Genomic DNA, 144,179 nt, shown 5'->3' on the forward strand with positions numbered 1-144,179 from the left:
GACACCTGCAAAATAACGAATATTCCGTTTGACGGAATATTCGCCTTCGACGATTAAGTTAGAGATCGGAAAACGAAGTAATGTAGAGAGAAAAATTAAAGCGAAGTTGGAGCTATTTAGTGCTCTTGAATGATAAGTCTTAATCCACCCCTTCCATCATAAATGATTGGGGTATTTATAGGGGTGGGAGTGTGTGCCACTTTAGGGTTAGTGCCCTAAAAAGGTGGATTCTGATTGGCGGCGCAATCAGGTAAAGACATGTGTCCTTTGGAGGCGCCATTTTGCGGCATTCTCGGGATTTGGGCCTCCTGATGTAAGGAGGCCTTTTCTCTCATTTAGGTGCTCTTAGTGTTGTCACGTGTCATCTTCCTATAGGGACACGTGTTGCCCATTTATTAGGCCACGTGTCACTATGGGATTGGACCACGTGTTGGGGTATTTTTTTACCCTATAAACCTCCCCTGATAATTCTTTTCCTCTTCTGGAAATTTGTCGGCGAGGTTTGGTGAGGAAAAACGCTTAGATTGTAGCCAACAAGACAAGGAAAAGCGCTTAGGGAAAAAGACAAGGATTGCCGCCAACAATTGAGGTATGTATGATTCTACAGTAATCTTTTTGTTTTTTTCTTCTTTTTTTGATTTCTTATGGTGTTTGAAATTGTGTAATATTGCGACGTAAAGTTTATGTTTTTTGGGATGAAAACGACATGGCAATGGTGAATTTTTATTGTTTTTTCGATGAATTTGTGCTTATAATGTAGTATTTTGCTGCTATTTATGATTGATGTTGTTAAATTTTGGGGTTTTGTTGAAGAATTTGCGCTAGGGTTTGATCAAACATGAAGTTTTGCATCGCAAAACAGGGGATGGGTTCCTCGAAAATTTTATGGATTAATGTAGCAAATTTGGTTTTTTTTTTTTTTGTCAATTTGAAGTCTCTAACTTTATATTACGGTTTATTTAATCTGTTTAGGAAAAATTGGCTGAGGGAGGTGCAGAAATTGAAACTGTTAATATTGAAGAACATGCACTCCCCTGTTCTGATCTTCAGAGTTCTCATTTAGTGCTCTCTATGGATGACATACATTAAGTTGGTGCATGTCTTCCCCAAATTGGACAGAAAAAGCTCAATTGTTGTTTCACAGACTTGTAGCTACAGGAGGAAGATGTGGAAGAGCAATGATGAAGTGTTTTATAATGTGTTAACATGGTGGATAAGATAGGGTGATTAGGTCCTAGGGTGTAAGTAGGATTGGATAATCCCTTGAAGTTGTTTTTTGAAGGCTAAGAGATTTATTTTGTCAATGTGTTAGGGAGCCTATTTAGTTGTTTTTTGGTCAGGAAATAAGCTTTAGGAATTGATGTATTTAGATCCTAACATGTATTTAGGTCACATTTGATTGTATTTAGGTAACTTTTGATTGTATGTCAACGTATTGGATGACATTGTGCTTTTGGGTAATTGTCATGTATTTAGGTCACTTTGTCATCACATTGATATTATCTAATTGTAAACATTTGACAAGTAATAAAATGATGACATTTTCTATTTATATGTGTGTTTACTAATTTAAAGCTCAATGTTGTTTGCTTTTTGTTAATTATGTGCATCACTAATGTAGATGGAAGACATTCCTATGTCTGTTATTGTTCACTATGGAGGGTCATGGGAAGAAACTCCAACCCTTGTTTATGTTGGTGGGACCACTAAGATCTTTGATGAACTGCCTGCTGATTTGTATGCCATATATTTTAAGAAAATGATTGATTCTCTTGGGTATGAAGACATTAGTAAGTTACACTATTGTGATCCATTAAAGAGGGTTGATGTTGGAGTAAGGTTCTTAAGCTATGATGATGCCACATTTGTTGAGTTTCTGAGCTTGTTGTACATTTATAGAGTTATGGATGTTTTTGTTGAACATGAGGAAGATAGTGAGGATGAACTTAATGGGAGGGGCACATTCACCTCATTATTAGGTAGAGCCAACCCTGTAGTGGGAAGTACAAACCAAACAACAGAACCTAGAAAGCCTATAACTGTTGTGGATGAGATTGATTATTTTGATGAAGGGATTGATAATGAGGATGTGGAGGTGGTGAATGCTAGGGAATAGATTAAAAGTATCCAAAAAGCAAAGAAAGAACTTGAAGCTGAAATAGAATCCATCATTAGACTTAAAGATAGGGCAGCTGATCAGTGTTTAGGTGAAGAGAACTCTGGAAGTGAAAGTGATGAGGATTGCCCTTGTAGCCCTGCTTATTCTGATAAGGAGCATTTTGGAAATCTCATAGCCACACCTCCTAAAAGGCCAATAGGCAGAAGGCTGTAACACACTCTAGGCATATGTTAAATGTCAGAAATGATGATGTTAGCCATTTTTCCATTAGGCAACAGTTTGAAGATGCCAAAGAGTTCAGAAATGCTATCACTAATTACTGTGTGAGTCAAGTGAGGGATGTGGTTTATACAAGAAAGGCGAGAAATAAGATGGGTGTAAAGTGTAAGGCATTTGACAAAGGTTGCCCATAGTAAATTTGGGCATCAATGCAGCATGAAAATGACACGATGGTTGTGAGAACCTTAATTAATTGCAAAGCATACATGTGGTAGACAACCAAAGGTAAGAAAATTAGGGCTTCTTGGGTTGCAAAGACATATCACTCCAAATTCAAGGTGAATCCTTATTTGAAATGTCAAGAAATAGTTGACACTATATGGACTGAGTGGAGTGTGAAAATCAATTTGTGGCTAGTCTTAAAGCTACAAAAGAAAGCTCAACAACTAGTTATAGAAGAATATGAGTAGCGATTTTCTTTATTGCATAGGTATGCAGTTGAAATCTTAAGATCAAATCCTAAGAATAAAGTGAAGTTCAAGATGGGGCTAGGTGTGTTTGAAAGAATGTATGTTTGTTTTGATGCAATCAGAAATGACTTTCTAGCAGGGTGCAGACCTTTTTTTGGGATTGATGGTTGTTTTTTGAAAATGGCCTTTTGGTGGCCAGCTATTAGTTGTTGTAGGTAAAGATGGAAACAATCAAATGTTTCCCATTGCTTGGGCATTGGTAGAGGTTTAGGACACAGACACTTGGGGTTGGTTTTTGGAAATCTTGGCATCAAACTTGGGCACTATAGATAGTTTTGGATACACCATCATGTCTGACCAGCAAAAGGACCTTTTAAAGGTTGTTTCACTTGTCTTCCCTAGGGCTGAAACCAGATGTTGAGCAAGACATGTGTACTGCAACTTTAGGACTGTGTTTGGTGATGGTTTATAGTACAGGAGAGGGTTTTGGAAGATTGCAAAGAGCACAACAACTAATGAATTTGAGGCTAACATGGAGCTCTTCTCTGAGATCAATGTCAAAGTTGCCTGGGACTTGAGGAAAAGGAACTATGTCAAATGGGTGAGAGCATTCTACACACCACAATCACAATGTGACAGCATAGACAATAATATGAATGAGGTGTTTAATGCTTATACTTTGTCATTAAGACATAAACCAATGATTACTATGCTTGAAGACATAAGAGAGGGTTTGATGGAGAGGATGCACAAAAAGAGGGACTTCATTCATAACAAAGACATTAACATATGTCCCACAATTCAGAAGAAGCTTGAGAAGGCCAAAATTAATGTAAGGGGTTGGGTTGCATACTGGGATGGGCATTTCTCTTATGGAGTCAGGGAAGGGAGAACTCAAACAAGGTATGTAGTGAGCTTGCTTGAAAGGACATGTAGCTGCAATGCTTGGTAGCTGAGTGGTGTTCCTTGTCACCATGCAGTCACAGCTATTTGGAAAGCTATGGAGCAACCTGAGCACTATGTTTCCCACTAGTTCACCAAGGAAACTTACCTAAAGGCTTACTAATTCCCCTTAGAGCCCCTGAATGGCCTAGATGAATGGCCGCAGACATCACAGGTACCAATCATACCACCTGTGTTGAAAAAAGTGAACCACATATCTACCACTAAGAGAGGCCTTCTGTGGGAGAAAATGAGGGTATCAGGTTGGGTAAAAAGGGTGTGGTTCACAAATGCAGCAACTGTGGTTAAGGGTGAGTTAAATGATAGTTAAGTGGCCGGATTTTGGGTTTGAGTACCCAAAGAGTGAAAAAAAAAAAAACAAAAACAAAAATTGAGTACCCAAAGAGTGAAAAATGTAACAATTGAGAGCCCATTTGTTTAGTTAACTCTTAATTTATGGTAATTCCTAACACCTACCCCCTAGTGTAGGTTCCACTACCTACAACCCCCCCTCCCTTAAACGCAGCGTATGGAGTCTACCCACTAACTACGCATTTTTCGCCTCATCTCCCACTAACCGTAGTAACTAGCTAAAAACCGCCCCTACCCCACATACATATACAATAAAAAAATAAAAATAAAAAAAAACCACCATTTTCTCTCTCTAAAACATTCTTCTTCAATTTTCCTACATTTTCTCTCTCATAAAATTCAAAAAATCAAAGCAACTACAAGAAAAATTTGTACAAAATTACTTCAAAATTAGTACAAATGTCTGACATTCAAGATGAAACTATAAACCGGAACAAGATTTAACAAAAGAGTAAGTAATTTGTTCATTTTGTTGCAATTATATGTATGCACCCTAATTTTTGTTCAATTTCTTGCGATTATCTGTTCTGAAACAAAATATAGTGCGATTTTAATGAAAATTGACTAAAATGTACTATGATTTGTGCGATTTTTATAGAACAACAAAAAATGATTTGGAGAAGAAATTTTGGAGAAGAATACTTCGGAGAAAAATTCTGACGAAATGTAAGTTTTCTCACTACTTAAATTATAGATATTGCTTGCGAAGTTGTTTTAGTAGAAACATTAAAAATTTATTAAACAAAACAGAGACGATGATGATGTACCTATTCAGTCAAGAGTAGAAAAATTGAAAAAAAAAAACGCGAAATGACTCCAGTTGTAGATCCAGAAATTTTAAAAGATATTGACAAATCAAGTGGTACAGATCTAAAAATGTCTCCATTTCCAAGGTATATAATCATTTACAGTATATATATTATGTTCATTTGTTTAATATGTTATATATAATGTTATCATGATTTTTGGTTATATTATGTTCATTTGTTTAATATGTTATTTGTATTTGTTCATTTGATTATACAAATATGTTTATATGCCTAAATAACAAATGTTCATTTCTATGGAACTTTATGCACATTTATGAAATCGTTAATTCATTGCAGATTTTAATATTCAAAATAATATTTCATTAACAATATATAGTGTAGGGATGTACCATTTAAAATGAAATTGATAATTGCAGATTTGTATTTGTTCATTTGATTATACAAAAATGTTCATATGCCTAGATAACAAATGTTCAATTTTGTGGAACTTTGTGCACATTTATGAAATTGATAATTCAGTGTAGATTTTTGTATTCAAACTAATATTTCATAAACAATCTATATTGTAGCGATGTACCATATAAAGTGAAATACTTGCTGCAAATAAGAGATGAAAATTCTGAATCATTCATTCTAAAGAAGGTCATAGGAAAAAATGAATTGGGTAATATGTATCAAAGATACACTTTGAACACCAAGTAAGTTTATATACATGAACATAATATATCTATATACAAGCATTGTGTATTTTATATTGTGTATACATCAAATTATTAGATAATTGTTAAAATTTTAGTGAAAAAAAAAGGTCCGACTGAAAATTATAATGTTAAAATTAAGACTAGAGACAAATCAACAAATGAGGTATAAAATCTTTGTACTAAATATTATAGTTCATCACTATATTTATTATATCACATTTAGTATAACAATCATTTTGATTTTAGTTTGCAAACTGAGGATGCTTCTACTATTGATGCACTTGAAAATGAACCTGAAGATGCACCTAAAGATGCACCTAGAAGAGACACCTGAAGATGCACATAAAGATACACCTAATACTGATTGTACTGCTGTCAATAAAAATCAACCAGAAGCAGACACAGGAACAACTGAGATAGGACAGACAAACTAGGTGCCAGAAAACACTGAAGCAGAAATAGGTAATATAAAATGTTCATACATGTTAAGCATAATGAACATTTTTGTTAATATATTATTTGTTTCAATTGTTCAATTCAACTTTTATTATTTTAAACAAATGATAAGGAGACAACAGACATGGAAAAGAACAAGGCTGTGTCAGCAAACACTGTAGCACAAACAGGTAATATGTTAAATATGATTACTGATACACATAAACATACAATGTTCAAATTTATGAAGCATAATGAACATTATTGATTTACATAATATTCATTTTCACATACCTAATTTAATTTGATAAATTTAAACAGATAATAAGACGAGAATAATAGAAAAAGTAATAATTGAGGATGAAACACACCTTTTGTACAATGACTCTGAACCTCAAACGAGTGTAGAGCCATCACAGAAGCAACCAAAAGTTAAATGGTTGGAAGAAAAGTGACGAAAAAGAAAAATGTACCTGCTGAGAAATTAAATAAGTGAACGCAGCAGCTGCGAAAGGACAATCAAAAGCACCTACTGCAACAAAAGCTAAATGTTCAATTTCATTAAATTTAATAATCAATACAAATTTCTATTTATGTTGATTTTAATAATGTTCAATTTCAATTTCATAAAGCTTCTGCTACAAAAATCATCAAAAGCTCTAGCTGCAAAAGGTCAATCAATGACTCCTGCTGCAAAAAAAAAACTTCAATCGAAGGAAGAAACAATACAAAAAGGAAAATAAAAATTAAAAAAAAAGTATTCTTATTATAATTATTAAATGTTTATTTATTATATTTATAATGTTTAATTTGTTTAAGTGGGAAAAAGAGACCTGCTCCAATTATAAAAGGTGGAGTAAAAAAGGCTACTAAGAAAGGAGGTATAACATGTTAACATTTAAATGTTCATTATGATTACATAGAATAATCATTTATAGTAAACGTTTGGTTTATTTTGAATTTTCAGAACACATTATCAGCCCTGCCAAAAAAAAATGTAGGAAAGAGGAAAAAAATTGAACAAGTACCATATGATAAACCTTCACATGAAAGTTCCAGTGACAGTGAAGATGATAGAAAGGATTCAAGCTACAAGGCTGAAAAAGAGAATGGAAGTAAGGACGATGAAGATTTAGAGGAGGAAATTGAGTTACCAAAGAAGAAAAAAGCAAAGACAAAAATTGAAATGGTCGTATCTGAAGAAGAACCAACACCAAAGAATGTGATTAGAGGAGGAAAGAAAGTAAAAACTGAAATAGTTAAAGTGAAGGAGAAAGTTAATGAGGAAGATGACGTAGTAATTGAGGAAGAGAAAACATCAACCAGAGGGGGGCATGTGAAATTGATGCAGTTGATAAAAAAAATGAGTGATGAACAGAAATTGGAGATAGAGGAGATTGGATTAGGGCCCCTACTTCATATCTTGTTACCTCAGTTGGACCAAAGTTTCTGTTTTTAGATTTTGAATAGTTTTGAAGAAAATAGTCAAACTTTTGAACTTCCAAAAAATCAATTAATTGAAGTGGAAGTAGAGGATGTTAGAGTAGTATATGAACTATCAGTGGGGGAAATTCCCATTGTTGAAGCAAAATCAGAAAAAGCAAGTGAGGAGTTTGAAAGTTTTATGAAGAAATGGAAGGAAAAATGGGATGGAAAAATTCCTTCTGTAAGCCAAATTGTGGCAAAATACATCGACAAAAAGTTTGAGAAAAATAGACCTGACAATGAAAATTTCATTACAAACTTTTTGGTGGTAATAGTGAATGCATTGATAAAGTGCATACAAAACAATCAGTGCCATTACAAGTTTCTCTATGCAATGATGCATAAGGAAAGAATTAGAAACTTGAATCGGTGTCAATATGTTTTTTATTCACCGATGAAGAACCATGTTGATTGAAGAAAACAAAGCAAGGGATTCTACAAAGGCCCCCTACAATTTCTGATGGTATGAATAATATATGCATAGTTTATGATCAATTTCGTTTTATTAAATGTTCATTATCAAAAAAATAATATGGAAGTGACTATTTGTTTATTATGTTTAATATAAATGTCCATTTGTTGATTGATAATTGTTTAAATGTATTTTGATAATTGATCATATATAATAATGTTCATTTGTTGATTGATAATTGTTCAAATCTATTTTGATAATTGATCATATATAATTTGATAAATGTTCATCATTATTTCTTTTGTAGCTGTTCTATTTTGATAGAGTTTAGAGATTGGATAAAAAGCCACCAAGAACAATCCCCATTATTTTTGTATGAAAAAGGGACATGGTTCTTGAAGGAATAAAAAATGAATTGGAATTGGGACTTGGTAAAGGGAAAATATATACTTCCTAGAATTGTTGAAAAAGCTAAAATCAGTCCTCAGGTATGCAAAATGAACACTTTTAAATACGTAAATGCTCATTTCTGTAATATGAAATATATTGTTTGAAATCTAATTATTTATTTATAATATAGATTTTCATGAATGATTTCATTGATGTGGTGAATGAAACTGGTGTTTTCTTGTCAAAACTATCAAACAAATTGATGAAAGGAAAGGAAATATTCCCTGAAAATGAGTTGGTAAAAAAAGTTGATGAGGTTCTAGGGAAAATGGCAAGAGAACAATTAATCCTAAGCCAAGATGAAAAGATCTATGGCTCGGATGATTTCTTGAACACCATTGTAGAAGCTGAAAAGGAGTTGCTTAAAGCAACTGAAAAGGAAAAAAAACAAAAAAGGAAAACATAAACAGGAGGAGTATAATATCAAAAAAGCATTCAGCTTAGGATTTACTCCTCCATTTCCAGCAATTAGTATGAGTAAATTATAAATGTTTAAATGTTATACTCAATATATCTTACGATAAGTTTAACTAACAAATTTTTATTAAAAACAAAAGCAGATTCAAGTCATCCAACATCTACAAAAATGGGTGTTATTCATCAAACCCAAGACTATGAACAAGCCTCTGCTTTTGTGGCAATTGAAAAGGCTAGTGAAAAAACTTCTTCTACAGGTAAATTAAAGAAAAATGAAAATAGTATGTTCATATTTATTATTAATAATGTTCATATTTATATTTGATAATGTTCATTTTAGTAACTGCAGGATTAATAGATCCAAAGAGTACTGATAAGCAAGCCTCTGCTTCTGTAGCAATTGAAAAGGCTAGTGAACAAACTTCTTCTACAGATTAAATAAAAGAAAATGAAAATAATATGGTCATATTTATTATTAATATGTTCATATTTAAATTTGATAATGTTCATTTTAGTAACTGCAGGATTAACAAATCCAAAGAGTACTAATTAGCAAGGAACACATACTGAAAAAGAAGTTGAAAATGAGCCTATTGGACAAAAAATTAGAGAAGACATTTTTGAAATCATAACCCCAGCAATTAGTGATGTTATGAAGAACAAGGAGAGTGAACAGGAGTAAAAAAAAACTTGAAGATGATCTATGTATTAGTAGTAATAATGTAGTTTAACTCTAAAGAATGTTTTGTTAAATCAAGAACAATTAAGGTTTATGTAATTTATAAATTTTAATGTTAACATATTATTGTAATATTAATTAGTTTTTCTGTAATATAAAATAATTTTAAATGATTTCTATTAATTATTTGGTTGTTAAAAGATAAACATAACATTATGTTACTAACTTGATTTGATTTTTCAGAAAACAAAAGAAAATTCTAACAGTGGAGATAGAGAAGAAAATTCTAACAATGAAAAACAAGAAGAAAGATATATCTTCCTCAGAGATTGACCATAGGTAAATAAATTATATATCTTCCTCAATCAAGAAATGAACATTTGTGGGAACCAATATGTTCATTTATAAATTAAATTTTGTTCAGAGAAGACAATATGAAAAAAATTAAGGTGAATAAAACAAAAGAAAGACTACCAGAGAAGAACAATCTGGAAAAACATAGATGAGAGGTATAAAATAACAATTCTTTATTTCCTAATTGTATTAAATGTTCATTTGTATATATATATATGATCATATTTAATATTATAAACTCTTCAGTGAGGCCACAACGTCAATCCCAAACTCTTCCTCTTGCTTTTAGATCTCCATACATGGTCAAATACAAATATCTTTTTAAATATGAGAAAACAATTAATCAACTTATATGTGACTATGCTTATAGTGGAGAAGATGAAAGTTAATTTGTTCATATTCAAATGCATTAATTTTTTTAAGTTTCATGGAAAATTACTCATTTATACATTGCTTAATGTTCATTTGCAATGCACTTTTATATCATGATAGACTCAATCTCATAAATAGAGCAGAAATGAAAGCACTTGGAGATGATGTACAAGTTATGAATTGTGTCATAGATTTCATGGGCAACAATCCTAAATCATAAGAAGACAAAAAAACAAGATATATTTCTAAACAATGCCACACGTAAGTTTACATCATTTATTTTTTATTTATATTTCTCAACAAAAGATTTATTAATTAATATTCACATGTACAAAAATACAACAAATTATGTATACGAATTAAGTCTGTAAGGAAGGGTCAACTATGGAAAAAAGATTTAAAGAATTCATAGAAAGAATAGATAATGAGTTGCAGCTGTACAAAATCAAAAGCATTGTTGGATACAAACAGGTAACATCATTACATTTACTACTATTTGTTCAATTATAATGAATTAAATGTTCATTAACAATTTATTTTTTGCTCAGATATTTTTTCAAGTAGCAACTTCCCTACATTTTTTTGTGTTGTGCATCAATCATATGAAGGATACAATTCATATCATTGACAATAGAAAGCTACCACAACATGTGTCGGTACCTAAAAAGTTTCTCGACCAACCAAAGATGATTGTAAGTTAAAATTTTAAAACAATTTGATAATTGACTAATTGTTTATTATGTTTAATATAAATTTTCATTTGTTGGTTGATAAATGTTCAAATCTATTTTGACAATGAAATATAAATGTTTAATATAAATGTTCATTTGCTGATTGGTAAATGTTCATTTTCTGAATGATAAATGTTCATTTGCTGATTTATAAATATTCATTTGTTGATTGATAAATATTCAAATCATTTAAAAGGATTGGATGCATACATGAAACACATTGGGTATGAAGAAACAAGTTCCATTGAAGATTATGAAATTATTTTTGAAAAAATGAAATGGCGTAGCAATGCAGACTACACAAACTGTGGAGTCTACATAATGAAGCATATGGAAACTTTCACTGATCCTAATGAACAATGGATTTGTAACTTGAAAGAAAACAATGTAAGTATATTAAATGTTCAATTATCTAAGACATAATGTTCATTTATATAACATAGAATTGTACTTAACTTATAACTTATTCTCATTTACATCTGGACCAAATAAGGAAAGTGAGGATGCAATAGATAGCTGAACTAATGCTTTTTTAAGAAAACACTGAGTCTAAGATTTACAGAAGGAAAGCAAGAAAGTTTGCAAAACCGTGAAATCAAATGTTCATTTATAAATAGCAATATAATCATATTTTATATATAGACCGGTAGTTATTAATTTAGAAAGTTTTGTATTTGGATATTTCTTTTTAATCAATTTTATGTATAAACAATATTACATATAAAATGTTCATTATAAATAGCAATATAGTCATATTTCATATGTACACTGGTAGTAATTATTTTAGAAAGTTTTGTATTTGGATATTTCTTTTTAATCAATTTTATGTATACACAATATTACATATATATTAAAAAATTGCAAGTGTTGATAATATTCTTTCTAAATTAATGAATTGTATTAACAATAATATTTTGTAGAAACACATTATAATATCATTAATGGTGTAAGAAAAATATACAATTTGACAATATAATTCTTTCTACAAGTACGAAATACTATTGTGCTCTCTTATTTACCACTATTAGCCAATCTCTTAGCTACATTAGTATCAAAAAAAGCTAAAAATCTATCATACTTGGTAGAAAACTGTCTGGAACTAACATGATCATTTCTTGTAACATTTGAAGCACTTTGATTATTATTCATTGAAACACTAGCACCGGCTTGAACATTCTTTTAGATAGAAGGAAGAATAGTAGAACGTATTGGAACTCTTAGAGCACTAGCAGCAACATTATCATTCATAGAAACAAAATGGACCCTTTTAGGAACATTTGTAAAAATATGTGAATCCTTTTCCTACACAAGAAAATTAATAATTATGAGACAATTAAATGTTCAATTTCTAAAACAAAAATAAACAAATAAGATGATATAACCTTAGCAATAACAAAAATATTTGGATCAACAGATATATTGGATTGAAGAGAGCTTTCACCAGTTTCCATTGAAATAACAAATTTAAAAAATGTTAATAATGTACATATAAAATGGAATGTACAAAATTCAACTATTAAACAATTTTTAGATACCTAATCAACCTCATTAAGAACGCTCTCATCAGATTTCTTTGAGCTAGAAGGCATATCTTCTACAACTAAATTATTACCAACCTACAATTTATTATTATAAATTAATCATTTATAAAATATCTATGAGCTCATATATAAAATAAAGAAAATTAATAATTTAACCTGATGTAATGGGTTTTTCAGCACAATCAAGTCAGTAGGATCATTTATAGAATTGGTATAACTAACTGCATATCCATTCTCCTCAAATTCCTGGTAAAAAAACAAATAATAATATATTTCAGATATATAATCAAATATAAGTATATAAATGTTCATTCCTGAACATATAACTATAAGTAATGAAATAATATGTACATATGCAACAAGTATATGAACATATATGAAAAGATAAATGATCATAATTACCTGTACAATAGCTTGACCTTTAGCTCGTATATAAGGAGTATATATTGCCTTTCTCTTCCTCCAATTAATCTTTGCTTTGTTGCATGCCTTCTCTAAGGCACTCTTTGGCCTGAAATTCCTCTCACTAGTAGGCCTTGATTTTGGTGGATTCTTGACTTCATGATCAATAATTTCAATACTTTCATCAGGCTCACTAAAATCAATAACACCAGAAACACTCTCAACCTTTTCCTTTAAAAGGTTAAAATAACAATCAACCTCTGCCCTTGCATTCAATGAGTTTTGACAACTTGTTATCAACTTTACAAATTTCCTTAGTGTTTGTGACCTCCATACACTAGTAGACACAACATTAGTTCTCAAAGTTGGTTCTTCAATACTATGACTACACAAAGCAGCCTTTGTCTAACATTTCATTTTATACTCTTGTGGAATATTGCGCACACAATGCAAATGATATATACTCGTAGAGAATGAGAACAAAGCAAACCAGTTTCACTAAAGAACATGCAAGTTCAACAGATTGCATGTGTTTCTTTATTGAAAAAACTTCATGTTTAATCATGTCCTTCCCAGGATGCCAAAGATGATACGAATATTCAGGAAAACGCAAACCAAAATCTCGATGATCATATGCAATACCCTTAATGACAGCTCTTCAAAAAGCACATAAGCTTGAATAGTATACAAAGATCTTGCATGAACTAAGATCCCAATGTTAGCAAAAGCTAAATGTCTATTTTCCCTCAAAGTATTGAAATCTCTGCCACCTTCCTTGCTTCTCCACTCAAAAAAAACATCAAGAAAAACATGGTAAAAGTCACATAGACCTTGGGTCTTATTAAGTCTCTGAGAAACTGACTTATTAGTAGTTTCACTACGTTAAGAAGATAGAATACCACCGGACCAAAACTTCTTAGAATAAGCTTGGCACCACATCTCCTTTATTTTGTACAAATCACACAACCAATCATCATTTGCACAATTATATTTCACCAACATTATTCTGTGAAGCAAAAATGAACATTTATCTTTTTGAAAATGAACAAACAACAATTACTTGTATGGACTTTATATAAACATAAATGTTCATATTTAAACATATAGTGAAATATGATCACTTATATGAACATAAAATGTACAAATTCCAAATATTAATACTATGCTAAATAATCAAATGTAAACACGTAATGTACATATATAAATCATAAAATGATCATATTTTCAGCATAATCAAATAGGAAGAAAGTGTAAAATATAATGATATTACCTTTTCCATAAATGCTCAAACTCAGTAGGGGTTTCACAATATTTTAATAAATAGCTGAACAAATCTGTAAAACCGTCCAAAGCTCTCAACCCTGCAATATGCTTCTTTGAATTTTTTTCAAGATTCCATACACATAATCAATGATGGACAGTTGAAGGGAAAATGTTTCTTATACCCGCTGCAATTGCTTTTGCTTGGTCAGTCATAATAGTGACGAGAATTTTCTTTCCCATAGAATAAAGAAATGTATCGAATAACCAATCAAAAGAGTCAGTGCGTTCATTAAGAATAAAAAACATACCAAACATCACATTGTTACCATGATGGTTCATCCCTATAAAGGGAGCACATAACATTCCATATTCATTAGTTCTATATGTTGTATTAAAGACCAACAAATCTCCAAAGTAATGATAATCTCTCAGCATTCTTCCAACACGCCAAAAAAAACTTAGGCACCACTCTCATCTTGCTCAAAATCGTAATAAAAATCTGCCTCATCTACATGTCTCTTTGGAAAATACTTTATCAACTGATTGCTATCACATCATCAAGTTTGGAAGCTTTATCACAAGATAATGCATTATACACATCCGAAGCCGTAAAAGTAAGGTTAGGAGACCCACCAACCTCCTTTTTTAAAGCTCTCAAAGAATCAGAAACTTTGACTCCACTCATTTTCAATGTAGAAATAAATCGAAGTTGTTCTTCATTAACACTCCTTTGAGACCTTATTAAATGCCTCTTTTCAACAGGAATCATATCAGGATTATGAACCATTTCATGTTTTGTACATGTCCAAACACCATCATGATCAATAAAAAACTGTATAAAAGTTGTAAAACCAGTTCGAACATCAAGCTTCTCATAAGACCTACGAATCCTACACTTATCATCCTTATAACCCTCATTAGAACAAACAAATCGTTTCTTTAATAATGAGCCATCTCTTCACCACTTACTGTTCCCAACTCGGACTCCTAAACCCTTCCTAAAAACATACTCATTATGCATTTCATAAGCTTCGGCTTCAGATCTAACTGCTTTATGCAATAATTCAGACTTACTTGCTTCTTGATAAACAACACCATCCTTTTTTCCCACTGCATAAATATATAAAGTAAAATTAAGAATTTGAATAGAATCGTTAACAAATGATCAACATCAATGCAAAAAATGTACAATAATAGAAAAACAGATAATCAACTATAATATTTTTTTTAAATCTAATGTAATTAAAAATTATCATTTATCACTTAAAAATGAACAATATTCAACAATATATCAGTAACAAACAATAAAACATATGATTATATAAAAATGATTATTTATCATACTACATTTGATAAAAAAAACAATTAAAAATATTTAACCAATTAAACAAAACAAACTAAACCACATTACAGCATAAAAACAATAAAATTAGGATCTAGAAAAACAACATAAATTATTAACGTAACTAAACAAAACAATTCAATACACATTACAACATAAAAACAATTAAAATTAGGATCTAGCAAAACAAAATAGATTTATGAAACAAACACATAAATAAAACACAATAAAAATACAGAACAACAAATCGATATACAAAATCAAAATTACAGGAAACATAAATCAATTATCGAAATAAAGAGCATAAAAATGCAAAAAAAATTCAGAAATTATAAATATAAACAGAGCATAAGATAAACACAATAAATAGTAAAAAAAATAATAAAATTAGGATCATAATAGCTCACATTGATGAACAAATGAATCGACCAATGAAACATTAGGTGGAAGAACAGCTTCGCAATCACGATCAAAATCAACAATAGAAGAGTCATCCATTAGAAGAGAACGCAAATATCAAAATAAAAGAAAGAAATTAGATGAAATCAAATCAATGGTGAGAAAACGAGAAGAGAGAGAAAGAATAAGAACAAAATCAATTGAAGAGATAGAAAATGAAGGTTTAAAAATGTGGATCGCTAAACATCGCCTACAAATTACCAACTAAAGCCCACAAATTTCCATTGAATTGACACTATTTCCCTTGACAAAAAAAAAAGAAACACTCTCTCATCACCCAAAAAAAAATATCTCACCCACTTTCTTTCTACGTTTTTTTTTTAAAAAAATTCAAAGTATGGCAATGTCGAGGCGCCAAGGCAATGAATTAGCGGCGGCGGCGGCGGCGGCGGAGAGAAGGAGGTCTCACGGTGGAAAGGTAGGTTTTTTCCCAAAAAAAAAAAAAATTAAAAATTGTCGTCAAAGGTGGGGCGCATGGGGAGGACGCCACGCCGGTGGTGGTGGCGCCAGAAGCAGGCGCCGGAACCACGGCCCAGGCGGCTGGGTTGGACGCCGCCGCCACGGTTCTGGCGTTGGGATATGGCGCCGCCACCACCGGCGTGGCGTCCTCCCCATGCTCCCCGCTATTTTTTTTTTGTTTTTTTGTTTAAAATCAAGTTTGTTTTTTTTTTTTGAAAATCAGATTTTTTATTTTTGAAAATCAGAAATTATTTTTTGTTTTTTGGTTTTTTAAGTAATTTTTTTTTTAAATTAGAATGTTTTTTTTTTTTTTTGTTTTTTTAAGTTTTTATTTTTGAAAATCAGATTTTTTTTTTTATTTTGTTTATTTTTTTGAAAAACATTATTTTTTTTTGTTTTTTGTTTTTTCAGCAATTTTTTTTTTAAATTAAAATTTTGTTTTTGTTTTATGTTTTTTTAAGGTTTTTTTTGTTTGTTTTTGTATATTTTGTTGTTTATTTTTATAAATTTTTTTCAATTTTGTTGTATTTTTTTTACGTTTATACTTCCTTTACATTTCTTTGTATGTTTGTTTTGTACATTTTTTTTTATATTTGTTATTGCAATTTGTTAGTACGTTTTTCTGTTTAGTTGATAATGTTTTCGTTTAGTTTATTTTTTTTTAATTTTTCTTTTAAGTTTATATATATTTTGTATGTGTTGGTTTTTTTTTCTTTGTTTGTGTATATTTTATTGTTTAATTTATTTTAAGTGTTCTGTTAATTTCTTTTTCAGGTTACTTTGCTAGTATTTTTTTAGTTTATTTCATTTGGTTTTTGGTAGTTATTTTTCTTATAATTTTTTTTATGTGTATACATTTTTTAATTTTTTGAAGGTGTCACATTTTTGCCATGGTGCGGGGAGGAATCTAGACCTTATTAGAAGTGGAAACTACTAGATGGAGAGCTCGGGGCCTAGACATCTTAGATCCCGTGGTATTTCGGCCTCGGCTCTTAGAGAACGGGTTCACCATCGGGATGAGGATGAAGATGATGATGATGATGATGATGAGGAGGAGGAGGAGGAGGGCGCATATGAGGATGTGGACGATGTGAGTGGACCATATGATGATTACGGTCCATTCAGTTAGAGGCTAGATGACATGTACGAGACGCATAGGGTAGATGTGCGTAAGGGTAGGGATGGTAGGTTTGTTAGTAGATCTAGTACATCATCTGCGTCCACCGTGTCTGGGGCAAGCAGAAAACGGTCGAGGGCCGTTAATGATTCTTGGGTGGTTAAGGGTGAAGTGCCTGGGGAGCTTGTAGACGGGAGTGTGATTCCTAGCTTTCTAGGACACATAGCTACCCGTATCTGTGAGGACCAGGAGAGGGGGGTTTGGTGACGGGCATTTTGAAATGCCAAACCCGGGAAAAGACTTGTACCGTTTTGAGCAGATGGGCTGAGTCTTGGCCGGTGGAGAGCGAGATGTTCGAGCGACTGCAGGGCACTGGGGTGAATCACCTTCCTGCCACCATGCACGATAAGATTGACTGGACGCTGATCACGACTTTCGTTGAGCGATGGCAGCCGAATACGAACTCTTTCCACCTTCCAATCGGTAAGATGACGATCATGTTGCATGACGTCGAGGCCATTCTTGGGATTCGCGCAGAGGGTAAACGCCTTTCTGTAGTGATTGATGCGGATCAGGCAGATTTGCTGGAGAAGCTGTTGGCGGTGGACAGGGTTGCGCTGTACACCGGGGCGCTTGGTGTTTGGGACCACGGCGGTGTGAAGATCGCATCCGTCTTGCAGCGTTGTTTGCACCCCGGTGCACGTAGGACGCACGACGCACAACTGGTTGCTTATGTTTTTCTTGATCATATCAGCACAATCAGGATGCACAATCAAGATGCACAAGGAATAGATGAGTTGCCTCCGCTGTATCTTCATCGGAATCATACCAGAACAGGTAACCACGTGCTTGTGCCTGGTGTAGAAGCAGCTGTATAGAGTTCCTTCCCTCTGACTGTTCAAACCTCAGTTGTTGTCTGACGTTGTAGATGTGTCTTCGGTTTGGCTGGTCTTCAGGAAATTTCTCTAGCACAGATGCTAATATTTTAGCAGGCTTCACTTGAGCATCACTCATTTCTTTGACAACCAGTTATGCAGCAGGACTTAAGCTGCTCAACTGTCGATGACCCACTTCATATACTATCATCTCATGGTTGTGATACCCCCATTTAGAGTAACCCTTCACTTCCCAACCTTCACGACTCTCTAGTTGCCGAACCTTTACTCTGAACTCACACCCACAACCTTTCCGCTTTGTATCAAACCGAGTGGCTGTATTGAAATCTCTTTCTTCTCTTTTGCGATAACGGTCGCATCTCAAAATGCGATCCATTCTACCATCCCGTTGAGATTTATTAGTTGTTACTACCAAGCAAAAACCAGAAGTAAATGCAACTTGTTTAGCCCAATCAATCGCTTGTTAAGCATCTTCGAATGGACCATCATGTACAAATATCTCACTGTAATCATTTCCGTCTCCACCATAATCCTGCATCAATTAGATATTATATTTAAATACATATAATTATGTAAAGCGTAAATTAATACATTTAACACAACATTAACACATAATTAATATCTACATTTTTAATTTGTAAATTTCATTTCAATATTTAACGCATAATACATTTAATTTATATATTTACACATAATTACACAAAATTAAAAACATAATTATGTATAACAGTATTCATACACATACAAAATTAAAACATAATCATTTATAAAAGTATTCATACACATACAAAATTAAAACATAATTATGTGTAAAAGTATTCATACACATACAAAATTAAAACATAATTAATTTTTTTGTAAATTATTAACACAAATCTAATTTCCACATACAAAATTATAAAATAAATTTATTAACAAATATATAAAACATAATTTCAAGTTATACATTTTTTTTTCAATTTAAATTTATCAAATTTATAAAAAAAAAAAACAAAAAAATTAAAAATCTAATTTCCACATACAAAAAAAAAAAAAAATCACATAGGCAGTGGCGCATGGCTGGACCACCACCACCATGGCAGTGGCGCCTGGCTAGGACGCCGGCACCGTGGGAGTGGCGCCTGGCCAGGACGCCGACACCGTGAGAGTGGAGCCTAGCCTGGAAGCCACCACCATAGTTCCGGCGTCTTGGCCATGCGCCACTCTCACGGTGCCGGAAGCGCCACCGCCATGGAACCGGCGTCCTGGCCAGGCGCCCCGACCATGACGGTGGTGGTCCAGCCTCACGCCGGCCGTCATACCGTTAAAACGACGATGTTTTACCTCGTTTTGCTGCGACGACGACGGCTCTTCGGCGTCCCTTGGCTCTCCGGTCTCCCCCGGGGACCCAGTACGGCTCCACATTTTTCGATGTCAGAATTTTTCGTTTTTGGTAAGATTTCACAAATGGGCAAAAGTGTCAAACTAAGTGTATTTTATGGGCTTTATGTAGTAATTTGTGGGCGATATTTAACAAATCCCTTAAAATGATACATATACATAGCTTGAATGAAAAGAAAGGTAAGAAATTAACAAAAAAAAAAAAAAAAAAAAAAAAAAAGGGGGGAGGGGAAATGTAGGTAGCAGACGCTACACAGGGAGGTAGTGTAAAAATAGCTACTTTATGGACGGGAGTCCAAAACAGAAAAATCAAAATATAAAGCCCATAATCCAGCCCAAAAACCCATAAGAGCTAAACCCTAACCCTAATCATACGAACTATAACCGTATATAAACCACAATTTACAACAATCAATTATATAACTCATTATCTCTCCTTTCATTCTGTCTTCATTTTATTATCATGTCTCTTTTTTTTTTGGTTAAAATTTCTGTGAAATTTATATAGAAATAGGAGAGAAATTGCAGTGATGCTTCATAACTACCTATTTTCTGAGGAACTTGATTGTTTCTTTGATTAATATTTACCAATGGATCCTTCTGAGCTTTCTCTCTTATCTCTCTTTTATATGTTTTTTTTTTAAGAAAAGAATTCGAATGTTTCTATTTGGTATATTTGTTTGGAAAATTTTATTTTGATATATCAAATATTTTAAAAGATTAAAAACTGGGTTAGATTGGATTGAAGTTGAAGCCATTGAAGTGATGAAATTTGTATCGGAATATAATTATGTCGACTAAAACTACAGACTACAATTATCTGATTCAATGGCTCCATTTCTTATCTATTTCCAATTTATTCCTCAAATTTGTCATTTTTTATTTTTATAATAGTAATTTTTTGCCTTCTGTTCTGTACATTATTGGAAATTACAATCAAAGTGTAAAAAGTTGCCGTTGAGATTACTATAAAATATACATAAAATTACTGTACAGTCGAAATTTTTAATTTTAGTGTTTTACTCCGTAATACTAGTACAAATCTATCTATGAAGTTTAACAATGAAATTGAAGTTATTAAAGTGATGAAACTTGTATCGGAATATTAAAGTGTCGACTAAAACTACAGACTACAATTATCTGATTCAATGACTCCTTTTCTTAAGCAAATATTTTTAATTTCTGTTACTTCAAAACTACAAAATTAAAAAATTGACAATTATTTATTTTATTGTTTATTTTATGGACGAGAAGTCGAGAATGACTTGTGAGGACTTAAATATATGGGCTAAATTTAATTTAATTTAATTTAATAAATTTTAAACATAAATTTTTGATGACCAAAAAGGATTTTGGACATGTCAGATCAGGAAGATTTTAGTTTTAAGCCAAACATAAATTTTGGATGATTGTAAGTTTGTAATTAATACTTGGAATGTCAAAAAAAAAAAAAAAAAATAAAAAAAAATTAATACTTTGAATGTATTTGAGAAATTCAATTTTCTGAACAAATTAAATTTAATGCATAATTACATAACAAAAACGTGCTATAATATAATTGCATTCATGATTATATAGCTTCATGATTTTACTCTGTAATGCAATTATGCAATGCAATGTGAAACTATACTTGCAGTATTAGCTTCGTGAATACCCAATAGTCCCAATGAATAACTAGAACGATCTGATGATCATCGAGTTTACTACTTCTAGAGTAAATTGCATTCCCAAACGATAGGCACAAAAGCAGCATATTAATATGAGATACGAAATACTCCGTACTCCGTAGTAACATGCTAGCAAAATTGCATTGCCAAAAAAGCAGCAAGTTTAGAAGCACTGCGTACATGACTCTGTAAGTTAGTCACCTTATTGTTGTTTGTATGTCCGAAAATGGACTTGTTTATACAATTAAAAGAGTGCATCTCAAGAACGGAAAGCACTCTATTTATCTTCCTTTCTTCCTCTATGCACCACACCTTATATCCCCTTCTGCGATCCACAGAAAAAACTATATAACCATTTATGATTTACCTACAGTACAAATAAAGATGCCGAGGTTAGTGTTATTTTCCTGCAATACGTACTCATGTCTGACTTTCTCCGGGACAATTGTACTACTTAAGGAACAGTTCAAGTTTATAAAGCTATCTATAATCCTAGCAAAAAGGTGTCATAGTCTCAGGAAAAAATTACGAGGGAGTTGTATGGTTAGCAGGTGTAAGCCGCAACTGAACATGAACTTGAATGACATCAGACACTGTTCCGAGAATCTCCTTTTTCACTTCCTCTGCCATCAACCTTGCATCACTGAAACAGAAATCGGTATAAAAAAGATGTACTTGTATATTGAATGAAGTAAAGGATGATTCCTGCAGCATTTTACCTGATCATTATGTCAGGTGGCATGGAGACCTCAACATCCAGCATAATCTTGTTTTGCAACAGGTGAGGCGTTATGTGCTCTAGCTTCATTTTCTGGAAATATAGTTCAGGCCCGATGGATTAATAACAGAAACTAAAACAAAAGGAAAAAAAATTCTGCAGAAATCAAGGACATATACAACTACATAGTGAAAGAAGGGAGCAGAGGGGGGAAGTTGAAACCACACCTAGGGGTAAGAAGGGGAGGTCATTTCCATCATATTTTAGCAAGACCAAGAAACTGAATCATTTTGTGAAAACCCAAAACCTACTGGTATTGAAATAGTAAAAATCCTATCTAAGAAGCAAAGTGACCCATTGAATGTCTTGAGACCACATAATATCAATCCAAAGTTCTAATACTTTCTCCTCTTTTCCTCCACTGAGTACAAATTGTTATGAGTAGACTCCTACACGTGAACTCTAGAGAACATGTCCTTGAAATGTTTCTCCTCTTTTGACTCCTACACAAGGGTGGCTAGAGAACGCAACGACGCGTCTTTGGTCATGTTTGTCTTCATTGAAATCAACCAGCAATAAACTCTAGAGGATGTGTCCTTGATATTGGTACAGAATTCCTAGTGACTTGAGGAATATTAATTACACAGATGTGGATTTACAAACTGTTTTACACTTATAATTCCTTTTAGTAATATGGCTTAGCAAATGAGCCACAAGCAGTTTAGGTGCCCTAAATGTAAAAGTAAGGGCAGAAGTGCTTTCAAAGAACCAAGATATTTGCAAAAGGCATCTGGTGTAGTATTCATTCAAGCCACAATACTTTCCAAAGAAAAAAAAAAAAAAAAAAAAAAAAAAAAAAGATTAGATTAAAAGGGCAACAAAGACAAGCTACGTGTGTCGTGTCACCTTATCTGTACACTTTTTAAATGTACAGATAAGGTGACTGTCGTGTCACCTTATCTGTACACTTTTTAAATGTACAGATAAGGTGACTGTCGTGTCACCTTATCTGTACAAATAAGGTGACACGACACATGTAGCACTTCAGGAAGTGAAATATCAACCTTACATCACTGACACACCTGATCATTTCTGAATTAAGCAAATATTTACTTAAAATGTTGAATTGCACATAGCCTGAGTGGGATAGAAGAATGAACCTTTGGAAACTGTGATGAGAATATATCAGAGATGATATGATCAAAGTCTTTGTCCTTTAAGGAGATACTGTCATTAGTTTCGTCCAAGCTGTCAAAGTTTTCTTTTATATCAACTTCCGGTGATATTTCAGAAATAGAAGGATCTGCAAGAGAAGTTCCAATGTTAAAATGAACCCACAAGGTAACAGGATCGAGAATCAAGGTGATGCAACTGCTTCAGAAGCTAAAACAGATAACAAAAGCCATAGTTTGTAGTTTGAACTTTGAAGCAGCTGTGCCTAATTAAGTGTGTATCTTCAGAAAACGAAAATCATAACGAAAATCCAACGGCAGCAAAATAACATATTAGAGTCAGAGCTGAATCAGAAAATGCTATAAAAATTAAAAATATTCCTTGACCAAGCAAAGAAGAGGCTAGATTGGCACATTTCCCTCCATTCACTGCTCCCTCTTCCTAGACCGGCAACCTAGAACACAAACATCTTTACTCTTTCAGATTACTTGGGGGATTTTCAAAATAACTAAAATCTTATAAATGATAACCTGTCTTCAAAAAAAAAAAAAAAAAAAAAAAAAAAAAAAAAATCTTTCACATACATGTTTGAATAGATCTTTTAAGACAAAATTTAGAGGAAAAAAGTACTGTCTTAACAACTGGAATTTAATTCAACTAAGGATATTCAGTGAGAAAATTTGGAAGCATCAGTTCAGGGTCATATCCGAAAGATGTTAAAATGATGAGGATGAGAAAGATTAAATATGCAAATTTTTTTAAAACTAAATGTGCAACTTTTTTTCTTTACTCAAACATAATATGCATATTATTTAAACCAAATGTGCTTAATTAATTCTTTTCCAGTTATAGGCCCCACCAACGCTGTGGGCTCGAGGATTTCTAGGACTCTAGTAATTAGAACATGACTCTAATACCCGACGTTGGTATTTAACATGATACCAACAACAAATTATATCGATACCAACAAAATAATTTTGCATTCGTTGGTATCACTGAATAAGGCTGTTGGTATCATGATGATACCATCTAAAGTATAATGAAATACCAACGCGTGTTATGACATTTTTTTTTCCAAGTGCGGTATAAGTAAATGGATGAATATGCCCTAATTAGAGTCATGTATGACTAATTACTAGAGTCCTAGAAATCCTCCTGTGGGCTCACAATAGTTTCCGCACTCTTGCACTTTTATGTATTCAACATATTTGATATACAACCAGTTTTATTTTCACCTTATTCAGTACCTTCTGCATCCCCTAAACTACTTCAGTAAAAGGGAGTCAAGATGGTCAATGACATCGGCTTGCTATCCGTCCAATATACAACATATAACACAGCAAAGACTATCAATTTAAAAGCAAGCAATAATGCAGAATGCCAGCACAATTTTCAAATTGGTAAGTTTATCATTAGGTCCATTGTGCTTTTCCACAATCCAACCCATGAATAGAAAAGCAAAAGTTAATTTCATTATTCAGTCACTTCATCCGAAACCAAATATAGGCGCTTCAAATTGTAACAGCAAAGATAATCTATGTAATGCCAATATGAGAACTGAGTTGAAGTAAACTTGCAGCACAGCAGCAGTACCTATGTGTATGAAGACTTCAGCCACTTCAGGATGAGAATCGTGAATTCGGTGCCTAACATTTTCACCAATATGGTGAGCAGCACTGACACTGGTGAAAGGATCAACCTGCAAGGTACACATTGATTCAAATCTTATACCAAGAGATGGAACAAGGCTTCCAACTTATATCCACACTCTCCACTCTTTCAGCAAGTATCCCTAATACTTTATACAGCAAAAGAACAATAGCAGATAAAAACAGCTTTAAAAGAATGAGGTATTGGACTAGGTAAACAAGATAAACAAAAAGCATCGAATTCCATACATAGAAAATTTGAAAAAGAAAAACTTAAAAACAAGAGCGCAAAACACACTGGATATCAATCTGACAATAAACAAATAAAGATAAATTAGATAAACAAATAAAGAAATATATATATATCGAGATCAAACTACTTCTCAGAATATTATTAATCCTAACCACAACACACAGGATAAACAAAAATTTTGTACCATAAATCAAGCTAACTTTTCTTCTTTCACAAAAGTAGATAATACAGAATTATATACTTAGTAAACCAGGTAATAAAAATCTGATACAGGTGCAGATTCAAATGTCCGTTCCTTGAAAAGAATATTCAAGGATACAGAGACTCATTTGAAGGAAATAAGGAAGAATTCAAATATTAGATTAAAACTAAAAGCACAGCAAAATTAAATAATATGCACATGGTTTATGCAGTAATTCAGATTTTATTAAAAAATTTCCAAAGCTTTTAGTGTCATTTTTTCTTGTACATCAACTAACTTGCCTCCTCTAAATTCTGAAAAACATAACGAACCATCAATACAGCCCATTTTGCATACACTTGATATCTGTAAACCTTTGCTTTACATAAAATGGTTAATAGTCTGCCGATTACACAAATATTATAAACTTACATATTACTCTTCTTTAGGAGAAATACACAAAAAAAATTAGGTAGACCAACGCAAGTTACACTTTACAATATCATCACTACCACCAACCCTCCTCCCAGATTTGCATTACAAGAAAAACTAGGAAAAAAAAGCTTAAAATGCAGCATTGTATCTCTCTCCTGAGGCTAGGTGGCTCAACAGGGAATATCAGTGATATCTAAATTGACTCATTTCCAATATCATCACTTCTCCTTCCATATACAAATCTAGGACTTTGCGAAAAAACATCAGATCTGAAATATTTTCCTTTGGGCAGGTAATTGGCTGCCTTTTTCACAATGAGAAGGGGTGTCGGAGGACCAAATTACTTTGCTTCAAATCCAAATTGATTGCAGGGTCGCAAGCCGTACTGGATTAAGTTGGATTGAATTGACAATTTGACATGTGGACATGTGGTACATCCCTTGGGTGATGGATTAACATTAAGGAAAAATGTCCTCATTTAGGCATTGATTTTGCACGTCCATGAGTGTCATTGAGTTTGTCCAAATTTTAATTTCCAATCAAAAGGGTTCACCTTATACAGAAAATATTGACCTCCAAATGTCAGTTGAGACAAGGAAAGAATGAGGTTTAGAGGAATTTCAAACATGATATAAGGTAGGTAACAAAAAAACCAACAAGAGTCTTTCACTCAAAATCTCCATTCTGACTACTCAAGTGCCTGACTAATCAATGAGCTACTATATCTCACAATTAATAAGAGTCGTCAAATCCACCTACTTGAAAGCTGCAAAGGAAAAATGCTGTAGCATAGAAAAGATATATTCAAGACAACGATTTTGAGAAAGTATCTCTACTCCGCTACTTTCAAAAACCATCACCTACCTTGTAACTGACCAAGAAAATTAGAGAAGAATCCTGTGAAACGAAGGACTAAAATACAGAACTGATTAATGGTCAATGCTTCACATCCAATTTTTAAGTCTATACCTCGCTTCCATCAAATTGCGCCTAAAAGAGTTGGGTTCCAAAAGAAACTAACAAAGACATTACCATTTTAGCACAATGTCCCAACATACTGGATGGCCCCTCCTATCCTATACTACTCTAGACTCAAGGATAATTTCTCATAATCATCTTCCTCTTATTGGAGACACCCACAAGCTTCTTAAAGGAGAGCAGAAGTAGGAAGTGATGTTAGAAAGGAAAAACTAAATACGACCTCCAAATAAATCATTGACACTGTTTGACTTCTAGAAAAAAGCTCTCACTTTGGTCATCCTTTCATCTGAGAAGAAAGATGAAAAGTGTTTCATACTCGCTTGTAAAATAGTGAGAGAATGATTACAAAAAACAATGATCTCCTTTTCCAGTATAATACGGCATTTTATTTTCTCTCCATAAATCCCTTTCACTCAATACTAGAAACCTTGCATTCTCTAATTATTTTTAAAAAAAAACCCTATTACCAATAACTGAGAATTAATTTGTGTTAAAAAGGGGGCAGGGTAGTTGCTATATCAACACCCCCTTAGGGAGTTGTCTACGTTCAACTGAACTTCAACACCCCTTAAAAAGGGAATGCCTTAGGGACTGTCTATCACCTAAGACAGCTCTCTTCCCTCTTAGAGTATGAAAATTTGAGAATCCTCATTTGCAAATTTATAAACAAGTAAGTTTTTCAAATTTGAGCATATCCTCATTTGCAAATTCATAAACAAGTTTTTCAAATTTGAGAATCCTCGTTGACAGAGAATAAAGCTTAAAACCAGATGATATTGAGCATAGAGGATATAATGGCATTTTGTGAGTATAAGCACTAATGTTCATATTATTGCTGTATATAGGGTTTTTTTTTTTTTTTTTTTTTTTTTTTTTTTTTTGTTGGGTTGACACTAGTGAAATATTATCATTTATGTCATCCTTTGAGTTAAAGGACTGTTTTAACGGTGGCATAATGGCATTCATTTATTGATAAAATTCAGCTAAGCAAGGTGTAAAATCACTGAATATTATCAATAGCTTGTTGACAAAAATTCCAGAAATATCATGATGCGCACATCCAATCCGAATTAGTAAACATTGAGAAGGTATTATACCTCTATGTGTACATCAAGGTGCAAATACGAGCCAGCCCTTCTTCCCCTCAGACGGTGACACCCCTATATATATAACAAAGAGTGCCATTTAGCAATCAATAATGTGAAGATTGTGAACATTCAAGAACTCATTGCAACAGAAGGAATATAGTTATTTATAGAGTGTCCTAGTGACTGAAGAAGCAACCGATTTAAAAATAAAAGAATCAGCAAAAATTGGATGGTGAATTGGTATCAACATTTCAATCAGCAAGTTGTTAAGCGCTAAGATGGTTGCTAGAACTTATATGGTTAACAAGAGAATTAAAAGAGATTGGGGACCATTTTGCAAATAGAATGCTTCAGAACATGGGCCCAAAAAACTGCTTTTATGCTATGCAGCAGCTGCTAGCCAACTAAACAAGAGAATTTCAACTTGCTATCGCATGACAGATCATTATGTGATGCTAAAATAATGTCATGACATTGCACCTATAAAAGTATTGTGTTTCACATATAGGCAAACTTTTAAATCCATTCTAGAATTTAAATATGTTTAAACTCAAGAACTTCAAAAAAAGTTTAACCTAAAATTATAGATTAGTCTAAACAAACACAATGCATAATGGCCTTTACATATAACAATGAATTTTTATTGGCCTCAAACTCCCAAGGTAAGATGCCAAGATTCCACTTCCATGAGCAGTGTCCATTATGGCAATGACATTGCAATACACTCGGTAAAAGCTTTAGAAACTATATCTACATGATTACCACAACAAAGAAAACAAAACGAATCCCCTATCTGCTCTACCGCCATTATGCTGAAATATTCTCAAGTGATGTAGAAGAATCCTAGGTAACTACCCTTATGCAGCAACAAGCTAATTAGTTCCGCACTAAGTGCACATTCATTCAATTTGCAAAGGAACTACACCTTAACTTGAATTTAAAAGGATGAGATTTACCTTCACTCCTTCAACTTGTAGAATTGTTTCTCGATGAGGGTCCAATAGCTGCTGTGGAACTGCAGCATCCACCAGCTCTAAAACACTACAGTTTGAACAAAAAAAGTGTATATTAACTTGGGCAATGTATTGTCCACATGTTTGTCAACTTGAATTTACACCCTAGACTCAATCTTCACAAAATCATACGTCATGTCTGTTAGCAGTATAAATTCTTCAAATAACTAGTTCAGATCATATAGCAAAGATTAGCAGATATAAATGATCCACACTAACAAGACTGTTTCTCTACAGCACAACACTACCTAACCATTAGCATTGTTTCCAGCACTAAAAAAGCTTTCATACTGCCATTAGTTGCCAATGTAATTATTCACCATTCATACATCATACTTATTATTTATTAAACATCACATCTTGCATAATGAAAAAAAATAATGATAAAAGCTACAAATACATTCAAGTTAGAAACTGTATAACTTTCAACGATTATTTTGAAATTCGATTATTCAGTTTTTCGGGTTATTTTGCTCACCTCTAAATTTAAAAATTTTCCATCATCCCGTTCCTTCACATATCCAATTTTACGACAAGGTTTGAAAATAAAAAATAGCATAGAAAATACAGTTAAGGCATCAATCTATGAAGGTTGATAAACAGGATACCTTTGGTAACCAGTTTCCAGACCTGCTTTTAGTATCATGCCAGACACAAGAAGGCCAGCAAGAGGATCAAAAAATTTTACACCAAGAATGGATCCTCCTGAGACAATAATTAACAGACACTTGTCATCAATTCAGTAGTCAAAATGACAAAAACTAATACAATATGATCACATTTCCACGTCATTATTCATAACAAAATCATTGAAATGGCGATAAATTTAACTTCATACTTATATTATAATAAAGTGAATTGGTAGAGCAATCATCACAAAGGTTAAAAGCCAGCCCTCTTTCCACTGTAAAATCTACAACTCTTCCACTAACATTATCTCGAGAAAGATCATAACTTTCAAAAGCTAATAATTTGTACAGATAGGGTCTTCCCAAGACAAGGATCTTTTTTTCCTTTGGCTAAGGAAAAGGTGCTCCTACAGGAGTGGAACCTTGCACAAGTCAACCTGAACTGGGTTAGCAGCAAGAGCCCTTGGGATTTGGGAGTAGCTTCCCAAGACCAAGATGGGGAGCCACAAACCAAGAAAAAGGCAGCTTAAGGTTGCGCTTGTGCCAGCTTGATACAAATGTACCTTGGCATGCAACTAATAACGATTTCCATCACATAAAAATAATAAATAAATAAATAAATAAATAAATAAAAAGAAGAAGAAGAACAAAATAGGGTACGGCGGTAGGCTGCCTAGGTAAGGGGCAAATAGGTGAGAGCTAACCATGTAACCGTAAGCAGCACTAGTATTTTAATTTGCAATACATGAACCAAGGGTAAATATAATAAGTAGCAACCGTCTACTGAGAGCAGTATTGAACAGCACAATAGAATACTTGATAAGAGTAAGAAAAGTGGCAAAGAGGCCTTGCTTCTATACCCAAATAAACCCTAAAGCTTCTGGCATTTCAAAGGCTATACAAGATCATTACTCCATGTATGCTAACTAAACAAGAAATGTTTTTGTCAGTGTGAAATATGCCTAATTTACCACACCACACCAAGCTTCCTGATTTATGTCGATCAATTACTGCAGAAGTTTAATATCAAAATGACGCTGGTACTGAAAGCTTCAAAGTTGTGAAGTAAACTTAGGCTGTGGGAATCAAAATCAATCTATAGCTACACATTCACAACAGACAGTTCTTACCTACCCCAATAAGAGCAACGAAAGAAGAGATAGCATCAGCCCTGTGATGCCATGCATTTGCTTTCATGAGTCCACTGCCTTCCTTTTCCCCAGCTCTCTTTGTTATCCGAAAAAGACTGCAACAATTATAGAACATATAAAGCACGGTCCTTCGACTTTATATACATTCGGGCATGAAGAAAAAAAAAAAAAAAAAGAATCACAGTGAAAGGGATCTGAATCAAACATCAGAATGGCAAAAATCGAATTAAAAATTTCTCATAAGTGAGATGTCTAGTAACAAAAAGCTAGAAAAAGTTTGTAATAAACTATTACAATTTATTGTAATTTTATCTGATTAGTTATAAATTGAGATATTACTGCTACCTTCGATCCAAAAAGAAGATCAAATTTTCAAGTTTGGCTGTCCAATTTTTGTTATCATTCTAACAGATATCTGAGTGGTAACTATGAGTGACAGAAGACAAAGAGTAGTATATAGCAGATTAATATATTACCAGGAGTAGGAATCCAATGCTAATTAGTTATATCCACGATAAATTTACTCATAATACTTACATTCAGATGACGGAGGTTAAGAACTGGTCTGATACATTATTTTACTTTCTTTTTTACATCAAATGACATGAGCTTACACATTTTAGTATTAGATTGACAACTTCTGAGCATTTTCAGTATTTGGAAACTTATATAAATTCTATGATGCCTTGGCGCACTTGAACCTTTTAATCCCATTTTACTTCTTCTAAACCATTATTTATAATTACATGTTATCCATATAAGTAGCTTTTGTCTACCAATATCATAGTCATTGAACAATATAACAAATGACTAACCCATAACAAAACAATAAATCTGTGCATCACAAGCATTACATACAAAAAATGGGGGGTGAATATTTTGGAGCATATACCTAATCTATTTCTTCAACTTAGCACTGGCAAGGGTAATGTATAAAAACTACCCTTATACAGCAATATCCACAGTATCTACCACTTACCAGCTTATACTAGAGTGAATTTAGAGGCAGACACGATTACTTCATTCAATTTGTATTAAGTACCATAATTGGCCCCACAAATCCCATTAGAAATATTAATCAATACATTCAAAAGAATCTTCTAAGATCAGCCACCAAATCAACTTTTACCAAGGACTCCAAGAGCAAACTAAGAACCAAAGTTTATTTGGAAAGTTAAACCTAAATCTCTAATAAAAAATAAAGTGCGTAAAATATTTAAGGGATGCAATACAGGAGAGGCCAGAAATTCAGAGTAAGTAGTGGGTCTTATTGGCAATCAATGTAACATAAAGTCAGTGGCATTAAATTGACATTTTGGAGGTGGTACAGCAGTCAAAGTCAAGTATGCTTCATGACAATCATAGAGGCATCAGAAGGGTTCCTAGTAGAGTGTAGATGTACTTATCTGGGATGTTTCAAAAAAAAATGTACTTAGTTATAAATGCCTTCATTTATAATAACACATTAATATCAATAAGAGAGGATACAAAACAGGATTGACTGAAGAAGCATTTAAGACTATAAACAACGGGAAAGCCAAAAATATAGTCCAAAAGGATAACAGGCTAACAACAAATTTAGAGGAGCTAGCCAAGCTGGATAAGTTGTAGAATAAATTATATACCCTTCTTTTACAGCGATGGATAACATAGCCATATTTAATGCGAGAATTGGGTGATCCATATCGATCTTATGGTCATGCCCACTATGATGACCATGCTCATGCATCAAGGATTGACCAAAAACTTCAGGGGATGTTGTAAGCAAACCCTGCAAAACAACAATATCATAGTTTAGTTAGGGAATCAAGCAGCATTTGGTCTATTAAAATAATCAAAAGTAATATAGCTTCATACAAATATGAATTCCACGACAACCTATACTTAAGCCAAAGTTTCTTGAAGTGTTAAACAATATTATTTGTTACAAAGGGAAAAAGGATGAAACTAGAAAGAATCACATTCTACTGACGTAGGGAGATTTTGAAATTCACCTCAGTGGACCAGCAGCCAAAGCTTTTAACCATCTAAACCAACCTTGCCATGAAAATTAACACTGCATCCATCATCATTTACTCCCAGCTTTCCCCATTGATCCTTAAAAAATACACACATACCACCTAAAAATATTTTATTCAGTTATCAAGCTGTTATGTGACACCATTTCAAAATTTCAAAATCATCCCATGATGTCCATAACTGGCTATTATGAGATCAGATGAGAAATAAGATATTGTTGCTCATTCAATTTGATAATTGAACATTTAAACTTATTTTTCCAATAGAGTTAACTAAGAGTCTAAGCCAAGGTGCCTCAAAATACTGAGGCAATTAAGTGGGTCACATGTTTGAACAGGCTCAAAAATATTGAGACTTCGCAGAAACAAAGACCTACTACATGACAATCTCTAAATGCGCATATCTACTATTTCAGTAGTGAATTGACTCTCAACGCCTTATTTATTGGCATTGTGGGTTGGCAAACTTGGCATCCTTATCACGCAAGTTGATATTAGTATATAACCCTTGCAAAGAATATTAGATCACTTTAATTCTTGACCTCAAGTTCAACCAAGAAATTAGGAAGATTTAGTGACTTAGGAGTAAACTTCACTCAATAATAATTAATCCCCACAGGAGCTCCTCAACATCCTTGAGATGCCACAACCCATTACCTATGCCATGATAATTGTGATTCTGACGGGTGACAACTATATTATTCCATGGAACAAGCATGCAATTTCACGCAAAGTAGGCACACATACAAAAATAAACCTGGCAATGAAAAGAAGGGATTGGGAGAGAGGGAAACAAAGTGATAGGTCCTACCAGCAATATATCAGCAGCATGCCATGCAATACCTCCTGCAGTTAAAAGGAGCATGCCAGAGATCCCTAGAGCTCCTAGTGTCTCAAATTTACCATGGCCTGCAGTATATACAGAAAGTAAAATGAGGTCTGGAAATTAGAGTATCTAATCATTTCATAACAAAAGAAAATTAAGCTCTCAATTTTTTTTTTCATCTTTCTTTTTTCCCCATATATTTTTTTTCGATGCAATTTAGAAAGTACAAAATCCATTTAATGCCAGAACAAACAGCTCTTGAGACTAGTTAACTCAACTACATGGCTTGATGGCTATATTTCTTTATGAAATACTTGTTCAGGTTGGGGGCCAATGAAAGATCAGCCACAGCCTAAAGATCCATCTATAAGCCTTCATCTACTTTTTGAGGGGTGTCTCCCACTCTTATCTGATAAAGAAGAGAATAAGGCACTATCTTCTTGGGGTGATTCTAAAAAGGTTTGTGATTCTGGCTCAATAGAAGGTGGTGATTGGTCAGGGGTCAAAGAAAGATATGCCACAGCCTAAAGGTGGGATGCATCAAAATCTTGGAGTGGAATTAATTCAAAAGAGCCTTCATGTGCTTGTGAAAATCAATATTCTTCCCAAAAACTGCTTACTAAAGGTACCAGCTTAGGAATCTTTTTGGACCAAAACTTGATCAAGCAACGTAAAGGATTGAACATGGTTATCATTTCGTGAGTTTTTCTGTCCTACAAGTTGTCTATTTTTATTTTTAACATCTCCTGACAAAATTGCCCCTTTTTTTTTAACCTTTTACACTTACAACATTTGAAAATCAACATTAGTTAAACAGATTATGCTTCTACTTTGCATAGCAACATCAGCCATTTTTTTTTATTCTTTCTCTTTCTTTTTTTTTTTCGTTGCCTTTCGTAATTTTTAACTAACCATCATGTCATTGTGCTTTATTGAGTTATACATAGGCTATTGGAAAAATAAACATGAATACTGACAAAACTACGACGGTAGTTTGCATGAGTAAGCCAAGTTGGGTTCATGAGGATACTGACAATGTTATCCAATCTAGTAGCCTAAAGTCACCTACCTACGTTAGAAAGTCTTTGCAACCATTTGCGAGGTAAGAGGAAATGTAATCTGTGAAACCCTCTCCCTATAAAAAAGTAAATATACTCACTTGGATCATTGATAATATAGGGTACCAGCTACCTTCCGCCTAAAAAGTTTATGTTCAAAAAAAAAAAAAAAAAAAAAAGGCCATCCTAGTTTTCAATTTTGCAATAGCGTAGTAAAATAAAGATCCAAATATGATTACAACTCAATTAAACCAGAGTTCCTCTGACTTAATTTCTTTTTCAATACAAGCCAGTCATACAAGTATGCAAGATGTGTAAAAAAAAAAAAAAAAAAAAAACAAAAACAAAAACAAAAAAAACAAAAACAAAAAAAAATCTCACTTGCATCATTTTTTAATCAAGATGAAGAAAACCAGCCAAATACACAGCAAAGGTGAAGGCATCTGATGAAAATAATAGTGAGTACGTGACTACTCATGGTAGGGCAGTATGATTAGGTTTAAGGCAAGTGAAGGTAGTCTAATGATCTCACTAATCAAATAAAAATGAACATTTAGAATATTAATTAGCCTTTCTTTATTGGAAGGTTTAAGTTAGATAAGATTTATATGTTTATTATCTATGTTAGTATTCAAGATATTATCTAGGAATACTTTAGATAAAAAAAAGGGGAAATCCTAAAGAAGCAAAGGACACAATGTATTGCAGCTCCACAATAGGATGCCAAAAGGACTACCTCACACCGCAAATGCGGTGAAAAACAAAGTGAAATCACATCACTATGATTGGTGAATATATACAATAGACTAATGGCTAGTGGGAACTGGGAAGGGTACAAAGAAAATGAAATTAGCCATTACAGTTATATTACAGCAAAAATTTGAAAACAAAATGATAATTTCAAAAAATATATATATGTTAGAAAACAAATTCATTATGGGCAGAGACATAAAATGCTATAGACATGCATACAAAAATAATAATGAAAATAAACAAAGCCTTAACCCCAATAAAGGGATCAGCAAAAGCGAATCAAAGGGAAAATTATTGACCATATGGGTGTTCTTTGTCTCTAGGCACTCTGGCAGCTTTAAAAGAGAGTAAAGCAACGCTGCTGAGAACCTGCAATACAGTCATGCCAGTTAAAGTAAGCAGATATTTTTCACCATCACCAACATAACTAAGACAAAAATTCATATGAAAAAGACAATGTAAGCTAAACAAACAATATATGGACAGTTATTTTTGTAAAAAAGGAAGAAATTTTATGATATCTGATTGTTTTCTTCTTTCTTCAGTCCTTGACCACAATACAAAAGACAGGAGGGAAGAGGTAGGAAAAACATTAAGCAAGTTAGTTATTCCATAGATAACCATTTAAATGCAATCAATGGTGTAAAACAGGGTATAATTATTCTTTAAGGCAGATCAACATCTTAATAACTCAAATCAATCCACAATCTGTCAATCCCCAACGGTGGTTCCAACTTTCATTCACGTACCCAGCATTTACCTTAGACTATGTTCTTATCACATTATTTCATGAACTTTTTGCTTCTTCCACATCAGAATCAGACCATACCATCTTACTCCCTTCGTCCTTATTTGTTCGCCTCATTGTATTTTTTTGTGCTCAAACTTTAGAAACAAACCAGAACTTTTTCCAATCACCTCTCAACCAGAAATAAAAGAAAGATCTTGGCATGTAAGCCAGGGCTTCCTTCCTGATACCAAACTAGCTTAAAGTCAGAGATATATGCATGAATGCATGATTGTCAATTTGCCATGATGAAGGAAATTAGTGAGCCTGTCCCAGGGACCTCCACCCAGCAATAAGAGCCTAAGGTTCATTGAGGGTCCTCTTCTCGCCAAACTGTATTTGATCTTGCTCCCAATACTTTATTCTAACTCATATCTACAATTATTGATAATCATGTTGCAATTTAAGTCGTAATCTTTACTTGAAAACCAATACCAAATTATTTACCAGCCAGATTGAGCAAAGCAACAAACTTTAGAAAATTTAAGTGAAAAATCTGGCAGTCTTCACTGTTTTTTGGACCACCCAATATTTAGAAATATTTTATCAATCCTGTTTCAAACCAACAATTAATCTACAATCCAATCCGTGGGCGTTACTAACAAGTGTCAAGTCAGTGTACAATAATTAAGTACAAGAAACGCATTTCTAATCCACAAAATCAACTATCACACAATTATTGCAAGATCCCATTGCACCTAAAACAGCATACTAGTTTTCATCCATTACGCAAGTCATTCGACACATTAGAAAGCCTGTTTTGCTCAACAAGCCTAGCTCCATAAATAGTTAACAGCTCCTCAAAAGTGACATTTCCATGAAATATGAGTTTACAATTACGATTTTCATGTTTGGCTGTTAGCACAGATTAATAATAAAACCCCATTAACAAACAAAAAAATAGCTTTAAAGGATAAAAAGGATACATTGAGGTACAGATAAACTATAAAAGTGCGACTTAACCTTCCTGATTATCAATCCAAGCTTCAAACTTCAATGGTTTCAAAGGAAATAAGTCAACTAGAGATTAAGTTAGCTACAAGGTGGTCAACCAAACAACATACTACTCCATTTCTATATTAGTTTGACTGAAAATAACAGGTGACTTCCTAAACTTAATAAATTATCTTTGAAACTTTTTATATTACTCTTCACGATACCCTTAACAATGAATTTCAAATGACGAGTATACTGATTTAAAATAGCGAAGAATTATTGTGGACTGTGGTATACTGGTATATTGACTCAATTCCTTAAAATGACTTCCGGATTCTTGGTTAGTGGTTATTAAAGATGTAGAAGCAACTTTTTCTTTATCAGCAGAACTTATAGTCATATAGTTACCTTAAATACTACAAACCAACAAACACAGACCTAGGCACTCAGTACACTATGAATATTAGTCATTGCTAAACCATGTGTCGCAAACTTTTCAAGAGCTACTGAACTATAGCACATATGTTAATTTTTTCTTTATCAGCAGAACTTATAGTCATATAGTTACCTTAAATAAAACGAACCAACAAACACAGACCTAGGCACTCAGTACACTATGAATATTAGTCATTGCTAAACCATGTGCCGCAAACTTTTCAAGAGCTACTGAACTATAGCACATATGTTAATTAAACTGGCAGAAACTATAATGTTTTGGGTAGACTTCCACATAACTCTTAACACCCTATATCAAGCAAGTGGCATCTAAGTTAAACTCAGAGGTATATATTTGTTTCATTACTCGACGACAAAGTAAGATCAAGCTTATGGACGTATGGTGTAGTTATTGTAGGTCAGATCACTTCAAAATGTTTGGTAAAGAGCTTCCAAAATTTCCTCAATTTCAGCAATTTCATCACATTGGGCATTAGCCAGTACAAAGACATGCCTACATAAGATCATAAAACATGCTATGTTTCTCTAATAGTTAGCTTTCTCACTTCTGTAACACAAAGAAAAAAGGGGCCTACTCAAACATGCCATGTTCGGAAATATAATTTTTCTTTTATTTGGTAGCTAGAAGTTTGGTATGAGCGGAATGAGCCATACACACCTCCCTCTTTGGGTTTCTAACCCCTATACCTTGTGGGTTTGAGGTATGAGTATAGAAAATGGATTTTCTCAACCAGACATTAGGCATGGGTTCTACTCATTCCGAACCCATACCTCATACCTAAAATCTACAGTAGATTTTTCTCTATATAAGTGTAGAGCATTTCAGAAAATGAGATCACACACAGTCATTAACTAGCTAATGACAAAACAATACTCCTTAAGTCTTTACTACCAGCATGGCATTGTTACAAAACGCTGTTCTTTCCCTCAAAGCATTATACTCGATATTTTCAGAAGCCTTGCAAAGATTAGAAGGTACAGTAGACATTGTAAGGCACAAACTTATAGTTAGTTTATAGGAAGAGAAAGATCCCAATCCTCTATTTACATCGTTACATGTCCCAGACTTTTTTGGAATAATCTTCAATATTAAGTGAAACTCAACACTGTTCTTCACTAAACAATTAATCAATAATGCCCTTACGAAACGTAGAACTTCCCCCAAAAGTTTGCCTAGCCATAAACACCAAAATTATTTTTCAGGAAAAAACCATACACAACTCAGCTCCTTGCCTCACTATGGTCAATCCTAATAACATAACAATAGGCAATTCACTCACATACTCCTTCAAAACCCAAAAACTTAGTATCATTACAAATGAACTGTAAATTGCACTCTTAATCAAACTAAATAACCCTCTTCCCCTAATTAATAATCATAACAAAACATGCACATTGCCAATTCCAATACCAAATTTCCAAACAACCCATCAAATAAAATGACACAAACAACATAAGATTACAAGATAAAATGAGGTACTAAAATTGATAAATTACCACATCGGAGAGAGAATGCGCGGCGTCGGCAATAATAGCGGTGCTACCAGAGAAGTACCCGGTGACGGCTTTTCCGACAGTTAAACCAATATCAGCAGCAAGTCCAAGCCTAAAAATGTTCTCACTCTTCTTGCTAGAATCATGATGTGGACCATGATGATGATGATGTGAATGCCCAAAATGCCAGCGTTTGAAAATTTGGGAATTTGGTGGGTTTATAATCACATTTGAAGGATCATAAATTTCTTGCAATTGGGTTGTTAAAGAGTTGATTTTTGATGGATTGTGAAGGGTAAAGATTGAATTTTTCTGGGTAGTTGAGGAAATTCTTGAGAGATATGGCTTGTAAATGAGATTTAATTTGAGGAATCTGAATCCCATTTTAGATTGAAGTTAGCTACTATTCAGTTTTTAAGAGAAAGTGCACACATATTTGAATGAATGTTTCCTATGTTTGTGATCTTTTGGGAAGCTACTTAAAATACCACTTGTAAACGAACTTGATTCTCGAATATTTGGAAAAATTACGAGTTTTGTTAAGAAACTATTCTTCAAAGTAGACGCGTGGTAAATCTATTTATCAGGATAAAACGCCATTTAGGGTGGCGTTTTTACCCTGGCCATTTTCTTAAAAAATTTCAGTCTACGAAAAAACGCCAGCCTGGTTGGTGTTTATCTTGACTGAAATTTTCTAAAAAAATTTGGCCAAGGTAAAAACGCTAACCAGGCTGACGTTTTACCGTTTACCAAAAACGCCAACCTTTTTGTATCGAGTATTTCAAGCAGTATATTGTTATTTTTTTATTGTTTTTCAACAAAACGCAAAACCTCAAATTCCAAACCCTAACCCGCACCTAATTGCTCGCCCAATCCTCCATATTTGCATCAAATTCATCACATTCCATTGCTTAGATCTTCATCATAGTCACTAAAAATTATTCCTCAATCTTTGTTCAACACTTTTACGCAGTACATTGATCGAATTTGAGGTATGTATTGAATTTAACTATTTTACTTGTTTATGATGTTTTTTGGGAATTTATGTTTGTAATTTATAATATATGTACTATATTGTTGTTTAAGTATGCGAAATAAGTATAACTACATAATACATTGTTGTTTAATTATTGAAATTAAGTATATTTATATGTATGTTGTTTAATTTCAAATCATGTATATGAAGCATACATTATTCTTCATACTTAGTGTTTAAATTTCAAGTATGTTTACGAACTACATTGTTGAATTAGGTAAATTTAAATATATATACTACATTGTTGATTAACTAGGTAAATAAGTACATTGTTGAACACTAAGTTGTATATACGCTTAGCTTTAGGATTTAATTGAATCATTGTGGTTTTAGTTGTGTTGTGTATTTGTGTCATCTAATATGTATTCCGATTGTTATGTAGAACATGGCTTCACAATTGATTGTTTTGTTATGTCGTTGGGGGGGGGGGGTGTGAAATTTTGTGTGTCGGATCGAACGTCGAGTATAGAGGAGGAAAAATGGAACCGTTGGCATTGAAACCTTGTATGACTTACATTGATTTGTTGAAGAAGGTTTATACTATAACTGGTTCAAACCCAACGAATGTTGAACTGAACATTAAAATGAGGTTTGAGAGTGTCAGTGGGGTTCAAATCTTACCTGTTTTGAATGACGACCATTTGGAGGTTTTGAGGGGTGTCGTTGCAATGAGGTCTCTTCCCACTAATTTGTATGTGGAAATGGTGCATATATGTACTCAACAGACTATTCGCTTGATAGAGCAACAACCTACATATCTTCCCTTAAAATACAAGCTCGTTACAAAGCCCTCATACAACATTGCATCATTTGAATATGGAATGGGATCTTTCAGTAGAATGTTACACAACGATCAATTTGACATTCCATTCAGTTCACATTTTACTGCACCTGTACATGAAGGGGCGTCGGTGTCAATGTTGCAGCAACCTGGTCCATCTATCTCAAACAATGACATTTCATCACCGATGCAGTTGCACAGTTACTCTCCTACACAAGAACATGTTCAAATAACACCGTCTCAAACTTTGGTGAATATTGAACCTGTTGTAAACAACGAATTGTCTGTTCTTGATATGTATGACGATACAAACGACGAGGGTGACGGCAAAAAAAGGGTGTTAAATAGAGCCATTCAAATTTATCAAAACCATCATGATTATAAAAAAAAAGGGGTTATTATTCCCCTTAATAAACCCTAACCCTTTTTTTTCTCCCCTTTTTGTTTCTCTATCATCAAACTCCCCAACCACCAACCTTTTTCCACACAACCACATAATAAAGGTTACCACCAGCAGTTGGTGGTGGCAGAAGGCAGCGACAGCGCGGAACTAGGCGGCCAATCAGGCGGAGGTCAAGAGGCGACAGTTCTAGTGGCGGGATGGCTGGAAATTTGAGGAAGGAGATAAGATTTCCGGTGGAATTTTTTTTTATTTTTCAATTTTTTTTTTATAAATTAAGTGGTTGGTAACCGGAGCTGAAAACTCAGTAACTAATTTTAACCTCGGTGATTGGAGGTCAAAATCAATTACTGTGGACAGTAGCTGATTTTAAACTCTAGTTGACCCAGGTAATCGGAGGCCAAAACCACTTTAAACCCGTGGAAAAAAGTCGTACCTGCTGAAAAGCCGACGGTGGCATTCCCAATTTGTTTTCTGACGATCCACCTCCATCACCATCCATTTCTCGTCGACTTTCGAGGTCCCTAGTGGTAGTCTAGTGTAAATGGCGGTGGTTGACACGGTGGTGGTGGGTTGTGATGGCATGGGTCCTACCGACGTCATGATTGGTGGTGGTTGAGTTGGTTGTGGTGGATGCTAGAGGAAAAAAAAATGGGAATTTTTTAGTAAGGGCGAGGATGTCTCTTTGCTTGAAATGATGGTGGTTTGATAATTTTTTATGGAGGAATCTAGCATTTCACTTAAAATGGACTAAATTTTTTTGTGGGATGTGGGTTTTCGAATAAATACTTGTTCATCAGCCTTATATACCAAATCTGATATATCAAATTGGCATATAGGGGGTATATAAGTCATTTTACTCAATAATTTAGGGGCAACTTTGTACTTTTATTGTTTTTTTCCTCCCTTCTCTCTCCTTCATCATTGCCATTTAAATTAGCTTTCTTCTTTCACACAAGCAACTACACACAATTTGTGGTGATGTCTTGTACAAGAGTAAGGTCATGTTTAGTTTACCTTATTTTAGAAAAAATAAGTTTAGATCAGATCATATTAAAAAAATAAGTTTAGATCAGATCAACTCAGAAAAAATAAGTTCTGACACACTTTATAGTTTTATGTGCGGTTATTTATCGCTATATATTTTTAATTTCGTAATGAAAAAATTATGAAAATTACATATTAATAAAATACACATTATTATGAATCTAACAAGACCACATTTGATAGATTTTTTCTCTATAGTTTATTGTATACATAATGTCAAAGTTTGGTCAAATAAGTAAAAATAGAGTGAATTTAACTAGTTAATTTTGATATGATGTGATAATAAGGTCAAACCTCTGTTAAGCTTAAATTGTGATTAGTTTTACACTTTTTACATTACACTTTTTTTACTCATCATCTTCAACCTACCTATCTATTAATCTGATTCAATTCCCTTTTTTATTCTTTTCCTTTTCTTTTTGTTAATCATTACTTAGATTATTACTTGGTTTTCTCAAATAGGTGGCTTATGCATAGCAGGTAGCAGCGCAGGCACGTGGCGGCTTCAAAGATAAATGGGTGTGCTATTAGTCCAACACAAGAATTTAGATTGAAGATATCAACAAACGTACATAATAAAACTTGGCATATAGATTATGTATATTCATACACATAAAAATTATAGTGGCATTTTAAAACTTGGTGCACAATTTCACGTCACTTTAATTATTTTCAATTTAATTCAACATTTTTGTTATATACTCGAACGTATCAGTGCTAAAGAATGGGATATATATTCATTACATATTTACAATGAATCTTTGAATATTTTAGTGTTATTATAAAAGTACAGAGAGGGGATGAAAAATAGAGGGAAGGGAGAGAGAATGTAAAATATCATAAAACTTTCTTATCATTAATCATCCAATAAAGTAATATATATATATATATATATAGGGTCGGGATCCGGTGAGAACCATCCTTTATGTGAGAACACTCCTAATATATGAGAACAAATCTAAGCCTTAGGATCAAACAATATCAACGGCTCTAATAAATCCAAACTTTTCATCCATATATACTTCCAGCTACTCAGAAAAACAGAGTGAAGAAACTACAAGCTTCTATTTCAATGAGATTGAAGGATTTCAAACACAATTCCGTTTGATTTTTGTCAGATTTCAGCAGCAACAAGAATCAACAAGTTTCATAGATTATATAGGTAAATAATCAACAAAAGTTATGTTAGTTTTTTCCGAATCTAATTTTCTTAAATTTTTGTCAGTATTTTTGAATTTACGCAATGTTGTTGTTTATCATTATCCTGTTTGTGTTGACGGATCCTTTTACTTAGTAAATTAATTTTTGTTATGAATTCTGTAATTGTGTTGCAATTAAAACTTGGTTTAAAATAGGTTATTGGTGCATTTTTATGATACTTATGAATATCCTGATAGTGCATACAAGGTGTTTTATAAAATGCTTGTTAGAAATCTTGTGACCTAGTACTCTATTATCAATGAGTTTGTTTTGAATGAGTTTGTAGGTAATACTTCAGATACTTTTGATGCGGAAAATGAACTGCCCTTTGTTATGTATTCTTTTTACCCTTTATTTTGTAATTATTTGATAAATTCAATAGAAGATATGTAAAATGAGCAAACATAATTAAAATGAGCAAACTAAATATGAAAAGTAATATAGTGAAAATAAAATGAGCGAACAAAAATAAAATGAGCAAATTGGTCAAAAATGGATGAAAATGAATTTAGGAATAGATATGGTTCTTCTTCTAGGTCTGTAAAAAGAAGGCTTGTGAAAAGGCCTAAAAGAGTTAATTCTTCAGATGTTGAAGCTATGCAGATTGCTGATGCTCATGCTCATCACATTAAGGTTTTGTTTCTTTTTCCCTATCTATGGTTTAATTTTGTCGTGTCATATCGATTTTTCTATATGTAGCGTTAAGGGCTAAGTATAGACATTAAATATATTTCCGACAATAGTACTTCATACAGGATTGATTTAGATGTTTAATGTCTTTATTTATTGCAATTGTTGTCAGAGTTAAAAAATTTCAAGTAATTCATCAATCAAGGGTGTTGAGATTTCTGGGAATTTCAGACAAGTGAGGGATGAAATGTGCATAAGAATAGGGGTGTGATTGTGGTTGTGCTTTAGGCCACATTTAATTTTATGATTAAACTATGTGACACTTTTGAGATCATATATTTCTTGTGGTACTACTATATTTGATCACTGTACCATGATATTCTCGTAATGATTTTTTTTTAATCACCAAATCAAATGTGGCATATTAATGTCTTTGATAAGGCATCTGACAGATGGCATAGTGTCTCAAATCATTTATGTTTGCTGCTCCGAATTTTGTGATGAGATAATCAATTAATCATCATATTGTCTGATTCACAGAAAAACTAGGAATGAATATTGTATGAAGTTTTGTTTTGCATTACAATGCTAATACAATATCAGATTGAGCTCTTAGTCTTTTCCTCTGAGACTTTGTATTAGCTTCCCATGGACAAAATTTTGGCAAACTACTTTAAAAATGTTGTTTGTGTTATTGAGTACAAATCAATTATTGTGCAGGAACTATCTACACGACATACTCTTTCATTGGCATTCCAAACTCTTGGTGTGGTGTATGGCGACGTGGGCACAAGTCCTTTATATGTCTTCACTGACGTGTTTAGCAAGGTTTTTATAACATCAGAAGTTGATATTCTGGGAGCACTATCTGTATTAATGTATACGATAGCCCTTGTGCCCTTGTGCCCTTGGCAATATATGTATTTATAGTGCTTAAAGCTAATGATAATGGGGAAGGTACATGAATGATTTTAATTTCCAACTTTCTTTTCGCCTTATGTGCTTTATCATGAGTTATTTTGCATCTAAAAATAATAGGCTACTTCTGGATGCAGGAGGGACATTTTCCCTGTATTCTCTTATAAGCAGGGACATTTGTCCTGTATTATTCTTTGCTCATTTTGCCAAATGAGCAAATTATTCTTTGCTCATTTTGTCAAATGAGAAAATAATTCTTGCTCATTTGTCAAATGCCAAATGAGCAAATAATTCTTGCTCATTTGTCAAATGAACAAAAAAAATCTTGCTCATTTGTCAAATGAACAAAAAAATCTTGCTTATTTTTCAAATGAGCAAGCAATTATTTGCTCATTTATCAAATGAGCACATAATTGTTTGCTCGTTTATCAGACGAGCAAACAAATCTTTGCTCATTTATCAAATGAGCAACAATTCTTTGTTCATTTTATTAAATGAGCAAACAATTCTTTGTTGATTTATCAAATGAACTGGTTAAAAATTTATAACATAAAAAATGATTTAAAACATATCATAAAACCTATTAGCTCAATTGGTAGAGCACTATGCAAATGCATAGAGGATGTAGGTTCAATTCCTACGTAGGTTATCTCTATAAACAAAATTAATTAAAAAAAAAATCAAATTCGTACTAATTATATGAGCAAAAAAATGGTTTGAAATGATTTATAACTATATAAACTTTGTTACAATTAAACTCTCATACAAACTTGTGTCTCCACATTACATAAATAAACCTACGTGGGATTCGAACCCACATCTTTTGTGCATTTGCACAATGCTCTACCCTTGAGCTAGTAGGCTAATGTATTTAAAACATTCAAACACACTCACAAATGAGCATTACTTTGACAAAATGAGCAAGAATTATTTGCTCATTTGAAAAATGAGCATTAAATAGTTTGCTCATTTGACAAACGAGCATTGAATTTTTTTGCTCATTTGACAAATTAATGCTATGATGAAGCTAGATAAGCTCTGATGATCAAAATTGTTTAGTTTGTGCTGATGCAAATGAGACTCGATCTTAGGCAGTTGAACAAATGAGCAAAAAAGTAATTGCTCATTTGATAAATGAGCAAATAGTTAGTTTCTCATTTGTCAAATGAGAAAACATTTCGTTAATCATTCATTTGTCAAATAGTTAGTTGTTTCCTTCTGTTTCCCTGTCAATCTTAACATCATAGAATTCAGCTGCCAAAATAAAAAATTCTTCACATAATTCATAACTTTCTTCCACCCCTGCTCGTGTCCCTGCATTCCATGCTTTTGCTGCAATCTAGTTTCGTTCTCGCCTTCCAACCTCGCCTTTCCCAAAGAAATTATCAGGCCCTAGCTCAGTCATCCTAGTTTGGGCTCTCTTCATATATTTTAGGACATCAAGCTCATGACCAGATTCTTGAACAAGGATTGCCAGAGTGGTGCGGATCACAACTATCTCAGCTATCGGCATTGGTTTTACTGATGTGTAGAAGTTGAGGAGATCATGCAAAGAGGAAACAACAACTTCAAGTGCACGACATGCAACAGCTTCATGTGCTACAAGTGAAAGGAATTCTGTAGTGAAGTCAGTGCAGCCCATCATAGCTTAAATTTGAGTTATAGCAGTAGCGTGGTCATTCTCTTGCAAGTATATCTTGAACTGCTCACAAATCAGAAGAGAAAAAAACTAATACAGTGAGGCCATGATAGAATGAAATAAGGTTTCTTCTGTCAATATAAAAAAAAGCAAGAAAAACGTACAATACCTTCGGAAATCAAAATCTGTATCCATATTTCATACTACTTTAACAGCCACAACAAGCGACACTTGAAAAGTTGAAAGCATTATGCAAAGTTATTTACCTCAAAAACTACATTCCACTTCAGAAAAAGTTGGAATTCTTTCAATTGAAAGTATCACTCTTTCTAAAACTAACAAATTAGACTTTTAGTAAAATTATGAAATATACTTAATAAAAGTTGTTGGGACAAAGTCACAAATATTTCAAATTGCAATCTGCTTGTTTCATAGAGCAAGATCTCCAATACTATCCCTTCCCCATACAAGGTATGTCCAAAAGGACCAGAGCAACATCCATAACATTCAATCATCAGATGATTTAAACAGCTAAACAAGGATATAGAAATATCAGATTATTAGACAAGATTTACAACTAAAAATATGAACCACTGACCAGGTCTTCCCAGAAGCGCCCAGAAACAGCCTTCTTGAATCGGATGATCCACTTGCCACCATTGTAGTTAGCAGAATCCTAATAAGGTATAACCACAACAACCACAATGAAAGACCACTGGAAGACCATTACCATGAACAAGAAAAAAGCACAACAACAACGACACCAATAATCCTTAATTCAATCTACATTACTTGACTGTCGAGCACAACAACAACGACACCAAAAATCAAAAAAATGGCACAAAAATCGCCCAACAAAACCACACATAAATCGCACAAAAAAAATGGTAAAATGACGAAAAAAATCAAACAATAATAATCAAGAGTAGTGCTGAAATTACCTAATATTGCTGAAATTCGAACACTAAAATCGCTGAAATTCCAGCCCTAAAATCGCCAAACTTTGAACCCTAAAATTGCCGAGAATAAATGAAAATCAAAATATGAAAAATGAAAAATCGACTTTAACTCATGGGAAATTCATGAAAATCAATCAGAAAATTGCATAAATCAAATCACAAATATCGCAAAAAATCAAATCGCAAAAATCAAATCCAAAAATCGCAAAATCTACTTGAACATCATGCATTTTTCATGAAAATTTGAACAAAATCGGAAAAAAAAAACGTATCTGATTTGAGCAATTTAGGTTGTTTATGCGAATTTGAACAAAAATTCTTCAATTTGCAGCAATTTGTGTTCAATTTTGGAATTTGAGGAGAGAGAAAGACAAGAGGTTTGAAAGTTTGAGGAGAAAGAGATGTTGAACGTGAAAGCCAAGAAGAAATAGCAAAGAAAGAAGGAGGTGTAATTCAAGAAATTACAAAAATGCCATTACTATGTTTTTTTTGGATGGTTAGATTTAATTTGATCAATGGTCTAGATTTGTTCTCATATAGATTAGAGTTCTCACATAAGAGGTGTGGTCTCATATGATCCCATTTCTATATATATATATATATATATATATATATATATATATATATATATATATATATATATATATATATATATATATATATATACACACACACACACACACACACACAAAAAGTAACTACCAAGTGATAATGAACAGACACCATTTCACAACACTTTCCCTTGGATGTTCATTATCTAAAACAGTACAATACCTACTAATGCGCATGTAATGCTGCCTCATTAAAAAACCTTACCAAGGAAAAACCCAGTAGGAAAAAAACCATGGTTAAGGGAAAAAAAGTGCAGCACACAAAACTCCCCCTCACAACAACATCACTGAAGATCTTTAAGAGAACGCAATCCAATGTGATGATGTAGCTTCTTAATTTTAGCAGTTGGAAGCGCCTTAGTAAACAAATCTGCCAAATTTTCACTTGAACGAATATTTAAAACATTTATATCACCGTTCTTTTGAAGATCATGAGTGAAAAGGAACTTTGGTGAGATATGCTTTGTCCGATCTCCTTTAATGCATCCTTCCTTGAGCTGTGCAATGCATGCTGCATTATCCTCATATAAAATGGTTGGTGCTTCTTTTCCGGAAGATAAACCACAATATTCTCGATGTTGAATTACAGATCTCAACCATACACATTCACAACTAGCCTCATGAATAGCTAAAATCTCAAAATGATTTGAAGAAGTAGCAGCTATGGTTTGTTTCATGGATCGCCAAGAAATGGCAGTACCACCATAGGTAAACACATATCTAGTTTGTGATCGAGCATTATGTGGATCAGATAAATATCCTGCATCTGCAAAACCAATCAAATCTTCTTTGGATAATTTAGAAAAGAATAAACCCATATCTTTTGTACCTTGGAGGTAACGAAGTACATGTTTAATCCCATTCCAATGGTTCCGAGTTGGACATGAACTAAACCTTGCTAATAAATTTACTGAAAATGATATGTTAGGTCGAGTATGGCTAGCAAGGTACATTAATGCTCCTATCGCACTTAAGTATGGTACTTCTGGACCAAGAATCTCTTCATCATTTTCTCAAGGGTGGAATGGATCTTTCTCTACATCTAGTGATCTTACAACCATGGGATTACTCAATGGATTTGCTTTATCCATAGTAAACCTTTTGAGAACCTTATCTATGTATGTTGATTGATGCACAAGGATTCCATTCTTTAGGTGCTCAATTTGCAATCCCAAACAAAATTTTGTTTTCCTAAGATCTTTCATTTCAAATTATTTCTTTAAGTATTCTACTGTCATTGAAATCTCTTCAGGAGTTCCAATCTGTAACAAATCCAGATCCAAATCTCTTTATAAAAATGCATAGGCTAATAGGATCATTGTTGTAGCCTTCTTTCAACAAATACTCACTAATTAAGGCGATTATACCACATACGCCTAGATTGTTTCAATCCATTAAGAGATTTATTCAATTTAATAGAAAACTATTCTCGAGAACTAGATTTTGCTGCTCCAGGCAGCTTAAAACCTTCTGGAAGTTTCATGTAAATGTCATTATCTAGTGGGCCATACAAGTAAGCTGTGACTACGTCCATCAGGCGTAAGTCTAGTCCTTCTCTTAGTGCCAGACTAATGAGAAATCTAAGAGTAGTTACATCCACCACAGGAGAATATGTTTCCTCATAATCAATACCAGGTCTTTGTGAAAATCTTTGTGCAACTAATCGTGCCTTATATATCACAACTTCACCTTTTTCATTTTTCTTTCGCACGAAAACCCATTTATATCCCTCTGGCTTTACCCCTTCAGGTGTATGGATTACAAGTCCAAATACTTTTCTTTTTCCAAGAGATTTTGGCTCATGATCCTCATTAGCATTTATAACATCTAATGCTACATTGCATGCAAAAGCATCATCAACGTCGATTTGGCTTCGGTTCCATGTAATTCCAGACATGATATAATTTGTTGAAATTTCTTCATTATCAGGTACCTGAGTTTCCTTTTGTATCATGTCTATGGTCTCTTCTAGAGATTCTTCAAAAATTGTATCATCATTTTGGCCACCATCAACCATTGCTCCTTTCCTTTTTCGAGGGTTCTTGTCTTTGGAACCTATTGGTCTTCCACGCTTCAGGCGTGTTTTTGACTCATTAGCAACTTCATTTTTCCCTTTTAGGACATCAATCTTGAATGGAGCATTTATAGCTGGAATATGTGACTTAGTCACTCTTTTTGGGTCAGCAAAAGAGTCTGGCAATTGATTTGCTAAACTTTGCAAATGAATTATTCTTTGAACTTTCAATTCACATTGCTTTGTTCGAGGATCAAGATGAACTAATGATAACTCATTCGAGCTAATTTCTTTTTCCAAATATTTGTTTTCTCCCCCTAATGTTGGAAAAACTGACTCATTAAAATGACAATCAGCAAATCGAGCAGTAAATAGATCTCCTGTGGTAGGCTCAAGATATTTAATTATAGATGGAGATTCAAATCCAACATATATTCCTAACCTCCTTTAAGGACCCATCTTAGAGCGTTGGGGTGGAGCTATTGGAACATAAACTGCACATCCAAAAATTCTCAAGTGGGTGATATTTGGTTCCTGACCAAAAACCATTTGTGATGGGGAGAATTTATGATAACTTGTTAGCCTGATGCGAATTAGTGATGCTGCATGTAATATAGCATGTCCCCAAGTAGAAATTGGGAGTTTAGATTTCATAAGTAACAGTCTAGCAATTAACTGGAGACGTTTAATTAATTAATGATTCTGCCAAACCGTTTTGTGTATGAACATGTGCTACAAGATGTTCAACATTTATCCCAATGGACATGCAATAACCATAATCATTAAAAGTTTTAGAAGTAAATTCACCAGCATTGTTAAGACGAATAGTCTTGATAGGAGAATTTGGAAAAAGTGCTCTTAATTTAATCAACTGAGCTAGTAATCTCGCAAACGTCAGGTTACGAGTTGATAACAAAGATATATGTGACCATCTAGTCGATGCATCGATCAATACCATAAAATATCTAAATGGTCCATATGGGGGGTGTATGGGCCCACATATATCCCCCCGTATACGTACTAGAAAATTAATTGATTCATAATTTATCTTAACTGGTGAGGGATGAATTATCAACTTGCCTTCTGAGCAAGCAACACATGAAAAATTATTATGAAGAATTTGTCAGCTCTTCCATGAATGACCACATGAATTCTCAATTATTTTTCGCATCATTATTGAACCAGGATGGCCTAATCGGTCATGCCAAACAACAAAGTCATTAGTAAACTTCTGTTTCACAATACTGTATGTCTGAATTGCATAAATCTTTGTGTAGTACAAATCGGTAGAAAAATGCAGGCAATTTCTCTGAGATACATTTTGTGCCTTGGTTTATATTAGTGATTTGAAGGAATTCATCGTTTCCTTCACTGATTGTCTCAATATGATAGCCATTATTACGAATATCTTTAAAGCTTAGCAAGTTTCTTTGAGACAATGGGAGTATAATGCATAAGTTATTTTAATTTTTGTTCCCCAAGGAAATATTATGTTAGCTCTTCCGGAACCTTCAATTATATTTGTACTACCAAATATAGTACTTACACTAACCTTTTTCAAAATCAATTGAGAGAAATAATTCTTATTTTTAAGTATAGTGTGAGTAGTTGCACTATCAGCAAGACACAATTCTTCATCATTTATTGCGAATTGAACTTGAGGAGTATTCATACCATATATTTCAAAGAAATAAAATATGTCACAAAAATTAAACATGTCCATAATAATAATAATAAAATATGTCAACTAAATAATATAAAACATCTAAAATATTACAATATCTAATGAAACATATAATATCATATCACAATCATAAAATCATAAAATATATACATAACCAACATGATTAAAAATTAGAGTTCTATAGCTAAAATCAAACAACATAACCAATACATCATTAATTATTTGTTTCGTGGGTAGTAAGAAAATCAGCAACTTCAAGATGAGTTGCATTGTCAGAATCAAAGTCACCTTCGCCATCTTCAAGTACAAGATTTGTCTCAACCTTCTTTCCTTTCTTTAGTGATTTTTGAAAAAGCTCAACAAGGTGTTTTGGAGTTCGACACACACGAGACCAATGGCCTTTTACTCCATAACGATAACAAATATTAGGCTCATGTTTGTCTCTCTCAACTTTATCATTTTTGCGTTCCCACTTCCGGTGGGAATGTGAGCTCTTAGAGTAACCTCCACGACCTCTACCATATCCACGTCCCCAACCATGACCATGCCATTGACCACGACCTCGACCACTACTACTGGAATGATCTTTATTTTTTTTATTCTTTTCCATCATGGGAAATCACATTCGCTTCAGGGAATGGAGTAGAACCAGTAGGACGAGATTCATGATTTTTCAACAACAACTCCTTATTTTGCTCAACCACAAGCAAACAAGATATCAATTCAGAATATTTTTTAAAACCTTTTTCTAAATATTGTGTATGTAAGACAATGTTATTTGCATGGAAAGTGAAGTATGTTTTTTCTAGCATTTCTGCATCAGTAATCTTCTCCCCACATAATTTCAATTGAGAAGTTTTTCTGAACATGGCTGAGTTATATTCACTAACAAATTTAAAATTTTGTAATCTCAAATTTCACCAATCATTGCATAACGAGCTTTAGGAAGTATAACAGTTTTTTTGGTGGTCATACCTTTCCTTTAGACTATTTCAAAGGATTTCTGGGTCTTTAACAGTGATGTATTCATTTTTTAGCCCTTCATGGAGGTGATGGCGAAGAAATATCATGGCTTTAACTTTGTCTTGTAATGTAGCTTTAGTACCCTCTTTGATAGTTTCACCAACCCCTTTGGCATCTAGGTGTATTGTAGCATCTAATAACCATGATAAATAGTTCTTTCCGGCAATATCAAGGGCCACAAATTCAAATTTGGCAAGGTTCGACATTATTCATTATACTAGATAATTTTCAAATCAGAACTTATAATACTGCAATTATACTTCTAGAAATTTTTTGACGTAATTGATTTATAATTTAAGCAAAAATAAAAATCATCAAATAAAATAAACATAACCACTAGTAATTCGTCATATGCATATCATTAAAGGAAATGTCTAACACTAATAAAGTCTATCATCAAGAAAATCCTACGGGATATATAACATGAAGTTAAATGAAAGTACATTTAACATGAAAAACAACAAATATAATGCTATAATGTAAAGACAATGAAAAACGGACTTTTCTCCAAACTAAGCCCAATTGACAAAATAAATACTAAAATGGTTGCGTGGTAAAAGTATTTACCAAACTAAGCTTCTAGGGTAAAACGTTGTCTCAGACAGCGTTTTATGCCCTGCTTTTTTTTTTAAAAAAAAAATTCAGCCTAAAAACGCTGTCTGGGACAACGTTTTTAGTTGTTGACTTTTTTTTTAATTTTTTTTGTAATTTCTGTTGTTTAAAAATAAAAAGAAAAAAAATAAAATTAATAAACACATAAAACGCTGTCTGAGACAGAGTCTTATGTTCAACATAAAACGCTGTCTCAGACAGCGTTTCTCTGCTGGTCTGCAGCACCAGCAGCCAGCAACTTTTGTTCTGTAATTTCTGCCCTGCTTCTCTAATTTCTGCCCCAGCACACCACCCCTGCCTTGATTAAGCCACCACAGTCAACCACCACCATCCCCCACCATCGACCACCATCTTCCGCCACGTTCGACCACCGTTATGCACTTCAAAACAGTCCAACTACCCCAACAACACTTCAACCACCTCCACCACTAGCCCCAACCTTTCCACCACCGTCGACCACCATCCACCACAACCAACAACACTAAAACCACCATGAACCACCATATTAACCACCACAGACCATCGCTTCTACCTCGTTTCTGATTATGGATCCCAAATGTCTGCCGTTTGATTATATATCGGCCTAGAAGAATCTATTTTGACTGACATAAGTCAGATTTGGATAAATAAGGAAACTAAACTTCAAACTACACACAGATTTATTCAACAAACATGTATTATATTAATAATGTAATCGTTATATACATCATTCTAGAAAATGTTTGTTTACAACAAATAAATCATACAATACCATCCCGACTCATTAATTCGGGCTAAAGGTTCCCTAGCCCAAGTGTCGTCCGTCCGTCTACGACGCCGACTGTAATGAGAAATGGTGGTGAATGGGTTTCAGGGCGGTGGGGGAGTGAGCTGGCTGGACGATGTCTCCTCCTGGGTCCCGGTGGGCGCATTACTATGGATGACGTACTCCTCTGTATCTGTGGGTGTCGTATGATCACCTCCACCGCTACTCTGGCCAGGGTCAAACTGTGAATGGAAGGAGTGACCATCTTGACTGTCCCGCTGGTGGACGAGATAATCGTGACCATGTCTTTGTAAGGAAGTCATGGACATATCTTGCATCCGCTCGACTTGGGCTCTGGTGGGTCCGTCCGCAAGGGCGAGTGACAGTGCATCAAACATCCCCACCATATCCGCCGCCTGCAATAATCATCGATCAATCAGTTACATGATATATAAAAAAATAAAAAATGAGGACGATAAGTAGAATAAAAGAAACTCACATATCCGCTAATGATGTCATATGCTGGATGGTAATGTGTGGACGGTGGTGTGTAGCTGGGGTTGATGAAACGGCGTGTAATACGCTTGTACCACACCATGTACGGATCGTGAGGATCCATAACGTCCTGCATCGGATCACCTTGAACGAAGGAATTGCCAATGCTCCATTGACCAATTTATCTCCCCCTTTCCCCGCCAGTCAATGCCATGAAGGCGTACACTAGTGTCACAATGCTGGGGAATAGGCTGGCGTAGCTGCAACTGTCGCATGACGCGGTCGGGTAGGTGACTCTCCACGACCTCGAAACAAATCAGGGGGACCCTGGCACGCCACTCTACCTGATGATGCAGTAGATGTGTAAGCATGACATCTACCAACTCCGGTACATACAGATCCCAGGTGATCTGCAGTAACACACCAAAATAAATATTATAATTAAGTTAGTTTAACACACAGTATACACAATACATAATTGTTTACAAATATCTTAAAAGTTTCTACCTGATGCTCAATGAGTTGATCAAGGGCGTCTCGGTAGTACGGAAGACCCGTCGCCGCATGCGCCTGGGCACCACCCACCTATGGCAACAAAGTTGTTTTGTTTGTTAGTAAAAGGAAACCGTATGGGGGCAAAAAAGAATGACAAATGTTACAAACCTGCAACCGTATGCCTCATCAGCTGTAGGGAGCGGTGGAGCGATGTACGGCTCATATTGGTCATCCCGGTCCTGCTGCCCCCGACGATGTACAACAGGCCTACCTGGTCTTCCTACGGGGATGTGCTCCCAAGCCCATAACTGCAATAGCAATATACAAAACTATGTTAAGTATGACGTTAGTCATTGCCTAAATAGCTTGTGAAAAATTAGGTTGGTTACCTGAAGCACGATCAGAGGTCCACCGATCTCGAGTGCACCCCTCTGTGAGGCTCTACACAGGTGGCGATACAACATCGCCAAATAGACACTACCCCAGCTGTATCCACGGATATGATCCCAATCGTGGTCTAACATCTGTAGGTAAATAAGCTGCAAATGGCTCCCGCTCTTGTTCTCGAACAACACGCCGGATATGAGCAGGAACAAGTATGCTTGAGCGTATCTCTGAACTGTGACATCATCAGCGTCCGCAGGCATGGCACGGAAAGTATCTCGTAACCAGGCGGTCCTCAACCCGGTGCCCCTAATATCATCGGGACCCGGCTGCACCCCGAAAACCCGGACTACCAAACCAACGGGATCGACTATCGCAGATCCTATCACCACAGTCCCATGTACAGGAAGGCGCGTCAGTATCGCGACGTCCTGCAATGTAACGGTCGCCTCCCCAACTGGTAGGTGGAGGGAATGCGTCCCTTGCCTCCATCTCTCCACTAGCGGAGTGACAAGCTGTCGGTCGATCTCCCTGAACCCCATCTGATGAATACCGCCAAAGCCAGCGTACTCGACGTACGCAAGACAGCGTGCATCAACAACCCAGCCGCCCAGAACCCGGGTAGTGCAGTGCCTGCAAATCAGCGTTCTCGCTAAGTCACCCTGAAAAAGCATTGGTCGTTTGTAATTAATATTAGAGAGTACATCAATGAATCCTGAAAACTAGCAGATGAAATATTACCGTCTGGTTCCACACGTCGATGCTTTGTGTCCTGCAGAGTGAGGACAGAAGGGTCAACGGGTCCCCGGGTGTCCTATCCTGTCCGTCCATGATATCTATTCATTGAAAACGTTACATACCAAACACCAACACAATAACTGGAATAGCAATTTAACATAAGGTGGGCGAGTTAAAGGCAAAGACAGAAAATTTCTAACAACATCCAAAGTAGAAAATATAGATCATCCATGTGACCGCAATTTTACAGACTTCTGGTACAAAATAATCAAAATAACACTACTACATACTACTATAACAAATAAAAAATATAAACTTAGGTCCTACGTCGGTCTACTTGGACAAGTAGTTCGGTTGTGACCTTGCCGGTGACAACGACTGCATTTGGTCGGGGGCCGGTTGGTGTCATCCATTTCATTGCGTATGCGCTTCGACCTTGGACGATCTTTTCCACGAACCATGGTACCGTCCGGAATGAGTTTAGGGCCTACGTACTGCCCAGGTTGTCTCGCAGGGGATAGACCAGAACTGTGGTGCATAGGTGTTCGTGTAGGCGGCCGATTGCAGCAAAGGGTCCACCCACGGCCGCTCCGATAGTGAATACGTCGCACAGACTACTAGCACATGCGAACATGGGAGGTGGAATATCTTCGATTTGTTGCATATACACGTTCTCAACTGCTAGTTAACAGTATGCTTGTGGCCTTCTTTACTACCAATTCGCTCTCTCTTTCTGTTGTCACTTGGTAAATATGCAAACGACGATTATACGCATCCACTCTATGATATCTGGCTTTTGCGATGTTCTTCTCTAGGATCACAGTGACCTTTGGGGGGTATGGAAGTCCCTAGCTTTAGAAGACTCCCTTCTCAAAGTGAAATACCTGTTAACTCTGTGGAAGGTTAACTCGACAAGGGACATGATCTGTAGAAACCGAGCTCCCTTCAACACATTGTTAAATGTTTCCGAGAAGTTTGTAGTACATATCCCATATATGTGACCATTGTCGTGAAAGAGAGACCACATAGTGAACGGGACTTGAGCAATGTACTCCATGACCTTAGTACATGCCTCACTAATGAAACATAGATCAGCTTGAAGTTTTCTTTCCTGCCTTTGGTACGCCGCAGCCTTTAACACATCTCTCATGTCGTTACTTCGCACGTGAGTCTTCAAGTTAGAAGCTATGTGGCGGACACACCTGTGATAGGCTCGTGGCTGGGTGAATCCAACATTAGGATCATTCATTGCTGCAATGATCCCAGGATGTCGATCAGATATAACACAGAGGCCATCCCGTTGCGTGACACGATCTCGAATACAACCTAGGAACCAAGACCAACTGGAAGTGTTTTCCCCTTCAACCACCGCAAATGCTAGAGGAAATACTTGGAAGCTTGCATCAACACTTGTAGTAACCAACAGTGTTCCTTTATACTTCCCGTACAAGTGCGTCCCATCAATACAGATAACAGGCATACAATGTTTAAAGCCGTCGATACAAGGACCGAAGGCCCAAAACACTCGTTCAAACACTTCCATGTTGTTGTAGTACACACCGTCCACCAAAGCTTTGTGTTTCCATACGACACATGTTCCCGGGTTTGACCGTAGGAGTGCTTGCATGAAGTGCGGAAGTCTGCCGTAAGAACTCTCCCAATCCCCAAATCCTTCGCATACCACGCTCTCCGATACGGGACATCGAAATGAAATTGCTTGGAGATTAGTTCCTGTATGAATTCAACTTTCAAGGACGGATCTTTCCGCACAAAGGACTTCACATACTCTGCTATTATGGACGAATCCAAGTGTGGGTGATCAGTAGATAGTACTTCAGTGATTCCAGGTGCGGGCCTTTGTACGTGACTATGGTAAAACCACGCGAGTGCTCACTGGATTTGGTACCCCGTAGCATCCAACCACATTTCTTCTTGCATCGCAGATGAAGGACACTATCATTCGAGGTCACTGTGGTGTAGAATTGATTCCTCTGTATAGAATACATTTTCATCATTTCTTGAAGCATTTTCTTACTTTCAAAATACATTCCCTTCTCAAATTCTCCCTCGGGAACAAACGATGTATGGCTACCCGATTCGGCCTAATACTAATCAACTTCATAATTCTCGTTTACCTCACTAAACCAAGGTATGGGAGTTCTAACCAAGGGTGCAGTAATGCCAGCACAATTTGGTAAGTTTATCATTAGGTCCATTACGCTTTTAATCCAATCCATGCACAGAAAAAACATGAGTTGATTTCATTTTTCAGTTATTTCATATAAAACCAAATGTTAATGCTTAAAATTGCAACAACAAAGATAATCTATGCTGTGCCCATATGGGAATTGAGTAAAAGTATATACCTAGGTGTATGAAGACTTCAGCCACTTCAGGATGAGACTCGTGGATTCGGTGCCTAATATGTTCACCAGTATGGTGAGCAGCGCTGACACTGGTGAAAGGATCAACCTGCAAGAGATAGAACAAGGCTCCAACTTAAATCCACAATGTTCACTCTCTACTCTTTCAGCAAGCCTCCATTGTATTTTAGATAACAAAAGAACAATAACAGATAAAAAGAGCTTTACAAAGGGATCTCAAACTAGGTAAACAAAGAAAACAAAAAAGATTCAGTTCCATAATATAAAAAATTGAAGAAGAAAAAATTGAAGAAAAAAAAAAAAAAAAAGAGCAAATCACACTGAATATCGATATGACAAAATCAAATATAGGAATATATATGATTCGTATTGAGATTGAATTACTTCTTAAAATCTTATTATTCCTCTCTAACCACAACACAAGATAAACAGATGCAAAAACACCATGTTCATACCATATCCAACTTAAGAAATCTTCAATATCCTAAGACTAGTGGACAGATCCACTCCACATACACTGCCTCGAAAATTTTGTACCATAAAGTTAAACTAACTTTTCTCCTTTTCAAAGATAGATAATATTCAAGGATACTTAGACCCAGGAATATAAATCTAATACAGGTGCATATTCTATATTCAAGGATACATAGACTAATCTGAAGGAAATGAGGAGATATTCAAATTTCAAAAATTTGTTTAAAACTAAAAGCACAACACAATTTAATACAACTAATATGCATATGGTTTATGTTGTAATTCAGAATTTGTTTAATTTTTTGGGAAGCTGGTAGTGTGTCAATTTTTTGTTCATCAACTATGTAACTTGCATATTCCTCCTCTAGATTCTGAAAGATATAATGAACTATCAATACAATCCGCTATAACATACACTTGATATTTGCAAATCTTTACTTTACATATGGTGGATTTGCAATGGTTGGCCAATTACACGAAAATTAAAAACTAACATATTTCTCTTCTCTAGGAAAAATACACAGAACAAAATAAGGTAGGCCATTTACAATATCAGAAACACCACCAACCCCCCTCCTAGATTTACATTATAAAAAACCTAGTTTTGTGCCCGTTAGATGCCCTAAGTTGTTGATTCGATTTGGGATAAACTTTTTAGTCTAAATGTTAAATCGTAACACACATAGTTGATATAAATATTATTCTATAAGAGGCATAATCCCTTAACGTAGGATATCATTAATTTATGTAAGAACAATACGAAGTACATAAGAGAGTACTGAGACAAAAAAAAAAGTACTTTTGTATCTTTATTCATAAGATGATATTTGTTGTTTCAACAATGATATATGTTGATTTGTTGTCTCAACAGTAGGAAAAACTACCATAAGTATATAATACAATCTAAGTGATCTCAATCTGCTATCAGAGACACATTAAGAAAAATGGCCTTATATGGGCAGTGATTTGACGGGTTCATCAGTAATTTCAGTATCATTGAATTTGTCCAACACTAAGTTCCAATCTAGAGGCTTCACCTATACGAAAGATATTCACCTCCAAATGTTGTTGAGACAAGGAAAAGAACAAGAGGAATTTTAAACATGACATAAAGGTCATAGACAAATCAACACAAGAATCTTCCACTCAAACTCTTTATTTTGACTATCAACTTCTAAGTGCCCGGCAAATCAATGAGCTACCCTATCGCCCCATTCAACCCTGAAAGCTCCTATAAGGAATGTCATAGCAAGCATAAGCATAGAAAAGATTAGTTAAATACAACGATTTGAGAAGGTATTTATAATCTTAGGCTACTTTCCAAATGGAAAATTATGCACCATCACCTAGCTTATAACTCACCAAAAAGACTAGAGAAGAAACCTGTGAAATCAAGGACTAGCAAAAAAAACCAATTGAGACCAAGCTTTGCATCAAATTTCTTTTTCAAGTATGACCAAAAGACAGTCTATTTAAAATTATTGATGGAGTAAAAATTAAATTTAAATGCAATTCCATCAAACAAAGCTTTAAAATTGACAATAGTGAGTATTGATTAAATCAAGGTAATTGTGAGTAATAAGCACTAATTTTCATTAAATTGGTGTACATAGATTTTTTTTCTTTTTTTTTTTCGCACTTGTGAATTTTATCATTTATGTCATCCTTTGAATTAAAGTTATGCAGTGGCACTCAAATTGGTGGATTGTTACAAACAAAATGGCATTCATTGATTGATAAAATTCAAATAAACAAGAGGTAAAATCACTAAACATTATCAATAGCTTGTTGACAGCAATTCCAGAGATATCATGATGCACATGTCCAAGTTAAATTAGAGAACATTGAGAAGGTATTATACCTCTATGTGTACACCAAGGTGCAAAAACGAGCCAACACTTCTTCCCCTCAGGTGGTGACATCCCTATATACATAACCAACGGTATCATTTAGCAAAAAAACTATGTTTACGTCGGAGCAACAGACGGATTATAGGTGTTTCTAGGATGCGATTTGAAATTACAAGATTTAGCAACTTTTGGATGGTGATTTGACTCATTAACGGAACTATCAATACACTAACTATCAACATAATTCACTTCGGGTTGGTTTCGGGTCGAGTTGAATTCGGGTCAGGTCAATTTTGGGTCAGGTTGGTCCCTGGTTTGAAATTTTTGGGTCGGGTTTGGTTCGTTATTCGGGTTTCAAATTTATTTCGGGTTATCATTTTCGAGTAAAAATTGAGTCTTTTGGGTCAGGTCTATTTTGCTAGGTCTAAGTACAATGCATAATGGCCTCTACATATGGGAATGAATTTTTCTTGGTCCCAAACCCCCAAGCTAAGATGTCAAGATTCAAATTCCATGAGTAGTAGCTATTATGACAATGATATTGCAACTCTTTTGGTAAAAGCTTTAGAACCTGTTTCTACATGACCACCACACCAAAGAGCAAAATGAGTCCTCTATCACATATCTAAAAGACCACGTGGTTGTTCTATCGCCATCATACTGTAACAGTGTAACACTCTCAAGTGACGTAGAAGAAGCCTAGGTAACTATTTTCATGCAGCAGTAAGCTGATCAGTTCCGCATTAACTGCCCATTCATTCAGATTTGCAAAGGAACTAAACCTTAACTTGAATTTATAAGGATTACCTTCACTCCTTCAACCTGTAGAATCGTTTCTCGATGAGGGTCCAACAGCTGCTGTGGAATCGCAGCATCCACCAGCTCTAAAACACTACAGTTTTGAACGAAAAAGTGTAAATTAACTTAGCCAATGTATTATCCACATGTTTGTCAACTTGAATTTACACCCTAGACTCAATCTTCACAAAATCATACTTCAACTGTGGAAGATCAATAAGTTTCTCAGAAGCGAGTCAAGCAACATGTCTGTTAACTGTATAATTTTACAAATAACAAGTTAGTTCTGATCGTTGGCGGTTTTAATCAGGGCTAAGCAAAACTATCCGAAGCTTTGAATACCCGAAAATCCAACGTGCATCCAATCTGATAATTTAGGATACCTGACCAATATTATTTTCGGATCAGATATCCGAACAGAAAAATACAGATATCAATTTTTCGGTTTTCGTCCGATATATGAAAATTTTCCAAAATTATTTGATTAATCTGTAAACTTATCCAAGCTAGTAACAAGCTATGAAATATATCATACACAATAAGTTTTTTTTTTTTTTTTTTTTTTTTTTTTTTTTTAAACATTTCAAATTCTTTGTGTATGGTGTTTTAGTTTTCAATGTAACTAATCGACATTCATATATCATACTTATCATCAATTAAACATCACATCTTGCTTAAGGAAAAAGAAAAAAAAAAAAAAAAAAAAAAAAAAGCTTACAAATACGTTCAAGTTTAGAAACTGCACAACTTTCACCGGTCTTTCTTATTTTGCCTTTTCTCCATCAAAATATAAATTTTTAAAGTTCAAATACCAGTTTTACTTGTATAAATAAAGAAATCCAGGATCTGGACATCAGAAAATGGAATATAGTTAAGACATCAATCTATAAGGGTTGACAAACAGCATACCTCCGGTAACCAGTTTCCAGACCTGCTTTTAAAATCATGCCAGACACAAGAAGTCCAGCAAGGGGATCAAAAAATTTTACACCAAGAATGGATCCTCCTGAGACCAAAATTAAAAGACACTTGTCAGCAACAATTCTGTCAGTCAAAAGAACAAAAACAATGCTATATGATCACGTTATCCACGTCATTAATTTCATAATCATAAATTTTTTTTAAAATGATGATATATTTTACTTCATATTTTGTACTTTGTATATTATAATAAAGTAAGTGAAATGATAAGAATAATGATCACAACAGGTTAAAAGGCAGCCCTCTTTGAACAGTTAAGTCTATAGCTCTTCCAGTAACATTATCTCTTGAGAAAGATACCAACTTTTAAAAGCTAATAACCTGTAGCAGATAGGTTTTTTTTTTTTTGAGGCTAAGGAGAAGGCGCCCTACCAGACTGGAACCTTGCACAAGTCAACCTGACTTGGGTTAGCGGCAAGGGCCCTTGGCAGTGGCTTCCCAAGACCAAGATGAGGAGCCACAAACCAAGAAAAAGGCAGCATAAGGTTTTGCGGATTGATACAAATGACAGTCATGAGACAAATGTACCTTGGCACGTAACTAATAATGATCTCCAGAAAAAATTAGAGAATAATAGGGTAGGTGTCTAGGTAAGGGGCAAATAGCTGAGAGCTAACCAAGTAACAGTAAGCAGCACTAGTGTTTTATTTTGCAATACATGAACCGAGGGTAAATATAATAAGTAGCACTTGTCAACTGAGAGCAGTGCTGAGCAGCACAATAGAATACTGGATAAGAGTAAGAAAAGTGGCAAAGAGGCCCTGCTTTAATACACAAAATAAACGCTAAAGCTTCTGGCATCAGTTTCAAAGACTATGTAGGATCATATACTCCATGTATGCTAACCAATCATGACATGTATATATAAGTGTGAGATCTGCCTAATTTACCACACCAAGCTTGCTGGCTTTTCTTTACTCAATTACAGCAGAAGTTTGATATCAAAATGATGGTGGTACTGAAAACTTCAAAGTTGTGAAATAAACTTAGGTTGTGGGGATTAAAATCCATCTATAGGCTACACATTCACAATAGACAATTTTTACCTACCCCAATAAGAGCAACGAAAGAAGAGATAGCATCAGCCCTATGATGCCATGCATTTGCTATCATGAGCCCACTGCCTTCTTTTTCCCCAGCTCTCTTTGTTATCCAAACAAGACTGCAACAATAATATAACATATTAATATCAATAAGAGTGGATGAGATCCATTGAAATACAAAACAGGATTATCAGATAGTGATTGAAGAAGCATATAAGACTATAAACAAGGGGAAGTCCAAACTATAATCCAAAAGGAAAACAGCAAAGTGAGAGGAGCTAGCCAAGCTTCTATAGATTGGATAAGTCATAGAATAAAATAAAAATACCCATCTTTTACAGCGATGGATAAAATAGCCATATTCAATGCTAAAATCGGGTGATCCATATCAATCTTATGGTCATGCCCGCTATGATGACCATGCTCATGCATCAAGAATTGACTAACAGCTTCATGGGATGCTGTAAGCAAACCCTGCAAAACATCATAGTTTTGTTAGGGAATCAGACAGCATTTGGTCTATTAAAAAAAATAAAGTAATATAGCTACAAAACAAAATAGAACTCCGAGACAACCTAATACTTTAGCCAAAGTTTCTTTAACTGTTAAATCGTATAATTTATTACAAAATTTTAAAATTGAGCAGGATCAAGGGAAAAGAGAAGAACTAGAAAGATACACATTTGACTGACATAGGAAGATTTTGAAATTTTTGCCTCAGTGGACCAGCAGCAAAGATTTTAACCATCATAACCAACCTCGCCATGAACAATTAAGATTTAACACTGCAATAATCATCAGTTACTCCCAGATTTCTCCATTGATCCTTAAGAAAAATACACATATACCAGCAAGAATTATGTTATTCAGTCTCCAAACTTTCAAGCTGTTATGTGACCCAATTTTGAATTTTCAAAATCATTGTATAACGTCCAAAACTGGCTACTATGAGATAAGATACTGTTGCTAAACTTGACACAATTACTACGTGGACTTTCTCAAATTTCTACAAAGATTTTTTGCCTAGAATTTCAACTTCACAAATTCTAGGATTACTAAATCATTAGATTTAATAATTGAGCGATCAAACACATTTTTTCCAATTAAGTTTACAAAGAGTCTGTATAAACCAATGTGCCTCAAAATACTAAGGCAATTAAGTGGATTACATCACTTACATGTTTGAACAAGCTCAACAATATCGATACTTTGCAGAAACAAAGACCTACTAAATGTCAATCTCTAAATGTGCATGTCTATTGTTTCAGTAGTGAGAAGAATCAATCTCTCAAAGCCTTATCAATTGCCATTGTGGGTTGGCAAACTTGGCATCCTTATCATGCAAGAGGTTGTTTTCCAATCAATCAAAGCCTTAATCCCATAAGTGGGGTCGGCTACATGAACCAAAGGTGATTATTTCGTGTAGTCATCGACAAAAATCTTCTTCCTCCATCCTTTACGATCAAGTGTTTCATTCTCACGCAAATCCATATACTTCATATCCTTCCTAACTCCTTCCAACCAAGTCATTTTCGGTCTTCCTCTCCCTCATTTAACCCCTCCATGGTCCCACTCTTCCACTCTTCGTACCGGTGCACCCTCAAGTCTCCGTCTTACATGCCCAAACCAACGCAGGCGATTTTCCCTTAGTTTGTCTGCAATGTCTGCCACACCCACTTTCTTGCAAATAACCTCATTTCTGATTCTATCTCTTAGAGCGTTCCCGCATATCCACCTAGACATGCGCATTTTTGTAACCTCCATCTTTTTAATGTGCTCCTTCTTAGAAACCAAACATTCTGTACCATGGAGCAACACTGGTCTTATGGTAGTCCTCATGGAGCATTTTCATATGCAATAGATCAGATTTTAAAGGCATAGAAGGAAAACATATGACACACAGCTTAGCAAGTTACCTATACCGTCCATACGTATCAAGGAATACTTCCAAAAGGAATATTTGTGGGGCTAAATTGTTTTATGCCTCTGTGTGATATTCTATAGTGGTGTATCTTGTCTTACTTAAAATGGGCATTCAATGAAATCAACCCACTTTATTTTTTCCATTAGCTTCATCCTACAAAACATCTTTGATCCTCTATATCAAATATCCATCCCTTTAGATAACGTCTTTCAATGGCTGAAAGAACAGAAGAAAGGAAAAAAAAAAAAAAAAGAAGCTAGCAACCTAATTTACACGTTTCTTAATTAATTTCTATTTAAAAATCCTGCTCCTTACTTCTCCAATATATGAACAGTTTGTATTTTATACTCATATTAGTATATAACCTAGCAAAGAATATTAGATCACGTGAATTCTCAACCTCAAGTTCAATTAGTAAATTAGGAAGATTTAGTGCCTTAGGAGTAAACTTCACTCAGCAACGATTAATCCCATCAGAACTTCCTTAATATCCTTGGGATGCCACAACCTATTACCCATGCCATGATAACAATGATTGTGACGGGTGACAACTATATTATTTCATGGAAGAAGCACTAACTTTCATGCAAAGTAGACACACGTACAGAAATAAACCTGGGAATGAAAAGAAGGGATTGGGAGAGAGGGAAACAAAGTGATAGGTCCTACCAGAAAAATATCAGCAGCATGCCATGCAATACCTCCTGCAGTTACAAGGAGCATGCCAGAGATTCCTAGTGCTCCTAGCGTGTCAAGTTTACCATGGCCTGTGGTATATACAGAAAAATGAGGTCTGTAAATTTAAGTGACATCCTTTCACAGCAAAAGAAAATTAAGCTTTTTCATCTTTCTTTTTCCCCATTTATTTATTCCCCAATGGAAGTTGCAAAAGGATGCTACTTAGAAAGTATAAAATCTATTTAATGCCAAAACAAACAGCTCTTGAGAGTAGTAAACTTAATTACATGGCTATATTTATTTAACTTGGGCGAATGGTTGGGATGCATCAAAATTGGATTGAACTCCAAAGGCCTTAATCTGTTTGTGGACATCAAAATGTTTCCCAAAAACGGCTTACAAAACTTACCAGTTTTGGAATCTTTTCTAATCCTTTCTGACTTGATCAACATTTCTGTGTTGGGGAAACTATAGATTCCTACAATCTAGCAAAATTGAAAATTGGAATTACCTATTTTGTTTCTTAGGCCTGACAGGGACCTTTAGCATTAACCCTTTGACAATGATGCAAATACATATAATCTCTTTTTATGGAGAGGGGTTCACAGATTACCTTTCCATTTGCCTGAGAGTTGCAAAAGGGTCTCTAACGTAGGTGACTTTGTGCCGGAGATTAGATAACATCAGAATACCATTTGCGGCATTGTCAATGACAGCATCCTCATAAATCTTACTTCTTGTAGTTGTTTCATAAGGTTGAACATAAAGATATAAGCGGACTTCATGTCTTAAATCTCATGTTTCGTGATTAATTAGTATATTTGATATTTTTCCAACTCTTAACGCTTTTAATTTTGTAATTATAGGTTATATAGCAAGTATATGGAGATGTTGGCAAAAAGCTTTTGGAAGATCCATCACTGCTGTTATTTCAAAGGATTTCGCAATGAATCATAATCCAACAATCAACCTACATCAATGTCAAACGAGCATGATCCTAAATCAATTTCTTGGACGGAGTGGATCAAGATGATGTTTGGCTGTAGTTGACAAAACTCGAAGCTCCCAGTTGAAAAACTATTTGCAAATCAATATGGCCTAAAAGATGAGAGCGAATGATAAAGTTTAAAAATGAAGGTAATTCCTTAGAAGAGCCCGTGAAACTTCCCTAAAGGTGGTTGGTCACTTGCTTCTCACCAAGTTCACTAATTGAACTCTCTAGAAGAGGTTGGTCACTCTAAGCTCACTTCTCAATGTATCATCAAGCTCAATTATTGTGTATCACTTGGTGAGTTTGTTTCCTTTAAGTTCTCTAATTCAATGTTTGATATCTCCTCGCCTAATAGTCTTGGTTTTAACCTTTCACACATTATACACACTTACAGAAGCTTCAAAAAAGATTTAGAAACCTTAGTTGAATAGATTATGCTTCTCCTTTGCATAGCAACAAAAGTTGCTTCTTTTTTCTTTCTCTCTTTTTTAGTCTTCGTTTTCTTTCAAAATTGTGCTTTCTTGTGTTATTCATATAACTCTATACAATTTGAACCTACTGATAAAACTACGATGGCAATTGGCATAAGTGAGCCAAGTAGGGGTTATTAGAATGCTTACAATGTCACAAAAATTAGTTCTAATGTTATCCAATCTACCAGCTCAAAGTCATTAATGAACCTTACCCTTATGCAACTCTAAGGTAATTTGTGAACCCCCTCTCTCCATAAAAAGTAAATGTTAAAGTTCCTTGTCACGTTTAAGAAACAAAAAAAAAAAAAAAAAAAAAAAAAAAAAAAAAAAAAAATTCATAATCCTAACTATTAATTGTGCAAGATCATAGGAAAATTATATTCTAACTTTGACCACAATTCAAACAACCAATCAAACTAAAGCTGTTCTCCGACTAAGTTTCTTTTTTAATACAAGGGAAAAAAAATATCTCACTTGGATAGGATAAAAACAAGCGAAAGGCATAGTTAGGAGGCAGGTGAAGGCAACCTAATGATCGCACTGATAAAATAAAAATAAAAATAAACATTTAAATATGCATTGGCTTTTCATAATTGGATGGCAGAAGGTAGAATTTTATGTTTGTTTCCTATGAAAATATTCAGGATATTATCTAGGAATAATTTAGATTAAAATATAAAAGTAAAAACCTAAAGCAGCAAAGGACACTGTGTATTACAGCTCCACAACAGGATGCCAAAAGGACTACCTTACACCACAAACGTGGTGAAAAACAAAGTGAAATCACACGACTATGATTGGTGAATATATACAATAAACTAATAAATAGTGAGAGATGGAAGGGTCAAAGGAAAATGAAAAATAACCATTACTGTTATATTACAGAAAAAGATTGTAAAGAATAAAAAATTCAAAAAATATAAGTATATGTCAGAAAACAAATTCATAACGGGTAAAGACATATAAAATGCCATAAACATGCATAGAAATAATTATAAACAACAATCAAAGCCTTAATCCAAAAGATGGTGTCGGCACAAGGGTATCAAAGAGGGAAAAAAATCAACAATATATGGGCGTTCTTTGTCTCTAGGCACTCTCACAGCTTTATATGAGAGTAAAGCAACGCTGCTGAGAACCTGCAATACAGATATACCAATTAAAGTAAGCACACAAATATATTTCACCATCAACACAACTAAGACAAAAATTCATATGATGTAGACATTGCAAGCTAAACAAACAATACTCGACAATTATTTGTTCAAAAGATAAACAATTTTATGATATCTGATTGTCTTCTTCTTTCTTCTATCTCCCTTGACCACACTACAAAAGACAGGAGGGAGGGAGCAGGAAACATTTGGCAAGTTTGTTATTCCATAGATAACCATTTTAATGCAATCAATGGTGTAAAGCAAGGTATAATTATTCTTTTAGGCAAATTAACATCTCAATAACTCAGATCAACACAAAGATCTGTTAATTCCCATAGGAGGTTCCAACTTTCATTCACATACCCAGCATTTCCCTTATACTATGTTCTTGTAATCTTATCACATTATTTCAAGAACTTATTACTTGTTCCACATCACAATTAGACAATATCATCTTACTCCGGTTAACTTAATCTCCCTCCATCACTATTTGTTTGCCTCATTGTTTAATTTGGGGTCAAACTTTAAAAAACCGACCGCAACTTCTCACTAATTTATAAGAAATAATATAGTCAAGTGGAATTTTGTTAGATTCATTACAATGTCTACTTTAAGAAAATCTATTTTTTTTTATTTTTGCGTGTATAAAATTGGAGATATTTATGTTTTAAGACGTATGTTGAAAATCGTGAGAATTCAAATGGGGCAAACAAATAGGGACAGGGGTATACAAAATTTCTTTGCTTGTGTAATAGCAAAAGTTATGATTTTTAGACACTTGGGGAGAAATATAAACTAAAATAACTACACACGAATCTAACAAGATCCCACACGATAATGTTTTATCAAAAATATTAACATCATATTACAGTAAACGTTTAATCAGACTAGACCTGATCTTAATAAACTCATATCAGAAAAGATCTATATGTACTCAAACCAAAACACCTTACTTCAAGTGAAAAGAACAAAGCCATAGGCTAACTCAGAATTAACCAACATATAAACTAACATCTAATCTCCTAAACTACTAATTAACCATTCTCATAGTGTCAAAATAAGAGCACAAAGCCACTCCAGCATTAGTTTAAAAGTAAGTTTTCTTTCACATTTCAGCAAGTAACTCAGGGCATAAAATACTAGTACAAAACTACTGATTACTTCATTACAATTATTAGTTCAGATTATACAGCTCCACTACAGGTCAAAATATGTTTGATCACTTGGAGCAGCAGATGAGGTGTGATTTCATTTTAACTCCTATCAAGTGATCAAGTAACTAAAATTATACACCTCTTAGCATATATCTATGAAACTCCCAATAACCTCTCAACCAGAAATAAAAGTCAGATCATGGCATGTAAGCCAGGGCTTCCTTCCTGGTAGTAAGATATATGCATGATTGCCAATTTGCCATGACAAAAGTGAGCCTGAGCCAGCGACATGTTCTCATCTATTGAGGGAAACAAAAGGACCTCCACCCAGCAATAGGAGCCTAAGGTTCATTGAGGGTCCTCTTCTCGCCAAATTGTTTGATCTTGCTCCCAAAGTCCCAATACTTTATTTTAACTCAATCTACAATTATTCTTGAAAATCATGTTGCAATTTAAGTCGTAATCTTTACTTAAAAACCAATACCATGGTATTTACCAGCCAGATTAAGCCAAGCAACAAACATTAGAAATTTTAAGTGAAAAATCTGGCAGTCTTAACTGTATTTTGGACCACCCAATATTGAGAAATATTCTATAAACCCTGTTTCAAACCAACAATTATTCTACAATCCAATCACAGGCATTACTATCAAGTGTCAAGTCAGTGTACAATAATTAAGTACAAGAAACACACTTTAATCCACAAAATCAACTACCCCACAACTATTGCAAGATGCCATTGCACCTAAAACAGCATACTAGTTTTCATCCATTACGCAAGTCATTCGACACAATAGAAGCCTTGTTTTGCTCAACAAGCCTAGCTTCCATAAATAATAAATAGTTCCTCAAAAGTGACATTTCCATGAAATATGAATTTACAATTACGATTTTCATGTTTCGCTGATAGCACAGGACAATAATAACCCCATTAACAAACAAAAAATAGCTTTAAAGGATGAAAAAGAAAACATTGAGGTACAGATAAACTATAAAAGCGCAACTTTACCTTCCTGACTATCGATCCAAGCTTCAAAGTTCAATGGTTTAAAAGGAAATAATTCAACTAGAGATTAAGTTAACTACAAGGTGGTCAACCAACCAATATACTACTCCATTTCTATATTAGTTTGACTGAAAATAACAGGCAACTTCCTAAATGTAATATAGTATCTTTGAAACTTTTAAATTATTCTTCACGATACCCTTAACAATGAATTTTAAATGACGAGTATCCTGATGGCAAAGAGGAAAAGTATTAAATAGCGAAGAATTATTGTGGACTGTGGTAAATTGACTCAATTCCTTAAGATGACTTCCAGTTTCTTGGTAAGTGTTTATTAAAGATGCAGGAGGCAACTCTTATAGTTCTCTTAAATACTAAGAACCAAACAAACAAAGACCTAGGAACTCAGTACACTATGAATGTTAGTCATTGCTAAACCATGTGCCACAAACTTTTCAAGAGCTACTGAGCTATAACACATATGTTAATTAAACTGGTAGAAACTATAATGTTTTGAGTAGACTACCACATAACTCATAACACCCTATATCAAGCGAGTGGCATCTAAGTTAAACTCAGAGGTATGTATTTGTTTTATTTTTCAACGACGAGTAAGATCAAACTTATGGCATAGTTATTATAGGTCAGATCACTTCAAAATGTTTGGTAAAGAGCTTCCAAAATTTCCTCAATTTCAGCAACTTAATGTGTCACATTGGGCAATAGCTAGTACAAAGACATACCTACATACAATCATAAAACATTCCATGTTTCCCAAATAGTTAGCTTTCTCACTTCTGTAACACAAAGAAAAAAAAAAGGTCTACTCAAGCATGCCATGTTCGGAAATAAATTTTATTTTATCTGATAGCTAGAAGTTTGGTATGAGCGGAATGAGCCATACCCACCTCCCCCCTTGGGTTTCTAAACCCTATATCTTGTGGGTTTGAGGTATTTGTTTAGAAAATGGAATTTCTCAACCAGACAATAGGGATGGGTTCTACTCATGCCAAACCCATACCTCATACCTAAAATCTATGAATCAAACGCCCCCTAAAGACTTTTCTCTATAATTCTTACCTGTAAGTGTAGATCATTATAGAGAATGAGATCACACAAATTCATTAACTAGCTAACGACAAAACCACACTCCTCAAGTCTTTACTACCATTATGGCATCAGGCATCATCACAAGACAATGTTCTTTCCCTCAACACATTATACTCGATATTTTCAGAAACCTTACAAAGATTAGAAAGTACAATAGACATTGTAAGGCACAAACTTATAGTTAGTTTATAGGAAGAGAAAGATCCCAGCAACTTCCATTTACATGTCCCAGACTTTTTTGGAATAAGAAGTGAAACTCAACACTGTTATTCACTAAACAATTAATCAATAATGCCCGTACGAGACGTAGAACTTCCCTCAAAAGTTTGCCTAGCCATAAATCCAGAAACCCGAAATTCAATTTTCGAGAAAAAATCATACACAACTCGGCTCCTTGGCTCACTCTAGTTAAAAATAAAAAATAAAAAAATAAGAAAAATAAAAAAATAAAAAAAAAAAACCTTTCTCCTAATACATAACAATAGGCAATTCACTCATTAACTTCTCCAACAGTCTGCATAAAATGCACATACTATTTCTAAACCCGAAAACTTAGTATCATTACAAATATAATGTAAATTGTACTCTTAATCAAACCAAATAACCCTCTTCCCCTAATTAACAATCAAAACTAAACATGCTGACATGCACAATTACAATACCAAATTTCCAAACAACCCATCAAATAAAACAGCACAAACATCAAAATAATTATGCACATTGCAATTCCAATACCAAAATTCCAAACAACCCATCAAATAAAATAGCACAAACATCAAAATAATTATACAAACAACATAAAATTACAAGATAAAATGCAGCATTAAAATTGATAAATTACCACATCGGAGAGAGAATGCGCGGCGTCGGCAATGATAGCGGTGCTACCAGAGAAGTAACCGGTGACGGCTTTTCTGACCGTCAAACCAATATCAGCAGCAAGTCCAAGCTTAAAAATGTTCTCACTCTTCTTGCTAGAATCATGATGTGGACCATGATGATGTGAATGCCCGAAATGCCAGCGCTTGAAATTTTGGAAATTTTGTGGGTTTATAATCACGTTTTAAGGATCATTAATTTCTTGCAATTGGGTAGTTAAAGAGTTAATTTTGGATGGATTGTGAAGAGTAAAGATTGAATTTTTATGAGTAGTTGAGGAAATTCTTGAGTTATATGGCTTGTAAATGAGATTTAACTTGAAAATTTTGAATCCCATTTTAGATTGAAGTTAGCTACTGATCAGTTGTTCAAGAGAAAGTGCACACATTTGAAATTTTGAAGAATATCTCCTATGATGAAGCTAATAAAAAATATGTGCCGCATTAAACGAACCTGATTCTTTTTTCAGATTTTGTGTCCCTACTCCCTAGGTTTAATCTTGCACTTTAAAATTTTTATTTTTAAAGTGAGTAAGCACTGCTCCCTCCATCCCATAATATTTGAGACGTTAAAATGGACACGTAATTTAAGAAAATTACAAATGAGTTTATTTAAAACATTTTAGATTTTTTTTTTTGTATTTTTATATTAAAATAAAAAACAACAAGTAAGGGTGGGGTATTGAAGAGAGAGAAAATGTGGAAAAATTATTTTATTAACGGCTATTTCACCAAATGCCACTGAATACTTAAAATATTCACCACGCCATCGTGTTTTTCAAAATTCACCAAATTCTAGAATCTATAACCCATATAAACATTAAAACTTCCATCTACTTGCTTTCTACTGTTCTTAGGAACATTCATTTTTGGTGTTATTACTCTACTGCCCCCAACAATAATGAATTGCCCAATTTGCCCTTTTCTTTTTTTGTTTTTTAGGATGCGATAGTATGTGTGTTGCCACCTGCTTCTATGGGCCACATTGCATGTTTGGTCAGTGCCAGCTGCTTTTTCTGATGAATCTATATGAATATTAAAATTTTTATTAGGATTTTTTGTAAATTACCACCCAAAAAACAGTCCACTTTTGATATAAGCACCCAAATAATTTTTTTTTAAAATTACCACCCAATAAATTAAAAAAAAAAAAAAAAAAAAAAAAAAAAAAAAAAGCTCAGATTACCACCCATTTTGTTTTTCCGGTGAATTTCCGTCAGTGGGCCCCACTTTTTTAATTTTTTTCCTTTTTTTTCTTCTACTTTCTGACTTTCTCACTCTCTCTCCCCGATTTTTTCACTGTTCTTCTTCCTACCTTCTTCCTTTCTTCTTCCCAACCACCACCACCACCATTGTTCCACCTTTTCCAGCAAATCGCCTATCCCCTTTTCTAGCAACACCGAAAACCACCCCTCCCCTTCCCCCCAACTCCCTGAAAAACCATCCCTTCCGTTCGCCAGCCCCCCCCCCTTGGTTTCGCCACTGCCTCCTTCGTTCCAAATCGCCATTACCGCACCAAATCGCCACCACCGTTCCACCTTCAGCCCGCAGTTGAGCCACCAAGCGCCAAAAATCGCCACCAAATTCGTGCAAAACTCAATTACACCTAAGCTAACTAACAATCAATCATAGAAACCCTAATTGAATAATACCAGGTACCCTAATTGTTGAAATAGCACAAATAATTCATGCTTCGAACAAGAACCCTAACTAACTTAGCCCCCAATTTTCCCCAATTACAGGGCAATAAGAACCCTAATTTACGATTCCTCAATTTTTTCCCCAATTTCACCATAACAGGAACCCTAATTTAACAAAGAAATTAACATACCTGATGCGCAAATTAGTTGTAGTCTGTCTTGGAGTGCGTCTGCAATTAGGAGAAGCGTTTTTGGTGAAATTCTGAGAAAATTGAAGAAGAAAATGGTTTATAATTTAAGGGATGAGTTTTATTGGAAAAAATCGAGGAAGAAGTGATTTTCAAAGCAAAAACTAGCCGTTACTAGTCATTGGGTGGGGTCCACAAACGTAAATTTCACCGGAATTGCTAAATGGGTGGTAATCTGAGCAATATTTTAATTTATTGGGTTGTAATTTTAAAAAAAAAAATTATTTGGGTGGTTATATCAAAAGTGGACTGTTTTTTGGGTGGTAATTTACAAAAATTCCTTTTTATTATTACGCAACGATTTTTTTTGCACAACCAAAATGTCTGGGTTAGGTAGGGAGGTGTCTTCAGAAGAATGGAAATTTTTTTTGTTGCCATGGCGGTGGTGCTGCTCTTAGGTTGCCAGAAATTGCTACAGGAATGGTGGCGGAGGCTCAGGCAACCGCGTAAGTCACGAGGTTTGTGTACATGGATTTCATTGTTGTATTTGTTATTTGGGTATAGTTCATGTTTTGGTTTAATTTTAGATTTATTTATAATTTGGCCTTCGTTAGTCTTGTTAAGTTAGCTAGCATTGTGTTTCTTATCGGTGGACCCAAGTTGCAAACTCCATATTTTCTTGCTTTGTTTTAGTGTTGCCTATTATCAGAGTAGGTGACTTAGGTAGTAGAACTGTTGTACGATTACTTTGATTGAATTAGATTTTTTTTATTAAAAAAAAATAATTAAGGCAGTGTTGTTAGGGTTGGGAATTTACTCTTTGTATATATATATAGATGCTTGGTGTTTGATGAGCTTGTGCATGTTTCTATTGTGGTTTCTGGTAGATCAGGATTTAGTTTCAGACAACGTTCCATTTGTAAGTGCTTGTATTTTGCACCGAACTAGAAGCTGATTCTATGTCATATGCTTTGATTTCTTGGATAATACTTGCAAATTCAGACATTAAACATCACTTAGTTCAAATCTCTACTTTTGTTATCTTGACCAGTGCATTATCCTAATTGGACAAATCTGGAAGTACAAATCACTTGAATATAATAAAAAATCCATACATTCAACAGAAAATACTGTTAGATTGTGTTGTTGTTGCAATTTTGATTAATAAGTAGCTGATTATTGTTTCTTCTTTACACGGCAGGGGTTTGTGCGGGAGTTGTTATTCTATCATTGTAGTGTGATTCTTATTTGGTATGTGTTCTTTTTACAGTTCTAAAAGGCTTCATTTGTGTATTTTGACTGATTCTGAGTATCTTTTATTTATGACTGGTCTGTTCCCTGTACAAATTCCCATTTACTTTTGCTTTAGTAGACTGTGTTGTATGTTCACTGTTATGATGCATGGGTAAATTCACTTAGATTGTTATCATGAATGATGTTAAGGTTGAAATTATGTAATTACTGGTCTTATTATCTACCTATTTTGTATATCTATGTATATAAAAGCAAATGGTTTGAATAAAAATTTTGATAAACATTCTTTTCAGCTTATTTTGTTTTCTGCTTTTTTATTGTTTAGTTCTTTTTTTAGAGGGAAGGGGTTAAGGTTTTGGTTTTACTTTGCTTTTGTATAAGTTTCTTTGTGTAGTTTATGCTTTTGAAAAAGCCATGATGAAAAGGGTCATTCATTGTTTACTCATAGTCCTTAACGTGGTTATTCCCGTTACAGGTTATGGCTATAGCACCACGCAAAGTTTTCATTCCATTCCAGCCTCTTCTGGAAAAGATAACTGCTTGGTTGAAATTGTCAAAACCAGTTTATGGCTTCATAGATGTAGCTAAGCACAATGCTTGTGTGCGAGTGAATCGACCAAATAGTTGGTTTGGGTTTCTGTTTTACGGTGGAGAGGCTGATTCAGCTGATGAATCTCGTGAGAGGGCAGCGCATAAAGCTGTGCAGAGATTGATTTCTAGGTTTGGAGTTCAAGTAGCTGATTTCACTTACGATAGAATTAAAATGTATCAGCTCTGTGCTAGGCTTTATAAGCACAAATGTGCTGAATTAGTACAAGAGAAGAGGGGGTCATGTAGGCCTGCTGGGAGAGTTGACTCTGGAACACATTAAGCATTGGACTATGCTGATGTTTCACTTGACTGTACACAATTACTAGGTGTTGTTGTCAAGAAAACTGGTGCTTGTGCAACTGCTGTTGAAAATACTTGGGAAGATGGCCATGGTTACATAACCTGGGTTGTGGTGAGTTGTCCACCTACTAACATGAGGAAGGAGTGTATTTTTAGCGAACCTTGTCTGACAGCAGCCATTGCTCAACAAAAGGTGGCAAAGAGAGCAGTGTTTTACATTGCCTGCCAATATAATTTAGAAATAGTTGATGCTAACTATGGTACTGTAGATAAAGTAAGTGAAGAATGCTCTTTGGTTCAAAAGAAGTATTTCATTTTAAAAGAACATCTTGATTGTCTAGGAAAACAATCTAGACAATATGAGCCTTTAGGTATTGTTGCCAATGCTGAATGTGTCACTCTAACAGATGATGCAGCAAAGATCCATGTTAGTGAAGTACCTCCTCCTTGTCCAGTCAACCGCAACAATGTTGACAATGTTTATCGCTCAACAGCCTTGAGAATTGGAACATTTGAAGGCCTGGTGGCTGATATTCCTGAATTAGAAACACTTTTTAAAAAGCCTAAGTTAGATTAGATTTATGTTCCTGTGTTGTGTCGTTGCTGTACTTCAATGGCTTTAGAATAAGCTTTAGCTCTTTTTAGCTTATTTTTGATATTAGATGTATTGCTGTACTTCAATGGCTTTAGAATGTATTTTGCTTTTTTTGGAAGGTTGGTGTACTTAATGTAATGTTACCTTTTGCAAAGGGAAGCCTATTTTGCTTAGGAAGTAGTACACAGAGCATGCTCTGAAATCATGTAATCATTTCCTTAATTATATGAAAAAGTACTTATTCACTATGTTTTGTACTTGTGCCCTTGATATTTAATGATGTTTGTTTATTGTTTGAAATTATATTCATTGATGTTAGCAGGTGATAAAGTACTAAAATCATTTATGGTTGTTAGGTTATTGTAAATAGCTTAATTGCCTTTTCAGTAATCGCTTTGCAGAGTTACATTATAATGGGTAGTTCTTTGTGTCCTTTAAATGTTTGCCCTCATTATATCAATAATTTTATACTAACGAACAATACTGATATGAATAATGTAAACCTTTTATTGGAACTTCCTTTTGTATGGTAGATTATCATTCTGGAATACCACGGTTATCTCGTAAGAGTTGTCAGCGATTAAATCAGGTTGCACATCAGTCATCTGAATCATCATCTATTAGGTACTGAAACAATGAGTAGTATTCACATTACAATTAGTTCTATGTTTCATATTGACTACATCAATTTAACTTCTACATATAGTCCATTAGTACATGATTCAATTCAGCTTATTCGAAGAGTGTCTAAAAGAAGACGTTTAATTGAAGAATCATCTGAATTTTACAGATATAGGTATATTATTGTTGTTAGTTAAAGTTCTGTGTCTAATATTTACTTATAAGTTAAAGGCTAATCATAATTCAGAGATGTACTTGCATTCAAAATCTGTCAATATTTTCCTATAGACTTAACCAGATTACTGTGCATGTTGTTTATTTTGCATTTGCAAATTCTGCATACCATTGTCCATTTGTAATTTACTACAGCTACTTTATGTACTGATTAGAATTAGAATCATAGCCTTCAGCTTCACTTCCTTTCCTCTCTTTTCGACATCTCAGGGATGGAGGAAGAGCAGAAGAAGGGATATTTTAAAATTGGTTTTAAAATTTATTGTTCTTATTGCCTTTGCATATATGCAGTGAACAAGAAATTGGTAGCACATCTCAGACGCAGTTGACTAAACGTAATCGTTGCACTAAAAAAAATGGAAGCGTACATGCAAAGAGGTATGTGTATATAATATCAAATGTAATGATATTTAGACTAATTATATATTAGGTGTCTTTGATTACCTTGTAGTGGAAAAGGTATTACTGTGGCTAAGAAGGTAGTAAAAAAAAGCTCCAAAACAGAAAGAAAAATGTATGTTTTAAAATTACAGCTACTTTGTCTTGTTTTGTATCTTCGAAGCTTTTATGTACTTCCATTTATATCTTGTATTGTACATAGGTATACCTGCAGCAATGATTGGTCAGCCGCTACCCAAAAAGTCACATACTTTGTGTGCACCTCATTATTGTTTAAAATGCTTTGCAAAAAAATTTGAAAGTGAGACTGTCCATTTCTGCTGTGGTGATGGAGATATCCAACTAGCTGTAAATGAGTACCCTCCTGAACTTATTCGCTTATTCACATCACTGGAAGAAGATGGTGTACACTTTCAAAAGTATGCTCGGTTATATAATAATCTATTTGCATTTAGTTCCATAGGTGGAAACTTTGATGCAAGTACATACAAGGGCATTTATGCGTTCAAGTTGCATGGCCAACTATATCATTTTGTACCTGATTTATTACCTGATGATGGGCCACCTAAACACTTGCAACTTATTTCTATGATGGCCAACATGAAACTGAGAATAGGGTTGGGTCTTTTCTAGAATTAAGGCAAGATATAATTGATATTCTTATGAGTGTTTCTCAGCAGAATCCATATGCTGCATTTTTCCATTCTTTAAAAGAAAGAGATGTAGCTGAAGACACACGTATTGTATTGAATATAAATACAGTATATGATCAACGTGTGTACAATGCCTCAGCTGTTGATGATGTTGCTGTGATTTGGCCAGACAGTGCTTCATCAAGTGATACTTTAAGCCCTCACATACTTGTATCTGGTAAGTCTTGTGAATCTCATCGAATCTACCACAACTATGGGTGTTATGAACCATTACAATATCCATTGTTATTTCCTTGTGGAGAATGCGATTGGATGCAAGGGCTAAAGAAAACATCTCATGCTGACAGAAGGCAGGCAAGTTTATACCCTGATCCAATAATGTCATGCGCTGTCCACAGTGTTGAAGACTTATTGAGTCAGGAAGAAATACGTAAGTACACGATTATATTTATGTTCAAGTGTATTATTATATTATAATACTTAAAAACATGCATTTACAATTTATAGAGGCAAAGAAGAAGCATACGCGTGCTGATAAATTCATTTCTCCAAGAGAATATTATGCATATAGATTGCAAATACGGCCTAACAATTTCTTGCTGAGAGTTGGTAGATGTTTACAACAATACATTGTTGACATGTATGTCAAGATAGAGAATACAAGGCTTGACTATCTGCGCAATAACCAGTCAACCATTAGAGCTGATTTATATCAAGGAATCCTTGATTCTCTAGATAGTGGAGAAACTAAAGTGCACAGTGTTGGTCGAAGAGTAATCCTGCCTCCAAGTTTCATAGGAGGTCCTCAGGATATGAAAAAACGGTATCTTAATGCCATGGCTTTGGTGCAAAGATTTGGTAAGCCTAATTTGTTTGTCACAATGACATGTAATGCTAACTGGCCAGAAATAAAGTCCGAATTAGCACCTGGTAAAGCAGCCCAAGATCGTCCTGATTTAGTAGCACGGATCTTTAGAATAAAACTACTTGCATTGAAAAGAGAAATTATGGAGAAAAAGGTATTTGGTACGGTTGTAGCTATGGTGTATGTTGTAGAGTTTAAAAAACGAGGCCTTCCACATGCTCATTTCTTGATAATCTTAAGACCAGAATTCAAGCTGAAGTGCCTTGCTGATTATGATAAATTTATATGTGTTGAAATTCCATATACTTCTAACCCTATTCTTCGGAGGATTGTTCTAGCACACATGATGCATGGTCCATGTGGCTCATTAAATTCGCATTGTCCATGTATGCGGAAAAAAGGGCAACAGCTAAACTGTAAGAATAAATTCCCTAGACCATATGCATCTGAAACAAGTACAAATAAAGATGGTTATCCTATATACTGAAGAAGAAATACTGGGGAAAATGTCACTATTCGTGGTGCACAGCTAAACAACCAATGGGTGATTCCTTACAATCCTTATTTGTCTATGTTGTTTGATTCTCATATTAATGTCGAAGCTTGCTCTACGGTCAAGGCAGTAAAATATCTCTATAAATATGTTTACAAGGGACATGACAGGATTTCTTATAATGTTCACCCTGCTAATGATGATTCTGTAGATGAAATTGAACAATATCAGTCAGGAAGATGGGTTTCTCCATGTGAAGCTGCTTGGCAAATATTTAGTTTTGATTTGTTTAAGATTTCTCCATCAGTATTACCTTTACAAGTTCATCTTCCCAATATGCAAACAGTTCATCTTTGGTCGCATGAGAGGTTAAACACTGTTATTTCTGACTCTAAGCGTTCAAGGACTCAGCTAACTGAATTCTTTGCAATGAATGCTGCAGTAGAAAGTGGTACTGGTTATCTATACAGTGAATTCTGTGAACATTTAATATGGGATGCAAAGGCTAAAGTATGGACTGACAGGGTTATAAACAGATATGCACTAGGAAGATTGGCTTTTGTATACCCTGCAGAAGGTGAACGTTTTTTCTTGCGCCTTTTATTGTTGAACGTTAGAAGTCCTACATCTTTTGAGAATTTACGAACTTTAAATGGTTATGTAACACCCTAGAAATTCCTTCCCTTTAAAATTACTTGTTTTGCCTTTTTTAAAATACGAAAAAGGAAAATCTAAGACATTACCGCCACCGTGAAAACGGCTAAGGCAATTATCAAAGACACACAGCGGAAGACTACCTTTAAAACTATTTAAAATCAAGTCAACTTTAAAAGTCAAACCAACAAAAATAAAAGTCAAACAAAGACAAAATACAACTTGGAACCATTGTAGGCCCTTAAACCAAAACACTTGAAAATCCTTTTGCATTAGTCTCACAATCAACATAAATAATAATAACAATTCAAAGCAATAACACATCATATTCTTATGAGAACTAAGCATGATTCCCTCTTCACTCAGGCCCATCATGAGTATGCTTCATCACCTGAAAAGCTTCTCTCTACTTTTCCCCACTACTCGCCATCAGAAATGGGTTATCGTAGGGCCAAGGTAAAGACAAGGCAAGACAAACACACAATACACATAATCAGCAAAGCTGAGTACATAAGCGTAATTAGCACACACTAACATGCTTTCATCTTATCAACATACAACTTACCTCGATGCACCTGTTTACAAGCACACAACATTCATCATTTGACTCGACTACTAACTAATATTTATTTAATTTTTTGATTACACATCGAACGGGTTTCCAACCAACTACCTGCCTCAAATAAATTGAGGTAAACTACACCGGGAGCTAACTGGGTAGGCAAATGTCACATGAAGTGACTAGATCCTGCGCATAATAAATAATAAAAATGGAAAGTACAGCGTCCTGTACCCCCAGTAGGAGTTATGGTCAAATATAAAGTCGCATAACCCCCCCCATATGTTCATACTCAAGGTATATACGTTCCAAGAGTTTTGGTGTGTAATTTCTTTCACTTTACGTGATTTACAAATTATTAGACTTGGTGATGACTCTCAAACACAACACAACCAAACATTACAATTCACTCAAGCAATTAAACATACCAATTTAAATTCTTGAATAATTAGTGACCACATAAATTTAGTGTGGAATCCTTTTTAAACTACCTCGGTGTTAAAATAACACCTTAAGTGCATAAGGCACCGCAAATCCTATCCCTTGGTGTTAGAAACACCTTAAGTGCACATAGGCACCGCAATATAATTTATCCATGTGTACTAAGACACTTAAATAGCTCTTTCCTCATGCTTATAGCATCAACAAAAATTATATGAACCATAATAAAATTCCTCTTCCATAATCCAAACCAAGATAAACATCCAGTTTAACCAAACATGCTTTCTAACATGCCAATAATAAAAGTATGGTTCAATATCAACATGCCAATATAATTAATTCCAATCACCAAATCACCATAAATAATTCATCATCACAAATCATTCACCAACAGTAATCCAATCAACAAATTTCATCCAACACCTATCATGATACTACTTGGAATTAATTTAACAAAGCCTAGTATGCTTCTATACACTTAAACTTCACCAAGTACGCGAACGTACCTCGAATACGATCTCAAAATAACCACGATTATACAAAGTCACTCACTTGGAAGTCTTCTACAAACCACAATTATAAAGGAGTATTAATACCCTTCTAACACAAAATTCCAGCAATATATACTCTCTTTAAATCACTCAAAAACCCCTTTAAAATAATCTGAATTTTTATCTAAAACCCTTACTTTATTCCCCAATTAAATGGGTAATTAAAGATCTTTTCAAGAGACTTTAATTAGACTTATATATAAAAATTCCAGCATTAATAAAACTTATAAAATTGCTGCAATTTGGTTTAAAAACATTAATTTTAATAATTTCAATCAACCACAATCAAATTCCATCCATAAACATTAATTTAGAAACCTAGGGTTTCCAATCTTGGGGCTTTTTAATTAAAAACCAAAATTTGAAATTTATAATTAAAATACTTGTTATTAAACATCCTAATAATCATCACAAAACCCAAAAACAACAATTGGATTTAGGGTAGATTTAATTAAAATAAGAAAAACAACATATATCTTTCGTTAAAATAAAAAACTGCTCGAAAACCATATTTAAAGGCCGAATTTTGCCACGAAAGGGTGGTGCTCACCACCATATGTAGTGAGTTTTGTTTATAATATTGTTTACACACGAAAAACACTATTTTTTTGTAAAAATCGGACGAGTTAGAATTTAATCGTGATTACATCGAGATTAAGAAAATTACGAACGGAGAATACGCAACATGCAACCACCTGGCCGCCGTTGCCACGCTGCCTGGTGGCTGCTGCCACCGGCGAAGGTTGGTGGTGGTGACCGGCATGTGTGGTGGTTAAACAATAAATAATTAAATTAATAAAGTAAAGGGAAAGGGGAAAATTAAGGGGAAAATAAAATAACAGGAGAGAGAGAATTTACCTTTGGGTGAACTCCACCCTAGGCACATAAGGGGTATTTATACCCTCTCTCTCAATCCTCCTACTTACTTCCCTTAGTAATCCCTTTCCTAATCAAATTAGGATTTGACTTTCTTTAAAACTTTGACTTTAAATTATTTAATATAAAATAATGTTCCCTAATATTTTAAATCATAAAATCCAATATTTTCAAGATTATTAAATAATAAAATATATTTTTAATTAAAATCATTCTTTTTGTATTGAAGAAACCCTAAATAATTTATTTCATATTGTTTAAATACTTCAAGAAATACTTATTAATTTAAAATATGTATAAAAATACAGGGTATTACAGGTTATGTCTGTCCTACTTTTCAAGAGGCTGCTCTTAAATTAGGCTTGATAGAAGAAGATGATGTAGTAGATTTAGCTTTGACTGAAGCTCTTGAAGTTTAACAACCAGTAGCCTTGCGCCGTTTGTTTGCAACAATGCTCATATTTTGTCAAGTGAGTGATCCATCTGGTTTATGGAACAAAATTTTCCCTTCCTTATCTTAGGATTTCCATTACAGATAGCCAGATGATATGCAAAAAGTCCATTAGCTGACTGTTAGGTCTCTTGAACAACATCTTGAAGCAATGGGAAAATCATTAGCTACATTTGGCTTAGATCATTTAAATAGCCAAGTTGATGATGGTTTCAGAAGAACAAAGGGTATTATAGATGCTCTTGATGCGCCTATTCCAGAGGAGTTCCTTACTTGTTGATCTAGATTAAATTCTACACAGAATGCTGCTTTCAAATGTATCATGGAATTTGTCACAAAAGGGAAATCAGGTGCTTTTTTCATATATAGATGGTCCTGGAGGTACGGGAAAAACTTTCTTATATAATGCCTTGTATGCAGAGATTTGCTTGATGAATAAAATTGTATTGCCCATAGCAACCTCAGGCATTGGTGCAACAAATATTCCCTCTGGTCGTACAGGTCATTCAAGGTTTAAAATACCTCTTGACAGTGATATATCCTTAGCATGTGTTGTTCCTAAACAGGGTAGTCTGGCAGCACTTTTAAGGGAAACCACATTAATTATATGGGATGAAGCTTCAATGGCAAAAAAACAAAATATTGAATCCCTCGATTTACTATTACAAGATATATGTAACACAACAGCTGCCTTTGGTGGGAAGGTAGTTTTCTTTGGAGGTGATTTCAAACAAGTTCTACCAGTTGTTCCTCAAAAAACAATGAAAGAGGCAGTAGAGACAAGTATTGTGACTTCACATTTATGGGAGACATTCATAAAGTTTAAACATACAGAAAATATTCGAGCACGAGAAGATCCTGCATATTCCTCTTTCTTACTTGCCTTGGGAAATGGTCAATTACAGTCCACTGAAATCGCATTAATTGATTTGCCAATTCAAGTTGCACATTCTCTTGAAGATGACACAAGCTTAATAACTAATCTGACAGAAACGACATTCCCTGAAATCATGCAAGGTGGCTTTGTGGATGATGTTTTCATAACAAGGGCAATTTTAACTCCAATGAATGATGATGTTGATTCTATCAATTCAGTTATGGTTGACAAGTTCCCTGGTGACATTGTCACTTACAAGAGTTTTGATATGATGCTAAATGATATGTGCAGTATATATCCCACAGAGTTTATGAATAAACTCTGTCCAGGAGGTATGAGTCCACACGAACTTGTACTAAAAGAGAATTGCCCAGTGATATTGCTACGGAATATCTTACCATCATCAGGCTTATGTAATGGCACTCGACTTATTTGCAAAAGATTCTTTCCAAATGTGTAATTGCAATTGGACATTATAAAGGAGACCATGTCTTCATTCATATAATTAATCTAAGGCCTTCAAGTTCTACTAATTATCCATTCTAGTTTGAACGGAAGCAATTCCCTATCAAGTTGAGTTTTGCAATGACAATCAATAAGTCTCAAGGACAAACTCTCAGTCAAGTGTCAATATACTTACCTCGCTCTTGCTTCTTTCATGGTCAATTGTATGTTGAACATCTCTTGCTTTGACCAAAATCCACATAATGTTGTTAAAAATGTAGTGTCATATGAAGTTTTGCGATTAGCTGGTATTATTTAATATGTTATGGAACTGGTACTTCATCATGTTCTCCACCATAGTTAAGGTTATTTAATTTTAAGGTAATCTTCCTATCTTTCGAACACAAATAAATATGCTTGCAATTACATTCAATTATTGATTTCAATGTCATGTTGCTTTACACATTAATTCATTAATTCTGACAATTTTTGGTTTACATTGTAGGGTCTCTTGATTTTGGATTCTGCTCAGACTAAAGGTTAGAATGCTATCAATAAGGTAAATAAAAATAGTCTGAACTTGTAATGTATGGAGCTTGTTATGGTAAGAACCTAATGTACTTTTTAAAAGTATTCTACAGACTAAGAGTATTTGATTACATAGCTATTATTAATATTGTATAGGTAAAATAGGAACAAATGCTTGTATTAGTGCAGATTAGAAGTTTAAATTTTCAGTTTCAATCAGATAAGTACATGTAGCTTATACAAATATGTTTATATAAAAAATGTATTTAATGAGTTCCTTCTTATTTTATTTATTTTTCAGCTAATGGCTACAATTTCAGTATGACTTAGGCCCAATTTACATGCAACTCACAATGAGAAAATGCTATATCCAATGGCCTAGGCTATATTGTTTTTTTGAGATTGAATGGCTAAATTTTATGTTAGAAGATTAAAAAAAAATAAAAAAAAATTGAATTATACAAGTACAATTGTAGATATCTTATTTTACAAGCAACATAAAGAATGGTCAAATTAACTATAGATATAACATTTGTAAAATTTGTATACAGTATAAGTACTTTTGCTAGATAATTTTCTTACTTTAATTTATATCTTGTACTTTATCTATTTTATATCCACAAAAAATAAACAAATTTTAGAAGATTACCTACTCTCTGTCAAGTACAAAGCATTTGTAACTACAAGTACCCCTTGTATAATTTTGCTGCACATCATTCAATACTAACAATGGAAGACATGTTTGTGATGAATGATGACTCTGAAGAAGGGTGGGTAAACCGGTAACAGGTATAAGAGTATACAACAGTAAAACATCTATGTATAGAAAGTGAGCTTCAGCCTCCAGTTTTGTGTTTTAAGATCGTCAGACATTGCAGAAGGAATAGCGTGTGTTGGCAGAAAAACAGAATACCAATCAAACAAGTAAAGCAATTACATCTCATGTACTAGACTACTATTACTAGACATACTAAGTATGGCTGCTACAGTCAACAGTAATTGTTGCTACAGAGCACCGACTTTAATAGCCTCTTTTTGCCTATAAATACTTTAGTACTTATTGCTTTCAAAGTACCACTTCTACTACTGATAACTCTTCTTTAATAAAGGTATGTCTTCTTCCTATCGTCTACCATTAATTTCTTTTTCATTTATAGATACTTTACACGTTGAATTGAACTACTTGACATGAATATGCTTCACTGTTAATTATTTATTATCCACATTTATGTCAAATTATTCTTTATACATGTCTGCTATACAACTTTCCATGCTAAGATCCCCATGCTATTAAATTCCTTGCTTTCTGTTTTCATTCTCTTACAACCATATCTGCATAGTTGCATGAATCATGTGTTTTCCATATTCTTTAAAAGTTTAGTTTGTTAGTAGTTCAAATTCTGTTTCCTACATGCACTACATATTTCTTCAGTGTCTACACTATTTTAAGCACCTTTGCGTTACATGATTCTTTCTCTACTTGCATTATCCATGTGAAGTAAACAATTATAATGCAATTAATGACAAAAATATAATACTATCTCCTTGAAAGTTTTGGATATATATATATATAAATATATATATATATATATATATATATATATATATATATATATATATATATATATATATATATATATATATATATATATCTTTTAGCACTTTTGTGAATAATCTATCACTTCCTGGGATAATTTATCATTTCCTGTACTTTTAGCTTTACTTTTCCTTTCAAAAACCTTCACCCTTACACCATTGGACCTCAGTAACATGCAAATATATTATCCCCTTTCTAAATCATCAGGCATGTTCAGATTCTTAGCTGCTTCAGTAATTCATAATCTAACCTATTGTTTATTTGTAGTTCTGCAAAAACATATCCAACTAAGTTGACCATAAACTTGTGCACTATGAAGTTGGAACCAGTATACTTAGATGAACTAACTCCTCAGAGCAAAGATTATAGAGTAAAGGTTACAGTAGCTGAAAAAGGTAGAGCACAACCTTTTCCAAAAAATCAGGGACACTACATCAAACATTGATCCTTGAAGATGAGAAGGTATCAATTTCTCATAACTATAACCAAGTTTATATGTTTATTGTATTTTGTATTCCATTGAAATCTTGATAACCTCAAGTTATTTGATATATATCCTTAAGATTACTGGCTATTATGCAATAAGTCTAGAAATTTTAAACATATTTGATTTGATGCATCGTTATATGTAGCATGATTTCTATGGTTATATTTTTCACAAAAAAACTTACATATTCATACAAATTCCATGTACATAGCATGTGTTACTAAGGTTGTACTCTAAATTATATCTACAAAACGAAAGACAAAAAACGGAAAAGGAAAAAAAAAGGGGGAAAAAAGAATTAACCACATCATCCGCACCTCATTTCACAATATTATGAACTCAACAATTAGAATTAATAAGAAGCAATAAATAAAAAAACACAGACCAAGTTTTAATATTTGATGAAAAATACTTATTGATAATGATTTTAATGATATTTGATTTACATATTTAACAGAAAAATAAGATGCGCTGTGCTTTATTTGGAGAACAAGTACAAGCTTACCACGATGTTTTCCATACAACTGCAAAATATGAAATCTCTAAAGCACCTATTTCTCCTGTTGATGATCAATACAAGATCAATTTGGAAGAACTTCCATATCAAATGACAATTGGACATCAGACTGTTGTGCAGCGCTTGGATGCTGAAATTGATCCTATATTGCCTAAATATCAGCCCCTAGCAAGTATTCCAAGGGCACCCGAACCTGATGCTAGATATGGTAATATCTTAAACAACATCAGTACATAATTTCATTTCCAATATATTATTGCTTTTACAATTTTCCAATATAATTTCTTTTTCCGTAATTTAGATGTAGCTGCAACAGTCCTTTTTGTTGAAGAACAAGCGCGAATGATACCCAATTCGTGGGGCCGTGAAAGTCCTGTTTGTGAAATAGTCATCACTGACTCAAGGTTCACCTATTCATTTATTTCATTGCAACTGTATTGATTCTTTATAAATAAATACAACATATCATTAACCTTTTTTTTTTCCTCCTTGCACCAGCCAAGATCATTCTGTGACAGTTTCTACGTGGAATGATCTTACCATCAATGCCTGCAACGAACTAAATAATTGGGCTGCAACATTCAATATTGTTGGATTCACTGCTCTAAAAGCTTTGACTGCAAGAGGTTGATCATCAAAACTTTAGATTACAAATCAAAGTATATAACATATAATATGCTTATTTATGGATACAAATCTATTGTGCAGGATTTACTTTGACAACTACTATGTCTACTCGAATTATCCACGAACCAGAAGGAACAAGAGTAGATATGCTTCGCGAGTGGTAGTTCTTTTACACTTTACACATTGCATTGTTAAATAGTAGTTGTATGCACACTGGATACTTAGTCATCCTTTATTTTTAATGTAGGATCAAGTTATACCCACAAGTATTGCAGGATAGGCAAGCAAGTGTCTTGAATATCAAATATCTAAGTGCTAAGAAAACAATCATCAGTATAGCAGATTTGAGGAACAAAAAGGTTGCTATCCTTCAAAATATATAATCAGCTACTGCTACTGATCTATCATTTATATCATGCTACAAATATCACTGTACCTTACTAACCAAGGTTGATACTTAAACACATTTACAGCCTAGAAATGTTGAGCAAGATGAAACATTCTGGATCAAAGTGACTATTCCAGAACCTAACCTGAGCAAAGTTTATGCATATGTTGGTTGTGTCAATTGCGGTAAACGAACTAATCTTCGTATAGGAACTCCTTTTCCTTGTCCTTCTTGCATAAAAGGAGATAGTTACTCTACTTATAGGTAATAAGCCTAACCTCTAATCCATTTTAGTTGTAGTCTTTAACTTGCTTATTCACTAATTTTATCTACCATAATCAGAGTAACTTTCAAGTTTGAAGCAAAAGATGAAACTGGTACAATGACATTCACTTCTTTCAACAATGACACAGAAAGACTCTTCAGAAAGCCAGCAATTGAAATATGCAGCATTAAGAACACTGTAAGAATTCATCAATTAACTAAATTTTAAAATTACTTTTGCAAATTGATTTGCCTTTACCATAACTTATTTTCAATTAGCTACATTAACTTTCATTTTAGATTATAAATAAATTAACTGCAAATCTTTTGGCACTTAAATACCTTTATAATCCATTACATACAGGTTAATTTCTTTTAGAGAAATAGCAGCACTCATTTCAACAAAACCTTTCTTTGTTAAAGTGGGCCCAACAAATGAACTGTCATCAAACAATGTGCTCATATGGATTTTGAAAGCAATTGAAGTTGAAGATGAAGCTGCACAACCTACAACTGCACATACAATATCTGTTGTTCATTCCACAAATGAAGAAGCAGCCACAATTGAAAATCTAGAAAAAGTTCAACATGAACTTAATCTGGAAGTGAAAGCTCATGGTAAGCAACCTTTGCTAACTGATTATGAAACAACTCTTGGTTTCAGCCAAGATCCTGATGCAATTGATGATGCCGCATTTGCTGAGCTTGTTCAAATTGAACAGTACACCAAGACTGCTAACAGCCCAGAACCACAACAACTGATGTTCAAGCCCCTTCAAATCAAGGAACCAGAAACCTTTGAACCAACTGGTTCAATGAGAATGTTGCCAACATGGGTACAACATTCTCGTAAACGAAGCATCGGCAAAGACAGTACAAAGCACTCATTGACACTACTTCAGAACTAACTTCTGCACCTATGGAACATGATCGTAGAAAGAAGGCAAAGCTAGTTGTTCCTATTCAAGCTGATAAGACAGAATCCACTGGAGAAGAAGTTTCACCTACTAGCACTCTTCACAAAGAATGAACTCCAAGGAAGCCTACATTGTACATAGGCAGTATCCTTTGCTTACCCTAATAACCTGATCTCAGTAGTAAGTATGATCCAGCAGTTTCTAATCTAAATATTGCCTTACTTATTAAAAGGCATAAATCTTTTGGGTGTATAAAAGGAACATAGGCCATAAAAATTGTTCCATATAAACACCAATATTGTATATAGCAATGCTGATATGCATGGTAGTATGTAATGCTAAGCTTAAATGCAGCTAAATTAGTATTTTGGGCACAAAGTAAGAACATAGTCTAATGTAGCAACTATCTAATGTACATAGCAGTAATAGCATATATTGCCTTAGTATGAAATCTGAACTCCTGTACTGAATCGTTATTTCAGCCTACAATGATATATAAAATAAGTTTATTATAGTACTTACTTGCTTTTTCATTAGTTTGTCATTATTACTTATACGCTTCAAACACTTGTAGACAACATTATACTAGCAGATTTTATTGTAACTTCCTATTATTAACACAACTTTACATAGGATAAGTAACACATATACTTTTATAAGACAAGGCATAAGATTTACACAAGCAATGAACTCAAAAATTGCATTCCATCAGAATTTGTAAGAAATTCTAATCTAACAACACAAGATTCCAATTCCATTGTCCAAACAAGCAGAAACAAAAAAAAAAAATACCCAAAAAACTTTTACATGTACGATATGAAGTCTGCAATAAAACAATCCTCTTTCACTATTTTAGATTATCTATTTAGTCATTGATTGAGATTCTTTTTTTCTTTCTATAGTACTTGAGCAACATTAGATAAGAAAAATTGACTGTGAGTATTATGTTATTAGAAAATTTATTTCCTTAACCTTTTATAATGGCTTGTTCTTTTGAGTACTTTCTTAATTAGATTTACTTAACTTCTTTTATTATTCTAAAACAATAAACTTAGAATATGGATCAGCCACTGATAACAGCCAGATCCCTGAATATATGCCTGATGATGTTTTAGTTGAATTTGCTCAGTTTCAAGAATACAAGCTTCCATAATAACTCTTTGAAGAAAAGGCAACCTTGCCTCCGCTCACAATTTCTGATCCAACTGCTGCAAAAAGGCCACTTCCTACATGGGCTTAGCTCTCTCGCACTCGCAGTAGCTCTATGAAAAGGACTTCAACATCTGCCTTGGCATAGCTGTAGCATCTGAGGAACAAGATGTCAAAAAGAAGCTCAAACCAACTTTGTCTGTGGAAACTCCTAGCCTAGAAGAGTTTGAGAAGAAAGACTCCCCCACCAACACTTTAAATCAGCCATAGCTGATTGCAATTCCAACTATGTACATATAGAACAACTTTTGCTGATGAAAGTATTCCTCTGTAGCTGAATTATAAAATGTCTTTTGCAGTCAGTTATGTATTAGATCCTGCAGAAAGGACTAGATATTTTGGGGTTTTTAAGGGAAAATTAAATTTGCTTTCTGTTCTCTAGAAACACTACTAATATACATATAGCAGTTCCTAAGTAGTTAATGCTAAGAACTCACACTACTTTAGAGAAGTAAATGTGTTTTGGGCACAAAGTCTTAGCTTAGCCTATATATTATCTATTGTACAAAGTATTGTAGGCATACATTGCCTTAGTCTTAAATTGAAATCAATGTAAATATATCCTTAAATTAGGATATCTGTCTATACAATATGAAGTTTACTTATATACTTCTTTTTTAAGTTTTCTATTTACCAAAACTCACTAACTTATGACCAAATCCATTATTATCACTTAGAAATTAAATTAAAGTAGTTGGGCAGTAAACAAAGAGAAAGCATCAAGCACTTATGTTTTATTACAATGACTCTCATAATGTCTACAAACAAGAAACCTTGACTTCAACCAAATCATATGAAGTCCATTATTACCACTTGAAACTCAAATTAAAGCAGTTAGACAGTAAACAAAGAGAAAGCATCAAGTACTTATGTTTTAATACAATGATTCTGAGAATACCTAGAAACAAGAAACCTTGACTTCAACTAGATCATATGTGAAACAATTGATTTCTTAGTTATCATATCATCATCATCATCATCATCATCAACAACTGTTAACACTTGAATATGGAAAACTCCCTGACCAACATAACGCACACTCAGAATATCACCATGCTCAACATGATTGTCAGCCACAAAGTTCTCCCAACCAGAATACATGAATAGACCATGTGTTTCACTAATATTAGCACCGAGCAATTCCACATTCCACGCTGGCCCTCCAGGACCACGTTGAACTCGAACAGGAGCCGAAAAAGCAAAAACAAAAGACTTCCAATTATTAGGAAGAGGCTATATGCACAAGGAAAACACACATACACAAAATCAAAATTAGTCTCTCTACACACATAATACACAAAAATAAAGACAAACACACATACACAAATACACAAGTTAAAAACAATACCAAAGAAGATCTATGGTAATTCTTATATTGAATTATGCAACTTGGAACATTAGTACTCATCTTTGCACCACCTCCAAAAGAAAGTTTTGAACCTGAACAATATAGATCAAAATAATCTACTGCTATTTTTATATGCATTTTAACATTATGAAAGCTTGTGCCTTTTAACTGTACAAGTACATCTCCCAAAACCGAAACACTTTAAACTTATGGCATATCTACCACAAATAGAAATATTCTTATCTATTTCCACAGATGAGATAGCAATATATACTTAACAAATCACTCTATAAAATCTGCATTACACCAGAATTGATACTACACCCAGCCCTAGACATAAATAAAATACCAAAATACTTTTCAAAGTACTTAAAATATCTAACTATTCTAGATTCTTTTCAGGTACTTGAAAGAACAATTCTAAATGTAATAATGTCCAACTTTGACATTTAGTAATTTTCCCATATCCTAAGCTGTTCATATAGTTCTATTCTCATTTCAATATGTTAACCTAACACATATATACAAGTTTTCTCAATAGTGATATCCCATGGCACTCTATCTATGCCATAGAAAATCCTAAATTTCCTGGAAAAAGATACAGAAACAATTAAAAAATACTACATAAAATAATTTAAATGACTTCAAAAGTACATAACAAAGGAAGACATATACTGCAAAAGTCTCATGCTCTTCCTCAACTTTTAATATCCACTTCATCAAAGCATTATCACTAGCCTAACAAAACAATAAACCAACCATACGATATACTTATTAAAAAAAAAAGGAAAAGTAACTTTTGTTACTTAGTTTAGTATAGCTACCATTCTTCAAATGCTAATTGTCTAAATGTAGCAATCCAAACTTCGTTTAGTTCACTTAACAAAAACCTACAACAACCTATTACAAAAGCAAGCAAATTACCATAATATTTCACATTCACATTCAAACCTACAATAACTTAAAATGATTTAATTTTGAACCCAAGACAATAGACTAGCCAAGATGAAAGCTCAAAATTATAGTATTAATTTAAGTCAAAGTTAAATTTGTAACATTACTATTCAAATTTAAAATTAACAATACAATCACTTTCATTTAACTAACACAAATTCGTATCCAACAAAAACCACATAAATTCCCTAGACCATATGCATTACACCATCTCTTGCAACAAGTATAAAACTCATCTTATATAGAAAAATTCTCTTAAAAAAAAAAAAAAAAAAAAAAAAAAAAAAAACAAAAAAAAAAAAATACATACAACTACCACAAACTCTACCTGAACTATATCCATGTGAAATCTTTAAACATGAAGTACACTAAACCACTGACACCTCTAAGATTCTCATTCATTGTAAACATATAGAAACATTGACCGGGTATCTATAATTTAAAACTCAACAAAGTCTAAATTGCTTTAACTAATAAGGATGCTGAAAATATTATCATTTGTTTTCTGCAAGTACTATGTACAGATCATTATATAATGAAATTTACATTATCCAATAGAGTATATAAACACAAATTAAACTAAACGAGTAGCACATCGTCCATACTTAAATTTAACTATGCGTTAATCATTTACTACATTAAAACAAAACATCATATTATATTTCATATATAGTTAAAATTAATGAATTAATCAACCAATTAAATTATCATACCGTCGAGGGGGCTCGCGCATTGCGCGTGCTCCAACGACTAGTATCACCAAATGTCATTTCCGTTAGTCGACCGTCTTTGTCCGTTAGTTGACCGTTAATTGACCCCACCACTTGCCACGTGTCACCTTTTGATTTGTCCGTTTATAAAAAAAAACAACCAAAAATATTTAAAAAAAATTAAAAAATAATAATAATAAAAAAAAAAAACCACCAAATTAAAACCAACCACCCTGCCCCCACCTCCGCCACCTTGCTCCTTGACCACCTCCCGCTAGCGCCGTACTACCCCTGAAAACGTGTGCCAGATCCAGCGACACCCACCTCAACCTCGAACCCTCCCTTCCCCTAAACCACCTTAACCCCTCCCTAAAACCCCCTGAAATTAGGAGCCCAAAACCCCAGCCATCCCCGAAATCACACTTCCTCTCCTTTTCCGATTTCTAGCCACTCCACCCAAAGACCGATTTCCAATTCCAAATTAACACCAACCAATTTCTACCCTCCGCACCGTTACCAAAATCCCTTGGCGACTTCAGAGGAGTGACAGAAGCAGAAGAAGCGGCGAATCGGGATGAGAAATCTGGGTTTGGGGTCGGTCGGGTTTTAGGAAATGAGGTTTGGGAAATGGTAAAAGAAACAACAACTTACCTCAGAAGCTGCTTCAATGGGGGATACAAGGTGGTCGGAGTGAGGCGACGGCTGCTGGAGATTGTGGAGGAAGGGGGGCTAGAAATCGTGGAGGGGGAAGCGCTACAATGGGGAACTGAGAGAGAGAGAGACGCAAGCAGGAAAATGTTCGAGGATCGCCGGAATGAGAAGGTGGTCGGAGTGAGGCGACGGCTGCCGGAGATTGTGAAGGAAGGGGGGCCGGAAATCGTGGAGGGGGAAGAAAGGAGGCTGACCGGAGGGGGAGATTGTGGAGGAAGGACGACTGTTCCTCATTTTCTCTCTCCTCCTCTTTTTTTTTTTTTTTTTTTTAATTTTTTAATTTTTTTTGGTTTTTTTAATTTTTTATTTTTTTAAAAAACGGACCAATCAGAAGATGACACGTGGCAAGTGGTCGGGTCAACTAACGGAAATGACATTTGTTGATATTGTACTAAACCTCAATGGCATTTGGTGAATTTTTTAAGTACTCAATGACATTTGGTGAAATAACCGTTTTATTAATGGTCTCATTCCATACTTAGTAACGTGTCAAGTATTGTGGGACAGACAAAAATGAGAACTTGTCAAGTATTATGGGATGAAGGAAGTACTTAGGTTTTGCTTTTTTTTTTTTTTTTTTTTTTTTTTTTTTTTTTTTTTTTTTTTATTAATTGACAAAAAGTATCAAGATTACCTCCATTACAACAAAGGATTAAACTAAGGGGCTAAAATCAACCATTACATATTCATGAATGTTTGATGACACTTCTTCCAACCATTTGCAACCAAACATGCAAACCAGCAAAACTCTTACAGTACTTTACTTCGCTAAGTAGTGAGCCACCACATTACCACTACGTCTAACAAGGGAGAAAGACATAAAATTACACCCATTAGCTAAATGTAAGATATCAGCTATAATCTGACCAAAACTTGGTGTGCTCCTTCTTTCCTTGCTTCAAATACGAGACGACCTTTGCACTGTCTGATTCCAAGGTCACGTCCCTTAGAGCAGCTTCCACGACCACAGCAAATAGCAGTGCTAAACGAGCTCCCATAGCTTCCATCCCATCGCTTGAAAAAGCACCTTGGACAGTATCACACACCGAGGCCATAATATCCCCTATATTATCTCGCATTACAGCTCCATGGCCTATCAAGTTGCTTTCAAGCTTATCAGCATCTATATTGGGAGGACTCCATCTAGCAGGAGCAGGGGCAGCATCTCTCTTCATAGCCAAGTCTCTATATAACTCCACAACTTGAATCATTGAATCATGTATTTCATAATTCATGTATGTATATATTCTTTGTTTATTGATCATATATCTAATTTGATTTAATTTCACTTCTTTAACTTACGTTTCTTTGATTTTAATTGCCTCTTGGTACTCTTGAAGTAGTCCAAAGTAACATCTTTGTTTGTTTTTGTTAAAAAAAAAAAAGTATCATCTTTGTTTTTTCAACTTTTTGAATTTTATTTCTTTTCATACCTCTTGATCAAAGGGAGAAATTGAAGTAGGATCAAATTTTACAGTTAATACCAAAGATATTAAGCATTAAAAGATAATATTTACAGCTCACAAATAATTAGTGATACTGTGAAAGAAACTTATGGTGTAATTCAGTTTCTAGCAAAAAAAAATTCTTTTTATTATTGACATTGTAACCTCTGTGAAATCAGATAAAATCCTTGAGCATTATCATCATACAATTCTCAATATGTACTAGTTCGTCTCCGATCCCCTTCCAAAGGGATTTGGAAAGGAAAGCAGGAGAAAAGCTCGGGTTTTAAAACAAACCTGCAACTTATCTTTGCAAAATTTGATGCTCAACATCTCTCAGCCAGTCGTGCAGAAACTGCTGTGAGTTTTGAATAAACCTTTCCAGCAGGTGACCCTAAGAGTGAACTCCGCGCTACCTTCCCCAATATGTGAATCTTTGAGTCTGCAATTACAATGCGTGTCCTTGTAGAATTTTCAACGGCAAACTTTGTTTTACCTCCTTTACCAGAAAGCCTCCCAATAGTACGGACTTGTGACTACCTTTAAGTGTCTTAACATCCTTGATCTCAATTGAATCAACATAAAGTTCATCTACCCTCAAAAGGGCAATTGCATCCGTAACATCAAAGCCCAGTGTGAAGGCATGGACAAAATCGGCGCACTTCTGCAGGTTACTAACATCAGGGGTGTCGGCCCTTGTCTTGAGCTCAACCTTGCGATCTTTAAGATCTTTAAGATTTATCCTTATGTCAATTTTCATCTGCTCGTAAATTGGGTTGTAGATTTCGAGCCACGCTTTTTTCAAGGGCGTGTAACGATGAGGAGGAACACCCACCTTTCTTAATTGTACTTGACCATCAGACATCTCATGAGCCCTCAAAGCCCCAATTCTAGGCCTTGGTGGAAGAGAAGCAGATACTGAATTTGATGTCTCAACTTCCATGGCATTCATGTTTGGTTTTCCTCGTATTTTTAGAAGAAAAAAAAATGTAGGAACCCTTCACAGTTGTTAGTTATCACTTACAAATTGATACTCTTAACACTGAAATATATCATAAAAGCAAAAATGGTACTCTGTATACATATAACATTTTTAGTGTGATCCTAAGCTCTCTTGAACATTTAAATATACCAATATAGCATCAATCAACAAACGAAGAAAAGGCGCTCCAAGAGCATTATTATAACCGTTTTCAAGCACAAGAATAACAAGACAAACAAGTAATTACCTTAAAGCTACTCTCTTCATTTACATAATTTTGGTCATTGGATGTTAAGATAATTACACCTAACTTCTAAAACTCAATCTAATTCTCTTATAAACTATTGGTATTAGAAATAGCCTTCACCAAAACACACATTTCATTATCACAAGTATTCATTTGTGTGCAAGATTATACTATCAAGTATTGGGTGTACCTTGACAGCTAAACCGGAATAATGGATACTCTCTCATGAACTCAAACATCCCGAACTCAATTTCGATTGCATAATCCTTCAAGAACCCAGTACATATTACATGAACATCCCATATATTGTTTTATGATTATTTAATTTTGACAGGGAAAAAAACAAGTCCATTTTCACATTTTCAATTTTTCATCCAAAATAATACGAAGTATAAAAGGACTTTTAACAAAAAGACTCTGAAATTAGAAAATTTCAATTTTTATAGTTCTATACTAACAGTTACGATAAAGGGTTGTATAAAAAAAGTAAAATTAGCAACCAAATATATACTTGTATAACTTTATTATCAAAATCACATTAAATTTATAGTTCGATAATCCGAACGCTAAAATTAGCCGACTATACTGACAATTGATTAGATTAACAATAAACCCAAGATTGTTAAATTGAAATTCAATAATTGTACAAAAATATATAGCTCACCTCAAAAACTGGTTTAATGGATGAGAGAAAGCTCGGTAGGCGCTTCAATGGAGGAAATAGAGGATGGAGGCAGACGAGGAACGGTTTTTAGGGAAAATTAAGAGGAAAAATCACACCCATAAAAGAACAGAGATAATATATATATCACTACTACGTTTTCGATCAAATGCAACGCCAAAAAATGGGCTATTGCAACGCCCTATTCAATGGCGTCGCAATAGATAGCCTATTGCAATATATATCCATTCAAGTTGTATTTTGAATTCTCCATTGAAGTCGTACATTAAGCTCTTCCCTGAAACGGCTTTTGAGCCTTTTGTTCTCCATTGAATCAGCTTTGGGTAAATTGTTTTTTTTTTTTTTTTTTTTTTTTCTTTTAAATCATCACTGACTATCAATTTTACAATCTAGGGTTTGCCTCTTGGCTTTTGTTTTATTTTCATATTTTTGATTTTAGGTAATTGATTTGTAAAAAAGGATTTGTAATCATCATCGACTATTGTATTCTAGGGTTTATGGAGGTGATGGTGGTGGTGACGGTGGTCGCAGTATCCATTATGGCGCTTCGATTTCTAGGATTTCAGATTATAGCTAAGAAGATATTTAAGACTACCGCTCCTCTCCTCACTGCCACATGCACGGTATTTCTTTCCCTCTTCTCTCTTTAAGCTAAAATTAATGAAGTGTTTGTCAATGTTCAAGGAAGATTTCAGTCTGATTTTGCAATTCCGATCCCTTGGAATTTGATTTTGCGAAGATGTGGAAATAGTTTGATATTGTGTTATTGGTTTTAGCTCTTAAATTAGTTGTTGCTACACCTCTATACTTGTACGTATTGTTGTTTTTTCTGTTATGTAAATTCATAAGATCTGGTAATCTTTTTGCTCTACAGTTGTAGTATCAGATCTTGTGCTGCCATTTAATTGTCTCTGATTAAACTAATCAATGCATTGCTAAGGAGGGTGGTGAATCAACTATATGAACTTCTATTTTCTGTTCATTTTGTTTGAAGCTTGACAGATTGGCTTTTATCTTTTTTGGAAACTTAAAAGGAAAGATCAAGCAAAGCTTGATTAGTTTTTTATTTATGATTATCAACCTAATCCCATGATTATAACCTCTAAACCCCCGTGTTTTTCTGTCTCATAGATCTTAATTGTTTAATTTTGTTGTTTTTTTACCAGTTAATTTAATTAAACCCAATTAAGAAAAGTTTCCTTTTCTCTCTCTCTCTCTCTCTCTTTTTTTCTTTTGTTTTTTGGGTGTTATTTTTGCAGAGAATAAGGTAAAAAAGGTACTTCATTTGCTTTTATGAGCTGTTGATGCACCAAATTTTAATGATGACAATGCTTTTCTTGTGAGCAATTAACTGACTTTGTTGATTTTTGGAGAATCTAAGGTTACTAAAGTGAGTTGTTAATTTTGTTGTAAATGTTTTGATTATTTTCTATTTTAGGGTGTTTTTTGCATAAGTTGTGTTGTTACTAGTGTTGCTGATTGGGAATGTATTAATGATAGTACCATTTTGTATAGAAATAGTCTTCAAGAACGCTCTGGACTTCCCATGGTTTATTCATTTGGTAATGCAAATTTTAACTAGTAGATCATTGAAACATCGTGATCTTATGTTGATGCATGATGCTCGTGTTTATGTCCTTTGTGAGGTATAGGATTGCAAGGATATTGTGAATTTGTGATGGATATAATTTGTAGTTGAGTAAAAATTATTACATGTCTAATATACGATTATGATATTTTGCTCATGCATTTCTCGAACTTTGACATTATAAGTTGCAATATTGTTGGACAAGTGACTGCATTGTAATTATAATGGTTGTTAAGTGAAGAACCCGTGAGGTTGTGATTGAGTGAAATTTTTAATGATTTTGGAGGGTAATTTTTGTTTGTAAGTATGTGCTTGTGCTCAAATGAAATGTAAATTCTTGTATGTTTATTATTAATTTTGGTTTATCTTTGTCTTGTTTGGTAGACAGGGTATATTCTGGTGATTGCTCGTCCAAGCAGGTGTATGAGGAAGGAACAAAGGAAATTGCTATTTCTGTTGTTAGTGGGATTAATTGTAAGTAAATATATGTGTATATTTACCTACACGAAGTAAAGAAAAGTTTGTTACTTGTGGAGTTCTGCTAATCCATTTCACTTTTCATATTTCAGTTTATGCTTTGATGTAGCCAAAACAGATTTTTCTAAAAGTTCAATGTATGCTTGATTTTCTTGTTCTGGTTTTCATTATGCTACTTTTGATTTCAGTTGTCAGATTCGGCAAGAAGAGAGGACCCAACTCATCAGAGAAGTAAGATGTTAAATAGCAAAAATTCCAGTAATTGTTCTGGTTTGTTTACAATTTTAATTATAAATGTGGCTTTTAATTTCATTTTTCCTTATTCCACTGAATTTTCTGCTTTCATAAACCCAGACATATTTTTCCCTTCTAACCAAACTCTACTGTATTTTTTGGTTGATCTACGGAGTATGACAGTAAGTTCAGAGTTATTCTAATCTGTAGCCGACAGGTCGAGTGATTCTATTTGTAAATCCAATCCTTAAGCTGGGATGCTCCGTTGAAACCTTAAACTTGATAAGAATAGTCAATGAAGAGTATCCATAAAAATTTACCCGAAACTTTGTCAGTTTTGAATCTGGCATATGTTAGTTTGTTCTTAAATCTGGTAGTTATGCTCCATATAATATACTAGTGGGCTTTGGTTTATTTGCTTATATTGTATTTAACATTTAACTTCATACACGGTTTGTTTTTGTGATGTTGATGTGACATTATCTGGCTATAATAATATATGTGCACAGATATAATACAATTGTTGTAATTGGCTAGCCATGATGCATGATTTTTTTTTTATTTAATAATCTTTTCATATTTCACCATTACTATTTTTGAAGTGTCTTTTGTGAAGGTTGTTTCTTAGGATTAATCTTAAGGGACTATCTCACCATCATGTTTTGTTTGAGTTATTTAGTAAGTTTGAAATTTATATGTGCTTTTTATTTTTTTATTTGTAGTTAATTAGAGTGTGGGTTGATGTTATCGATTGGAGTTATTGGTTGATGTTTCCTTTCATTCAAGGAACTAAGAATGCTCTCATTAGTTTTGGGCTCTGTCATCACTAATGCTTTTGTTTCTGCTATTGCTTACAACTTTTCAAAGTTAGAGCTGCTTGACTTTAGTGGGTAGTGCCTTATTTTAATTTTTCATTGCTTAGTCAAATTTGTCATTCACTAGCAGGATTCGGTTGTTTCTAGTTTGAAACTCAGGTTTATCAATTGTCTCGGAAAATATTGATTGATAGACTATGCCTGCCTGTTGTCTCACTGTTATTTCATCTTGTTGATTATGAAGTATGGAAAGTTTCTTAAATTTGGTTTCTTTGAAGTAATATCCATTTAAAATCTACCTTATTAGCCTTATTACAGAACTTCAGTGGACGTAATCGTATTGAGACATTTTCTATAGTTCAACAATCCTAGGTGCTTGTAGATATGTAGCCAAGATCGTGCTGAAATTCTTACAGATTGAAAATGCTCCTTTAGAACGCTATTTACTAAGCAAACGAATGGCTGATGGATCTAATGAGTTAGAGTTCCTCACATTCTCATTGGGTGAAACAAAGCCTTTCAATTTGTTTAAGAACTAATATCACATACATTATAAAGCATGAAACATAGCTTAATTCATTGTGGATTTTGATTACAAAAAGATTAGAGGTGCACATCTTCTGTCTGTATTATTTTTTATGTCTAGTTTGTGCTGCTAACTGTGTTTACTAATTGAAATAAGACTGAGAAACTAATATTGTGTGCATTATGCTTCTCTTGTGTGTGCATAATCCCAGGTTTATACTTATCATCAATGGCAGTAAGAGTAGGGCCAAGCCTCCTGTTTCAATTTCAGGGTTGGGGGGGGGGGGGGAACAAACATCAAGTTCCTTTCTTTCTTCTATTTGTCTATTTATTTGAGTGCTCGATTCTTCTATTATCCCATTTTGATTTGTTTGTATTTTGTTTATCAGGGGATTTAGATCCATTGGATATGTGTAAATAGTGCTCTAGAGGTGGATACTGAAGCTGAAGAAGATGCTTCCCAAATTGTTCCAGAATTGCTATACTTGAGAAATTGGAGAAGCAGAGAAATAAATGATAATGTTGTCCAAAGAATTGCTGAAAATATTGTTTGGGGGAAAAAATTATTTAGTTTTAACTTTTAATTGTATTTTTCTTAGTTTAACTAGTGATAATTTAATTTTGTAATTTTCCTTATATATAACAATGTACAAACTTTTAATTTATATTGATAAAATTCTAATTTTTTTTTTGAAAATTCTGATTTTAATTGTATTATATAATTGTATTACTCTTATTATTATTATTGGCTTTAGGTATATTCACTATGTGGCATTGCATATAGGGAACCATGGAAATAAGGTATATGCGCCTTGGCATTAGGTATAGGAAACCGTGGCATTAGGTATTATAGCTAATGCCACGGCAATAATGTTGCCGTCGCAACAGGTATTGGTCTATTGCCACGGATCAGTGATGCCGTGGCATTAGGTGTCATAAGCCGTTGCATTAGATCTACTGCAACGCCAGCAGATGCCACGGTACATGGCCGTTGCATTAGGCCTAATGCCACGGATTTTGATGCCTAATGCAACGGATTTAGGGGTTGCAATAGATCAAAAATGTAGTAGTGTATATATATGTTAAAAGATGACTTTCTAATTATGGGATGGTAATGTATGTTTGTATGAATAGAAGAGAGCAAAAGAACAGATAAAGAATCGGTTGCTATTTTCTTCTTCTTACCTACATAGTTCACAAGATTGTGAACATATTTATAGGCAAACATTGCCATCAAAATACTATACATGATTGTACCTCTAGACAAAGTATTGTCCATAATAAATGCATGTCATGAGCTACAAGTTATGTGAACTTCATTTTGGCTCTTTCTCAACACTCCCCCTTGAAGTTCGCATGAAATGGGGTATGGGTTGCCTTAAAGAAAAATATTATATGCTTTGATATACTGCCTTGTTAAAAACCTTGTCAGGAAAAATCCAGTGGGATAAAAACCTGATCGAAGGGAAAAAGAGTGCAGTGCATATAATACTCCCCCTGATTTCAACATAGTTCACGAAGATGACGCATTCCAATTTTGTGAACTAATTGCTCAAATTTCTTAGAAGGCAGTGATTTGGTGAACAGATCGGCAAGGTTGTCACAAGACTGAATTTGTTGGATATCTATTTCCTCATCCTTTTGTAGATCATGTGTGAAGAATAGTTTTGGGGATATATGTTTTGCTCTATCTCCCTTGATATATCCTTCAATTACTTCAGCGATGCATGTTGTATTGTCTTCAAAGATGGTGGTTGGATTTTCTGTTATTGCTTTCATTCCACACTTCTTTTGGATATTACTAATCATCGACCTCAGCCATACACATTCTCGTCCTGCTTCATAAAGGGTTATCAACTCTGCATGATTTGAGGATGTCGCGGTCAATGTCTGTTTTGTTGATTTCCATGATATTGTTGTGCCGCCATAAGTGAACAAATATCCATTTTGTGACTTGGCAATTTGAGGATCCGATAAGTATCCAGCGTCTGCATACCCAATGACAGCAACATCTTGTTTCGATTCATAATATAAACCAAGGTCTTGTGGCCCTCGTAGGTACCGGAGTAAGTGTCGGACTCCTTTCCAATGTTTGTATGTCGGTGCATTGCTATACCTGGCTAACAAGTTCACAGAGAAAGCTATGTCGGGTCTAGTGTTGTTAGCTAAGTACATTAAGGCTCCAATTGCACTTAAGTCTGGTACTTCTGGACCCAGAATTTCTTCATTTTCTTCTCGGGAACTGAATGGATCATTTTTCATATTCAAAGAACGAACAACCATTGGGAAGTTGATTGGGGTTTCTTTGTCCATGAAAAATCTTTTCAAAACTCTTTCTGTATAGTTTGATTGATGGACAAAAATACCATGACTCAAATGCTCAATTTGCAATCTAAGGCAAAATTTAGTTTTTTCCAAGGTCTTTCATCTCAAATTCTTTCATCAAGTATTTTGCAGGTTTCTCAAGTTCATTTGGGGTTCCGATGATATTCAAATCATCAACATAAACTGCAATAGTAGCGAATCCTGATTGTGATCGCTTTATAAAAACACAAGGACTAATTTGGTAGTTCTTGAACCCTTCTCTCATAAGGTATTCACAGAGATGGTTATACCACATCCTTCCAGATTGCTTCAATCCATAAAGTGCCCTTTTTAGTTTTATGAAAAGTAATTGTCTAGGTTTGCGGTTATCTGGTAGTTTTAGTCTTTTAGGGACTTTCATGTAAATGTCTGTATCGAGTGACCCATACAAATACGCAGTCACTACATCCATTAATCGCATTTGCAGTCCTTTTGTGACTGTCAAACTTACCAGAAATCTTAATGTAGTTGCATCAACTACTGGAGAATATGTTTCTTCATAATCGATCCCTGGAATTTGAGAAAATCCTTGGGCTACAAGTCTTGCCTTGTATCTAACTATCTCATTTTTCTCATTACGTTTTCTCACAAATACCCATTTGTATCCAACGGGTTTTACACCCGCTGGTGTAAAGGTTATTTTTCCGAAAACTTCTCATTTTTCAAGTGACTTCAACTTAGCCAGCATTGCCTCCTCCCACTTTGGCCAATCACTCCTGTGTCGGCATTCTTCCACTGTTCTTGGTTCAACATCTTTTTCATCGGACACAATGTCGATTGCGATGGAATTTGTAAATATTTCATCCACGATAACATCTTTCCTATTCCAATAAGTCTTGGTAGAGACGTAATTCATTGAAATTTCATTGTTATCGATGTTTTGAACATCTTGTTCATTTCCCGTAGGGTTGTCTTCTTGTTCGTCCCCTTTTGGATTATCATCATTTTCTTTACTTTCATTCACATTTGGTCTTTCTTGACCTTCTGATGGGGAAACATCATTAGTCTCATTTTCTATTCCATCCAATCTTTTCAACTTCCTTGGTTTAGAATCTTTTGAACCAAGTGGTCTCCCACGCTTTCTGTGTGCTTGGGATTCATTCTCAATGGCCTTATTATCAGTTGGGATTTCAATACGTGCAGGGGCATTTTCTGCTGGTATATATGATTTTGTCACCTTCTTTGTGTCTACAAATGCATCAGGCAATTGATTTGCAATACTTTGTAAATGAACAATTTTCTTGACTTCTTGTTCACACATATTTGTTCGTGGGTCTAACATCAACAATTGTGTTGCATTCCAAATAAGTTCTATTTCTTTCTTGTGTGGGTCCACTTTCTCTCCCCCTAAGGCTGGGAATACTACTTCATTAAAGTGACAGTCGGCAAATCTAGCCGTAAATAAGTCACCAGTCAATGGTTCAAGATATTTAATTATAGAGGGGGATTCAAACCCAACATAAATTCTCAGCCTTCTTTGTGGACCCATTTTTGTTCGTTGGGGTGGAGCAATGGGAACATATACAACACAACCAAAGATTTTTAGATGTGAGATACTTGATTCTCGGCCACAAACAAGTTGTAGTGGTGAGAATTTATGATAAGCTGTAGGTCTCAATCTAATTAGTGCTGCTGCATGTATTATAGCATGTCCCCAAGCAGATGATGGCAATTTTGACCTCATTAATAATGGTCTTGCAATCAATTGCAATCTCTTAATTAGTGATTCAGCTAGACCATTTTGTGTGTGAACATGAGCTACTGGGTGTTCAACATCAATTCCGATTGACATACAATAACATTAAATGTTTGGGATGTAAATTCCCCAGCATTGTCGAGTCTTATTTCTTTATTGTATGATCTAGGAATTGTGCTCTTAATTTGATAATTTGGGCAAGTAATTTTGCAAAGGCAACATTTCTGCTTGAAAGCAGACTAACATGTGACCATCGTGTAGAAGCATCAATTAAAACCATGAAATATCGAAATGGTCCACATGCCGGATTAATTGGCCCGCAAATATCTCCCTGAATTCTTTCCAAGAATTTTGGAGATTCAATAGCAATTTTGTTCATGGATGGTCTTATTATTAATTTGCCAAGTGAACATGCAGAGCATGTCAACTCATTCGATCGAGGAATTTTGACATTTCTTATTGAATGTCCAATTGAATTCGCTATTATTCTTTGCATCATCCCAGTTGCTGGATGTCCCAACCGATCATGCCATAAAATAATAAAATGTTTGTCACCTAACTTCTGGTTAGATACCATATTGATTTCCACAGGTCGTATGTTTATACGATATAGTCCCGAAGAATATGCTGGCAATTTCTCATAAATGTGTTTCTTGCCAGATTTTCCTGCCGTGAGGCATAAATACTCCTTTTGACCTGTTGTCATTGTTTCTAAATGATAGCCATTTTGGCGTACATCTTTAAAGCTTATGAGATTTCTTCGAGATTTACTCGAATATAAAGCATTATTGATTTTCAATTTTGTTCCATTTGGAAGCATTATACAAGCCTTTCCATATCCTTCAATTAATTTTGCTGACCCGGAAATAATGTTTACATTTGCCTGAAACAACTTTAGTTGTGAAAAATATTTCCTATCCTTTAAGATAGTGTGTGTTGTTCCACTGTCCAAAAGGCACTGATATTCGGAACCAACTTCAAGCATATCCATATCTTCATAAAATAAATATGAGATTAGTTTAGAATAATATCATACAAACTTTTATTGATGATAAAAATTAAGAGTACATGACTAGTCATTTAAAATATAGTACATAACAGAAAATACATTAAAACGTAGTACATATTACATTAGTAGATGGGTTATTTAAGCATTGTTATTTTCTCCAAAGATGAAATCATTCTCAATTTCAGCATTGTAAAGAAATCGGACACATCAAGGGTAGGACATGGAGCATTGTCTTCATTAACATAATTTGCTTCTGCATTTTTCTCTTTGCCTTTTACAGAAGCCTAGAAAAGGTCTACCAAATGTTTGGCCGTACGACAAGTACGTCCCCAATGCCCTTTCATGCCACATCTATAACATGTGTTTTTTCCTTTTGTAGGAGTTTGTTTGTGGCTTCCAGATGACTGTCCCTTCTGTTTTTCAAAATTATTGAAATTACTGTTTCTTTCCTCGGCCTTGTCCATGATAATTTCCACGACCATTGTAATTTCCACGTCCACCTCTTCGTGTAGCATTTGCCTCGGGTGGATAAGAACTTGTTGCATTTGCCTCATGATGAGTGGCCACAGACCCAGTTGGTCTAAGATTATGATTTTTCAACAAAAGATCACTATTTTGTTCCGCAACAAGCAATACACTCATTAATTCATTAAACTTTTTAAAACCTCTTTCACGATATTGTTCTTGCAACAGTATGTTGCTTGCATGAAAGGTAGTGAGTGTTTTTTCAATCATCTGTTCATCGGTGACTGGATGATCACAGTATCTCAATATAGATACTATCTCATGCATGGTAGAATTGTAATCAATTACGGATTTGAAATCCTGGAACCGTAAATTTGTCCAGTCAAATAATTCCTTAGGAAGGAGCACCCTTTTGTGGTGTCCAAATCTTTCATTAAGGCAATCCCATAATTCTTTGGGATCTTCAACCATCATGTACTCAGTTTTAAGGCCTTCATGTAAATGATGCCTTAGTAACACTAAGGCTTTTGCCTTTTCTTGTTCAGTAACAGGTTTTTCAACCGTCATGGCAGAAGTGGTAGTATCAGTTGTTTGACCAGAGGGACTTTTATTATCTTTAACAGTGTGCTCCAACCCTTGAGCTTTTAAATTCATCATGGCATCGACTTTCCATTCCAAAAATTTCTTTCCAGATAAATCTAGGATACTGAATTGTCTTTTCATAAGATCTCCCATTTTAACTACAAAAAATCATGTGATGATTAGTTTATAATAATAAACCATATGTACAACACATATGTTTAATTCTTCCATATTTATAGTTTGTTAATGAAACACGTGATAATTAAATTTAATTAACAATAATAAACCATAAATAATATAATTCTTTTCTCCCCCTGACTAGGAATTGGTGTTGATAACATGTTAAAATATGACTTTCTAATTATGGGATGGTAATGTATGTTTGTATGAATAGAAGAGAGCAAAAGAACAGATAAAGAATCAGTTGCTATTTTCTTCTTCTTACCTACATAGTTCACAAGATTGTGAACATATTTATAGGCAAACATTGCCATCAAAATACTGTACATGATTGTACCTTTAGACAAAGTATTGTCCATAATAAATGCATGTCATGAGCTACAAGTTATGTGAACTTCATTTTGGCTCTTTCTTAACAATATATATATATATATATATATATATATATATATATATATATATATATACATATATATATATATACATATATATATATATACATATATATATATATACATATATATATATATACATATATATATATATACATATACATATATATACATATATATATATACATATATATATACATATATATATATATATATACATATATATATATATACATAGAGAGAGAGAGAGAGAGAGAGAGAGGAGGGATCCGATATAAGAACCCTAATTATATAAGAATTAATCTTAATTGTAGGATTAGATTGATATGAACGGCCACAATTAAAACAAATCACAAACCCTCAAACTCAAACAGCTTTCACTTTCTCTCTCCTCAATCTAAACGTTTGTGAGTTTCTCTCTCCTCAAAACCGCCAAAAGCTGCACTTCGAAGAACTTTCAACAATTTTCCTTCATTTTCTCGGTTAAAATCAACAACATTGATCATAGAATAAGTTAAATTTCACAAATTAAGAGCAAATTTTGGCGAAAAAACTCTAGGTATCACAATTCAGGTATGATTATATTCGACCATTTGTTTGTTTTTTCACGAATTTTCAGCGATTTCTGTGATTTGATATTTGCGTTTTTTCCGTTTTGATTTTCATGAATTTTGCATGAGTTCGATTTTTTTGATTTGGTTTTAATGAATTTCGCATGGAGTTTGATTTTTTGAGTTCTATTTTTGCAAATTTAGGGTTCAAACTCCAACGATTTTAGGGCAGGTATTTCAGCAATTTTAATGTTCGAATTTTAGCGATTTTAGTGTTTGAATTTCCAATATGAGGTAATTTCACCGCTACTCTTGATTATTAGATAATTTCAGTCCATTTTAATCGATTTGTTTTGTTTTTTTTGGCATCTTTTTTGGTGAGTGATGGTAGAGGTCGAGGGTGAGTAATGGTGATGCGGTGGTTAGGAGTAGCGTGGGGTGCTGCTGAATGGTGATTGGTGGTGCGCGGCTGCTTGCGATGTTGGGTGGCTATGAGTTGTGGTTGTTGTAGTGGACGGTGGTTGGAGGAGGTTGGAGATGGTAAAAAACTTTAGAATATAAGTAGACTAAATTTAGAACATAGGAAAAAAAATTTAGAACATAGGTAAAAGAGTATTTAGAACATAGGAAAAAAAACTTTAGAACATAGGTAGAAAAAATTTAGAACATAGGAAAAAAATTAGAACATAGGTTGAAAAAACTTTAGAACATAGTGCTGATCTTTCCACGTTGTTCTTGTCGATATGTTTATAGAATGTCAATGTTATGATCTATCACTTTTAAGATATGCAAGCAACTGACAAAGCTTAGCATGTTCTAAATTCTTTTTAAGCATGTTTTAAACTCTTTTTTAGCATATTCTAAATTATTCCTATGTTCAAAAATATATTACTAATGTTGAAATGTTACTAATGTTTTTGATTTCTTAAAATTGCAGCAAAATGCAAGGCCAAAATGAAGAAAAATCAGAAGGAGTTACTAATATACAAGAAGAAATTACTTATTTAAGAAAAAGGTAACTAAACTAATGTTATAAAGTTTACCTTTTATGTTTTAAAGTTTGCTCTAAAGTTTTCCATTATGTTCTAAAATTTTCCCTTATGTTCTAAAGATTTTTATTATGTTCTAAAGATTATCATATATGTTTGAAAGCTTATTTTGTAGTCTAATGTTTGTCCATTATATTTAAATTTCATCTTAACCCTTTATATTTGCACTATATGTAAGTTTTGATCAAAGCATACATGAGTATGAAGTTTTCCTTTTTGTGGTTTTATTTGATTATGTTTGAAATTGGTTAAGGTTTTGGTGTTGAGGTTTGAATAGGTTTTTTTTTTTTTCCAAATTTAATATTCTGTATTTTACTGAACAACTCCTATGTTCTAAAATTTGCCCTTTATGTTCTAAAGTTTTCCCTTATGTTCTAAAGTTTACCCTATATGTTCAAAAGTTTATACTAGATATTCTAATGTGTATCCATTATAGTTTATGTTCATCTTATCCCTTTGCACTCTATTTAATATTAGTTATATTCTAATTATTTATGATTGTTTTTAAAGGAAAGTTGATAACGTTGAAGCGGAAGTAATCGACAAATCGGAATTTGAGAAGCATACTGCAAGTAAAAGTGTTGCTAAAAGACATAGCAAACTTCCAACAAGGCTTCAACCACCTCGAAAATTGCAAAAAAAGGAAGAAGGAGAAAAGGATCAAGAAGAAGAAAAAGATCAAAAAGAAAAAGAGGATAATAATGGTGAGAATGATGATGAGAATAATGATAGTGAAGATGATGGTGAGGATGATAATAAGGGTGATGTTAAGATGAAAAAAGAAAGATGAAAAAGAGGAGGAGATGGAAGATGATAGTGAGGAGGAACAAAAAATCAAAAAAAAAAAAAAAAAAAAAAAAAAAAAAAAAAAAAAAACAAACAAACTCAGTTAATAGTAAGTCTTTATTTTTTGAGTTGCATTCCTAATTTGTTTAAATGTGGCTCATTATGAACTAATCTTGTTGCATGATGTACATATTCATGGAAACTGAAAATGTAAAGAAGAAGAAAAAAAAATATTGAAAAAGAAGAAGATGATGAGGATATCCAAGTACTAGAAGCTAATGAGTAAGAAAATCTAGTTAAGAGGCGACCTTATCAAAGAGTACCTCCTACCCAATTCATGGAGGATGTGTTGATAGATTTTTCGGAGAAACATAAGCAAGCTATTCGGAACGTTGGTTTTGGAGGTTTTTTGGAATTGGTTTTACCAATCCATACTAATTCTATGTAAGTAGTAGATCTTTCATATTCTACAATCATACGTATTATCATTGTTATGTTCTAAATTATGATCTCTCATGTTTGAATCTCTATACACTAATGTTCTAAATTAATTTTTGGTTATGTTTTAATGTATGATTATTATGTTCTAAAATAGAACTTTTTTTATTCTCTAATGTTCTAAAATTATGTTCTAAAGTTTAAATATTATGTTAAATTTTTTATTCTTCTATGTTCTAAAGATTGACTATTATGTTCTAATTCTAGGTGTATTGTGTTCTAAATCTTACATTTTTCATCATAATTCTAGGTTGACAGAAAACTTGGTTATGAATTTTGACAAGGAGAGATGTTGTTTGATGCTGCCTAAGAGAAAACAAAAAATCTTTTTGGATGCAATTGATGATCATTTGGCTTATGGGTTGCCATTAGGAGGCAAAAGGATTGAGCAACCAAATGATGAATCAAATCTGAAATAAGCAAGTTTCTAAAAGACTGGAGAAGCAAGTTTGGCCTCAAAAAAATATGATGATATAATGTGGTTATGTTTTAAATTTTATGTTCTAATGTATGAATATTATGTTCTAAAATGCAGATCTTATATGTAGTTATTTGACTTGTAATGTTCTAAATTAGCTATTTATATAATAATATATTGGTATAAGATGGTTATGTTATAAATTGTATGTTTAAATTCATTTTTGATCTTGTTTAAACTATATCTATTATACTTTTTATGTTTTAAATTATAATCTCCTATGTTCTAAAGTGTTTTCTGCTTATATTCTAAAGTACAATAATTATGTTCTAAAATAGATCTATTACATTCTAGATTATAAATATAATGCTTATTATGTTCTAAATTATAATCTCCTATGTTATAGATATTGACTATTATCCCCATATATGTTATAATTTATATGTTTTTTTTTTTTGTTTTTTTTTTTACCTCTAAAAGGGAAGTCCAACCAACAAAAGATTGATCGACAAAATTCAAAAATTGAAGAAGAAAAAAACAGTTTCTGATGAATTCCTTGGGAACTTTGTGGTATGTGTTGTCAATTGTTGCATTCGATCAACAAACAACACACAACTATACATTAAATTCTTGTATAGTTGTATGGATGTAAAGAAAATTGCTGAATTGGATTGGTGCACATTTGTGATTGAGCACTTACAAGATTCTGTTAATGTATGGAAGAAGGGAAATTCTTACTTTACAGGTCATTTACCTTTTCTAATGGTAAGTTTTAATTTCTTACCATTATGTATATATGTTATTCTTGTTTTGTTGAAAATGTGTGAAAAATATTCTAATTAATTCTTAACATGTACTAAATAGGTATTCTATTTTGATCGTCTACAAAGAGGAGGGTTAGAAAAACCAAGAAAAAATCCACTAATATCGGTGTGGACAAAGGAAAGGATTCAAGTGAGATATAAATTTGAAAAGGATCATGGATTTGGATATGGAAAAATCTTGGAAATAATGGAATCAAATGTGGTATGATATTTGTATATGCTTATGTTTAAACACTACACTTTATATTCTATCTATATTTGTCCACGTTCTAAATTTTACCCTTTATGTTCTAAACTATATACTTTATGTTATAAACTGTTTTAATAATTACCCCTATATATTCTAAACTTTATATTCAACTTACTTTTGCCTATGTTCTAAAGTTTACCCTGTACGTTCTAAAGTTTATCTTTATGTTCTAATAATTCAACTTACTTTTGCCTATGTTCTAAAGTTTACCCTGTATGTTCTAAATTTTACCCTATATATTCTAAAGTTTACTTTTTATGCTCTAAAGTTTATCCTTTATATTCTAAATATTGTAATTTATATATTTTAATGTGTAGGAAGAAAACAAGAAACAATCAAGACAAGAGGACAAGGAGAAGAGAAAGGAAGAGTCATCAATGGTAACTATACCTTTTAAATTATTACTACATATGTTTATCTTTTAAAAATTGTAGACACTTTATTCTAACTTTTATATTCTAATCTTTAAAATTTATGTGGTTGTTTTCTAAATTTTGTAATTTATATACTAGAAGGCATCAATAGGAAAAAAGAAACAACCAAAACAAAAGGACAAGGAGAAGAGAATGAAAAAATCATCAATGATAACTATACCTTTTTAATTATAACTAAATATGCTTAACTTCTTAATATTTTAGATATTTTATACTTTACGCTCTTTTTATTTTAAGTTTTTATGCATATGTTCTAAGATTTTTATTTTATGTTTTGAAAGGCACACAAAGAAAAGCAAACAAAAAACAAAGGCAAGGAGGGAAGAATAGAACAACCATTAATGGGTTCTTGTTCTACAACTTCTCGAAATGACATGATGGTATAATGTTTAAATGGTTTATTTATTTATTTACTTATTTATATTCCCTTCTTATTATGTTCTAAATTATCATCTATGTTCTAAATAATCATTTACTTTATTTTCTAAATTATATTTTATGCTCCATTTAATCCTTTACGTTTTAAATTATCCATGTTATGCCATTTATGTTATAAGTTTTCCTTTATGTTCTAAATTATTTTTGTGTTCTAAATTATGTTATAAGCTTTTTGAGCAAATTTGGAGATTTGGCAAAAACACTTGTCTCGAATGTTAAAGACATGTATGGCATGTTAGAACAAGTGAAAAATCTTTTTGTTGAGGAAGAAACAACGGGAAAAATGCAATATCTCATAGACAACATATGGTGCAAGTACACAACAAAGGTATTATAATTATGTTCTAAAGTATTTTCTGGTTGTGTTCTAAAGTATTTTCAGCTTATGTTCTAAAGTATAATAAATTTCACATGTTCAAACTACATGCTTAATTTCCAAATTATATTAATGTTCTAAATCAGATGCTTATATTTTAAACTACTTTCTTATGTTCTAAAAGATACACTTAAATCAGATGCTTATGTTCTAAATCAGATACTTATGTTTTAAATTATATGATTATGTTCTAAATTAGTTATGTTGTAAAGTAACTTCTTATTTTCTAATTATTTTTTGTTATGCTATAATACTTAATTTTTATGATCTAATTGTTATGAAGATTTGAGATCAAAGGAAGAGGAAAAAGATAAGAACAAAGAAGAGAGAAATGAGCAGAAAAACAAGGAGAAAAAAAATGATCAAAACAGTGTGCAAAATGAGGAGAATATAGACAAAAACTTGTTGGTCCCCTCACTAGTAGTTGGTAATTTCACATTATTTTCAAATTCATTTTTTATGTACTAATATTTACTAGATATGGTATAATGTTACTTCTCATGTTCTAAATTTTTTCTGGTTATATTCTAAATTTACTTCTTAATTTCTTATATTCTAACTAATTCTAGGATGTCTCCTAATTGTTTCTACTTATAGTCTAATAGTTACTTATGTTCTAACTATTTCTAGGTTGTGTAATAATTGTTTATATTTCTTATGTTCTAAAGTTACTTTTTATTTTCTAATTATTTCTTGCTATGCTATAATACTTAATTTTTATGTTCTAATTGCTTTGAAGATTTGGGATCAAAAGAAGAAGAAAAAAAGAAGGACAAAAAAGAGAGAAATGAGGAGGGAAAAAAGGAGAAGAAAGATGATCAAAATGTGGAGAAGAAAGAGAAAAGGAATGAGGAGACACCGATAACACCAATTCCTCCAAAAAAGAAGCAACCTTTTGATATAACTTCTCCAAGCTTCTACTTGTTGACCCCCTCACTAGCAATTGGTAATTTTACATTATTTTCAAACTCATTTCTTATGAACTAAAAGATTTGTTCAAAGTTACTTCTTATATTATAAATTTTTTTCTGGTTATGTTCTAAAGTTATTTATGATGTTCTAAATTTTTTCTAAATTAGATGCTTATGTTTTAAACTACTTTCTTATGTTCTAAAAGATGCGCTTAAATCGATGCTTATGTTCTAAATTATGTGCATATGCTCTAAATTATATGATTATGTTCTAAATTATGTGCATATATTCTAAATAATATGATTATGTTCTAAATTAGTTATGTTCTAAAGTTACTTCTTATGTTCTAAATTTTTTCTGGTTATATTCTAAAGTTATTTTTGATGTTCTAAATTTTTTCTGGTTATGTTCTAAAGTTACTTTTTATATTCTAACTATTTCTAGGTTATGTCATAATTGTTTCTACTTATGCTTTGATTGTTACTTCTTATGTTTTAATAATTACATTTTATGGTCTAATAGTTACTTATTTTCTAAATATTTTTTGTTATGATCTAAAAGTTACTTCTTATGTCCCTTCAATTACAGTTGTCCCAGAAAATCAAAAAGATAATGAAGCAGAAATCACTTACGAAGAAGTGACAACAAGTGCTCTTAATTGTTCTTTTCTGAATCCAGATCATCCACCTACATTGGATGAAGAGAAGAAGAACGAAGAGGAATTAAAGGAGAAGCAAGAAGAGGAAAAAGAGGAGAAGAAAGAAGAGGAAAAAGAGAAGCAAGAGGAGAAGGAAAAAGAAGAAAGAAGAGGAAAAAGAGGAGAAGCAAGAGGTAAAGAAAGAAGATGAAGAAAACAAGAATGAAGAGAAGAAAAAAGAAGAAAAAAAAGTGAACAAGAAAGGGTAATCATTTTGTAAACATTAGACCTTTAGGTTAGAAATATTTAGAAAAGTTAGGTTAAACTTTAAAACAAATGTTGGTTATGGTTTAGTTAAACTTTAATTTAGAACCTGGTAATAATAAATTTTGGTTTGATTTGGTTATGGTTTTTGTTATCTATGTGATATTTTTTTATTGAAAGAGGAAAAAAAGAGGAGAAGAAAAGACACGGAACTAGAAATGACAACGGCCGAAGTAACAAGCATTCAATCGGTAACTTGGTTCTAATTATATCTTATTATGTTGTACTTTTTTCTTATTATATGTTCTAATTATTGGTTTTGTTTATGTTCTAATTATTTTTATTTATGTTTTAAAGTATCTGCTTATGTTCTAAATTGCATGCTTATGTTCTAAAGTACTTACTTATCTTTTAAACTACTTATTTATGTTCTAAACTACATGTTCTTAGCTACAAGCTTATTTTCTAAAATACATGTTATAAATATTATATGCTTGTGTTCTAAACTATATGCTTATGTTCTAAAATGCATGCTTATGTTCTAATTTTTCTTATCTATGTTCTAATTCTGTTTATCTATTAGGTTTTCTTCCCGGTCGTTTTACCAGATCACTACTATTTGCTGTGTGTCAACTTTGTGGAAGGAACACTTGATTTGAATGACAACATATTTCTTCCACCAAATATTCCTTTTCAAAATAAATATGGAAATTACCATAGATTAATGGTAAGATATCAAAGTTTACATTTTTTAAATTATACTTTTATGTTTTAACTTTTGCCTTATATATTCTAAAGTTTTCTCTTTATGTTCTACAGTTTTTCTTTACGTTCTAAAGTTTACCCTAAATGTTTGAAATTTTATGCTATATATTCTAAAGTTTATCCAATTTTTCAGTTGAATGCATTTGGTGATTTAGTTCACTCAGTTGACTCAAATATAAAGAGTGACTTTGTATCCTCCTTCAAAACAAGAAACTTAAGTATGTCATGGAAGAGAAATAAGAACAAACATGATTGTGGAGTGTTCCTATTGAAGCATATATGGAAACATATGAAGGAGATTCTGTAAAACAATGGAATTCGGGACTAGAACTAGACAATGTAAGTTTAAAACATAAAATACATGTTTTACATTAGTTGGAATATGGATATCATTTGGAACATGAACCTCATTTGGAACATGGACATCAATTGGAACGTTGACCTGATTTGGAACATGAACCCCCGTGCCTTTGTTCTTCGAAATGTTAGGAGGTTTGATTAAAACTTTAGAAGGTAGAGTAGCTCCAATAAGCATTTCAATATCTTTTGCTTTGGTAGAAAGAGTGTTGCTTGCATTAGTGGTTTTCTTATGTTCTAAATTCATCCTCAAAGCATGAAGTTTGTTGACAAGATCACTAAGATCATCTTCATTGTTTTGCACTAAACTCACACAAGAATGAATTTTGGACCACAAATCATTCAATAACATCTTCTTATCTATTGCATTGATACATTTCTCCAACATATTACCTTCTACATAAAGAATTGGCTTCTTACAAGTAATTGTAGTCCATCTGTTTAGAACTTAGGCCTTGGGAATTTTTTCTAACATCCTTGCCTTCCATACCCAAATCATATGCCTACAAGGAATGCCTTCACGTTCAAACATTTTACAAAAACACTTGGTTTCTAAGGTAGTTGGATTAAAAACAACATCAAAAGTCCTCCTCCTAGATCCTTCCCTCAATTTGAAAATGTAAAGCTCATTGTCCTTCTTTATCTCCTCAACACCACAATTAAAACATCCAATTTCAAGCTCATATTGAAATTCATAGAAAATTGTTGTTGTAAACAACTCAGAAGCATGTTTCTCTAAAGGAATTAGAGTCTTTAACTCCGGACGCTTATTCTTAGAATCATTAGCCATTTTATTTTGTGTGTGGCTTTGATCATCCAATGCACATTCAAACCTATAGAAAATAGAAATTAACTTTAGAACATAGAAGATAACTTTAAAACATTGAGTGAATTACATTAGAATATATAAAAGTAATATACATGACATGCTTATTATGATCTAAATACTATTAAAACATAAAGAAAAAACTTTTCAACATATAAGACAAAATTTAGAACATAAAAAGAGAACATAAAAGAGAATTATAAAATAAATAGTAAAACTATAAAACATAAAAAGAAAACTTTAGAGCATAAAAGGAAAACTTTAGAACATAGAGAGTAACTTTAAAACATAAAGAGTAACTGTAGAACATAGTTAGACAATTACATATTACCTCATGTAAAACTCAATAAAAGTGAGATGGGGATTTGTGAACATAGTAAAAAAATTATTTTCACTTTCTGATCTAGATGTGGTCCTCATGATGCCACCCAAAAATAAATCTCTGAAATACGCTGGAATCCACATATCACGTATATTGTACATATGCGCCAACCATTCATGATCGTTCAAATGGAATTCAGAAATAACTTTGTTCCACTTTTCTTGAAATTCTGCCGGCTTAATCTCAAAAAATCAGTGTCTTGGGAAATTTCCCGACCTACTTATTCATAATATGCCACATACAAAACCTATGTTCTGTAGTTTGAAAAAAATTACGAATAACAACTTTCATTGCAGGGTCTTGATCGGTAATCAAACACACAGGCTCGTTATTTCCCATTGCTTTAAGAAAAGTTTTGAAAACTCATTCAAAAGATGATATATCCTCATGAGCTACAAAAGAAGCCGCAAAAGTAACACATTTCTTATGATGATCAACTCCAGTAAATGGACCAAAGATCATATTATATCTGTAACATACACAAATTATATATGCAGAAAATATTAGAACATAGAGGTAAACTTTAGAACATAGAGGTAAATTGTAGAACATAGAGGTATACTTTAGAACATTAAGGATAAACTTTAGAGCATAGTAATTTACTTTAATTATTAAACTTGCCAATAATATAGTTGTTTTAAAACATAATGAATTACTCTAAAACATAAACAATAAACTTAGAATATAGAGTGAAGCTTTAAAACCTAATAAGTAAACTTTAGAACATATAAAAATAATATTTAGAACACAAGACATAATGTTTAGAACATCAGAACATGATGGATATTAGTTTAGAACACAAAGCATAAAGTGTAAAACACAAAAGCATAATGTTTAAAACAAAAAAAGCATGATGGATATATTTTAGAGCATAAGACATATATGTTTAGAACATCAGCAATATTTGTTTAAAACATCAGTAATATATGTTTAGAACATAAGACATACATAATTTAAAACAGAAAGGAATATATGTTTAGAACATCAAAATATGATTGATATTTGTTTAGGAACACAAGGCATAATGTTTAGAATATAAGAACATATGTTTAAAAAATTAAGATGTAAAAGTAAAATATTAGTTAGATTATGAAAGAAATCTACATTTAGAACATCACCTGTTTATTTTGAATGTGGTATCAAAAGAAACCATATTACCAAAAAGTGCATAACTTTTTCGATAAGTAGAATCAACCCATAAAGCTCTACAAAGTCTATCTTCTTCATCAACATCATAGGAAAAAAAAATGCACTCCAGAGCAATTTCTTATTTTGAAAATTATCCACAAACATTTGGGCATCTGATCCATCAATATAAGCCTTCAAATCTCTATAAAAGTTTTTGAAATCTTGTTTACATGCACCAACATTATCATGTGATCCAGCTAATTCTTTCATCATAGTAGAAGACCTCACTGGACCAACATTTACCTGTTTACAAGAAGAAGAAAAAAAAATTACTATGATTAAGTATCAACTTTAGAACATAGTAAATCATACAAAGAAAACATTATTTAGCACATAAAAATAAATCACCTTTGAATTATCAACAATCAACTTCTTTTGCATAATATGCATTTTTCTATTATTATTTAGAAATTTTGCACAACTTGGAGTATATAAAGAATGATTATGTTCTTCTATGAAATGAGTTACAACATACTTTCCGGCATCATACCTCATACATATGTGAGCATTGCATCCTACACGAGTGACTAAACGTTTCCTAGTAATACGAACTTTTTCTTCTTCATCACTGTTTGTTGGGCAATAAGTTCTTATTGCCCTGAAACCTTCCGTATTGCAAACTCCATATTGAAAAGCAATTACATATTTGTTATCCTTCTTCTTTTTAGTAGGAGATTTCCTAGAAGTAAACCCAGCGACATTTGCATATGCTTTGTAAAAACTAAGACCCTCTTCGGGATCTTTAAATATTATCCCCAGACTGGGTTTTAACTCCTCGGGAACACTTGGAATCCATTCCTTAGTGGTACCATCGGGGCTAAATGATCCAACAACCTCAGGAGTACGATAAATAACACCAATTGCATTAGAACATGAAAGTAAACATTAGAACATAAAAAGTAAAATTTAAAACTAGAAGGTAAACTTTAGAACATACAATGAAAGTCATAGAATATGAAGAAAACATTAGATCATAAAAAAATAAACTTTAAAACATAAAGAGAAAGATACATAAAAAAATTTAGAACATACAGAGAAAACTTTAGAACATTAAGGATAAACTTTAGAACATAGTAAATCAAGGACATACTTATAACATATTGCTTTAGAACATAGTGAATTACTTTATAACATACATAATAAAATTTAGAATAAAGTGAAAAAATTTAGAACATAATGAATTACTTTATAATATAAACAATAAACTTTAGAATTAAGTGAAAAAATTTTAGAACATATAATAAACCATAGGTAAACTTTAGAATATAGCTGGAAAAATTTAGAACATAGAATAAAAACTTTAGAGCATGTAAGTAAAGTTTAGAACATGTAAGTAAATTGAAATTAAAACATTAAAAACAATTAAAACTACCTGAATGAGTAACACAGGAAGAAGGAGAATTATGTTCAACATCATCTAAATCCATGAATATGCAAAAACCTAATTTCAAAACACAAATTGTAGCAATAAAAGAAATCATAAAATAATTGCAGATAATCGAAATTTGAAATACATCAACCTTAAGAAGAAGAAAAAAAAATAAAAAAAAAAACTAATAGGATGAACAGTCTTATAATCGAACACATATGTATCAAATCGAAAAAAGATCAAACAAAAATCGAACTGATTAATTGCAAATTTTCGAAATGATGAATTCGAATTGATGAAATCGCAAAAAATCAAACTGGTGAAATCGCAAAACTCGAACTAATTAATTCGGACAAAATTAAAAGATGAAATCGCAATTACAAAAAATAAAAAATAAAAAATAAAAAGAAAAAACTGATGAATTGCAATTTGTCGAACGATTAGATTGCATTTTTCGAACAGATAAATAATCAAACAATGGAACAAAAATTGCACAGAAATCAACCAAACAATTGCTCATAAAATGAACAAAAACGGTAAAATAGCATCAAAATTTTGAGAAAAAATCTGGGAAAATTTTGAGAAAAATCGCCATAAAAAACACAACAAAATAGCATCAAAATTGAAGTAAGAAATCGCATCTGAAATTGCAGCAACATCACACAAAAAATCGCAACAAATTCGGGTAAAAAATGATGAATTTCGCATAAAAAATGCTAAAAAACTCAGCAAAAATAATCGAAAATTGAATGATAATAGCAAACTCAGCAAAAATATTCAACATATTCTCTGAAATTTCGCCCAAAAAATCGAAAAATATAATCTGAAATTTCGCCCAAAAATTCAACATTGTACAACATACTATGTGCAATGCGGAAATTCGAAATAACAAAAAAGATTTTGATGATGAAATTGCAGAACTTACAACACTTTGATGAAGAATTCTGCCAATTTGATCAAAATAGGTGGAGACTCTTAGTATTAGATTAGGAAGAGAGAGAAAGACAAAGAACTGAGAGAATATTGGAGAGAGAAAGTGATACAGGAAAGCTGAAGAAGAAAGAGGTATATTAGTTACGAAATTTACAAAAACGCCATTATTAAGGTTGCATTAGAACGGTTAGATCATATTCAATCAACGGCCCTGATTGGTTCTTATATACAAAAGAGTTCTTTTATAGAGGAGGGTTCTTACATGAGCCTTCCTCTATATATATATATATATATATATATATATATATATATATATATATATATATATATATATATATATATATATATATATATATATATATATACGGGAGCGTTCCGCTGTAAACAAGGCTTACGGTGAAAACTAAAAACAACAAATCTCAGCCGTTGATGATTAATAAGATAATCTGACGGTTGAAATACAACCCAAAAATTTCATAGATACCTTTTTAAAAATATAATGACATTATAATGTAAAAACCTTTTAAATAACATAAATACCTTTTTAAATACATAGTGACCTTATAATATAGAAACCTTTTAAATACAGATACATTTTTAAATAACATAGATATCATTTTTTATAACATAGACACCAAATTAGAAAATAACACCTGTTAAAAGACCTAATTTTGTTTTTAACACCTTAAGATTTCGAAGTTTAATTATAACACCTGTTAAAAAATAAAAATTTTGCTTTCACCACCAGATAACAGAAACTGTGACGGAATTTTTTGGTGGGGCCCACATAGTCGTTTACCCTCCAAATTCCATCCCCTTCAATTCGAATTTATCTTCTCTGTCATTTATTACCACCCAACTAATTTTGCTTCATTGAATTTCGTCTGCAAATCTTGAACAACCAAAATTACTGCGAACATTCAAACCCTATACTGATTATTGTGATTGAGAAATTGAGTTGGAAGAGGAGGTGTCAATATTGGAGCGAAACAAGTCAGCGAGATTCCGTCCGCCATTTCCAACATCCAAAAAGCTTGGACTTTTTCGTGGATTCTGACAGCAACAGGAGTAAGATTCCAATACAGGTACCTTTCGAACCCTTTAAGGTAGTTTTCAACAAGTACTGTGTGCTGCATTATGCCATTTGTGTGGGTGTAGTAGGGTAATTTGGGAAAAAAAATTAGGAACCCTAAGAACAGTAAAATGGGTTAATTTGTAATTAAAGTTGAATTTGATTAAATTAAGTATGATTTAGTGTAATGTGTGAATTATTTAGTTTAAATCATTGATTTTATTGACTGTTGACTGGTTTGTCATTGTGTTGGTTTAAATATGTTTGATTTTGTTGATTAAAGTATTGCGGTTGACTGTGTAATGGGGTTAGCTATGTTGGGTTTTATTGATTTGCTTTGCATTTGTTTATTAGGTAGAAAAATGGCCGAAAACGAAGATGGATTAATTGATATAGTATTTAGAGTAGGGGGTGCTTTTGTTACTAAACAAGTGTCAAAATCAAAGCATTTGCTTTGTTGGTGTGGTGGGTTATGTTATTGGAGGAGGGATGTGGTAGTGGATAAGATAGATTTGCATTATTTGAGGGTAGCTGCTGTGCATGGGTTTGTGAACTTTAATGTCCATGTCCCACCTAACTACAGACTTTGGTATAAAGAAAGAGGTAGGACCTTTAACACAGGGAGAAGGGAGTTAGTAAATGAAGAGGAAGTGAAGGGGCTGCTGGAGACAGTGAATGGGGAAGGGTATGTTGAAGTATTTGTGACTGCTAATGAAACATTAAGGCCCATACATGAGATCCAGGCCCAGTCCACTCCAGTAAAGGCTGAGAGAAAGGGGAAGAAAAGTTCAGGTAAGCCTGCTGTAGTTAGGAAGAGCCCAAGAATTAACAAAAATGAGCCTAAGGTGAGGGAGGGTGAAGAATCTCCTAAACCTAGATCTAGACATGGGATAGAAAGGGTTGAAGGGGTTTCTGTTGAGATTAAGGGGGTTCCTGGTAAAGGGAAGTTGTTGAGTAAGGGGAAACAAAAGGGTAAAGCTAAGCTTGAAAGGGGTTCTGGCAGTGTGAAGGTGTTGGATAAGGGAAAGGGAAAAAAAAAATATGTAGGCAAAGGATTGATTTTTGAGGATAGTAGTGAGGGCAGTGAGACTGGGAGGGAAGATGATTTTTCTTCAAGTGATGGGAGTGAGATTGACATAACTTGGGAGCCTGGAGAGGAGGAGTATGACAGTGGGGATGAGAGGTGGTTTGTGCAGAATTCTGAAGAAATTTTAGCTAAGGTAACAAGAAGTCTTGGGAAGCAGTTTGATGTACATGATGAGGGGGTTTCCAAGGATCCAAAGGCAAGGTTGACAGATAACTTGGATGTGAATGAGGTACAACTACAAGAAGAAATTGAGGGAGAATCAGATGACCTAAGGAGCTTGGATGGTTCATCTGATGAAGAGGACAAAAGTCCATGGTTTAATGACAAATCTGACTTCTCAAAGCCTGTTGTACTTGTTCATAGGCTTAGGTTTAGCAATGCTACAGTGTTGAGGAAAGCTTTAAGAGTGCATGCCATACAGAATAGGTATGAGTACTATTTTTTACACAATGATAGTACTAGGATTACTATTCAGTGTAGGAATAGGTGTGGGTGCAAGTTTGACACAAAGACAAGTAGGATGCCTTTGTGTATATGCAGGGGTGGAGTGAAGTGTAGTTTCAAGATCCATGCTACTAAGTTAAAAAGACAACAGACTTGGCAAATAAAAACCATGAAGTTGGAGCATAAATGTGTGAGAAGCAGGGAGAACAAGAAGGTCACAGCAGAGTTCATTGCTGAGAGGTATCTTGAGGATTTCAGAACTAACCCATCATGGAAGGTTAAGCAAATCAAGGATAGGGTGCTTCATGACTTGGGGGTAGAAGTGACCTACTACAGGGCTTGGATGGCAAGATGTAGAGCTAAGTTGATCATTTTTGGTTCAGCAAGAGAGCAATATGCTAGGGTATGGGATTATGGGAAGGCTGTACTGAAATACAACCCTGGGTCTGGTTGTAATGTTGTGATTGATGGCATTGAAAAGCCTGAGCCTCCCTTGTTTATGAGGATGTTTATTTGTTTAAGGCCTTTGAAGGATGGGTTCTTGAAGGGTTGTAGGCCAATTATAGGGGTGGATGGCTGCCACTTGAAAGGAGGTTATCCAGGCCAGATTTTAGTTGCAGTCTCCAAGGATGGGAACAACAGCATTTACCCCATTGCTTGGGCAACTTGTGAGGTTGAAAACAGGGAGACTTGGGTCTGGTTTCTGGAATCCTTGATGCAATGCATTGGAAGTGCAGATGGGGCAGGCTTCACCTTCATGTCAGACAGGCAGAAGGTAATATTGTTTTGATTATTGTAGTCTTATTTTCTGTCCTGTTCTTTATTGTTTGAAGTGTGACAAGTAATTGTTGATGATGTTAAACAGGGACTGGTTGAAGCTCTGTCTGAAGTTGTGCCTAATGCAGAGACTAGGTTCTGTGTTAGGCACATTTGGGCAAATTTCAAGTTGAAGTTCACTGGATCAGTTTTCAAAGAGCTCTTTTGGAGTGCTGCAAGAGCAACAACATTTGTAAGTCTCTAGGTGACCTTAAATTATTTTGAATAAGTAAATGCATGATATTGTTCCTGTTCATGTACCTACTTCATGTAATAATGTTCCTGTTGTGTATAAAAGCAGAATAAGAGCAACAACAGTTGTGTATGTTATTCTTTCATGATAATGTTCCTGTTGTGGTTGTAGGTTGAGTTTCAGATAGCCATGCAACAGATTAGGGAGCTTGATGAGGATGCTTACAATTATTTGGAGAACATCCCCACTCATCACTGGTGCAGACATGCATTCAGTGACAGTTGCAGGTCCAACATGTTACTAAACAACATGTGTGAGACTTTCAACTCTGTTATCAGAGATGCAAGAGACAAACCTATCCTCACCCAAATGGAATGGATGAGGAGGTACATGATGAGGAGAAATAATGAGAAGTGGGAGGACTCCAAGGAAATCACAACCAACATCACTCCATATGTGCATAAGCTATTTCAGAGGATGAGCTATGTGGCTAGGAATTGCATAATTGAAGCTGCCAGGGATGACACTTATGAAGTGCAGCTGAATGATGACCAGGTTCTAGTTGACTTGCCAAATTGGTCTTGTTCCTGCAATCACTGGCAATTAACAGGCATCCCATGTATTCATGCATTTGCATGCATAATGGATCAGAGGGTTGATGCTGAGCAGTTTGTCCACCCCTATTACACTATGGACACTTACAGAGCAGCATATGAGCCTGCAATTCAACCTATGCCAGGCCCAAAGCATTGGGAGAGAGTGAACATGAGAGAGCCTCATCCACCAGCATTCAAACAGCAGCCTGGAAGACCTAAACAGAAGAAGAGGAAGCTGGAACCTGGGGAGGGAACATCTGCAACAGGAGGGGAGCAGGGAAGAAAGAGGAGGAAAAGTCAGTGTAGGATTTGTGGTGGATTTGGCCACTATCCCAAGACTTGCAAGGGCCCACATGAACCTGAACCAACTGAGCAGAGAACTGCAGGAAGGCCTCCTTTAAATTCACCTTGGGTAGTTGAGCAAAGGAAGAAGAGGGAGATCAAAGCTGCTAAGAAGGTATGCTGTTGGATTTGTAACTTTTCTTTTAAAATTTGTGATGAAATTGGATGTTGATACTTGTTTATTGGTATTTGTGTTTAATAAACAGAGTGCAATAGGGGCTGGTCCAAACAGCATTGGGAATAGGACTTTTCCCCAAGAGCAACCTGGCTGTGAACCATTGAGTAAGAGGAAAGGTTCACACAGTCAACAAGGGCAGCCACAAGCCAAGCATCACACCACCCCCTCTTCCAGCCAACCTGAACCCAATGCTACTGGAGTGCAGACAAGGAGGGCTAAGCTGCTGACTTCCAGACAAGGAGGGCTGACACAATGATGTTTGAATTGTTTTTCTGAACTTTAGTTGTTGGTTGTATTTTCTGAACAATCAGTTGCAATATTTGTAGCTTTACTTTTGGGTATAGGACAAGGATCCTGTTTTGTTAAATTAATACTTTGCTTTAAGGCTTTACCAGCCAATTTTGTTAGGCACTGCAACAACAAATTTGATCAACAACTTAAATGCAATATCAACTACTTAGGTACTTACTTAATTCTTTGCTTTCATAATTGTGTACATTAGTTTGCTTGCAATAGTGGTTCACTGCCACTTATAAATCATTACATTACCATATTACTGTTTCATGCAATTACTAGCATTACAAGTTATACTTAATGCATTACAAACCCCCTAATAAGAAGGATCACTAATATGACCAAACTAATCCCAACAGCAAGACTAAGAACAGAGTGATCTGATCTAGCATTCCTTCCATGCATCTCTCTGTTCATCTTGTTCCTGTCAGAGTTTAAAGCCTTGCATTTCATTTTCAGCCTGTCCACTTCATTCAGCAAGCACCTCAACTGTCCACCAAGATCATCAACTTCCCTCTTGTAATCACTAATTTCCCCCTTCAACAGTTTCTTATCTAGCAACAAATTGTTGATCACCTCTGTTTGCCAGGCTGTCCCATCTTGTTCATCCACCCATTCAAATGCTTTACAACCTCTGCTCTCAGTTACAGGATCGTAGAACTTGCATGTTCTGAACTTACGACCAGGGTTCTCCCTTGTCCAACTGGTAAGCTTTGCAAAGGGAACACCACATTTGCACTTCTTCTCCTTTGAAGGTGAGAAACTTGTAGAAGACATTTCCTGCACCAATTTGCCATCCATAATAAGCAAAACCATTCGTACTATGAAAAAAATACAATTGAACCAAGGGAATTAAACAGTCACTCCTACAAATCAAAACCCCCAAATTATTTCTACAATGAACCCTAATTTCATTTTCTCGCAAATTACAGCACAATTAACACACAATGAACCCTAACTATTTACGAATTACATGACTATTGCCAGATACGACCTTAATTATGCATTTAAGTCAACAACATATAGATTAATTTACGCCTTATTTTTGAAAGATAAATTAGGGTTTCTAAAGTGCTATTGACGCAATTACCTGATTTGATATCTACGTCCCCCAAACAATGATGGTAAAATCAAACAATTTCGCCAATTTGTTAGTCAGAATTCGCAAAATGTGAAGCAATTTTGTGTAATCAGCTCAACAATTCTACATTAGTGAAGGATGTCGTAACTATATAAAGCAGTTTGGAAAAAATAGCCGTTATTGTGGGCCCAGCTAACAGATCCTCTAACGTTGTTCCAATTTAGGTGGTGAAAGCAAAATTTTTATTTTTTAACAGGTGTTATAATTAAACTTCGAAATCTTAAGGTGTTAAAAACAAAATTAGGTCTTTTAACAGGTGTTTTTTTCTAATTTAGCCAAATTTATAACTAGATCATTACATTAGAACTCATAATTTATAACTAGATCATTACATTAGAACTCATCAAGCACCTTCAAACTCCTTCATTGTCTGCCAAATTAAGCTCCTTCTAATAGCACAACTGGTTCAGGCATTCCATCGAACACCTTCAGTGCACTAAGCTACACATATAACAACAACGCTGCGTATCCAACAATACTGCTTGTTAGTTTTTAATCAAATCAACCAATTGAGCACAAAATTAATCAATTGAACATCAAGAAAATCAAATGAAAATCAATTACGAAAATAATAAGCAAGGATTCAATGAATTTTAGGCTTATATACAGGCAAGATCAGAGCTCAACACAAATTTAACGAATTATTATAATTAAAGAAGATAGATTGCATTTAAATGAATCAAGAAGGTTTGGAATTTAAAATTAGAATCTGAGGAGAGAGAATACCTGGGTTCAAAAATTTTAAGTTGAGTATGCTTAAGCTGGAGAATGGAGAGTTGTCGTTGCTGGCAAGAGAAAATCAAATTTAAAATTACATTTTGCATGAAAAATGGAGAAAAAATCTCGACCGTAAGATTTGATGGGTTAATGGTAGATCGCAATCTACAGTTAAGAGGTTATGTTTTTAGTTTTCAGCTTAAGGTTGGTTTTCACATGATCCAACTCCTATATATATATATATATATGGTAAAATTGTCATTAAACATTTTTTTTGAAAATCGTCATTAAATTGTTTTTTTATATATATGTCATCATTAATTTACGAGTATATTTTTTTCTGGTGTGATTTTCTTGTTTTCTATCACACTCAAAGCAGAGGTGCTGGATGTTGTAGACTCGTAGAGTATGGTCTGGAGCTAGCAAAGAGAATGGGCATGGTGACTAATGAAGCCCCAAGTGCATAGTGATTGATGAAGCTCCAAGTTCAGGTTGATAACCAAGCTATTGTCCATATTTTGAAAGGTTTAGAACAACAAATTTGGGTTGACAAGTCCCACTTTAGGTTTAGGTCGTATTTTACATAATGATATAGTAAGTGTGGCTATGCCACATTTCATTCCTCTGTAGTTAATTTTTAGCCCCTTGTTTGCACCCAAACAAACCAAAAAAAAAAAAAAAAGGAGTTTTCTTAAACTTTTTTTAAAAAGTGGGAATTAGCTCTGTATCGTTTAGGCTTTAGCGTTTTCCAAGAAAACTCTATCGTTTATATATGTATATACACGGAGTACATTGTATAAAACATCAATTTGAGAGCGCTTATTTAGTTTCTTTACTTATTACTAATGTTGTGCCCGGACGATGTCCAGATAGTTTATTGAATGGCGCACCACATAGATTTGCATAGGAGGCTTAGCATTAGTAGTTTGCTTGGGATCAAAATTTATTTTTTTTTTATTTTTTTTTTAAGAATAAATTTCCTGAGAACATCTAAACACTCATCATCCTTAATTTTGGATGCATTAAATATTAACATGTATTATTGGTACAAATCATCATATTCTATAAAAGGCAATTATATATATATAAAAACCAACATACTTTGTATATGTTATAGAACTATACTCTGTATAAAAGAAAAACAATGGTGCAATTTCAATGTAAGATATTTCTATATATGTTGTTTCATTTCGATACTCATGAATTAATGATCACTTGTTAATTATATTTGTAAAGTAGTTCGATGTAATTTATCAAATTTTATTAATTGTTATTATTTCAATGTACTACACATGATTAATAACCACCCAATAATAATATTGATAAAATATATATAACAATTAGTAGTTTTGGCAGGTTTACAAACGACATCAGCGCGTTTTCTATACGTCTTGTCACTTAATAATTTAATATTTTTTAAATTAAGTGATAATTTAATTTGTACATATAAAATATTGGTATTTTATCGAAAATAAAACTCTAAATCAACAATTATCTTATAAATCTATCCAAATTTTATTGAAAATAAAACTCTAAACTAACGATTTTATCCTACATAATCTATCTAAACCTATCAAACTTTTCTATCCTATAGAAAATCATCTTTTTTATTTTCTACAAAAATAGATAATATTACATGTCATACTAATATTTAATTGTTGCCTACGTGGCGCGACACTTGGCGAAAAATTAAACGCCAAGTGTCACTGTCTCTTGGCCTGGCTAAAAGTTTAGCTTTATATATCAGTTACTAGTTTTGCGCCCGGGCGATGCCCAGATGGTTGATAAAATTTAAGATAATATTTTTACTTGAATGTTAAATACGGTTAAATAATTCGTTCGGATAATGTAGGATAATTAGGCATACGATATCATATGAATTTATATAATAGTGTACCTTTTGTAGTTTTGTTTGTAAATAGATATCTATGTTATTATTGACTTGGAATAATTTTTATTGAACTTAAATTATTTTCACTAAACTAAAAGTATTTTTACCGAACTAAAATTATTTTTACTAATTAAAACTTATTTTTACTGATTCTCTTAACCCCTATAAAACTGACCGAGTAACCCTGTGATATTAACTGAGTGACCTCTAACAATGACTAAGTAACCCCTATCTATAACACTAAGTGAGTAACCACTATAACACTAGCCAAGTAATTCCTATAGCACTAACGAAGTAACACTTGTAATAGTTGGTGACACGGTATGGCCAGCTACGTATAAAAGTTTGTCATTAAATATATTATAAATAGATCTTATTTTAAAAAAAAATTTAAAATGAATTTGATGATGGAAATAGCTTTGAGTTATAGGATATTTATTAAAAATTATGATTAATTTTGTATATATGAAATATTAAAATTTTATTGATAATAAAACTCTATACAACAATCTTATTTTAAAAAATCTATCCAAAAATCGCATAGTTAGCATCATATGTGTCACGATAATACATATTTATCTCCTACGTGGCGCGACACTTGGCGAAAAACTGAAATGCCAAGTGTCGCTGATTCGTGCCTTGGCTGCGAGACCGACTTTATTTATTAGTGTTATGGTATGATATGATATAATTGTTCACTTTTTTACTATATTGTTTATAATTTTATAGCTAAAATAATATTGATTTATATTCAATGAAACACGGTGTATTATTCGGACCACACACTAGTTTACATCTTATAAGTATCTATGAGTTTATTTGTATGACATGAAAAGAAAAGGAGAACCTTCATTTTTGACTTTCCAATAAACACGTCACAACCAAAAAAAAGTACTCGTAAGAGAGGAAATTGTTGTTCCTTCTTATGTAATCTATAAGTGATAATATATTCACTTATAGACTTTTAAAACTTTGACCCGTTATTCTTATGTAATCTATAATTGATAATATATTCACTTATTGACCCGTTTCATATATGTGGTTAGACTTTTAAAATTTTGATCATAAATTCTCGTTAATCTATAAGTGATAATATATTCATGGGGAGATTTTGTTGAAATCGTCTTAATATATATTTTATTAATATGATTTTTTTTATAAATTTTATGCATATAAAATTAGAGATATATACGCTTTTGTAAAAAGTCAAATTGGACAATAAATTAGGGATGGAGGGAGTAATATACATTGATCCGATCAATCCCGTGGACCAATATTAGTGGAACAAGATTTGGCATTCTAATATCTCCAACAAGATGAAAACAAATTGTTAGAGGATTCCCACAATTAAGGTATAACATCTCTTGATTTGTATAAATTTATATACTCATACAATACATACTACTCCGTAAGAAACAATTTCTTGCAATCCCGCTAATCACATCTAAATTCTTTCAATACCATTACAGAGTAATACATAGTTTTTTTTTTTTTTTTTTTTTTTTTTTTTTTTTTTTTTGACTTTTATAAAAAAAATAAAAAAATGAAATTGATTTTTATCACCATAACTTCTCAAAGTTTTACTTTACCACCAAAAAAATTCTAGAAATTGTATTTCACCACTTGCCATAAAAAAAATCATTAAATCTAACGGAATTTTTAAAAAAAATTGATTTTTGTGCAAAAGACATGCTCTTTAATATTTTGGGGGTTATTTTAGTCCATTGAAACCGATTTGAGGTCAGTATTGACAAAAAATTATCACAAATGCTTTATTGTGGAGGTAATAGGGTATGTGGAAGAATTAAAAAAATTATAAAAAAAAATAAATAAAAGTAGTTGAGAGATTTGGTGGAGAGAGAATATGAAATCAACAACTTTTTGGTGCAGCAGGCCACACCATGTGGCAGGGGTTACCCGAGTTATTTTGTTAGGGGTTACCCGACTTATTCAGTTAGGGGTTATTCAAGTTAGTCGGTCAGGGGTTACTTGAGGGGTTCGGACAGGGGTTACTCGAGGGGTTCACTCGGTCAAGCTAATGGTTATTTGAGGGGTTACTCGAGTTACTCGGTCAAGGGTTACTCGAGTTACTCAGTTAGGGGTTACTCGAGGCCTCGAGAGGTCACTCGGTCATGGGTTACTCAAGTTACTCGGTCAGGGGTTACTCGAATTACTCAGTCAGGGGTTATTTAAAGAGTTCGGTTAGGGGTTACTCGAGTAATTCAAGTTGGGGTTGTTTAAGGAGTTCGGTAAGGATTTACTCAGGGGTTACTTGAGGGTTCACTCAGGGGTTACTTGAGGGGTTACTCACTCAGGGGTTACTCGGTCAGGGGTTACTTGAGGGGTTCAGTCATGAATTACTCGAGGGTTACTCGGTCAGGGGTTACTTGAGGGGTTACTCGGTCAGGAGTAACTCAAGTAACCCTTGGTCGAGTAACTTGAGTAAACCCGGCAACTCGAGTAACCCCTGACCGAGTAACTCGAGTAACCCTGACAACTCGAGTAACCCTGACAACTCGAGTAACCCCTGAGCGAGTAACTCGAGTAACCCCTGCCGCACGGTACAGCAGGCCGCATACAAAAAATTGTGGTATAAAATTAATAAAATATGATTTATGTTCAGTCCACCAGTTAATATAAATAAATTAAATATTATAAAAACTTTTCAAATAAGAAAATAAAATAAGTATTTAAAAACAGAAGGAGTAAGATGAAGTAATTCGTACATAGTACATCATATTAAATACAAAATACGGAGGATTACTTTATTAAAATTCGACTTACCAAACTAACAACCCGATATCCACTAAACACCCCTGTACGTAAATAATCTCGTTTGACAATAAGTAATTAAGTAGTCAAGTTGACAAGTGCCAAACACAATTTTGCCAATTTGGTATGTTCACAAGACCTGTTCAATGGGTCGGGCTGGGCTGGGTTAGGCTTTATATGAAAATATATTGGTATTGTAAAACTCTGAAAAAGTACAGGATAAATCTCGAGCAATAAAATTTGAAATCCGGCACATTGTATTATGAAAATAGTTCATATCACCTACTGTAGTACTATGAGAGTTTTCACCATTAAGTAAAAGTGACAATTTTCGTACTCGGTATTAGATATTATAACTATGCAAATATGCTAATCCTTTTGCAGCTCCAAGGGCAATCTTTAGTCTTCCAGGCCTTTCCATGGTAGGCTGCCCTTCCTATAATTAGACCATTTAAAATTTTAGTTAAATCAATGTCAATCACTAATTATAAGCATAAGAGCCAAAATGAGTGTTATAATATGTTGGCATTAAGTGCATTTAAAGAGAGACAATGCAGACACATATAAAAGCAGAGAACTAAAGGTAATAAGCTTACCAAGAAAAATCAAAATTAACTAATTTATACCAAGAAAAACAGCAAGATTATACTAATAAGGGTAAAAAAATCAAAACAATTACCTAGTATAGGAAACTATCATCAACCTCATCATCATCATCTCCATCATCAACGGCCTCATCATCATCCAAGCTAGAATCACGATCTAATTTTGAAGGGATGTTATATTTATCACGGCGCCAATCTTGAACACAAACTAGGGCTTGAACTATTGAGGGTTTCAATGAGCTACGTTTAGGAGATATAATTTTCCCCCTCACACTAAAAGCCGACGCGGAAGCCACCGTACTAACCAGAATCGTTAGAAGATCTCGTGTCAATATTGCAAGCTCCGGAAATCTCACTACATTTTGTTGCCAATACTCTAGAATATCTAGCTCCATGTTCAAATCAAGCTCCAATTCCTCCAAATATGACTCAAGTTGGGACTTTTTTTTTTAGTCCTTGTAATTCTTGAACTATAGCTTTGATAATCATCAAAAAAGTTTTCATCTTCAATCCTACTACTTGTAGTAGAGGGAGCAACAATTGGGGAAGTTGAAAATGTTAACTTATACTCATTATACAAAGATCTTAAAGTGTTCAACACTTTTTCAACTTTATACATAGCCTCATCCAAACCATATATCTTGTCAAAACAATACTCTACAAACTTTAACTTAAACCTTGGGTCAAGAATTGCTGCACAAGCTAGATATATGTTATACTCGGACCAATATTTGTCAAATTTTTCCAACATAGGTAACACCATTTGAGCTAAAAATTCATGTGGATCTTTCGATGTCTCAAGTAAACGACGATGCACCATACATGCTTTCTTAAAATACATGTTAGAAGTTGAAGACTTATTGGCCGAGAACATACATGTAACATCATAAAAAAGTTTCGAAAACTTGTGAACAACACTCAATTTATCCCATTCATCCTCCAAAGGCACATTACTCTTGAAAGTTGCATGTAATGACCCCAAATGAATAAACACATCTTTATAGTAAAGCACATTATCAAGCATCATATATGTAGAGTTCCAATGAACTTGCATGTCCATACGAAGTTTCCTCTTAGCCTCTAAATGAAAATGCTTTTGAGCGATATTAGAAAAATCTTTGCTTCTAGAAGATGATCTTATAACAAATTTTACCAAGTTTCTAACCCTATCTAATATGTTCTCAATACAAGATAGACCGGATTGGACAATAAGATTGATGGTATGAGCACAACATCTAATATGAAAAAAACAACCACCACTAACCAACATTCCCCTTGATCTAAGAAGATTTTTCATGTGCTTAACCATCACATCATTGTAACTTGTATTTTCAACCGTTAAGTTAAGCACTTTGTCATCTAAATTCCATTGGTTAAGAAACATAAAAATCTCTTTGGAGATGCTTTGTCCATCAAAAGGGGGTGACAATGATGTGAACTTAATGATCCTTTTATGAAGTTTCCAATCATGATCAATAAAATGGGCGATTATGCAAATGTAATGTTTCCAAGTGTGTGATGATTTCCAATTATCAGTTGTCAAACATATTCGTCCGGGTGCACTCCTCAATTTTATTTTTTTTTAATTTCTCTCTATAAGAGGCATACAAAGAAAAAATTTCTCTAGTTAAAGTTGTTCGACTAAATGGTTTAAAATTTAGAATTAGACTTTAACATTATCCGCCTAAAACCTTTTCCTTCCACGGTTAAAAAATAATGAGAACCTTCAACAACATACAATAAAATCTCCTTTCTTAATTCACTCATATCAAAAACAAATTCTTCCTCATCATCAACCGCCTCCCCAAGTGGAAGTCCATTAGTTCGTTTTTTACACACTTCAAGCAAATGACGTATTAAATGAGATGTGCCACTATTTTTGTGGGCAATTAACTCCACTTTACAATGCTTACAAATAGCAATTCGCTCACCTTTTGCATTCTTTCCTTCCGTCATTTCTTGCCAAACTTTAGATTTCCTATTCCTTTTACGCTTACGGGCGACATTAGATTCATCAGTATCATCATCTACCGGCATTGACGTTGTAGTTGCTTCACTTTCCATGGTTAAAAAAAACTGCAAAAGTAGGTAAATAATAATTATTAACCCACTACATCAGAAGCAGAACAAAAACAGTATAATCAGAAAGCAATCTTTCAGATGATCATCCAATCACATTCACTAAAGTACTAGAGATAAGCAAGGGAAGCATTTCCACATAACATTTCCATCTCCCACAACCAAAATTAAAGTAATCGGCAAACACACAAAGTTTAATTGCTTAATTTCAATCAACAATTCGAACTACATCTGAACAACAACAATAAGTGGAATGCAACGAAGATCTATTCATTATTACTCCATTATTACAATCAAGTCATATTAGTATTACGAAGTCACATCAAAATTTCAGATTACAACTGCAAAAAGATTAATAAAATTCGTGAAAGCATACTATTAAAATCAGGCAATTGCAATTTCACGACTATAAATCCCAATTTTTAAACAAAAGCAGTCAAGGGGTTTCGCTTTCACGAATTAAACGATCTTAATTCCAAATGAAAATTTCAAATAACAATCAAAATAATAAAAAGAAATGGGGCAAGACACAAAAACTACCAAACAAATCGCTAAGTGCAACCAAATTCGTGTAAGCAAACTGAATTAAGAACAAACTTACCTATGATGGAGTGAGAATTCTCAGCCAATCGACAAAATCGAAGTCGAAAGTGTCGCTTGACTTGTGAGATTTTGCAATTGCGAGCAAGAAGAAGGGTGATAAATTGAAGATTGAGAGTAGCAGCAAGAAGATTGACGTGAGTAGATTTTTTTAGGGTTTAGAATCTGGGAATTTTTTTAAAGGGTTCATAATTTGGGGGAAATTGAGAATTTTTATTTTCAAGATATCATAATTTGATGATAGGAAGTTTTAAAAACAGAAAAAATAGGATAAAAAAAGCATCATAAGAGTTACCCAATTTCAGGCCTGTTTAACATAGACCCAATTATTTAAAAGACCCTTATCTAATAATCCTTTAAAAGCCCATCCCATTTAAATATTGGATGGATAAAACTCTTTTATAAAAGGATTGAGTCAGGACTTTAAATGGGCCCTAACCCATTGAACAGGTCTAATGTCACTGGTCACTTGAGTCGGTCCTCTTTCAATGCCGCAACAAACAAGAAGTTCTGCCGTGCAAGCCGTGGTTTATATGACTCCTTTCATACGAGTTCTATAGTGTATAGTCTTATGATAAGGGCCCACATAGAATTGTCACCCTATCTAACCAATCAAATTAGGAGAGAGGATTAGTTTTGTAATTTTGTTTGGTTGGAGGAAAAAGTCAATGTCAATGCTAATAGCGCGTCACACACCCCTTGTATTATTATGCCAACCCATTATTAACGATTTTATTCTATGCAATATGCCCATATTAATAGGATTCCCACATTATCATGGCATGTTTAATTATTATAAACTGGATTAATGGATTATGATAACATGATAATCCCAAATTAATTCGTTTCTATTATTTTATTCATGACTTGGTACCAAAAGAATTTTTAATTGTGGTGATAATTAGACCGGAGTAATATATTATACTTGTACAATATAAATTAGTCTATGTTTAGTTCACCTTATCTTATAATTTTATTATTTATTTCAGATTAGAAAAAAAAATAAAATAAAAAAATAAAAATAAAAATCACATTTGAACCTGTTTTATTATTTTATGTACAATATTTTATCAACAAATTTATTTAATAAATGTTATCAAGTAAATTATTATTAAACTTGTATTAATACGATTTTCTTTTGAAAGAATTAATACGGAATATATGTTTCATAATAAGAAGTATGAACTTTTGAATAACGTACTTTTGTTAATTTATAATTATAGATATTAACGTTCAAAAAGAAAAAGAAACAAAAAAAATGAAAGTACTCCTTACTTTGATATTTTGTAGTGCTCATGGGATGCGAACATATCATCTCATGAACCACCTCAAAAACTTTAATTAATTAAGCAAAAATGCACAATACTTCATAATATATATTGAAACGCCAACCATTTCATTCTAATGCCTATTTGAAATAGAAGGAAAGAACATTTTTTTGATTCCAAATTTGGGTTTTACAGCTTGAACTTCATCAATAATGGCTCTATTTTTTGTTTTTTTTTTTTTTTTTCCGATGGAGTATGATATGACCACATTTCTTTCCTATTTGATATGTACTTTTTCCGTATTAAATTAGATGACACATTTGTTTTATTAGGTCTATCAATCCAAAAATTTCATTTGAAAATAACTTTAATTATACTATTGTAAAAAAAATGAATTTCAATTATGTACATTACAAGTCTAAGAAAATCACACGTAACTATGTTTTTAGGATTTATAAATAATAAATATTAGTCAAAAAAAAGTTTATAAATATTGTTAAAAGTCAAAACGTCTCATTAACCTCTAACAGAGGAAGTATGACTTTTCTCTGACAGACAGGGGAGGAAGTATGACTATATGAGGGAGTGTGCTTAGTCAATGGAGTGCCGAAATTGATTCCTTGTTTCTATATTTCTACCTGCATATCCAATAATTTCACATCAATTCTCACCAATATAAAAAATTATTCATATCAATAATTAAAACTTATTTAATTATGACATGAATTTTTTAACAATAAAATTATAATTTAGACTTTCAATGGAATTTAGAGTGTATATTTAAATCACATTAATACTCTCTTTTTCAACGATGTTTGAAATAGACAAAAAAGTCCCCGCCCACCAATTAATACCATTATTACTTTATTAGCAACAACCCAATCTTTCTTCAAACTCAACCTCAATTTCAAAGAAAGCAATCCACCATTACACAACCATGAAAATCTCTTCATTAGTTTTGGTGTTAATCACAATCACAACTCTACAATTCCAAATACGGCAATCGAATTCGCAACAGACGTATGTAAACAACAATCAGCTAGACTGTAACAACAACTACAACACACAAATGGTTTTGTGTGCAATGGAAACAGGTCCTGCACATCCTATATCACCTTCAGATCACAACAGCCGTATGCTAATCCCCCGAGTATCGCCTTCCTCCTTAACTCTAGCGCCCCAGGAATCGCCCAGGCCAATAATATATCCCAGGTTGACACCATCCCTGCAGGCCGCCTGGTCATTGTTCCTGTGGTAGGACAAGAGGCCGCAACAGCACTGCATACTACCAGCATAATGCGCGGTACAAGCTGCAGGCTGCGAGTGAAACGTATTTCACGACAGCTAACAATACGTATCAGGGGTTAAGCACGTGCCAAGCTATGATAGCTCAGAACCGTATTAATGTCACTAATCTCCATATTGGGGATGAGTTACTGGTGCCCATCATGTGTGCCTGTCCTACTGCTGAGCAGACGAAGCGATTCAGGTCTCAGTTTCTGCTGTCTTACCTTGTCACCTGGGGTGATAATGTCGGTCAGATTGCAAAAATGTTTGGGGCTGATCAGCAGAGTGTATTGGATGCTAATGAGCTCAAAGTTGAAGATGTTATCTACCCATTTACGCCGATTTTAGTGCCTTTAACATCTGCTCCTACTGGCATAAACCTTCCGTCTCCTTCCCCTGCTCCGCCTCCTCAATCTACTCCTGTTAGACCTAGTCCTGGTGGTAGTTCTAACAACAAAGGGGTGTTTATAGGAATTGGGATTGGAGCTGGGGTTTTGGTGCTCGGTCTTAGCGCCTTCCTAGTCTGGTGCTTCTTCATTCGCCCTTCAAAGAAGAAGCCGCTACCAATCTACAAGACCACAGAGAAAGGTGAGAAGGTTTCTGAATCATCCTTTTACACACCCACGCCTGTATCTTATACCACTACAAGTCATATCAGCATGAGATCATCGTCTGTTGATTTGGAAGGATTGAAGCTTGCAATTGGGTCATTGACTGCTTACAAGTTTAAGGAAATAGAGAAAGCAACAGGGAATTTCAGTGAGGGAAATAGGATTAAGGGCTCTATGTTTAGAGGCGAATTCAATGGTGATGAAGCTGCAATCAAGGTCTTGAAAGGTAATGTTCCTAATGACGAGATTAATATTTTGAAGAGTATCAACCACTCCAACATAACTCGATTATCTGGGTATTGCACCCATGAAGGTAACACTTATTTGGTATTTGAGTATGCTGAGAAAGGTTCACTTGATGATTGGCTTTTTTGCCAAGAGAAGCACCTATCTTCAGACGACGATTCACTCTCCCCGCCTGTTCTTAGTTGGAAACAAAGAGTTCAAATAGCTTGTAACATAGCTGATGCCCTGAACTACTTGCATAGCTACATTCATCCTCCTTACATCTACAAGAATCTCAAGACCAGCAATGTACTCTTAGATAGCAACTTCCGTGCCAAGATCACAAATTTCGGGCTAGCAAGAACCATCCAAGATGAAAGTGAAAACGGGGTATTACACTTAACCAAACACGTGGTAGGAACTCACGGTTACTTAGCCCCTGAGTACATAGAAAACGGAGCAGTAACAACCAAACTAGATGTCTTCTCTTTCGGGGTTGTACTTCTCGAGCTCTTATCAGGAAAACCAGCAGTAAAACCATCAGGAACTAACAAGGGAGGTGCAGATGATTTGCTATTCATGGTAATCAGGAAAGTGTTCGAGGGGGACAATGTGAGGGAAAAGCTAATGGAATTCATAGACTCGAATCTAGGAAGGGAATACCCCTTGGATTTGGCATATACATTGGCTCAATTAGGCAACAAAATGTGTTGATCGAGACATGAGTGCTCGACCAACTATGTCCGAGGTCTCTATGACACTCTCAAAGATATACTCGTCGTCTTTGGATTGGGATCCGTCAGATGAGCTCGGAAATTCATCTTCCTTAAGCCATACCAGATAATTCTTCGGGTTTTACACTATACCATTCTCAAACATTCATCTACAGTTATATATATACATACACTTTGCAAAAGTATTGCCAATTCAAAGAGTCATTCAATAATCAAAATCTCATGTATTACTTTCTCGAAAAATTCGACAATAATACAATTTCAATCCCAAAACAAAAACAAAATACAGATTCAACATAATTTTTTTTTTTTTTTTTTTTGATTAAGTAACTAATTCAAATCTCATTTTGTTCATTACCACTTTGATTAGAAGAAAGATTATCAGAAAAATAAATAGTATCATCAGCTTGAAACTCCATTTTCTCTCTCCTCATCTTCTCTTCTTCATACTTCCTCAATCTCTCTTCCCATTTTGCCTGCAATCCCAAAATCAAAACCCCAAAATTCAAATTAAAAAACAAATCAAAATCAACAAAAATTAACTGAGGAAGAAAGAAGAACCTTGTAGCTAATTTCAGCACGATGCATAACGTAAAACCCTAGAATGCCGCCAACAATGGTGCCGGTGATTATACGAACATAACCCCATCTCTGTGAACGCACTACTTTCATTGAATTGATGTAACTTTTGGCTGTAAAAATTAATCGGATAATTTTGCAGATTCCGGCAACCGGAAAACTTTTTCCGGCGACGAAATGTGAAGGGGTGGAGTGCTGGTTTCTTTCCGTTTGGTTTATTCAGTTTTGTTGTTTTTTCGTTTAGGTTCACGGTTGATTTTGTCACATATGTTTTATTGACGCTTTACGGGTGAACGCGGTCTGGTTTGGTGCGGTTTGAGTCTAAACCAAATCTTGCGGTTTGGTCAATTTTTCAAACCAAACAAAACTATATTAGTATTGAAATCGGACCAAACCAAACCGTAATAGTGGTTTAGTTTGCGATTTATGATGAGACACCATTTTTCCCTAAAAATTGTCAAATAATGCATCATTAATTAACTTATAATAAAGTTTAAATAATTAGCCCAAACAGATTAAATTGTATTACAAATTTACAATAAAAATAACAATTCAAGTGCTAACACATAATAACAATAACAATCAATTTATCATCATAAATTCATAATACATTATAGTCATTATTATAATTTATACATATGTCAAATTGGCAGCAACAGGACAAGATTGATAACATCAGGGGCTCACAACAGGCCAATAATATTACCACATATTCAAGCACTCATCCAACGACAACATATTTTTATTTTGATTATAAATTTATAAGTTTATGACCTACTGGCCTACTAACCGTATAGTCGTATACCCTGTTGTATTTTGATTTTTCATATTTTTATTGTTTTTTTTTTATTTTTAATAATTATTTAATTTATTTAAAAATTATATAAATATTAAAATACGGTTTATAGGTTTACGGTTTGGTTTGGTTTATAATTTTTGAAAAACCAAACCAAACCGTAAACCGTATTTACAACAAAATCGAAACCAACCCGTACTTTTACAAACCGTAAACCAAACCAAACCGCTAAAATGCGGTTTGGTCCGGTTTGGTTACGGTTCAGACCAAACTGTGTACAGCCCCACCTTGACAGTGTTCTCTGAGGGAGGGAGAACAAAAATGGATTATCAAGTGATATTTTTGTAAATAAATCTAATACTTTCTCCGTTCTCTTTTTTTTTTTTTTTTTTTTGGAGGATCAGTTTTGGATGGCTAGGTTTCAATCCCCTCTCAATTGTTGAAGCAACAGATCGAACACGCGTCATCCTTACCAAGTGTAACCCCAATTACCACTACATCAACAACCAATTGGTTCCTCCGTTCTTTTATCATAGGTTGGACACATTTTTTTGGTTGTGGGAAAAAGGAAGAGAGAGAGGGGTAAAAGTACAAAATAATCCAT

General features: G+C 33.7%; 7 protein-coding genes and 3 pseudogenes across 9 annotated transcripts; 4 read left to right on the plus strand and 6 right to left on the minus strand.

The window, feature by feature from the left end:
* Positions 1–21,344: 21,344 nt before the first annotated feature.
* On the minus strand, positions 21,345–39,525 carry LOC110739291 (metal tolerance protein 2-like). Of its 2 annotated transcripts, XM_021919759.1 has the most exons (13): positions 39,057–39,525; positions 35,680–35,749; positions 33,555–33,652; positions 32,351–32,496; positions 30,705–30,820; positions 29,554–29,650; positions 28,889–28,973; positions 27,942–28,004; positions 24,939–25,044; positions 23,333–23,475; positions 22,174–22,265; positions 21,984–22,097; positions 21,345–21,821 (listed from the first exon to the last, which is right to left on the minus strand). In XM_021919759.1, the coding sequence occupies exons 1-13, from the start codon at positions 39,435–39,437 to the stop codon at positions 21,818–21,820; spliced, it is 1,515 nt and encodes a 504-aa protein (XP_021775451.1). In that variant the 5' UTR covers positions 39,438–39,525; the 3' UTR covers positions 21,345–21,817. The 2 variants fall into 2 exon arrangements, with proteins under 2 accessions (XP_021775451.1, XP_021775449.1); XM_021919757.1 differs by having other exon boundaries at positions 21,346–22,097.
* A 14,778-nt stretch (positions 39,526–54,303) lies between these two features.
* On the minus strand, positions 54,304–73,790 carry LOC110739292 (annotated as a pseudogene).
* A 6,059-nt stretch (positions 73,791–79,849) lies between these two features.
* Positions 79,850–85,010, plus strand: LOC110739200. The gene is made up of 5 exons (XM_021919656.1): positions 79,850–80,270; positions 80,348–81,121; positions 81,308–81,858; positions 84,588–84,692; positions 84,846–85,010. The coding sequence occupies exons 1-5, from the start codon at positions 79,850–79,852 to the stop codon at positions 85,008–85,010; spliced, it is 2,016 nt and encodes a 671-aa protein (XP_021775348.1).
* Positions 85,011–85,032: 22 nt separating this feature from the next.
* On the plus strand, positions 85,033–86,588 carry LOC110739201. Its single transcript, XM_021919657.1, has 2 exons — positions 85,033–85,939; positions 86,557–86,588. Exons 1-2 carry the CDS (start codon positions 85,033–85,035, stop codon positions 86,586–86,588), a joined length of 939 nt encoding a protein of 312 aa, XP_021775349.1.
* An 11,283-nt stretch (positions 86,589–97,871) lies between these two features.
* On the minus strand, positions 97,872–98,815 carry LOC110739198 (annotated as a pseudogene).
* Positions 98,816–108,807: 9,992 nt separating this feature from the next.
* On the minus strand, positions 108,808–109,572 carry LOC110739202. The gene has a single exon (XM_021919658.1). It carries the CDS (start codon positions 109,570–109,572, stop codon positions 108,808–108,810), a length of 765 nt encoding a protein of 254 aa, XP_021775350.1.
* An 8,886-nt stretch (positions 109,573–118,458) lies between these two features.
* On the minus strand, positions 118,459–119,340 carry LOC110739204. Its single transcript, XM_021919659.1, has 2 exons — positions 119,067–119,340; positions 118,459–118,946 (listed from the first exon to the last, which is right to left on the minus strand). The coding sequence occupies exons 1-2, from the start codon at positions 119,338–119,340 to the stop codon at positions 118,459–118,461; spliced, it is 762 nt and encodes a 253-aa protein (XP_021775351.1).
* A 5,020-nt stretch (positions 119,341–124,360) lies between these two features.
* Positions 124,361–128,449, plus strand: LOC110739293. The gene is made up of 4 exons (XM_021919760.1): positions 124,361–126,626; positions 126,717–126,860; positions 127,032–127,913; positions 128,005–128,449. The coding sequence occupies exons 1-4, from the start codon at positions 124,623–124,625 to the stop codon at positions 128,230–128,232; spliced, it is 3,258 nt and encodes a 1,085-aa protein (XP_021775452.1). The 5' UTR covers positions 124,361–124,622; the 3' UTR covers positions 128,233–128,449.
* Positions 128,450–128,457: 8 nt separating this feature from the next.
* LOC110739294 lies at positions 128,458–130,329 on the minus strand. 2 transcript variants are annotated; one of them, XM_021919761.1, is made up of 3 exons: positions 130,138–130,329; positions 129,744–129,872; positions 128,458–129,050 (listed from the first exon to the last, which is right to left on the minus strand). In XM_021919761.1, the coding sequence occupies exons 2-3, from the start codon at positions 129,753–129,755 to the stop codon at positions 128,568–128,570; spliced, it is 495 nt and encodes a 164-aa protein (XP_021775453.1). In that variant the 5' UTR covers positions 129,756–129,872; positions 130,138–130,329; the 3' UTR covers positions 128,458–128,567. The 2 variants fall into 2 exon arrangements, with proteins under 2 accessions (XP_021775453.1, XP_021775454.1); XM_021919762.1 differs by having other exon boundaries at positions 129,763–129,872; positions 130,138–130,328.
* A 9,828-nt stretch (positions 130,330–140,157) lies between these two features.
* LOC110739295 lies at positions 140,158–142,523 on the plus strand (annotated as a pseudogene).
* Positions 142,524–144,179: the final 1,656 nt, after the last annotated feature.

This window comes from Chenopodium quinoa, unplaced genomic scaffold (genome assembly GCF_001683475.1).
Source record: "Chenopodium quinoa cultivar QQ74 unplaced genomic scaffold, ASM168347v1, whole genome shotgun sequence".
Taxonomy (NCBI): Eukaryota; Viridiplantae; Streptophyta; class Magnoliopsida; order Caryophyllales; family Amaranthaceae; genus Chenopodium; species Chenopodium quinoa.

Coding starts and splice junctions, on each gene's coding strand:
- LOC110739291 (XM_021919759.1), bottom strand. CDS start 39,437: ATGGGATTCAGATTCCTCAAATTAAATCTCATTTACAAGCCATATCTC. Junction 30,821..32,350: donor TCCATCGCTGTAAAAGAAGG/GTATATAATTTA, acceptor TAATTGTTGCAG/TCTTTTTCGGATAACAAAGA. Junction 25,045..27,941: donor ACCTTGATGTACACATAGAG/GTATAATACCTT, acceptor TGTACCTTGCAG/GTTGATCCTTTCACCAGTGT.
- LOC110739200 (XM_021919656.1), top strand. CDS start 79,850: ATGAGTGTTTCTCAGCAGAATCCATATGCTGCATTTTTCCATTCTTTA. Junction 81,122..81,307: donor AAAAGGGCAACAGCTAAACT/GTAAGAATAAAT, acceptor TTAATGTCGAAG/CTTGCTCTACGGTCAAGGCA. Junction 84,693..84,845: donor CTTTGACTGAAGCTCTTGAA/GTTTAACAACCA, acceptor AAAGTCCATTAG/CTGACTGTTAGGTCTCTTGA.
- LOC110739201 (XM_021919657.1), top strand. CDS start 85,033: ATGCTGCTTTCAAATGTATCATGGAATTTGTCACAAAAGGGAAATCAG. Junction 85,940..86,556: donor GAATAAACTCTGTCCAGGAG/GTATGAGTCCAC, acceptor TTTACATTGTAG/GGTCTCTTGATTTTGGATTC.
- LOC110739202 (XM_021919658.1), bottom strand. CDS start 109,572: ATGGGAGATCTTATGAAAAGACAATTCAGTATCCTAGATTTATCTGGA.
- LOC110739204 (XM_021919659.1), bottom strand. CDS start 119,340: ATGGCTAATGATTCTAAGAATAAGCGTCCGGAGTTAAAGACTCTAATT. Junction 118,947..119,066: donor TAAAATGTTTGAACGTGAAG/GCATTCCTTGTA, acceptor TTCTTTATGTAG/AAGGTAATATGTTGGAGAAA.
- LOC110739293 (XM_021919760.1), top strand. CDS start 124,623: ATGGGGTTAGCTATGTTGGGTTTTATTGATTTGCTTTGCATTTGTTTA. Junction 126,627..126,716: donor TCATGTCAGACAGGCAGAAG/GTAATATTGTTT, acceptor GATGTTAAACAG/GGACTGGTTGAAGCTCTGTC. Junction 127,914..128,004: donor AGATCAAAGCTGCTAAGAAG/GTATGCTGTTGG, acceptor TTTAATAAACAG/AGTGCAATAGGGGCTGGTCC.